General features: G+C 44.1%; 2 protein-coding genes across 7 annotated transcripts; both read right to left on the bottom strand.

The window, feature by feature from the left end:
• Positions 1 to 72,290: 72,290 nt before the first annotated feature.
• On the bottom strand, positions 72,291 to 79,083 carry LOC119567312 (killer cell lectin-like receptor subfamily F member 1). Of its 4 annotated transcripts, none has more exons than XM_037912040.2 (6): positions 78,937 to 79,083; positions 77,543 to 77,638; positions 76,681 to 76,824; positions 75,252 to 75,403; positions 75,038 to 75,144; positions 72,291 to 73,305 (listed from the first exon to the last, which is right to left on the bottom strand). In XM_037912040.2, the coding sequence occupies exons 1-6, from the start codon at positions 79,004 to 79,006 to the stop codon at positions 73,176 to 73,178; spliced, it is 699 nt and encodes a 232-aa protein (XP_037767968.1). In that variant the 5' UTR covers positions 79,007 to 79,083; the 3' UTR covers positions 72,291 to 73,175. The 4 variants fall into 4 exon arrangements, 3 of the variants coding, with proteins under 3 accessions (XP_037767968.1, XP_043404622.1, XP_037767976.1); XM_043548687.1 differs by having other exon boundaries at positions 72,291 to 72,751; XR_006291537.1 differs by having other exon boundaries at positions 72,291 to 72,751; positions 75,038 to 75,403.
• A 39,346-nt stretch (positions 79,084 to 118,429) lies between these two features.
• LOC102948026 (C-type lectin domain family 2 member L) lies at positions 118,430 to 131,600 on the bottom strand. 3 transcript variants are annotated; one of them, XM_007053776.4, is made up of 5 exons: positions 131,141 to 131,586; positions 127,650 to 127,739; positions 123,600 to 123,763; positions 122,080 to 122,183; positions 118,430 to 118,979 (listed from the first exon to the last, which is right to left on the bottom strand). In XM_007053776.4, the coding sequence occupies exons 1-5, from the start codon at positions 131,487 to 131,489 to the stop codon at positions 118,844 to 118,846; spliced, it is 843 nt and encodes a 280-aa protein (XP_007053838.3). In that variant the 5' UTR covers positions 131,490 to 131,586; the 3' UTR covers positions 118,430 to 118,843. The 3 variants fall into 3 exon arrangements, with proteins under 3 accessions (XP_007053838.3, XP_037767954.1, XP_037767949.1); XM_037912026.2 differs by lacking the exon at positions 122,080 to 122,183 and having other exon boundaries at positions 131,141 to 131,600; XM_037912021.2 differs by lacking the exon at positions 127,650 to 127,739 and having other exon boundaries at positions 131,141 to 131,590.
• Between the last annotated feature and the right edge of the window lie 12,579 nt (positions 131,601 to 144,179).

Here is a 144,179-nt window from a genome sequence, read left to right as displayed (position 1 = left end):
TTCTGAAAACCTGCAGATGGATGAATCACAAACAACTAACAACTAACAAAGAGCTCCAGCAGTAATCGATAGCCCTGGGAGGGTAACAGATACCATTGTCAAGGAGCATAACATCACAGCTGCAGAGGCCTGAGGGAAAAGGAGCCACCTGAAGAGCTGACAGTTGAGATGGGGAATTAATGGTTACTTTGTAGGCACTTTACATCAGCAGAAAATAAGCCCAACATAAGGGACCTCCCCCACCCGTGGACTGCCACTCCCTCATTCCAGTCCTAGACAGTCCTCCCCCATATCCCCCTGCAAGGTAGAATGCTGGGGCAGGCCACAGGAGGGCCTTTTACAGTCTGGCTAATAATCTGTAATGTATTTATCCTCACAACACCATCCCTGCAAGGTGGGGAAGTACTATGTTTTTTTACACATGGGGAACTGAGGCCCAGACCCTCAAAGGCATTTAGACTTCCATTTCACTGGCCATTAGGAGCCTAAATAACTTTGGGTGGGTCTGGGCCTCAGTGACTTGCCCAAAGTCACACAGCAAGACTGTGGCAAACCTGGGTCTGCCGAGTCCCAAGCTAACACCCTAACCACTGGGCCATGCTTCCTGCCTTTAGCCTTAGGCCTACTCTAAACAATGCCAGGAAGCAACCCAAAACCCCCAGTAGCCCTAGGACATGAGGGAAACAAGCAGCCCCTTCAGTTGTCTTGACAGGCTCAGCATCAGCACAGAGATGAATTGAAAGGAGTGGGGTGGGGGGGGGTTAGGTGAGGAGTGCCTATGTGCCAGGCCCAGTGCCAATGTGAACAATGCAAATAACCCGACTTCATGGTAGCCCAGAATAGGAAGATCCTAATGGTCTCAGCAGAATTAAGAAGACAGTATAATACATGACAATTGAACTGGGATGAGGGGGAATAGGAGCATAAGGGTGGGGTGGATCAGTGGACCAGAAGGTGGCATTAGAAAAGGTTCAGAAAAGGGTAATGGAAATGATTAGGGATTTGGAACAGGTCCCATATGAGGAGAGATTAAAAAGACTGGGACTTTTCAGCTTGGAAAAGAGGCGACTAAGGGGGGATATGATAGAGGTCTATAAAATCATGAGTGGTGTAGAGAAAGTAAATAAGGAAAAGTTATTTTCTTGTTCCCATAATATAAGAACTAGGGGCCACCAAATGAAATTAATGGGCAGCAGGTTTAAAACAAATAAAAGGAAGTTCTTCTTCACACAGCGCACACTCAACCTGTGGAACTCCTTGCCTGAGGAGGTTGTGAGGGCTAGGACTATAACAGGGTTTAAAAGAGAACTAGATAAATTCATGGAGGTTAAGTCCATTAATGGCTATTAGCCAGGATGGGTAAGGAATGGTGTCCCTAGCCTCTGTTTGTCAGAGGGTGGAGATGGATGGCAGGAGAGAGATCACTTGATCATTACCTGTTAGATTCACACCCTCTGGGTCACCTGGCATTGGCCATTGTTAGTAGACAGGGCTGGATGGACCTTTGGTCTGACCCAGTATGGCCATTCTTATGTTCTTATGAAGGGAAAATGGAGAATGGAGAAAAAACAGAATCAACCTTCATTGCCTCTGTCCACTAATTTATTCAGAATCAGGATAATTGGAATTCTCTGTAACAACAATACAGAAGACTTAAACCCCTGGGATTCATCTTCCCAGCTACAGTTGCACCTATAAATAAGGCTATGTCTACACTACCACTTATGTCAGTATAACTTATGTCACTCAAAGGTGTGAATATTCCACCCCACTGAGCGACCTGTGTTACACTGACATAAGCACTAGTGTGCATAGCGCTATGTCAGTGTAGCTTATGCCACTCACGGGGGTGGAATTTTAAGCTGACGGGAGAGCTCTCTCCTGTCAGCATAGAGCATCTTCGCCAGACTCAAGGCAGCTGCACAGCTGTATTGGTACAGCAACGCTGCTGCAGCGCTGTATGTGTAAACGAGGCCTAATAGGAAACAGCTGGGATCTCATGCAAAAGACATGCACAGCTGAGACATTTGTGATACCTAACCACCTAATATCCTGCTTCCCATGTAATCAATGGGAGTCTTGCCATTGGCTTCAATGGATGCAGAATCAGACCCACATGATATGAATCCATAACAAGGAGCCAGTTAGATTTCAGGGCTGATCACATACAGTACAGTGAACATTAACCTGTCACTAAGTTAAATCTGAAAAGCTTTTCTTGTCCTGCCTGTTCCTGAGAGTTGAACTGCACAAGTTGTGGGAAGCAGGTCTCTTGGAGCACTGTGCAGCATTCCTGGAGGTTGGACTAGAGACTACTTTATGCATGCCAGACCCCTGCCTTTGCATGAATAACTACAGATGTCCTCTCCACAATAATGGAGCTATAGTAAAGTCCAGACATCTGTTTCTGGATGACAATCGCCAGTGGTTAAAACCAGAAGCGGAAAAGTGTTTGGGTCCTTCTCATTGATGTACATTGTGCATAGCTATTACAGTGAAGGAAGCAGTAGAAGCCTATGTAGTTTGCTGTGTAATCTAATCTAATTTAAAATTGAACCAGATTTTCACTACAAATGGAGACCTTACTTAAACCAAATTCCACTGTACAAGTCTTATCTTTCAATTAGAAGCCTATCATTTTAGAAGATACAGTGATATCAGCTCCAAAGAAGGGGCTCATAGTGATCCTACCAGTGTCCATTGGTTTGCAAGGAGAGGGAACCTGATCGGAATCCTCCTTGATCTGTTTTCTGTATCTGACCAAGACAGGCTTGGAGAGAAATGGGCCCTGCAGAGATTTGTTCAGAACTAGAAATTATAGATATAATGTGTGTGTGCGTGCACACAGCCATACACCTTTGCCCTCCATTGTATGGAATCAGAACAATACAGCTGTATGTCATTGGCCTTATTCTGCAGATGACACAAAACTTGGGGCAGTAGTAAATAATGAAGAGGACAGGTCACTGAGACGGAGTGATCTGGATCACTTGGTAAGCTGGGCTGAAGCAAACAACATGTGTTTTAACATGGCGAAATGTAAACATATACACCCAGGAACAAAGAATGAAGGCCATATCATCCCCCATGAGCATTCATGGAGGCTGGATTAGAGACTACTTTATGCATGTCAGACCCCTGTCTTTGCTTGAATGTCCTGTGCCCTGATTTTCCCCACCCCTTTCTATTTCCAGTTCTTACTCTCCCTTGAGAATTGCCATTTCTACAGGAGTTTATGGTGGTTCGGTGATTTGCATTAATGTTCATTTGGGATAAATCCATCCAAAGGGAGAACTGGAACCTAGATCTTCAGAATTACTGTGTGAATCTACTGCTGTTAAATCTCATGCTGGGCAGCTGGAAATGTGCCTATCAGATCAGCATCACCACAAGTAACATCACTGTTATACCCACTATGCTCAAGTGAAAAGGTGAATAAGCTCACCTGCAGGACGACACCTAATCTAAGGGTGTGATGGCATTGGGCTACCTTCTGTTGGAGCAGAAGCCAGCAGAGCGAGAGGATCAGCACCTTCTTTGGCGTGATTGGTAGGGAAAGGTGTCAGGACAGGAAGAGAAGCAAGGACTGCAGTGTCTGTATGAGTGAAGCTTGAACCATAGTTAAATAAACTCCCACACAGCTCAGATGCTCAGCAGAGACAGAAATATTCTGGCACTTTGAAGTTTTGCATAAGGGGACACAGCTCACACTAGGGAGTAACTGCTGTGCCGGACCCATGATGTCACTGATGGTCAAAGTTACCCTGAGGCTGTTCTGTCTCAACTGCCTCCTGAATCCTTTCTGAGACTGAGGCCTGGTCTGCTAAACATTTAGGCCATCATTGATATAGTGCTGAGGGGTGTGAAAAATCCACACCCCTGAACACCGTAGTTATGCTGATCTAAATCCTAGCATAGACGCATCTAAGATCGATGGACGACTGCTTCCACTGATACAGCTACTTGTCGCTCAGGGAGGTGGTGCTTCTACAGTGGCCATGTCTACACATACAGTGCTGCAGTGGCACTGCCATACCGATACCGATGCACCATTACAGCACATGTGTTGTAACTTATGTTGCTTAGGGGGGTGGAATATTCACACCCCTGAGCGACATAAGTTTTGCCGACATAAGTAGTGGTGTAGACATAGCCAGTGACAGAAAAAGCCCTCTTGTTGCTGTATGCTGAGGTTATGTCTACACTACCAAGTATGTTGCTATAACTTATGTTGCTCAAGGGTATGATTATTCCACCCCCCTGAGTGACATAAGTTACACCAACATAAGCATCGGTGTGGAGTTATTCTAGATTTACCTTAGTATAAATGAGTACAGAATTTGGCCCAAAATTCTCTTACTCGCACAGCCCAGATCTTAAACACTAGGTCTCTGCTTCCTACAGATGCAACAGGGTGCTCAAGGAGGCCTAGTGATGAGAAGTTATGGGGATGAGGGGCAGTGGTGCCAATTCAGATATTTCTTGAAGGGTGGGGCAAATTGCAGTCCTTGCTCCCAGCAGGGCCCCACTCCGATTCACCCCACCAAAAACACAATTGAGTGGCATTGTAACCCTGTGCCATTGGGGAGGAATATTTGTTTCAGTCAGTGTGGGACCTTGGAACCAGGAATTAAAAAGTGAGCAAACCTGTGTTTCCAGCTGTGATGAGAAACTGACAAGTTGACCTCATCTTGCCTGACTGGTTCTGTTACATAGCTGCTAATGGCCCCAGGGAGAAGACACTGGGAGAAAGGAGAGGAATTTTTTTTCCTCTTGCAGTGAAAGGGGATGGGAATGGAGAATTGTGCCAGCACTGCAGGGTAGATTCTCACTAAACTAGCGTATGTATGTCTGCCCAGCATGACTATGGCTGAATCCAGCTAGTGCAGGTACAAATAGCAGTGAAGACAGTGCAGTGTAGGCTGCAGAGTGGGCTAGTGAGCTGAGTATGTATCTAGGGTCTGTCCCAGGCTTATACTACTAACTGTGCTGAAGCCTGCAATAATAGCTATTGGTACCTGCACGAGCTGGATTGAAGCAGGCTCAGGTAGGTTATCACATGCACAGCTTTTGCTGCGTAGATATGTCCTACATCCCTGTAATCACTCTCCTGAACTTACACTCCAGCTGCCCTCTCTGCCTGCTGAATGCCTAGCTTCAGTTCTCCCATTGCCCTCGCTCGTGACCTGGGGTCACCCTCTTTGTATTGCTCTGTCTCTTTGCTAATGGCTCCATATTATCCCATGTTGCCATGTCCCCCTGCTGACTGGCGGTGTTACACTCCACTTGCCCTCTCCCATTTTGTCACTGCCTGGTGCTGTGTGCTTCTCTCACTGTGTCACATTGTCTCATGGGGTAAAGCCCATTTTTCATGGGCTACATCCTCGCTCTTGAAGCGAGCAGGAGCGTTATGAGGCTGAAACCAAAGGAGGGTAAATAACAGAACGTATTTCCTTCTCCACAAACCGAGAAAAATCAGGCAGATTGAGGTTGCTTTTCTTAGCCTCACAGACTATTACTTCTATTTGTATAGACTTGGTTATTGTAACTTATGGACGGATTCCTCACCCTGTCCTATTCTTATCCCCTGTCTGTCTGCAGGTCTGGAGAGAAGAGTACTCCATCGCCCCATTTCTCCCTCAATCACAAGTTCTTGCCCTGCAAATCATAAGGTTGGTCATGTTTCTGGGGTAGAAAGAAGTGCCATCTCTAAGAATGAAAGAACTAAAAGGAACTTTTGTTAGCTGCTGGTGCCACTCTGTGGGCCTCACCTGCATCACAGTTCATGCATCCGATGAAGTGAGCTGTAGCTCACGAAAGCTCATGCTCAAATAAACTGGTTAGTCTCTAAGGTGCCACAAGTACTCCTTTTCTTTTTACGAATACAGACTAACACGGCTGTTACTCTGAAACAGTTCATGCAGTTTCACAAAACTTGTTCACCTCCTGTGTTGCTGTTTGAACGTCTTTCCCCCCAATTACCATGAATTAAAACAGGCAAGGCGATGGTGAGAGGAGTTTAGAAAGGGATGTTACTGACAGCTAATAGCTTCAATGCTTGAGTCCCAGTGCACATGTGGTGCCCAGCACAAGGCTTTCCCTTGTGTTTTCCTTTGGACATTTTTCCAGTGTCATTTACTGAGGCAAATGCATTTGCTGAAGGGTGAAATGGGGCAAAGGAGAGAAAGTTCAAAGGGGAGACTGTGGAGCCAGATATCTGGGGGTTAGACTGACCCGTGCTCTCCCTTCTAATTCTATGATCTTCTGAGTTTGGAGCTGAAATCTACCAATTATTCAGGGTTTGTCTGACCTACAGCAAAGGCTCACCAGAGCAGTGAAAGAGGTTGCCTCTTGTTCCCTAACAATCATGCAGTACATTTATAAGAGACACCAAGTTTTTAATATTCATAGATATGCAATTTTGTTAAGATAGCATTAAAATGAATGCTTTTCCCCACAGATACAAATAGATACCTGTACTGTCCATCACCATGACTTGAAAATGAAAAATGAAAGAACAAAAGTAAAGCCTTCCTGAGAGAGCTATGTGTGTGTGTGTGAGAGAGAGAGAGAGGGAACCAGAGACAGAATTGCTGCCTCTCTCCGCAGACAGCAGAGTTCTTAGGGATTTAAAGACACATTACACAGAAAACAAAGATATAACAGTCACATAGCCAAATGAGCCACAGTTGTAAGTACATCTCAATTAATTTAAATCAGTATTACTGGAAAGTTGCCATTACCAAACCTTGTGGAAGAAGAGAAAAAGAAATAGACAATTTAAACTGAAATTGGACTAATTTGAATTTATTATTTTGAAAAGGGTAAAGAACTTGAATGCCAGGTATTATTGAAAGATTTATGGAGAATTCTTCTTCAGATGTGTGAATGTTTCAAAATGTACAATCTGAGTGCTGGGTATTAGGCCACGATTTCTTATGGTATTATTTAATTTCTTAGTGTCTGCGCTTTGTTATTTGAAATTATGACTTTCCATTTAAGCTCCACTTGAGAAACACTGGGCCTGATCCTGCACCATTAAAGCCAATAAGTGTTTACCAATGGGAACAGGATCCGGGCTGTGAAGCAGCTTGTCCATTGCTATGATAAAATAAGAATTGGGAGCCCAGAACTAATTCCCCAGTTGAATGTATCATGGAGATATGTTTTATTAGGCTGATTGGTTTAAGACTTATGGGTAGGAGTTCAATTAAAAAGGACATTAAAATGTTTCAGGACCATGTTTAATTTTTAAAAATAGATTCATGGAGCTGTAGATTCATAGAATTTAAAGCCAGAAGGGGTCCTTAGACCAGTGGTTCCCAAACTTGTTCTGCTGCTTGTGCAGGAAAGCCCCTGGCGGGCCGGGCCAGTTTGTTTACTTGCCGTGTCCACAGGTTCGGCCGATCGTGGCTCCCAGTGGCCTTGGTTCGCTGCTCCAGGCCAATGGGAGCTGCTGGAAGCTGTGGCCAGTACGTCCCTCAGCCCGCGCCACTTCCAGCAGCTCCCATTGGCCTGGAGCAGCAAACCGCGGCCACTGGGATCTGCGACTGGCCAAACCTGCGGACGCGGCAGGTAAACAAACCGGCCCGGCCCACCAGGGGCTTTCCCTGAACAAGCAGCGAAACAAGTTTGGGAACCACTGCCTTAGATGATCAAGTCTGACTTCCTGTATAACACAGGCCATTAAATTTCACCCAGTGACCTGTTTTCATTGAAGTATATAAATAAAAACCATTTGAAAGGCAGGAAATATGGACTCAAAATTCCACAAACATCTTTAGCATTGATTCTAGATCAACTCCAATGGTGATATTGGTATAACGTGTATTACATAGGAACACATATATGCCTAAAACTAAGGCCTGGTCTAGGTCTCATTGAAGTCAATGATATAACTTCCATGGTCTCCAGTGCTGATGGATCAAGCCTATAAGGAGGATAGGGCTGGGGCCATATGTTAGAGGGGACAGCCAGATGACTTCAGCCCTGCAGGAAGTCCAAACCTGAAGTATGGACAGTGGGTGGGATGCCAGAGAACTGTGTGACCTCACAGTTGCAGAGGGTTTTGGGAGCTCAGGATGTGGAAGAAAGGCAGGACAAGTTCCCAGCACTGGAACTTAATGGGCTGGAGAGACTGTCTTATGAAAGAAGGATAAAAAGCAATTTTAGGTTGGCCGTCTGGAAAAGCTTCCTCACAGTGAGATGTATTAGGCTGTGGAATGGACTCCCAAGGCAAGTGGATCAAGAAAATTGTTCACCAATCATTAATAGGGTTGACTAGCATCACATGTACATCACTTGTGTCCCAACTATGGGCTTTATTTATTGTTAGATTGTAAGATGGAGTACTGTTGCTAGTGTGTAAGATCATGAAGTGAAAAAGTTTAAAAAAACATTACGTAGGCAAGGAGAGGATGTGATCTGCTGCAATAGAGAGCCACACTATCAGCACTTTAATTTCATCATTTTTTATTTACAGTGATCTTTATATCAGCAAGGGATAGATATTAGTTCAGAGAACGGCAGAATGTTCACCTGCTTGGAGAATTCTCAGAGGTCACAGTTTAATTATTGCACATCACCTCTCAATAGATCCTTCCAATTCATCACAGCTTGGAGGATGGTCATACTTTGAAAAGTGACTATATAAATGGCATTGTGGGGCTCCATGCATATAATCTTTCTGGGACTCCAGATCAAATTAATAAAAATAAAAATGGTGTTTTTTCAGGCTGCTGACTCTGCAAACTCAGCCTGAGCTCTAAGAATCAAGCAGGGTTCTTTTTTTTCCCGTATGTCACCACCAATAATAAAAGCACTCCAGGCCAAATTTTGCCCTCAGTAACTTGTGCAGTCCTATTCCCATCAATGGCTTTGCACAGGTGTAACCAGACTTCAGTAAATAATTCTGTGGATGATGCAGAAGAAGGCATAGACTCCAGCTTCTTCTCTCTGAACTCTGCTGGCTCCTCAGGATGAACACACACAAAAAACATATTTTAGTCACTAAAGTCAGTCACCCTGAGTCTGATACATGCACACAGCAGAGCTACTGAATGAAAAGTGACCATTTTTACATAGTCACTTTTCAGAATATAATGCACCCTAAATACTTTATTAAGAGAATAATCACAAGTATTAAAAATTTAACAAACTCAATAGCACTCTTGCTAATGCTCTACACACTCATTTCTCAAGGGTGACGTTGTGCTTCTCATTTTGAGGCTTGGATTTTCCTTCAATGCAGCTGATGATGTGAAGGGGATTTGGGGAAGTTTCATCTCTCTCAGTCTATTTCATATGCTAAAGGGACAGAAAGGGTATAATACATGGGTAAAAATGGAATTGAATTCTGTGGTCTGGAGCCAGCAAGCCTTCACCATACAAAACAGAGTTAGATTGGATAGAGGCGTACAATATGGAATCCCACCATTTAGCATCTTTCTTAGTGGGATTTTATAAGTTACGGATGTTATGGGGACTGCCCAGATGCTACAAGGGCCTTATAAAAATGGGCTACCAATGGGCTACCACAACAACCTGCAGGATGGAAAAAGGTAATGAGCTGATGCAGTCAGTGATCTGGACCTTATGTCCTGGTGTCAAGAAATCCCAGGCTGAGCAGACACATAACTATTGACCTCAGAGAAGGAGAGCATCTGGGATGTGGTAGCCTGCAGTGCCTTATGAATGATTAATATGGAGAGACCAAAACTGGAACCATGTATCCAGATCCCATCCTGAATGCCAATGGTTCAGATATAATTAAACCTTAATCCAAACAGACCTTGGTTTTGCAAAACACGTCCCAGGGTGACAAGGTTTGGCAAAACAAAAACCCACCACTAGTTGCTCTCATCTCCAGCAATTAAGTCCCTGGCCTCTTACGCCAGGAGGAGATGGGAACATCTCAGTGACAATTCATCCTGGATTCTTTAGCCTTCAAGGCCACCTCTGATTAAGACAGAAGAGACGAGTCAAATGGTGCATGCAGAAATGGCAGGAGGGTGATCTTTTTGGAGGAGAAGAGGAATCACAACAGAATAGAGAGAGCAGAATCCACTTACAGGGGTCAGATCCACTTCCGCTACTTTCGTCAGGGAGGCTGGATTGACCTACAATGAACAAAAATCAGGGCTTAATCCTGGAAACTCTACATAGTCAGTGCTTTGAGATCTACTGATGAAAAGTGCTCCATCAGAGCTACACATTATCATTATTATTTTAGTAAGAACTAAACCTCTTTCTCAGCCTGACCCACAGAGAATGTGAGTCTGCTTGCGTGCTGAGCTAGAGAGCCTGTCTTTTTAGCTCAATCTGTAATGACTCGTGTCTAGCTGTGGAGGTCCCTGGTTGAATCCCTGGTGTTGGCCCAGATGACACTCATTACAGTGGGGAGTCCCTTTAATTCATAGATATCAGGATAGATCATATACAGCTGAGGAGAGCATTCATATGGCACTGGACCCAGCCTTTCCTTTCCTGAGGGCCAAATCAGGGAGCTGCTTAGGTTGTGGGTGAGTAGGAGGCTAAAATTCAGTGCATTGTGGAGGATTCAGGTGTAAGGAGGGGACTAGGGGCTTCTTTCACTTTGTCAGTCTCTCTTGGCAGGTAAGTAGAGAAATGTAAAAGCAGTAACAAAGTAACAGAAAGAAACAGAATTAACTTACCCATAGGTTGCCCATTGGGCTCCCAGCCTAGCTCTCCACTGACTTGTCCATTAGGTTCACCACTTGTTTCTCCGCTAAGCTCCCCACTTGCTTGCCCAGATTCAAAGGCACCAGATTCCTCTTGGAGAAACAAAAGAGAATAATATATAAATATGTATCACAATTAGGTAACAACTCTCTGTCAGTAATGTTATCCTTATGCTTTGAGCTCTAGTCCCATGGGATTGGGAAAAAAAATGTACACAGTGTATGATGCTCTCATTTGCTTCCATTTTTTGCCTCTCTTCCAACCCCAGCCCATCCTTGGGATTCAGAGGGAAGTGATAGTTTTTTCTCACTAGGATGAGGAGAAACCCTTTGGAAAACTAAAGGCAAGGATATTAGGGAGCCATAAGAGTAAGTATTAGTGACGTCCAGCAGGGTCCAAGCTCCTGTGTGATAAATAGGGATTGTCCTGAACCTGCACCCCAGCTGCTACAGGGCCTGGGGTGGTTTATTATAATCAGGCTGATTGGTTAGGAGGTAAATCAAATGGACCAGAATATAGTAAAGGAAGGATACACTCACCAGATTTGTCCCCACTTAGATCCTCTGTAAAAATAAAAGAGAAGTTCATCGGAATTGACAACAACTTGTCCAGCTCAGAAACGTTCCCACATATTCAGGGCTCATTTCCCATCCTGATCACACAGATCTGAGTGTGTGTACAGGTCAAACACAAGGAGAAGGTTACTGAGATTAACCAGAATGTGCAGGAAACAGAACAGACCTAGACATGTTTGGAGACTTGCCAAAGAGGAAGTTTAAATGCCAGTAATTTAAACCAACAGCTCATTCCAAAACAAATCAAAACAAAAAATGTCTTACACCAAAATGTAGGCGGTGGTTCTGGTTCTGGTTAGGGTTACGGTTCTCCCTTAGGGTTTGAGGGATTTCAGGTTAGGGTTTTTATTTTAGTTTAGTTTTTCTCTCCGGCTTGCTCCTGAGGCTGTTTTTTTCGGGGGCTGGCGGTTTAGGGGAACAGGGACTAACTGTGCCTTTTTCTCTGATTCTTGTACAGCAACGATCACATTGTCAGAGGGGCAACAAATAATAACAATATTGAAATAACTGGATTTACTGGGTAAGAAGCACAGAAGAGAGGATTGTGAGAGCCTTAAGCTGGAGAAAGAAAGAGAATGCATCAAATCCATCCCTGTGTGACTTCAGGGACTTTCATAATGTGTTCAGGTTACCTTGTGCTTGTATGAGAGGAGGCATAAGCAAAACAAGCAGGGCTGGGAGGATCAAGATCTTCTTCAGCATAGTTGGTATCTTGTGTGAAGCCTGAGTGACAGGTGAAGAAGAAAAATGAAGGTTTCAGTGTCCAGCTGAAAGGAGCTAGGGGTGTATGTAAAGCAAATCCCCAGGCCTGCCCTCTCCATAATCTACCTGAGAACAAGAGGTTCAGGTTACACACATGTAGGATAATAAAAATAAAGAATTAGAGTTAGCTTAAGTTTGGTTAAGGAAATATATATGTGTTGTAAAGAAAGGCCTTGAAAATAATGAGTTATAAGGTCAAAAGGAATGAAGTAGGGAAGATGTCCAGACATGCAAATATCATAGAATCACAGAAGTGTAGGACTGGAAGGGACCGCAATAGGTCACCTAGTCCAGTCCCCTGCAATCAAGACAGGAGTAATAGGCACTTCCCACATCTAACTTCTGTGACCTGGTGCCAGGCATATTAGCAGGAACACTGTTCTGTTTCTTTCCCAATAAGCAGACTTTGTTACAGTTTATCGCAGGAATTGCATCCCCAGGAAATGCTGAAGATTGCTAGGGATCTTGAATATTGAGTTTTCTGTTAATGGACAGAATTCCAGGGCAAGGTGTAAAATGTCACAAACTCCCATCTCTGCGGAATTAACCCTTCCCTATATTAGACAGTTTTACCCTGTCCCCTGATAACCTGCCTGTAAAGCAGCCTGTAGGAACAATGCACCCAATTCCCAAAAGAAAGGGTTTAAAATTTTCCACATTAAGAGATTTCAGATACTTGTCTAACATTTTACTAGTTACCTTTCTCAAGTCGCTAAAATGTCTGTTCTATGCTGTGCCTGCTGAACAAGGTCACTCCATCCTGTTTGCATTCTTTTAATTATCTTGTTCAACCCTCACAGAGCTAATACTATGTGGATAATATATCAAGGGAGGCAGCACTTATCAGGAAAGGCTAAGAGAGTGGGTAAAAGGGAAGAGAGAAACCCTGAGACAGAACCATCAGGAATCAGAGCCACTGAACTGAGACCAAGGAAAAAGCCAGGACAATCTAAGCAGTCAGAGGATTCCAGACAAAAGGAGACGGGTGAGAAGCAAAAGAGAGAGAAGTTCCGATAATGTTGTAACACCAGCTTTGACCAGCCCATTTAATTTTAGTAACTATTTATTTTGATTTCTAATATACAAAGTTTTTTTCAGAGAATCTCTCTCCTCCTTGGAGACAATTCCACGGTCTCAAAATATTTGACTCCATACTTTGAATTTTTAAAGCACCTTCCTTCCAAAGTTCTGCAGATTTTACAAACATTCATGAATTAATCTTAACACCGAGGTGAGCATTATTATTTGCATTTTACAGATGGGAAAACCGAGACATAGAACAGAAGTGAAGTGACTTGCCACATTCAGCTAGGAAGCCTATGGCAAAGCCAAGAACAGAGCCCAAGTCTCCTGATGCCAAGGTCTGTGATTTAACCATATGGCCATTTCCCCTTCTCAAATGTTTCTGAACAGGCAACCTATTTTTCCCTTTGTGAAGTTTTTTCCTGTTTTCTTCTGTTTATACCCTCGTTGGTCACTTACACAGTTCCTCCCCTCCTTGGCATTTCAACCCTTATTATTCAGTCTTCTTCAGAAAGGTGACTTCCAAGTATTCTCTAAAGTTTTATAATTAAGAAAGCCTGGACAGCCTAGTTTTAACACTTCAGAAAAAGAGATTGTCATATATCTCATCAGAGAGGAAAATGCCCTGAGTCAAAGAGGCTTTATATGTTTGTGTGTGTGCACGCGTGCATGTGTGGGGAGAGAGAGAGATTTTGTTTGCCCACTGCTGAAGGGCCAGAGATTACATTATCCTGATCTGGAGCCTAAGAAGCCATGGTCCGTGAAGCAAGCTGTACCTGAGAATCCCCAGACTGATGAATTAAAGACCTGATCAACTGATCTGATCACAACATCCAAAATGAAACCAGAGCTGAGCAGGGAACTAAAAGAACTCGCTAAACACCTGCCCATCTGTCATCCGTTGATTTTTGTCTGCCAGCAACCATCAACAGCCAGATATTTCTGGACAGAACCTAAGAAACACTAAGTAGAAACCAAACACTGACAACTGAAAACCACAGACTCAGCTAATAGTCCCACATATGCAGTAATGACTTCCCTCTGCTGAGAATGAGGGAGACATTAAACTTCTCAGCTGAAGATGTCTAAAACATTGTGATGGGCTGTGTGCCAAAGCCACATGCCAGCAGACAGGATATGGGAGCTCTGTATGCCAATTTCGCAGTGACCAACCAAGATGACACCTTAAATCTTTTTAATTCACAATTCCTTATTTTAGTCAAAAGATTATCCCCCCTTCAGTTTTAGTGAGCTACACACACACACACACACACACACACACAGAGCTCTCTGTTCATAGTTACCTTCAGAAGATTGACCTCTCCACTGAAGATCCTTGTGCAGCAACCTGACACCTGGTTATCTGCTTACGCGTCTGTCTGGCTTATAGTCAGTGATGATTTCTAATTGGTTTGAAAATTGTTTCTCATCTCCATATTTGCATATATGCAATTTACTCTGGAGCTCCCCATTTCTGAACTGATGACTTACTGTAAGGGCTAGGAGTTTATGTGGCAGGTAGGGCAGGAGCTAGCAACCAGATTTTCCAGTACATAGTTTTGCTACAGATTATAACTTTTGGTTTCTGCTGTTTTACTGGACAAATGACATAAAACCCCATATCGTTTTAGACTCCATAGCTTCATGGCCTTCTCTTGCTTCTAATGAAGGGACTAAATAATGTAGATTGGAGATTTAATTTGTTAGTATAAGGTTATTTGAGATCCATAAGTTAAAGACAGGTATTACTAAAGAGACAACCTCAATTTGAAATCTAGTCAATTTATTATATATATTGTCATGAGTCATTTCAGGTTCTTCAGCTGCCTGCAAGGCCTCCTGCCAATTCTTATGGTTGTACAACTATATTTCCCTAATTTTAAAAAAAATGTTTCTCTCCTCTGTTGCTGTGTGAAGTTATACCAGGCATGATTCTGGCCTAGTGCATGTATCTGTGGTGTGCAAAATGAAGTAGTGAGCATGCTATGCTCAGTACAAAAAATTCATATCTTTGCCTTATCAATACTATTTTTTCCAATTTCACTACTATTTCCCTTAAGGGCAGCTGCCAACACGACAAGCTCGAGCTGTTTTTTAATAAAACTCTTTATTGTTTACAATAGGCTCATCAGAAATCAGTACAGTGCATTGAAAACAATAACATAAGTTCCATAGTATATCAATGCAGTTCTCTGTGTAGACAAGCTCTAACTCCAGGTTTGAATTTTGCATCTTAGGCCAATATCTATGTACAAAGCCGATCATTTGATAATTGTTGGCATTATGGAAATAAGCAATAAATTCAAATGGTTCAGTTTTCAAAGAAACTACATGGCTGAGACGCAACTGCAGTGTGATTGTGACGTTCCCCTGGTGTTATCCGGACCAGTGATCTGCTAGGTCACACCAATCCTTGACTCTGGGAGCCAGCCTTACCCTGCTCTGCTGTGAGAATCCCCACCCCTGGGCTGTTCATGCACAGCCTCTAGCATGTAAGCCGCTCCCAACTATGTGAGTGAGCATTTTTGGCCAGCCACTGCTTGGATTGTGCAACCGAATGACACAAGCCAATATCTCTGGTCCCAGACACAACCTTAGGAACCTCCATCTTGCAGTGTCCAGTTATGCCCGCTGGACACTACAAGCTTATATGAGTTCATCAATTTAACAAAGAAATTTATATGCACCATGCTTGTTATCCCAAGGGGAGTCTCTGACACATTTCAAACCACATGCACTGCTTCAGGTAGAATAAACAAACAAATTTATTAACTACAAAAGATAGATTTTAAGTGATTATAAGTCAAAGCACAAGAAGTCAGATTTGGTCAAATGAAATAAAAGCAAAACTCATTCTAAGATGATCTTAATGCTTCCAGTGCCCTTACAGACTTAGATGCTTAGATCCAAAACTTGGATATTAGGAAAAACTTTTTCACTAGGAGGGTGGTGAAGCACTGGAATGGGTTATCTAGGGAGGTGGTGGAATCTGATTCCTTAGAGGTTTTTAAGGTCAGGCTTGACAAAGCCCTGGCTGGGATGATTTAGTCGGGGATTGGTCCTGCTTTGAGCAGGGGATTGGACTAGATGACCTCCTGAGGTCCCTTCCAACCCTGATATTCCATGATTCTATGATTCTCACTACAGGCTGGCTTGTTGCCCTTCAGCCAGGCAGCCAGCCCTTTGATCAGCCCTTCAGTCGCTTGGTGGTGGTGTCTGTAGATGGAAGTGGAAGAGAGAGAGCATGGCAAATGTCTCTCCCTTTTATCTTGTTCTTTCTTACCTCTTGGCTTTGTACCCTACCCCTTCAGAGTCAGGTGAGCATTACCTCACTGTAGTCCCAAACTGACCAAGGTAAGGGGGGTGACTCACTCTAGAGTCCAACAGATCCTTTGTTGCTCCTTAGGCCAGTGTGCTTTGTTCCTGTGAGGCTGAGCTAGGTTTGTCCCATACATGACCTGATGAGGTGTGAACTGCTCCTCTTCTCCTGGAGAGTTTTGCCTGGGCTTGTTTTAAGCCATGAGGACACATTTTCAGCCTCATAACTATATAGATGAAATTACAACCTATAACATCACTATAACAACAATGCTCAGTGCATCATGAGCCTTACGAAGACATCCAACATGACAAACTTTGCATTGAATCCCACACAATCATATTATAAGGATGAACATGGGGGTGTAGGGTGTTCCCCCAAGGTACAAAATGTCACAGTGATCAAACTGGAAGCCTATCTTTTATCAAAGTCATTTCAAAGAAAGAGTAATTTATGAGCACTTTCAACCAGCATTTGATGATCTTTCATTGAAGAGAGACTTGCTGAGTTGAGTTATCTGGAAAAGATTGAGACAAATGGTGTTAATTACAGACTTTTTTTTTTGAATGTATAACCGGACTGGAGTGAGTGCCTTCTCTTGGGGAGTAGGAGAGGAGTTGTGTGATTTTGGGTTTCGTCATAAATTTCAGCATGGCCAAGAACTGGTGATCAGGAATATGAATGGGGAAGCCATTGCCACAACATGCCTTCTTTAGGCCTCTTGCTTGTATCAGTTTCCTCCACCTTTCCCCATTCCCATGATACCCACACAACAACTGCCACAGGAGCTGCTGTTTTGTCTTCATTCTAACAATTTCTGGGAGAACAATCGTGAGATGGAAAGAAACACATTTTGCAGGCCCGTGGGAAATTATTCAGCTCCTGTCAGTAGTGGGGCTGCTTTCTACACTCCATTCTTTGCAAAAGCCAAGTGTTCCATTGTCACTCCCATCCCCAGCATGATGTGCTGTCTGTCCAGACAGACACCAATCCCCACAGGACCTTTTTCTTATCTCCACAAATGGCTAAATGCCTCCATATGTCTGATATTGACAGCTGCAATACTTTTCTGAAATTGCACCCTGATATCCACTGGGGCCCTGCTGCCATTACTATGAGGATTTTTTATTTGAAGCTCCTGGCATAGAGCCTTTTGTTCTCTTGGGCGCACAAGGTCCAAGACTAACACACCTTGTGCTGTCTGGTGGCAGCACACAGGGTTTCCCTTAGTCCTGGCCTTGACTCAGCAGTTATGGAAGCAACTACTGGCTACACTAACAGTATGATGGTTAAGGTATTTGGTGTATTTGTGGGGTTATCTCCCATCCAACCTGAAAAATCTAAAATTAAGTTACCACTTCTAAAAAGTGGCCTCAGATAAAAAGGGCAGAGTCCTGGTAGTTAGCCTGATTGGTAATTCCACCAAAACATGGATGGTGTCAGAACTTGCTTAGTAAAGTATAAAATGGCCCATAATACACAAAACCACCTGGGAGAGCTAGATATTATCTGAGTGCAGCTGTGAAGTGGCTGGACAAGTGAATTGTGATGGGGATATAGCTGAAGGGGGTCCTTCCATATCCTGGTCTGATGTCTGATCATATTTTCATGAAAACAAATTCTTGAATCAAAGTGACTTACTCTGTGTCAATTGGTCTGCAGCACTTACCATCACATGTTTACACAGCGCAGAGCTAAGAGGATCACAGTAACTAGCAGAATCAGTGTAATAATCCCAAGGACTGCAATAATATACAACCAGCCTGAGCACTGAGAGGTGGGACCTGCCCATAAGAAAAGGAAGAGGTGGTTTGCAGTGGAATGAAGCTGCTGACATTTAGCACTGTGTTGCCTGTTTTGCCTCCCAGAGAAATACCTTTTCCATCACTGGAAAAAACTCAGACCCAAAGTCTGACCAGTGCTAATTTTTAGCCTTTGTGACTGAGGAGAAAATGCCTGAAAATGTGAACCTCAAAGGCTGAAAAGCCATACAGCAAATAAAAAGAACCCCAAATGTACTATCTTTAAGGTCTCCAAATTGTTAAGCCAATCTCTGGATTATGGAGGCCTGACTCCTAACTTTGAATGCTTGTGGTTCTACTTTATAGAAGTGGTAAATAACCTAAGCCTTATGAAGAGATGGAAAGCAGGTAGGGCTTGAGAGTGAATCTCCAACACAATGGGAGAGAAGCAAAGGGGAGGACAAGGAAATGGTTTGATACAAAGAAGACAAAGAGCTGCATATTGCCATTCCTTAGTGCTTATGCATAGGTCTGCCAATGCCCCTCAGTCCTGCCCTGCAGCCCCGCTGCTATTCCAGCCCTGGGCTCCCCACACATCCCTGCCAATGCCCCTCAGTCCTGCCCTGCAGCCCCCCTGCTAGTCCAGCCCTGGGCTCCCCTCACTGCTCTGCCAATGCCCCATAATCCTGCCCTGTAGCCTCCAGCTATTCCAGTCCTGTAATCTCTCTTGAGGAGAAACCTGCAATTCATGCCAACCTGTGCTATTCTGGGGGGACCGTACCAAGATTTACAAGAGGACCACTAAACTCCTCTTAATTTTTGATGTAATCGGGAGTTTAACACAAGGTTTCAGGGGTAAAAGGCAGTTTCTCTTATCTGTTCTTCCAGCAAGACCATCTATTGTATTTACATTTATAATGTAGGGGGGAAAAGTTTAATCCATTAATCCCCACCTCCATCATTTCTGCTCCCACCCATAATGCTTGACTTAACACCCATTCATTTCTTCTTCCCATCCCCATTCCTCTACACTTATCCTGTTTTCTCTGAGTGAAATTCCCTATCCGATGATAGAGTTAGGCTGGGCATCTGCCCCCCTGTGGTTTTTTAAAGGGATTTAAATGAAGAGCGGGAAGTGGTTGAGATCCTTTATGAGGCATTTCAGCCTGGAGAGAAATAGAACAAAACATTGAAAACCTGAAACAGCTAGGTGTTTACAATGGAAAAGGCAATAAACACTTAGCAGGGCTAAGAAGGACACAGCCTACTAATATGTCAGCACACCAAAGTCACCAACAAGATTTGTTAGGACAGAGGCTAATCCCAATTACACTGGTGTAAAATTAGGAGGAACTTCACTGAAGTCAACCAAGTTTTTCTATATTTACACAGTTGTAACAGAGATCAGATTCTGACCCATTCTGTCTTCAGGCTGTCCACCAAGCTTTTACCAAGAAACACATACTGAGACATTTGGTCTGTCTTTTATTTGTGGTAAGAAATTCAGATTAACCTAACAATGGAAAAACATCGGGTGCGCTCGTTTAGCATTTTTCTGTGGTTAGCATTGCCTCTAAAAATATCTTAAAGGCTCCTGTTGATTTCCGTTCATTCATTAAGTGTTTACTGGTGTTATTTAGAACATGCTTTATATTATCAGTAATGCTGAAAATTAAAAGGCACAAACAGAGTATTTACAGGGTGAATAAATGGCTCAGATTCATCCCTGGTACAATTCCTCTGGCTTCAGTGGAGTAACACAAAGGATTAATTTGCTTTCTGGTTTAACCTTCTAGTTACTCTCTAATAACTTTTCTTTCAGTGTCTCAAATGAAAACTGAGGAAGAGGAAGTATAAGAGTAATAAAGATGAAATTAACATAGATAAGTAAGATTTAAAATGAATATCTTCACTACAATCATGCTCACTTTTAAAAACTGTATTTACTTTCAGAGCTAGTTTCAAAAATGGGAAAAAATCATAATATATTTTAAGATAATTTCCCCTCATAATATTAAAAAAATTGTTAGAATTTACTAAAAATTTAATCAAAATTTTATTAGCCTTTTTTGTTTATCATGTATCATTTCCACAAGAGGAAATTTTCTAAAATGTTTCTAAATTTTGAAAGTTTTTAAAATCTTACTTTGTGAGTAAGCTGCCCAAGACATTTTAAAAGCTTTTAGAAAATCCTCAATAAATGAAGGACTTTGATAAAAAAAAATCAATTATATTTAAAAATCTATAACCTCCATTTAAATATAATTTATTTGTAAAATTATTTGCATTTTAAAATTGTTAGAATAGCTATGCTTACTTTCTATTTCCCCCTAAATAACAAAAACAATCTTCAACTGCAAGGGTGGGATTTTTAAATATGTTCATTGTTGGCCTAACTGCTCCCACTTAAGTCACTGGTAAAATTCCCATTAAGTTCAGTGCAAATTGAGTTAGGCCAGTGCTGAGCACTCTTGCAAATTCCAGTCAAAATGGTTTTTTCTTAGAGTTTTTTATGTATTGTTTGGTCATAGAGTGAAATTTCTCTAGACTTTGTCTAATTTGCACTTTCTGACAATATGTAGGTTATTATATTTATGATAAACTACATACAACTTTTTCAACAGTAATCCTATATATGTGAATATATGTAAATATATCTATGTACAGATACACAAAGAGAATGTGGTGATAGTTCTGATGGATGTAGCTACAAAACTGGTGAGTTTTATGTATTCTACCATTACATTTCTAAGACTCCAATCCTGCATATACACACACACTTTACTTTATTATTGGGAACCTTACTGTCAGACAGCTGACTCCCATTTAAACCAAATGAGAGTTAGGCTTCTGTCAAGGTTCCTTCCTCCTGTGAGAGTGAGGGATCATTTTTCAGGATAGGTTGTAGATCTTTGATGATGCGCTGGAGAAGTTTTAGTTGGGGGCTGAAGGTGACAGCTAGTGGCATTCTGTTATTTTCTTTGTTGGGTCTGTCCTGTAGTAGGTGACATCTGGGTACTCTTCTGGCTCTGTCAATCTGTTTTTTCACTGCAGCAGGTGGGTACTGTAGTTTTAAGAATGCTGGATAAAGATCTTGTAGGTGTTTGTCTCTGTCTGAGGGATTGGAGCAAATGCGGTTGTATCTTAGAGCTTGGATGTAGACAATGTATCGTGTGGTGTGTCCTGGATGGAAGCTGGAGGCATGTAGGTAAGTATAGCAGTCCGCAGGTTTCCGGTATAGGGTGTTGCCCCCACCCCTCAAAAAAATTATCCAAAAAACTAGACACTTCCTTCAAAATCTTTCAGTTTGTCAAAAACACAGCAGAGAATTTTTGACCAGCCCTAGTTTTGATGTAAGGTTCCCTCAATAAAGACCCGATCCTACAAGTTTTGATTGGAGTCAATGGGAGCTTGAGGTGCCCAGAACTTCACAGGACCGGGCACCAAAACAACTAATAGCTGACACTATATGTAAGCATTGACAAACACAATATGGCCACTGTTGTTTCCTTGCAGGAGCACAGCAATCCCTGTGTCTGATTCATTGCTTTTACAGTTATTTTCAGATCCTGAGGATACTGCAACTGGCAAATAAAAAGTGTTCAATATCCCTTCCCCAAGGAATTTTGAATGCCAATCTAATAAATAACCCTGGTTAAAAAAAAATAGTTAAAACTATTTTCCTCCCTTTGTGTAGAAGACATTTACCACATAAAAAAATCAGAACCTTTCCAGGAAATCTGAAGGATTAAGTTTTATTCATAGTTTAAGGCCAGTAGGAACTATGGTGATCATCTAGTCTTTCTGACCCAGTATGCCAGTTTTACCTAGCTAAAATGCTCATCTGGATCATTAACCAACAGAAATGGGATCTGAGCAGATCATAGAACCATAGAAATGTAGGGCTGGAAGGGATCTTGAGAAGTCTTCAAGTCCACCCCCGTGCTGAGGCAGGACCAAAGTAAACCTAGAACACCCCTGACAGCTGTATGTCCAACCTGTTCTTAAAAACTCCAATGATGGAGATTCCACAACCTTCCTTGGAAGCCTATTCTAGAGCTTAACTACCCTCATAGTTACAAGGTTTTTCCTAATATCTAACCTATATCTCCCTTACTGCAGATTAAACCTATTACTACTTGTCCTACCTTCAGTGGACATGGAGAATAATTGATCACCATCCTCTTTATTACAGCCCTTAACATATGTGAAGACTGTTTTCAAATCCTCCCTCAGTCTTCTTGTCTCAAGACTAAACATACCTAGTTTAGTTTGAATCTTTCCTCATGGTTCAAGTTTTCGAAACCTTTTATCATTTTTGTTGCTCTCCTCTGGACTCTCTCTCCAATTTGTCCACATCTTTCTTAAAGTGTGGTGCCCAGAATGGGACACAGTACTGCAGCTATTAAATAACTCCTAGACTACATGTAATATGATTATTTTAATGGAGTGCAAACATGATAAAACACAAAAAAAGATGGACTTTCATATTTCCCAAGATACTGTAATACCTGAAGGGATAGCCTCTGATGTGCTGTCAGATTTCCAATGCACTTTCACCTCAGCATAGGTGGTCCTCTCTCCTGTAAGGAGACACAAAATGTTGTCAACAGTAGACCTTTGAATTATCAAGGCCCAGTCCTGCAGGGTGCTGAACTCCTGCAGTTCCCATTTACTCCATCACCTTGCAGAGTCAAACCTTTGGTGAGAAAATAAAAAACAAGAATAAGTTTCATTCTTCCCTGAAAGGACACATCTACCTCCTTCCTAATAGATCAGAACAACATCACTACCTGTACTAGAGGATATTATCAAAATATTGTAATCCATGCTGTTGTTCCACTATGCAATTTTTCAGACAAATGGAAAGAATTACTGATTTATTTAATAAAATCCAGAAACTGTCTGAATTTCCAAAGGGGGGGAAATATTAATCTGGAGTTAAGATGAGAATTAATATCCATAGTTTATTAGGAAAAACATTACAGGAATGTTGTAACTATCCCATTGAAAGCATTATGAACCCAGAAAATTCAGAGTTAAGGTTAAACTTAAAACAAATCTAAACATGATAATGTATGGAGAGGAATAGATAAGGCACTCAAGCAATCATAACTCTACCCTTTAGTGATGCTATGAGAGAAAATAAAAACAAATAAATAAAAGCTAATCTATATTTAAAAACCAGTTTACTCTAATCTCAAACTACATACACTAAAATGGTTTAGTTATAATTGTCTGGCTATTGCACAGTGTCATATGTGGTTACTCCCAGTGCAACCCAGATTTTATAAAAGTACCTGGAGACTCCCAAACCTTTTTTAAAATCAAGGGTTCCTAAAGTCAGGAGAGGTCAAACAATCTGCAAAGAATAATTAGTGCAGCATTGTGTGTGTGTGCGTGTGTTTGTGTGTATGGGAGTGTATAATACAAAGTGTTTTTATTACGGTTGGGAGTGCAAATACATATTAAAGGTACTAAGTTGAGGCATCAAATAAAGTGAAGGAGGTCATGCTGGGATATAAAACATAAATGTTGTCTTGAAATGTTACACTAAGAATGTATCCAAAAACCCTTTAGAGATACTCCTATTCCAGTTTCAGAGTGACATTTTTGTTTTGTTTAGATTGAGAAGGAACTGACTTAAATTGAATCAACATAAACCACTAGTAAATTGAAATAAGAGTATTTATAGAGAGTTTTGCACTGGTTTAGTGAAATTGGTCTAAAAACATACCTTCACTTAAGCCAGTGCAAGTTTGTGGGTAGACTTACATGTGAGGCACACCCTGTGACTTTTTGGTGTATTTAGACAATACTGTCTCATTGTTTCCTTGCTGCCCCTCATCTGTCTGTATCCAGCCATTGTTTCTTGTTTTATACTTAGGTTGTAAGCTCTTTGGGACAGGGACTGTCTTTTTGTTCTGTGTTTGTACAGCGCCTAACACAACGGGGTCCTGGTCCATGGCTGGGGCTCCTAGGCACTACAGTAATACAAATAATACAAATTTATTATTAATTATTATTATTATTATTATTATTATTATTATTATTATGTGCTATGTAAACTTAGTTAATTCAATTCAATGACTCAGTTACACATGCCAGATTTCTCATGAGTCTTTTGTCTGTTGTCTTGCTTAGTTAAAGTACAAGAGTTCAGATTTCTTTGGAATGTATAAGTTTTATTGATCAAATTAGAATTTAAATGGGAAATTATATTAAAAAACCCAAAGATGGCTATATTATAGTGTTACAAAGTTTGAAAGAATAAATTTAATATAGACTGTTGAAACTTCTCAAGAAGTAAAGATAAAATCACCACAAACCAAGATATAATCACATAGTAGTAAATTTATCACAAAGCATAATCATATTGTTAGTAACTTATCCTAAATATATACCCTCTTGGTAAGTGATTTTGGTACTAACAGGATATTATGGACCTTTGATATAGATCTTTTAAATTGACAGTCAAGTTAAACACAGGTTCAGTTAAAAACCAATAAATATATACATCAGCCAAAGAGTTGTGGGATTGGTTCATGCTAGTACAATCAACAGAAATTCTAAAATTACTATTTGGAAATTTAGACAATTAATTACAGAAAAATGACAATTTAATTCAAAATTGCCTTCCTAGGTCATATGAGTCATAGCCAGAATCTTCATCCTAAATATACTACAGTAATATCACACTCTCATCTCACACATTTAACCTACTCTATGCAGGTAATAGTTTAAAATTATTTCTAATTTCTCTTGATATTCCCGGTTGTTAGTGCTGCAGAGTTGTTACTGCTGCTAGTGCAACTGTTCTGGGAGCTCTGGCGTTAGCTGCATGAGCAGAGAGTGCAGCTGGCTGATTCATCTGACCTTGATGCTATTCATCAAAAGAGACCACAGGCTTGGTTCAGTGGTGAAGGTGCTTGGCCAGTTTATTGTCAGCAAAGCATGGTTGTTGTGCCCCATACGAGCTACAGATACACTAACACATGTATGCCTGTGTCATAAATATAAAGGGAAGGGTAGCCACCTTTCAGTATACAGTGCTATAAAATCCCTCCTGGCCAGAGGCAAAACCCTTTCACTTGTAAAGGGTTAAGAAGCTAAGGTAACCTTGCTGGCACCTGATCCAAAATGACCAATGAGGGGACAAGATACTTTCAAATCTAGAGGGGGAGGGAACAAAAGGTTCTCTCTGTCTGTGTGATGCTTTTGCCGGGAACAGATCAGAAATGCAAGCCTTCCGACTCCTGTTAAGTTAGTAAGTAATCTAGCTAGAAAATGGCGTTAGATTTTCTTTTGTTTAATGGCTGATAAAATAAGCTGTGCTGGAGGGAATGTATGTTCCTATTTTTGTATCTTTTTGTAACTGAAGGTTTTGCCAAGAGGGATTCTCTATGTTCTGAATCTAATTACCCTGTAAGGTATTTACCATCCTGATTTTACAGAGGTGATTTTTTTACTTTAATTAAAATTCTTCTTTTAAGAACCTGATAGATTTTTCATTGTTCTTAAGATCTAAGGGCTTGGGTCTGTGTTCACCTGTACTAACTGGTGAGGATTCTTATCAAGCCTTCCCCAGGAAGGGCTTGGGGGTGATATTTTGGGGGAAGACGTCTCCAAGTGGTCTCTTTCCCTGTTCTTTGTTTAAAATGCTCGGTGGTGGCAGCATACTGTTCAAGAACAAGGCAAAGTTTGTACCTTGGGGAAGTTTTTAACCTAAGCTGGTAAGAATAAGCTTAGGGGGTCTTTCATGCAGGTCCCCACTTCTGTACCCTAGAGTTCAGAGTGGGAAAGGAACCTTGATAGCCTGCGACAAGTTAACAGTTCAATCAGCATACCAAGATGCTGTCCCCTACAGCAGCACAAAGATACTCCTCCTATGACTATTCCTTTTATACATTTATACAAATAAATTACGTATTATACTCCAGATGTTGCTAGTTACCACCCTTATCCTTGTACCTGCTAGTTTGAACAAAACGTCCTCATCCATTATCCTGTCATCCCCTCTTTATCTTTACAAGAGCTCAGTGTGTTCCTGTATCATCTCTTAGGACTGCATTTACATAATTACTTGAGAGATCTGTATGGTTTTGTACCATCTTCTCTCATTGGGAAGGTGCTTACTTACCGAGTGTGTTACTGTTCTGTGAAGGCCAGGCCTGCTCTGGGTCACAGCCTTTGGCTCGCACATTAGTTATGCCTATGTCCAGCAAGGCCTACATTCCCCATTTAGATACAAAAGTGTATGGATATCCTGCAATCCCAATGTTTATTACCTCAATTTTCTTATATTACTCTAAGTAAAGGTTAAGCAATAGTAACTCTGTTGCTTTAAAAAGCCCATAAGGTCTCCGTAGTTTTGTTTAAGAAACTTGTCTGTTTCTGGTGACTTATCGTATCTAGGCTCTGGTTGCTCCAGGGCAGGCATGCACACACTCAATATAAAGGTAACTGAAAGAATGTAAACACAGTTCCTATTGGAATAATGTAATGCTGTGCAGGATTTGTGTAACAAGCTATCCAATCCCAGTATTCTTTGTTTACTTAGACTCAGATCTTCAAAGGTATTTAGGACCTACCTCCTCTTGAATCAATGGGATTTAGGTGCCTTACTGACTTAGTCTTTTCTAGACATTCAAGATAAAACATTGCTAGCAAAATACAAACACAGTAGTATGTTTTAAGTCATCAACTGACTTTATAACTCAAGTACATACTTTTCAAATATTTCAGTTAATACAGTCCACTGAGACAGAAGGGAAATATATGCATAGCAGATGGCTTTTGTTAATTGATAATGAGCACTGCTGTAGAGGAAGGATTACAGCTTGTTTTCTCAAGTCTTTGAAGGCATTTCTAATGGAATTTTTCCATATTTGCAAAACTGGCCTGACCATTCAAGATGCAGCATTCATCTGTGATGAGGAATTGTGATTGTCCAACCAGACTCTCCTTTGACTTGGACGTCATTATTCCACACTCCAAAGAAACAAAGGAATATGTCTTTCTTGTAGTTTTATGTTTTGTAATTGTTTACCCTGAATGCTGGGATGGGGTTTTGACAGAGCTGGGAATAACTGAAGCATCATCTTTACCCGTTACCCAGGGGGAGGTGCAGCAAGAAGCTGAGGTTTTCCTCTAGTCCCTCCCCCTTTTTCTGGTCCTTTCAGGGGGTTCTTTTCATCACTCCTCCTCCATTTTTTTACATATGTGGGATCCTCAGGTACAGCAGGGGCTCAGGCAATCATCTTCTATGAGGCCTGAAAGGTATTTCCCCACCAAAGGAGAATTGGTGCACCACTTTGTAGGATTTTTCACTTTATTTTTTACATTCAGGAGATCTGATTTGGAGATTCCTTGATGAGAGAGCTAAATTGTCACAACTTTTGATGGGTTTCCAGTGTGGATTGCAGATTAGCAATGGTCAGTCTGAATCTTTTATATCCCCAGTTGGTGCACTACTTAGGAACTGGATCTAGGCATTGGCACAGCATGTAGGAGGAATAAATTTCTATGTCTGGCCCAACTTGAGGCTCCCCTCATCTCAGTTCTCCACCCTTCTGTGTGGAGAGAAGAAGGCTGACGTTCAGGCATCCAGGCTAGCTGAATGTAAGTGATAGGTAGATGATTGATCTCCCCACAGAATCATAGAATCATAGAATATCAGGGTTGGAAGGGACCTCAGGAGGTCATCTAGTCCAACCCCTGCTCAAAGCAGGACCAATCCCCAATCAAATCATCCCAGCCAGGGCTTTGTCAAGCCTGACCTTAAAAACTTCTAAGGAAGGAGATTCTACCAACTCCCTAGGTAACGCATTCCAGTGTTTCACCACCCTCCGAGTGAAAAAGTTTTTTCTAATATCCAATCTAAACCTCCCCCACTGCAACTTGAGACCATTACTCCTTGTCCTGTCCTCTTCTACCACTGAGAATAGTCTAGAACCATCCTCTTTGGAACCACCTCTCAGGTAGTTGAAAGCAGCTATCAAATGCCCCCTCATTCTTCTCTTCTGCAGACTAAACAATCCTAGTTCCCTCAGCCTCTCCTCATAAGTCATGTGTTCCAGACCCCTAATCATTTTTGTTGCCCTTCGCTGGACTCTCTCCAATTTATCCACATCCTTCTTGTAGTGTGGGGCCCAAAACTGGACACAGTACTCCAGATGAGGCCTCACCAATGTCGAATAGAGGGGAACGATCACGTCCCTCGATCTGCTCGCTATGCCCCTACTTATACATCCCAAAATGCCATTGGCCTTCTTGGCAACAAGGGCACACTGCTGACCCATATCCAGCTTCTCGTCCACTGTAACTCCTAGGTCCTTTTCCGCAGAACTGCTGCCTAGCCATTCGGTCCCTAGTCTGTAGCTGTGCATTGGGTTCTTCCGTCCTAAGTGCAGGACCCTGCACTTATCCTTATTGAACCTCATCAGATTTCTTTTGGCCCAATCCTCCAATTTGTCTAGGTCCCTCTGTATCCTATCCTTGCCCTCCAGCGTATCTACCACTCCTCCCAGTTTAGTATCATCCGCAAATTTGCTGAGAGTGCAATCCACACCATCCTCCAGATCATTTATGAAGATATTGAACAAAACCGGCCCCAGGACCGACCCCTGGGGCACTCCACTTGACACTGACTGCCAACTAGACATGGAGCCATTGATAACTACCCGTTGAGCCCGACAATCTAGCCAACTTTCTACCCACCTTATAGTGCATTCATCCAGCCCATACTTCTTTAACTTGCTGACAAGAATACTGTGGGAGACCATGTCAAAAGCTTTGCTAAAGTCAAGAAACAATACATCCACTGCTTTCCCTTCATCCACAGAACCAGTAATCTCATCATAGAAGGCGATTAGATTAGTCAGGCATGACCTTCCCTTGATGAATCCATGCTGACTGTTCCTGATCACTTTCCTCTCATGTAAGTGCTTCAGGATTGATTCCTTGAGGACCTGCTCCATGATTTTTCCAGGGACTGAGGTGAGGCTGACTGGCCTGTAGTTCCCAGGATCCTCCTTCTTCCCTTTTTTAAAGATTGGCACTTCATTAGCCTTTTTCCAGTCATCTGGGACTTCCCCCGTTCGCCACGAGTTTTCAAAGATAATGGCCAATGGCTCTGCAATCACATCCGCCAATTCCTTTAGCACTCTCGATGCAACTTGTCCGGCCCCATGGACTTGTGCACGTCCAGCTTTTCTAAATAGTCCCTAACCACCTCTTCTGGTGTGATACAGCTTCTGGTGTGATACATCCCAATCATTGTGAGCAGCTCTCAAAACACAGGTAGCTGGCAGGTAGCTGAGCAGAGCTGTTAACTTCAGTTAAGTTATGGTTTAAGTTAACAAAGTTGTAGCTTCAACATTTAACCACACTCTTGGGTCTGTGTCTCACTGTCTCCATGTCCACATCTATGGGCATCTGTTGCTTTTAGGCTCATTTTCAGAGCCTGAGAGCCCATGCATCTTTTACGTGCAAACACGTTATGGACTTTCCCCAGATATTATTTTCATAACTTAGTAGTTGAGGACAGGATGAGCACCTGCCAAAAGCATCTGGTTTTTCTGTATGTGTTTTTTCTAAGAAGTCCCTTGAGGGATTCCCTTCCCCCTCTCCCTCCCCTCCACCTTTCCCCTCCTCTTCCCGCAATCAGTCTGTCTTTGGCCAGCTATCATGGTAAAGTCTCTGTTGGCTTTTTGTCTCCTTACAGACATGGCCAATGTTCACTCTCTGAACTTTACAGTCTTTCCATATTCCTTGCTGACTTTAAGTCATTAGCATAGTTTATAGGGACTGAGTATAATAATTTTTTCTTAGTTGAGGACACTACCATCAGGAGACAGCTAATGAAATGGCAGAATGTAATCCCTCTATAACTCTTTACCTTTACTCTTTACCTTCAAAATCTCTGACTTTTCCCTTCTGTTAGTCAGTTAAAATCAATAATGGTGCTACATTTTTGAGTTGGTCTGCAGTGTGTTCCATTTTCAACAATGTAACAGATCTGCATGACTACCCAAGCAGTTAGCAGCCTTGTGGGCAAACAGCTAGGCCTTATGACATTCATCAATAGCGTCCGTCTTAGGACTTTCACTTGGCTTTTCAACTTCTCAGTTATATGTCAGGTTTCACACATTTTAATATCTTTATTCTCTATCAATTTGTCCATTTTATTACCCATTCTTCTTATTTCATCCAAAGAGACATTTGGCTGTTTAATCACATGAAGCCGGTCTATGTCTTTTTATATCAGTGATCTATTTAAAACATACACAGCATAAAACAGTAACTTCCTCATTTGACCTTTGTCGAGCAGGTATGTTAATAAATGTATTTACTTTTAACTTAAAATGTATTGGGGTGTAACTGTCACCAGCTTTTGCTGAAAGAAAAACAGTTTATATTAACAGCCACAGAAATCCTATATGATTTCTCAGGCCTATGCAGAAAGCTATGCCTAAACAACGACATTAGTAAATTAACAAGATTTAATACACTCAGTACTGTTGTCCCTTTTTGACCCAAGTGGCTAGTTAAAGTTTGGGACTGTGGGAATGTTCCAATAGGAAGTATAAATTGAAGGAGTCTGGTATTTTCTTTGGTGCAATCTTCGTTATTTATAAGGAATGTACAAAGTCCTGCTTCTCCAAATGCAGGAGGAACCAAAAACTAAAGGAGCAGTTTCTAAGCTTACATCCCTAAAGCCTCTCTAGCCAAAATCAGACCCAAAAGGTCTCCCTCTATCTCAGTGGTTTTCAAAATGGGGTATGCATACCCTGAGCTGTTTTCAGGGGACATGTGAGAAAAATCCTGTAATGGTGGACAACATATCATGTTATTCCTTACAGACCTTCCCCCCTGCCCCACAGCCCTCTGTTTTCAAAGATATATTGTGGCCCTATCTCAGGTGGGGGTATCTAGTAATTACATTATTTGGAAAGGGGTATGCAGCCTAAAAAGTTTGAAAACCACTGCTTTAGCTTTTTCCATAATCACACGATGCTTCTAGGCTCCTGCTTGGATTTCTTGCCTCTGCCTCTGTCTCTGTCTCTGTTCTTGTCTGTTCAGTTTCTGTGTGAACTCACTTCCCGCACACAAACACACACCCCTGCAACCAAAACAGTTCTCATCCATACGCTCCTGAGTGGATTCACATACGCTTTTGTCTTAGCTGGGGTCTTATGCTTGCAGTTATGTAAATTAAAGGGTGAGGTCACACTCATCAATCTCAATGTGGTTTAACTCAACCCGTAACAAGATTTCACCCAACTCCTAACAATATTAATCAAATCCATATGTTATTGCAAATATTTATATTTTGTACTGTTATCCTCAACCAGAAAACAAGAAGTCAGAATAAAGGGTCAATTTTCATGCTGGCAAAAATATTAACATAGTTGTGTCACCAGGTTGTGAAGCAGAGTTCCAGTCTAGCAAAGCACCTACACCCCTGTTTAAAGTTAAGAAACAGGTGATGAGAATAATTAGAGGGATGGGGAGAATTTCATATGACCACATATATTAGGAACTTCTTTTCACCCAGTCTCATAATACAAAAGCTAGAGCCCATTCAAATACAAATACAAATTCAAAATAAAGATAAAAAGGAAATACTTGTTCATACAATGCACTAGTGGGCCTGTAGAATTCATTGCCACAAGAGATTTTAGCAAAATTCAAAAAGGGATTAGACATTTATATAGCTGGCAGAACATCCACAGTTATAGTAATAAATATTAAAAAAAAAAAAAGTTTTGGATGGAATATGAACTCTCATGCCTCAGAGCATAAGCCAAACGCTAACTATTGGGATTTAGAAGCAAATTTTCCCTGGAGGTTGGTTATTCCACCATTGGTTTCTTGCACTTTCATCTGAAATGTCTGGTGCTGGCAATGGGCAGAGTCAGGACACTGGATTAGATGGACTATTGATCTGATCCAGAATGGCAATTCCTGAGTTCAGTTCATTCAAAATAAAGAGAATCTTAAAAGCAATTAAACTCTAAAACTAATATTACCATTATAATATGACAAGTTGGGTTATTCATTGAAGAATACTCTATCAGACATGACAGGACACAGAGGCATTTCAGATAAGAACAGAGTTTCGTGCATTCAGATATTACAACACTACGTTCTACTAATTCACTCATTGTGTGCACATGGAGGCTTTGATCCTACCATTGCATCTGCCCAGTTGATCCTGGCACCCCCACTGACTTTAGTGGGGCTGCATAGAGACACAAAGGTCCTTCTGTGCTGATCCAATTTCAGTATCAGGACCAAACCATACACAATGGATTAAAGAACAAAAACATTTTGTACAGTCAGCTTGTTCAGTCTCTGTGACGCAGTGGGGATTTGTAGAAGTTGTTTTCATTGAGAAAACACTGTTCTGACAGCACATTCAGAAGGACATATTTTACTTTGATAAATATTATTATTTCAACATATCTCGCACACAGTTGTCCTATAACCAGCAGAAACTATTTTGTGATATGAATGTAAAAAACATGCATGGTTACTTGATGCTTTTGTTGATATAATACAGATATGAGGCATTGTTGTAAGCAATTAATATTGTATTCTGAAGACACTTTTAGTTAAGATTAGTTAATTTTTGTCTAAAGCACTATATATGTGATAAGAATTATGACAATTTATTAAAAACATGAGCTATTTCCTAGTTATACCTTCTAATTTATATCTGATGCACTTTACATAAAAAAAACACGTTTTTCAAGAAATAGCTTTATATTGAGGTCTTATCAATAGATCATATACAAATCATACAGTTAAACATTTTTAGAATGATCATAAACATGTCCATTGGTTTTGGACTGATAGTTTTCTCTTTTCAACATGTCAGCTCTATAACTGTTAGGTGAAAAAGGAAAGATTAAAATTAATAAATTTTGCAAAAGATGGTTATGTATATTTTGTATTTTTAAAAGTACTGTGATTATTATTCTTAGGAAAGTTTTATCAGCATCAGCCACTCTCTGCCAAAGAATGAATGTGTCTTTAATTTAAAAGGAGAATTAAATGTAGACAGACCTGAAAATATTTTATGGTGACTACAGAAATTCACTGCTTTAAAATGTAAAAGAACTAAAAGTAAAGGGCTTCCAGTTCGGGCTGTCTTTACAGTGAAGGTAACCACAGACTTCTAATAGTTCCTTTTAGTTGCTTTTTGTTAACTTTTAACCATTTGCAAAAATAGCATGTTTCAGATACACTATTAGACTAACGTGCTGGGAATGAGGAGATTATAGTTTACTTTTGCCAGAATTCACAATTCAGAGTGTCCTCATATTAATAAAGGTAGATAGGTTAGATATCATTCTAGTCCTAGTGCTCTAAGAGTGATTTTCTTCAGAATTTAATACTTCTTCCTACCAAATTTTTATTTAAAATATTTAATTATTTATTATTTGAAAGTTTTAAGATTGTCATTTAAAATGCAAAAAAAATATAAAAAGTAAGTTGACTTCTTTTTTTACCTGGTTCCAAAGTTCGTGAAGTAAAACACACTCTATCTTCTGGTGGTATCTGTATATCTGCATAAGTGACTTCACTCGCCATTTTGACAAAGTGTCTTGAGATTTGAAAGTAAACTGGTTACATAGAAGATACGCGTTCTGCATTACATCCTTTCCACTCCTTACCACACCCATCTTACTGCTTTGGGTCAAGAGAAGGACTAGAGGCATTTACAAAGGAAGGAAACAAGCTACTGTATTTCTTTCAAATGCGATTTCAGTTTTTAGCCCTCTTAAAAATTATTTTTCAGTCTCCCAATGATAACGTATTTTATCAGTGTTTTGTCTCTGTATACTGTACACACATAGTACAACTATTATTTTTGCTGTCTTGTTTACAAACTGTGGCCCATATCCTGCTTAACTTACCTTATTTATTAGGGCCTGATTCTGCAAAGTTCTAAGCCCTATCACCTCCTACTGAAGCCAATGGGAATTTAGTAGAGCTGGTGTCAGCTGACTGGGTTGAGGATGGTGTAGCTTAGTGGTCGGAGCAGGCATCAGGAACCAAGGACTAGGGTCAGAGCTGTAGTCAGTAGTTAGAAGCCAGAGCCAAAGGTCAAGCTGGAGGGCAGGAACTGGAGCAAGCAGGGTAGCAGGCAAGGTTGGGTGCAAGGTAGTAGCTGCAGGAACCAGGTAACACAGAAGCAGGCACAGTGGTGGGTCTGAGCACTGAGCAGCCAGCAAGCTGGCCTGCAGCCAATCAGGTCGCCTGCTGCTGCAGGCCAGCTGTACTGATGAGGCTGCCTGTGCACTAGTTCTGCTGCAGGCCCTGGTTCCTGACAGCTGGTCAGAAAAGCTTTGGTGCAACAGAAAATGCAATTCTGTCAAAATAGAAATGCTTCATGAAATTGTGTTGACTTCACTGAGAATTTGTGTAGGAAAAAGACTGGGGAAAAAAGTTCCGAGAACGTCAAATAGTCCCACTTCTCTTCCATGGACAGTCTACAATTCTGGGATTGGCAATGGAGATAAGATGATGGGTAAAATGATCTACCCTAATAGTTTGTTCTTCATTGTCTAGGGGTCAAACTGTGAGGTATTTCCTAAGTTAAAATTCCCACTGATTCTAATATGAATTTTGTCTGAGAAAGGACTGCAAGATTTAGCCTTATGCAAAGTACTCTGGTTTACTGATCACAGCCAGGGGTTCCATTGCCTGCTGTATGACTTGTATTTTTTTCTTGTTCAAGAAGTATTTAAAGGCTGGAATTATATGGGGATAACCTGTGGGCCTCGTTTAGCATCAGCTGATGTCCACTTTGGAAGGATAGGAGTCAGAAACTTCTTTGCTCATAGCACTGAAATGCTTTTCTCTCTAAGATTCAAGAGAGCACTTTCCTGGTATCCTTCAGACAGAAACAAGAATTAAAAGAAATCCCTGTCATGCTGTCTAGAATGGCTAATGACTGTGAATGCCAACCTCAGGGCAGTTTGTCAAAAAGCAGGGCTGAGACCCCAAATTGGTGGTATTTTTTGTGATTAGATTTCACCAACCAGGTAACAAAGTGGACTCCTGAAGTATTAACAGTCTTACCATGCAGTCACAGACTGTCCCCTTGGGCATTCCAGTCTTTCTTGCCATCCAGGCAAGCTGGATTTAGTGATAAATGGTCACTTATACCAAAAATCATAAAATATTCAGATTTCTCCCAATCCCAAGACACCAGTCACTTACCCCAGATCAATATGCATCTCAGATCTCACACCAAAGACCATGCTTGTAGCCAATCCTATAGTCAACTAACTAAGGATTTATTAACTAGGAAAAAGAAATGAGAGTCATTTACATGATAAAGCAGGCAAAGTATATACACAGACGAGTTAGTCTATGGTTCCAAAAGGTGACAGAGTTATAGTAACCTGTCAGCTCTGACTGTCTTTTGGATTGACCCTGGGGATCTTCGGTTTTGTTTCTCGCTCCAGCCCTGTGAAAGTCCAAACAGCAAAGAGATGAAGAACTTTCATGTCAGCTATCTTTATTTCTTTTTCCCAGAATTCCAGCTTCCTTGCACACAGCACCTTTATGGGTGTGAGGGCCCTTAGTCCAGTCTTTGTACCATGATGCTTCACAATCACCCACTTTTGATAGTCCATCTTGATGGGTGAGGGAACCACTCCTTCTGCCTAGTTCACAAGTTCAGAGCAGGCATTTTTACTGTTTTAAAGCAAAACTTCCTGTGACGTTCTGTACCTCATGAGAACACCCTGCACCCCATGCTCATCCTTATGAAATGACTGTGTGGTATCCAATGCAAAGTTTGTCATGTTGGGTGTCTCGGAAGGCTCATGATGCACTGAGCATTGTTGTTATAGTGATGTTATAGTAATTGTTGTTACAGTAATGTTATAGTAATGTTATAGGTTGTAATTTCATGTATATGGTTATGAGGCTGAAAATGTGTTCTCGTGGCTTAAAACAGACCCAGGCAAAAACCTCCAAGAGCAGTTCACACCTCATCAGGTCATGTATGGGACAAACCAGCCCAGACTCACAGGAACAAAGGACACTGGCCGCGGCAGCAACAAAGGATCTGTTTGACTCTAGAGTGAGTCACCCACCTTCCTTTGGTCAGTTTGGGACTACAGTGAGGTAATGCTCACCTGACTCTGAAGGGCGGGGGATGGAGAGGGGGCAAAGCCAAGAGAGAAGAAAGAACATGATAAAAGGGAGAGACATTTCCCATGCTCTTCTTCTCTCTTCCACCTCCATCTACAGACATCACCACCGAGCGACTGAAGCACTGATCAAAGGGGAGAACCTGGCTGAAGGGCAACCAGCCAGCCTGTGGTGAGAAGCATCTAAGTTTGAGGGCATTGGAAGTGTTATGATCAGCTTAGAATGCGTTTTACTTTTTATTTCATTTGACCAAATCTGATTTCTTGTGCTTTGACTTATAATCATTTAAAATCTATCTTCTGTAGTTAATAAATTTGTTTGTTTATTCTACCTGAAGCAGTGCATTTGGTTTGAAGCGTGTCAGAGACTCCTCTTGGGATAACAAGCCAGGTGCATATCAATTTCTTTGTTAAATTGATGAACTCATATAAGCTTGCAGCGTCCAGTGGGCATAACTGGACACTGCAAGACAGAGGTTCCTAGGGTTGTGTCTGGGACCGGAGATATTGGCTAGTGTCACTTGGTTGCACAATCCAAGGAGCAGTGTACGTGCTAGAGGCTGTATGTTTACAGCCCAGGAGTGGGGGTTCTCACAGTAGAGCAGGGTAAGGCTGGCTCCCAGATTCGAGGATTGGAGTGACCTAGCAGATCACTAGTCCAGATAACACCAGGGGAAGTCACACTTACATATTACCTTCTAGCATGGGATACAGACATTACAAGTAACATTAATGCATTCAGCAACTTACGAGCATTTTATGGAATGTAAACATATTCTTACAAGTGCAACACCTATCTGGAACAATATTAACATACAGGTGAGCTGGTCTGATTTCCAGGTATGAATTTGTCAGTGCTCAGCTGATGCCTACAGCCTTGGCATGAGCTGGCACCTGGTCTACCAGCATTACAGTCCCAACAGCACCTCAAGACTTTCTTGCCTTTGCACTGGCCATTACTGGCTGGTGTAGTAATCGTTGTGACTAGGTCCCCAATTTTGCCAGTCCTCTATATCGGTGGACACCTGCACCAGTTGGGCTGTGCAGGGAAAAGGGTTCCAATGGCTCAGAGCAAGTTTGTTTCCCCTGGTTTTTGGTCACTCAGTAACCTAAGACCATTAATGCAATAGGGATAAACTGAAAACATGAACCAAATAAATTGTGGGGAACAGCAATCTCATTATACAATAGTACAGAGTTGGTGCTAGGCAATTTTCCAGACATCGGAGATGTGGGAGGAGGAAGTTCAGGGTCAAAAAAGAGCTACCAGAAGACCTTAGGAGAGAAAGATATGAGTCTATTAGACCAGTATGGTGGAGCAATAAAATCACTTCTTCTCAGCTGTTGCCACGCTGGTTGAAATACTCTGGCTTTAGGTGGGAGAGGTGCATTTCAATCCCTAATGAATCTGAATCTCCTATGAACTGACAATATTGCAACATCAGTGACAGAGTGAATAGCATCACCTGTTTATTTTCAGATGAGAGGTGAAGACCCAGCTATCATTGACTTTTTGTTCTGTGTTCATATAGCACCTACCACAGTGGGGTCCTGGTTCATGATTAGAGATCCCAGGTGCTCCGATAATACAAATAATAAATACTAATATACATTGTCTCTGAACAGATCCATCCAGTTCATTGAAGTTTAATACATTATAAAGGGAAATGACACTATTGGAAATATAATAGAATCCAACCATCAGCTATTGCTGACATTTTACAAACAGTTCTGGGATGGGAGAGAACTTGTGCTCGTTTCTTTAAGGTTAATTTTCCATCACTGAATTTGAAGTCTTGGAGAGAGGTCATTTCCTTTCACCTGGATTTACTTGTGCTTCACATTCTAAAAGGAAAGGCAAGGATGGACTAGGGCAGTGGTTCTCAACTATGGGTCCGGGGCCCACTGGGGGGCCGTGAGCAGGTTTGAGGGGGTCTGCCAAGCAGGACCAGCATTAGACTTGTCCAAGGTCAGACAGCCAAAACCCCACCTCCTGGAGCTGAATATGAAGCCTGAGCAACTTAGCTTCACAGGTCTGCCTGTGGCGTGGGGCCCCGGGCAATTGCCCTGCTTGCTATCTCCTAATGATGGCCCTGGATTTATATGCAGATTGTAGCACAGATGAGCTGTTGAATTTTTATAGCATGTTGGGGGGGCCTCCGAAAGAAAACGGTTGAGGACCCCTGTGCTTGGCATCAGAGAAGAGAGTTCAACTCAGTTATAAAGAGTAGCAATGGATCTGTATTGTTGACCCAAAGCCCTGTATTCAAATAACTCCAAAGCTTTGGGACACGGGGGCTTCAAAATGCAAATCTGGATTCAGCTCCAAATATTTCAGAATATACCCGTGTGTAATTCTGAGTTACAGATACAACTACCCCTGCCAACAGTGTGAGTTAAAAGCTAAAACCTGTGTTACAAAGAGGATGATCTCATTTAAAGAGAAGCCTTGTGGATTCATTATATTCAGCATCTTCTTTGTGTGGTTCCACTGGCTGTCAGTTCTGTGCCTTGCAGGAAGGCTCTCTATGCTAGCATGGCAGGGACATTCTCCCCTAAATCCCCAGACACTGAAATATGAAGTAACTAGGAGCCTGTGGTGATATTTCATCTGGGATTCTTCAACCTTAGATAAAAAGATCATAGGATCCCTAGAAATATAACAGATAGATATACTGCAAGTCCAAGTAGTTAAAGGGAGTGTAAATAGCAGGGATGTGACACTTTATAGGGAAAATGAGGTAATGGGGGCATCATAAATAAATAAAGGAAGGAAACTTAGACTCTTGCAGTTTTCCTCAGGGAAGGTGGATTCCTCTGTCTTAAACCCAGTGAGTCATTCCCCTAGGAACCCATTGTAATAAACATCTTTCTACTCTAATAACTAACTCCAGAACATGGGGGAGCTGTAGTCAGTGGGTCTCAGGAGTGAGGAGAGCACTAAAGAGGACATTTATCTAGCGTTAGACTTGTTAACATCAACACATTGTCCTGTCCCAGGTGATCCAAAGAGCTGAATCAGGGAGCTGCTCAAGATGTGAGAGAGCAAGAATCTGGTGAGAGAACATGCAAAAGAGAAGGATAAGGGGTGAAGAGAAGATGCAAGAGAGAGGGAAAATGTGCTTTTTGCATGTAATTCCAACTCAGTGCAAGAAAGCAGGGGCTGTGAATTACCAAGAGCTAAGGGGAAAAGATTGGGAGGGAAAAAAGGGAGATAGATGCAGATTTAATTCACCAGCTGGTTCCCCTCTTTGTTCTCCACAGGCTTCCTCAGTGTGTGCCCCACTAGCTCCAGGGCTTTGTTCACCATGTGCTTACCCTTTTTGCCCTAGGTTAGGTTCATTTGTTTCCCAACTATATTCTTCCCTAGCTTCCACAGTCTGATCCAATTTAACTTGCCCACTTTGATCCCCACTAGCTTCACTTTTGTCTACTTCAATCCCCATTAGCTTCACCTCTTTACCCACTTTGATCCTTACTAGCTTCCCTACTTTGTTCCCCTTCTGCTTTTCCACTTGCCTTCTCTATTTGTTTTCCCACGTTTTTCCATATTTTGTTCCCCAATAGTTTCCTCATTAGCTTCTATACTTAGATCCCTGCTAGCTTTCCCACTAGCTTCCACACCCTGTCCCCCCCTCTTTCCATCTTCCAGTCTCCACCTACTTCCCCACTCTGAGCCTCAACAGTTTGCTCTCTTTCTTCTCCGCTAACTTCTCTACTGTGTTCTCATCTTGCTTCCCTGCTTAATTCCCCACTAGCTTCCCCTCTCAGTTCCCCAGATTCAGGGACATTGGATTCTCCTGGAGAAAGAAAAGAATAGAAAATATGAGAAAAATAATTTAACTTCCCAATAATGCAATTTCCATGGTCAGCACTACTACTGAGATCCCATGCCAGTCTTGTGGGGTCAATTTATCTGGAGTGATGAAGATGGGAATGAAGGAAATATTTGTATAAAATCCTATTCACTTTGCACATCAGTCTCTAAGATGCTACTTGCTAAAGATGCTTCAGTCTTAGTTAGAGCATTCTCCCTCCGTCCCTCTGTTGAGTATTGGAGGCCAAAACTGAAAGGGTGAAATCCAACAATCAAACAACACCAGAAGCAGCTGCAGCAACAGCAGCCCCAGATCCCAGCTGTGGCACATACACACATTTCTGATGGCCTGCTGGGGATATTAGCTGGCAGTTTCTCCATGAAGCAGTAAGCACAAGAATGTTCTGGTGTGGTTTACAAACTCCCCTTTTGGGGTGTGAGGGAGACCCGGGCGGGCACACCTCCATGTCGAGTGAGTCAGATTGCAGCCCCCCTTCCAGCTCCTCCTGAATCTCTCACTGAAGCTCCAGTTTCACTTTTCTCCACACCCTATTCATGCACATCCCATTCTTGGCCCCACAAAGCCATGGGACCTCCTTATCAACCTCCTCCTGCCACAGTTCAAGATGGCCATCCATCACTTCAAGAGGAGGAAGCTGGACAGAGGTGCTCTGCGACTGTGGGGCCTATTTCTGGTCTCTTGTCCGATCACACCTCCGAGCAGTGTTCCTTTGGGTGGTGTTCACTGACTCCTCAAACGCCCTTGGGAAGTGGTGGGCACTGCCAAGGTTCTCTGCTTGATGTCCCCTTCTGGTTCACTAACTTTCAACCTTTGACCCTCACTCTTGTTCCTGTTTCCATTTGTTGTCCCAAGTACTCAGTTGTGGCCTGGGTCCTGTCCCTCAGTTGAGGGGGCAGGCCTTTAGTGTTGGGTGGACCTAGACCTGCCTGTCTCAGTACCTGCTGACAGTATACACGCTTCTGCTTCTTAGTTTTCTAAACACAAAGACTACATCTCCCAGCATGCAGTACTGGGTCTAGCAACATTACACCATCCCAGCCCATTTTCTCTTCAGATCAGTCCTGGAAAATTATGATGTTGCTTTGATCCTGTGTTTACATTGCTGTCTGTTGCAATGGAAATGTTCCCCTTCAGGAGGAGAAGATGGGCCAAGAGAATTGTTAACAAACAAAAATAGCTGTATAACTAACCAGAAAGAAGGGGAAAATTATAATAAAAATAAAATACTGTAATAAATATATGGTCCCCTAGACGGTCATGGTTGTCACCATGCTGCACTCCCTGCTCATTTGGAAATTCAAAGCAGCAGCAAGGCTAGGACACACATCTTCCTGCTCCAAAACTCCAGGCCCCAACTGCAGAGCTGAAGTAGAATCACCATTAGCAGTACATGGCTTCTGACAAATAGGTGTGTAGTTCTGAATCCATCCAGTCTAGTGCCATGCACAACTAGGCTGCTAAATGCAAATGCTGAATAATAATAGTAATAAATATTTAATTTATATAATTTATAACTTTAATAAAGAACAACAAAAGCTGTTGTAAAACCCACAGCTTCTGTCTGAAATCTTGACTGATCTTCACCAGTGGCTGGGTCTACTGTGCAAGGTTTCTGAGGAAACAGTAATGAGAGAATGAGAATCTTCAGCAAGAGTAAGAAAGAGATCACTTTAAAAAAACAAATGGGACCATGTTCATAATGGGGTTGAATTGCCTTGTAATGGAGCAACCACAAACTGAGCCAGCAAGACTGAGAGGACCAGGGTCTTCTTCAGCATATCCAGCATATAACAAACTTCCTTAATCTTTTTCTTGTCAGAAGCTTTCTAAATTTGGTTCATTTCAAGGATTATATTTAATTATTTAGCCCTACTATCAATTGGGATTCCCCTTTTAATCCATTTCTCTTAATATCCCAAAGTTATACCCTAGTCACAGTATATATCTTTCAACATTTCTCCTTCCTTGTGACAGACAATTCCTATTGCTTCTAGAGTGCAACAATTATTTACAATGAAAACCAGCAAAATCCTTATCATCTAAATTTGGAGGACATACTCTGTACATTCTTTGATTATACTAAGCATTTCACTTTACTTAGGACTTTCAACAGAAGAAGACACTTTTCCACATATAGAAGGGATATAGATCTAGCTCACAAGGCAACCAAATGTGAAGATTTTAATTTGGGGCAATATGCAGATTATTCATGGTATATTTGATTTACAAGGAAACAATGTATACTTTATAATTTGGGGTGAAAACCGGTGGCTTGGATTTCTTGGGGTAAGTCTACCCAGTTTGACCATCAATCGTACGGTCACATTTCTTGTTTTTTTAAACTTGCAGCTTCCCTACCCATCTCTTCTTGATCCACTCAACATGCAATGAACTACTTCGCAAAGGAAAGTAGGGTGTAACTCTTTTTTTGGTAACCTGGAATTTTTTTGCTAGATGGGAGGGGGAAAGATGTGTATATATATGCAAATAATGAGAGATTCTTGCCTAGGTGATTAACAATACCCTCCATTTAGCCATTTTAATTGCTATAGTTGGGGAGGGGAATTCCTGACCTTGGCTGATGTGAGTCCTTAGACAAAATGTCTCACATCATGTGAACCATTTTCTTGCTGTCTTCATAGGTGGATCTTATCTTGGGATAAACAGAAGTGGGCTTTTCTAATTTTTGAGGGCCAGAAGGAATCATTAGTTATTAATCATTCAAGGCATATCAGTCCCATATATCCTTTACACTGTATTTACACTAGAACAGGGTGAATATTTTTTAAATAAATAAACTTATCAGAACATACATTTTTCAAGGCACCAAAACAATTTGTAATTTCCGTGAATAATTTTGGCCAAAAAAAGAATGAAAAAATCTTTTTGAAAAGTCAAAACGATTCATTTGGAAATGAAACATTGCAACTTTTGATCTGGAAACAACGTTTCATTTAGAAATGTGGCTAAATTTATTTAAACAAACAAAAAAGGTAAAAAACAGCCACAAATTAAATGAAATGAAAATCTATTCTTTTTAATCAAACAAAATGTTTCATTTGATCTGAAACATTTTTTTCTCAGATATTTTGGTTCGGCCTTCGAATGGAACAATCAATTATTCATTCAGCTCTTAATGCAAAACTATTTTGCAGCCCTGCCTCTGAAACCTTCCTGAAAAAGAGATTAGTTGGCATCTACATTACAAATGCTTTGCTGATATATCAGCAGAGCCCCCTAGTGTAGACATAGCATATACTGAAATCAGAACCATCATCTCGGAAGTAAGAACCACTTTTCAAAGGAAAAATTACAGGATAATGTAATAATTCAGACAAAAAGGGCCAAATCAGTTACTCCCTGGGAGTTTTGCCTGAGTAAGGACTTCAGGGAATGGCCCATATGAGAGCAATATATGTAACTAGAATCTCCTGTACTGAGAATGGTAAAGTTAATAATAATTAGAGGTGACTGGAAAAATTTAAAAAATTATGCACAGATTTTGAAAATATTTTTGTTTGAATAATTTGTAAAACTGACCGATTTTTCATTTTAAATTTTTTTCCCATAGAACTATTGTTTTACTTTCTCCCCATTGTTGAGAATCATAATATTTGAAAACAAAACTGTTCAGTTTAAAAAAAAAAATACCACCATGTGACTTTACTCGCAATCAAAATTGCAAAAAAAGTCATACCAAAACCTGAAAAACAAAACCCTGCAAATGAAAATAATGAAAAGCTGTGCTGAAGAACAAGCATCAGGCTAACTTTTGTTCTCTAAAGGTCACAAAAGCCCATCAGAGTATAATTTTTAAAAAATGCCATTTATTTATACTTTTTTTTTGCCCAAAATATTTCAACCAGCTTTAGTAACAATTAGATTTTTGAAGTTGACTGGCATAGAAGGAGTATCAGGATCACTGTGCATAAACAGAGTAAGATCTTGTCTTAGGGTGACCAGGTGTCCAGTTTTGGACTAGAACCCGATCAAAAAGGGATCCCGGTGGCCCTGGTCAGCACCACTGACCAGGCTGTTGACTGTCCAGTTGGCGGTGCCGCCGCACCATGCAGGGGGGCTGACAGGCTACCTGCTAGCTGCTGCACGGCTCCCAGGTTGGGAAGCAGCCGGCATGTCTGGCTCCTAGTCTTAGGGGCAGCCAGGGGGGTCCATGAGCTGCCCCACTCCCCGCCTGCAGGTGCAGCTTCCATTGGCTGGGTCAGGGCAGGAGAGGAACTAGCATGACGCACGAGTGCTCAGCAGGCAGCTGTTGAGGGGTCGGGTGGCGCACTCCTCTCCTGCTGCTGCCCGGCCCTCTTCTCCTCGCGCTCCTCGTGCGGCTGGGCTCGAGCTGCGGCATGTGCCCTGTGGCGAACTGTGGTCTGTCTGTTGCCCCACCGCCGGCACCCAGGAGTTCCAGGTATGCGTATCCCCATCTCCAAGTGCTAGGAATGGGGCTGCACCCCCATCCCTCTTACTGCAGCCCTCCCCATCCCATCCTGTCCTGCCCTGCACATCTACCCATCCCAGCCTTGTATCCCTTATAGCGCTCTCCCACCCATCCTCTCCACCTCCCAGAGCTGCCACCCCATGTCCCTCACCCCCCACAGCCCTGCATCCCATTCACCTCCATACACTGTGCACGCCCATTATGTCCCTATACACTCCTGTGCACCCCAAATCCTCATGCACCCGTAGCCTTCTGCTTCCCCCTGAATCCCCATCTTTTGCCCTCCAGCCCACCCTCCTCTATTCCCGGATGGGTGATTTAGGCAGCCCCTGTAAAAGTGTATGAAAAAGTGTCTTTGTGTAGGCAAGTGTGTGCATGCATGCATTCATTGAATAGGGCTTGGCTACACTTGCAAGTTACAGCGCATTAAAGGAGCCCCGGTTGCCCTAGCTCACTACCCGTCCACACTGGCAAGGCACGTAAAGCGCTCTGACTCTGCGGCTAGAGCACTCCTAGTACTACACCTCGGCGAGTGGAATAACATTTTGTGCACCCCCGCTGGAGCACCGCAGTGTCAGTGTGGACGCCCTGGTCTGTTAGTGCGCTCTGATTGGCCTCCAGAAGTCATCACTTTGAACTCTACTGCCCTGCCCTCAGGTGACCCACCCTTTAAATTCTCTGGAAATTTTAAAAATCCCCTTCCTGTTTGCTCAGCCAGGTGTGGGGTGCTCTCAGCGAATCTTTCCAGGTGACCATGCCTCCATGCACCAGGGGATCCCCAGTTTGGAGCAATGGCGAGGTGCTGGACCTCATCAGTGTTTGGGGGGAGGAAGCTGTCCAGTCCCAGCTGCTACTAACATTGGAACCACTGCACTTCGCTCCCGTGCAGGGCACCAGACATTACTTCCTATTAATGTACTTGGAGGTGAGGTTGGCTGGTGCCAGAATTGGAATATGCGTGCCATCTATCACCCCTCTGCAGTTAGGGAAACCCATTTGTGCAAAGCCATCCACAATGTCATGCACGTTACCCAGAGTCACAGTTCTTCAGAGCAGGATGCGATTAATGGCCCTGCACACTTGCATCAACACGATTCCAACGGTCGACTTTCCCGCTCCAAACTGGTTAGCGACTGATCGGTAGCTGTCTGGAGTTGCCAGCTTCCAGATTGCAATAGCCACCCACTTCTCCACCGGCAGGGCAGCTCTCAGTCTCGTGGCCTTGCGCCGCAGGGTGGGGGCGAGCTCCTCACATAGTCCCATGGAAGTGGCTTTTCTCATCCAAAAGTTCTGCAGCCACTGCTCGTCATCCCAGACGTGCATGACGATGTGATCCCACCACTCAGTGCTTGTTTCCTGAGCACAAAAGCGGCGTTCCACGGTGGTGAGCATGTCCGTGAATGCCACAAGCAAACTCGCGTCATAAGCGTTACTCGAGTCAATGTCATTGTCAGAGCCCTCACTGTCACTTTGGATCATAAGGAATAACTCGACTGCCCAACGTGACGTGCTGGTGAGACTCGTCAGCATACTCCTCAGCAGTTTAGGCTCCATTCCCGCAGACCGAAAGGGAAGGCAGAGCGCACAGTACAAAAAACATTGAAAGATGGCGCAGATGTGGACAGAAGCACAGGGATTGCTGGGACGTGAACCGATGCATCAGGGGGCGCTGGGACAGGACCCAGAATGCCCCGCAGTCCCCGCCCCCTTTGCACAAGCCACAGCACCAGAATGGGAAGAGGTGCTCTGTGGGATAGCTGGCCATAATGCACTGCTCCCAATGCCACTGCAAGTGCTACAAATGTGGCCACGCCAGTGCGCTAGTTCCTGTCAGTGTGGACAGACTGCAGTGCTTTCCCTACTGCTCTCTCCAAAGGCAGGTTTAACTCAAAGTGCTGTACATCTGTAAGTGTAGCCATGCCCATAGAATCATAGAATATCAGGGTTGGAAGAGACCGCAGGAGGTCATCTAGTCCAACCCCCTGCTCAAAGCAGGAACAACCCCAACTAAATCATCCCAGCCAAGGCTTTGTCAAGCCGGGCCTTTAAAACCTCTAAGGATGGAGATTCCACCACCTCCCTAGGTAACCCATTCCAGTGCTTCACCACCCTCCTAGTGAAATAATGTTTCCTAATATCCAACCTAGATCTCCCCCACTGCAATTTGAGACCATTGCTTCTTGTTCTGTCATCTGTCACCACTGAGAACAGCCTAGCTCCATCCTCTTTGGAACCCCCCTTCAGGTAGTTGAAGGCTGATATCAAATCTCCCATCACTCTTCTCTTCTGCAGACTAAATAACCCCAGTTCCCTAAGCCTCTCCTGATAAGTCATGCTCCCCAGCCCCCTAATAATTTTCGTTGTCCTCTGCTGGACTCTCTCCAATTTGTCCACATCCCTTCTCTAGTGGAGGGACCAAAACTGGATGCAATACTCCAGGTGTGGCCTCACCAGTGTCGAATAGAGGGGAATAATCACTTTCCTCGATCTGCTGGCAATGCTTCTACTAATATAGCCCAATATGCCATTTGCCTTCTTGGCAACGAGTATAGGCGCCGACTCCATGGGTGCTCCAGGGCTCGAGCACCCACGGGGAAAAATTGGTGGGTGCTGTGCACCCACCAGCAGCTCCGCACCCCACTCCCCCAAACCAGTTCACCTCCGCCTCCACTCCACCTTCTTCCCTGAGTGCACCATGGCTCCACTTCTACCCCTAGCTCCCAGCGCTTGCCGCCACAAAACAGCTGTTTTGCGGTGGCAAGCGCTGGGAGGGAGGGGGAAGGAGGGGGAACACGGCATACTCGGGGAAGAGGCAGGGCCAGGGCGGGGATTTGGCGAAGGAGTCCAATAGGGGCAGGGAGGGGGCAGAGTTGGGGCGGGCACTTTGGGGAAGGGGTTGGAATGGGGGCGGGGCCGGGGCGGGGCTGGGTGCAGTCGGGGTGGGGCCGGGGGGCATTGAGCACCCACCGGCGCTGGGAAAAGTTGGCGCCGATGGCAACGAGGGCACACTGCTGACTCATATCCAGCTTCTCGTCCACTGCAAACTCCAGGTCCTTTTCTTCAGAAATGCTGCTTAGCCAGTCAGTCCCCAGCCTGTCGTGGTGCATGGGATTCTTTCTTCCGAAGTGCTGGACTCTGCACTTGTCCTTGTTGAACCTCATCAGATTTCTTTTGGCCCAATCCTCCAATTTGTCTATACCACTCTGGACCCTATCCCTCTCATATCTACCTCTCCCTCCATTTTAGCGTCATCTGCGAACTTGCTGAGGGTGCAATTAATCCCATCATCCAGATCATTAATTAAGATGTTGAACAAAACCGGCTCCAGGACCAGCCCCTGGGGCACTCCACTTGATCTGGGACGCTAAGTAGACATCAAGCTGCTGATCACTACCCGTTGAGCCTGACAATCTAGCCAACTTTCTATCCACTTTATATCTATCTATCTATTGGATGTGTGTTTTTGTGTAGGGAGGTGTGTGTATTGCTGCATGTGTGTGTATACCTGTGTGACTAAAATTTGCAGCCTAACTCTTTGATTTTTATTCCTTTTGCTGGCTTGTGCGCAAAAAAATTGATGACGTAAAATATGTGTGTATTCATTTCATAATAAGTTTTTAAAAGAGAAGGGAACTCTAAAAGAAATGTATTATATCTCTGAAAGTGAATGTTGTTGACTAGTAATTGCAGAAGAGCCAATGTATCATACATTTCTCCCCACCTTTGTCTAGTACATTATAAATTCTTTGTTGCGGTCAGACTCTCTCTTAGTGCATGCTAGATGTGTACACATGAATACATGTGTGTATCTGCATGTAGGTGTGGGAGTCAGTTTCTACAGATTTATTCATATGGGTATCTAGACAGGTGTGCATTTCTGTGGTTGTGCTCTATGGATTTGTATTTGGGCTCAGGAGTGGGCCTTTAATGGACCCATTGCAGCTGTGATAATGTGTGGTCCTAATTCCACACATAAAATTACAATAACTTTAGTGAACAAAAAAGATGGAGCTGGTTACGAAAAATGGGAAGAGGGGAGAAAAGAATCCTGAAAACCTTTGTGAGATTTAGTTTTTTTAAAATGACCCTTTTTACTACTTTGCTGCCAGCTCTAGCATCCTGTAACAAATAAAACCTGAACTTAGCATAGTACATCTGTCAAAACTATAAATATGCCTGTTTGGGCCTTGTAGTGAAAATGAGCACGTGAGAGAAGGTGGGGGAGAGTAAGCAACAGAGGCGGGGGTGAGGGCGGGAGGGGCGAGAATCGAGTCAGCAGGGGGGCCCTCAGGAAGGGGTGGGGCAGAGGCAGGGCAAAGGTGTTTGGTTTTCTGGAATTAGAAAGTTGGCAACCCTACATTGTCTATTTTAATAAAATTTGCCGTGGTGTAATTAAAATAATTGTAGTTACACTGGTTCAAATGCTCTTAATATAGACAAAATCTAAGAGGAAATAGACCAAGAGGAAACATCCAGTAAGTCTGAGAGCTTGTCTATACCTAAAACACTGCAGACACTGCAGCTGTGCCACACTAGTGCTTCAGTGAAGACACTACCTATGCCGATGGAAGAGAGTATCCCATTGGCATAGGTACTCCACCTCCCTGAGAGGCAGTAGATAGGCCAATGGGAGAATTCTCCCATCAACCTAGCTCTGTTTTCACCCTGAGTGACGTAGTTATACTGACCTAATTTCCTGGTGTAGACCAGGCCTTAGTGTCACCAGTTCCTCTCCCAATGAGGTATCCACCATAAGGTCCCAAAGACCACTCACCACTCAGCAGAAGGGACAACAATACACGGAGCAATTGCCTGGCAGCATTCTCCATCATCTTAGATTCCAGCAGGCTGCATAAGTGATCTTGATAGGAGGCAGGCAGCTGTGACTGGCCCATGTCTACCACTGAAGGACATTGGTTTTTGCATATCTGATCTATGGGTTACTTGTGCAAAGCTAGAGGAAGCTGTGTCATTTGGCTGATCAATTACTGCGATTCCACTGGAAAAAAAATAAGTTTAGCAGTTGTAATCCTAAACAGAGGCAAAAGACTCTAGTTGTAAACTACCAGTTACACTAGGGAGAAAAGTCCTTTGCAACACAAAACTTCTCCTAAAGCATCAATAGTGACTGCAAAGAAATCGTGCACTGTTTTATTTGAATAATTTCTCATGAGATCCACAGCAATAATTTTTCTAGCCTGCTTATTTTATTTCCATCAGTGTCATAGTTAATTACAATATTTTTTAATAAGTTTGTTTTATTTGCGTAGGTTGGTGGGAAGAGAGACATAGCACTAAAGCTGCACATTCAATGTTTGGAGCATTTGTCTTTCGATTTATTTTTTGCTACCTTGTCATGGTCCAAGTTAGCCAGCAGGTGTCCCTGTTACATCACCAACTGCAACTGAAAATATGCTTAATCAGACTGAAGTGTTATGTGCCCTCATAAAAATACTTTTCAAAACAAATGAAGCTGTTAAAAACTAGCTTCCGAAGCCATGAATCAGAAAATGCAAGAGACATGGAAAAAGGAAGAAGCAGGATGAGCTGTTACTGGCTGCAAATTCCACACAAGGGGGGGGTCATGAAGGGCAGGGGAATCCAGAAATGAGCAGGAAAATCACGGTGCAAATTGGGTGCAAACCAGCCCAATCCAATTACCACAAGGTTAACAGTTGCAGAGAAGATGGACTCTAGCTGTGTCCCCCTAAAGGGCTGTACCGGTAGGCTGTCCTAACCAATCTGGGTTATAGGAACACAGTTGGATTCTGTATTATGGACATGTGTGCAGTAGCTAGGTCTCATGAGCTGGTTACAATGAGTTGTGGTACAGATGGGGCCAAAGTGTACAAGCTAAAGCCCATAAAGGAGCACCTGGGCGAAATATCCCATCGGGGTGGCAGCAGTTGGTAGCAGCTGGAGTGTGACTGAAAATCAGAGCAGGAGACTCCCCATGCAGAGATAAGCAGCATTATTGCTGCAGAGTCGCAATGGAAGGAAAATCCCAGAGACCGACCCCCATTCCTTGCAAAGGAAAGAATCACTATGTCAACTACACAGGGACCTAAGACCACCCTGCTTGATTTCATGAGCTACGAGTGGATCCGGGCTGGAGGGGGCAGACCTAGCCTCTCCCAGAACCGTTGGCTCTAACATTTGTTCTGCTCAAAGGGACACTGTCAACTTGTCAAATAGCACGTTAAAAATATCTATATTCTGATTGAAGCCCTTTTAAATAGCATAAGCAGGAAGAAACTGTAACATGTCCCGGGGTAGGGGGAATCTAGCTTGGCCAGGGGAAGGGTCACCTTTAAAAACATGGAAAAGGGGGGGAAACTGTGCTACCAGAAGCACCTGAAGTGTTTGGGGTAAAATAACAGACAGGAATATTCCATGGGAAGGAGAAATCTAGAAAGCGCTAACTTAAGGGGGACCCGCAACAGAAACCAAAATTGGGCTTGTGCCAGTTTGTTATTCCTTTAGGAGGAAAAGAACGCCTGAGAGGATTTTTTTTTACCTTAGAAATATCAGAAATGTCTTCTGTTTTTGCTGTTTGCGACAGATACGACAGTGTTCTGCAATATCCTGGGCAAACCTTATGGAAGTAGGTTTATCAGTTTTGGGGTCCATTGTATTGAAAATGCAAATGTTTGTGTACTATTGTGGGATTGTGTGGAACTTCTTTAGGAGGAGAAAGGATTAATGCAATCTTGGGCAGATATTAGGAATGTCAAAGGGGGGACACTACATGTGAAGTGGATTTCCTAGGAAATACTTGGGGGTGAGCGGAATACCAGTGACCCACTTTGAATCCATCCTTTTGAAACTGAACAGTGAGGACAGAAACAGTTTGCCTTCCCCCACGACAAATGCCAGTTCAAAGATCTCCAAACTGTTTAAAGGAGGGACTAAACTTTTCATGAGTGTGTTACTTCTGAGCTGAGGCTGATATGAACGTGTGACTATAAAAAAGAGACCCGTTTGGCGGTTTGAAGGACTCACCTACCAGATCCCATATTGGTGATAGTTTGGGGGGATTTGTGGTAAGCTTTAGTGTGTGTGTGTAGGTTCTTTTATTGTTTTTAATATGTTTTCTCTGTAATGCTTATGCCCCAAGAATAAATAGGCTTGCATAGGAAGTGCTGTGTGGTAATTCATAACTGTGGCAACTGCACTGTTAACTGTCTCTGAGGAGAAAGGCGAAGCAGGCCTGCTCAGGCTGGCTGACTTTGCTGGTGAATTCACAGTATAATCAGGGAGCAGTGCAGCCTGGAGATACATCTCACTCCATGCTGACCAGGGTATGTCTCCATGCAAGAGAGGTGATGGCCAGGGAAGCCCGAAGCCTAAGAGTGGGGTGCCCTTGCTGAAGTACAGAGGGTGAAATACAGCTGCAGTTGTTTTTCTAGGAAGACCAGAAAACTGGAGAGGGTGATTGCTCAGCCCTCAGTTGAAGGGGCGGGGGAGGTGTTGAACGTTTAACAAAGATATCTTCCCTCCCAACTGTTTTAGAAGAGTTTGAGTTAAATAGATAACAAACCAATACTCACCATGTATTTAACAGTCTGTACAGAAATGTCTTCCCCCTCCTGTTTGAGTGACAGGAGAATCAGGTCCCTATTTGTATTCACGTTGGTATCTCTTGCATCAGAGACAACAGTACAATGTTTGTTTTAATTGCTTTACTCCTAGTGGCACTACAGAGATAGACCACAATGGGGCAATGAGATGGTTCTGTTCCACATTGTGCATCAGCAGCAGAACTGCCATTTTGTTCTCAAAATGGAATCCTTCACAAAGCATGATCTCACACGCACCAGATGTGCTAGGTCACACTGGTTGGGGTTTTCCAGTAGATGCCCATTCAGGATTACACCTGAATATTTATTTTTAGCTTTCTTTAATGCAATTGAGCAAGTAGGAACAAGGAGAGTTAGGCCATTTGACCAGCCAGCTCTCTTTAGACTATCACCAAGTGCTTCATCGTCCTGGAAAAGCTGATTTTTGGTGAGGTTGTGTCTCAGTTCCCTTCTGTGATGTTGAGTAAACATAGACCAAATTCTCCTCTTCATTGCACCAGAGAAAAGCTGGAGTGACTTCTGTAGAATTAAGACAGGTTTCAGAGTAGCAGCCGTGTTAGTCTGTATCCGCAAAAAGAAAAGAAGTACTTGTGGCACCTTAGAGACTAACAAATTTATTTGAACTTAAGCTTTTGTGAGAAGTGAGCTGTAGCACATGAAAGCTTATGCTCAAATAAATTTGTTAGTCTCTAAGGTGCCACAAGTACTCCTGTTCTTTTTTCTGTAGAATTGTTCTAGATTTATTCCAGTATTTCTGAGAGCAGAATTTGGCCAACAAGCCAGTGGTCTTCCCATACAGTATACATTCTGCCTGCCAATCTAGGGACTATGCCTACCCACAGTGGTCCCAAATCCCATGCTACTGCAGTTATTTGCCTTTTCAGGAATGCAGTACTACATAGCTTGCATTGTCATTGAGGTCTTGCTCCGGGTAAGTATGGATTCTTCAAAATTAGCAGACTCTTAAATTTGTTTTATCTCACCCAGGCATCAGACTGGAGTAGTCTATAGCACTGGTTTTCAAACTGCGGGTCGTGACCCAGTACTGGCAGACCACTGACCAGGCTGTTAAAAGTCCCAGCAGTGGTGCTGCCTGGCTAAGGCAGACTAGTCTCTACTTGTTCTGACACCATGACACCGGAAGCAGCCAGAAGGAGCTCCGGCTCCCAGGTGGGGCAGTCATGGGGCTCCTAGGTGGGGAACTGGGAAATGCGGGGGCGGTACCTGCGGGCGAGAGTCGCGCAGGGACGCTTGCGTGTCTCCGCCTAGGAGCCAGACCTGCTGCTGGTCGCGTCCGGGGCATAGTGCGGTCTGCGTTGCCAGGACAGGTAAGAAGTCTGCCTCTGCACCCTGGCTGCGCCGCTGACCGGGAGCTGCCAGAGGTAAGCCTGTGCCCCAACCTCATGCCCCAATCCCCTGCCCCAGCCCTGAGCCCCCCTCAAACTCAGAGCTCTCTCCTGCACCCCAACCCCCTCAGCCCCAGCCCCAGCCCAGAGCCTGCATCCCCAGCCCACAGCCCTGACCCCCTCCCACACCCTGAACCCCTCATTCCCGGGCCCACCCCGCAGCCCTCACCCCCGGACCCTAACCCTCTGCCCCAGCCCTGAGCCCCTCCCACGCCCCAAGACCCTCATCCCCAGCTCCGCTGGGTCACGGGCATCAACAATGTTCTTCAGCTAGGTTGCTAGAAAAAAAGTTTGAAAACCACTGGTCTATAGAGTGGCTCTACAGTGTCACTGACTAACACCCTGCCCTGCCACTGGCACTTGGATCATGTTACACACTTTTATGGATGTACCCTGGCAACTCCATAGTTCAGGTTGCATTGGGCATTGCATTCAAACCAACATTAGATCCCATTGGTTCACACTTAATATTTGAATTTAATTTTCAAATTTAAACACATTTACCCTTCAGAGGCAAGTTGCATTTTCTGTATTGTTTACTGATATATTTACTAACTTTGGCAGAGAAAATGGATAAACATTAGTCCTGTTTGAGTCCCCCACAACCCCAGAGTCCTGTGTTTTTCCATACTCTGCAATCTAAAGAGCCACCCTCCTCCCCATGCTTCCCACTGCCCTACTACATTTATTTTTTCAATACTGAAGTGCTAAGGTCAAAGGTGGGCATGGTTAGCAGTGGGAGTACGAGAAGAGCTTGATGAGAAGCTCTGAGGGCCATGTGGGAGAGCAGGGCTGCCTAGGGGGAGTAGCACCAGTCCACTCTAGGCAGTGCTCAAAGGACGTGGAGGAAAGCAGGCTCCACAGTGGCCAGGAGGGAGGAGTGAAGCTGCAGAGGGGGTTCAATAGGGGAAGCAGGACTCAGCAGGTACCATAGTGGGCACTGCAGCCCAGTGGGGCCACACCGGGGATAGAAGTGGATTGCTGTTCAGTGTTTAGATTTAAGACTACTCCAATGCCAGTACACCACCACAATCAGTAAAAATCTAGGAAATCACCAGTCACGTTCCTCCTCCCATTTCCTAGGTTCTTATATAGCCCTGTAAGGTAGTGTACTCATCACCCATAGAGCCCCCCGTGTTAGGTGCAATGCTGCAAGGGTTTGTCTCCAGCACCTCTGGTAGGCCATCTGCTTCGCACCAGGTTCGGTCCTCTTCCAGGATAACAAAAGGTTCAGCTGAAAGTCCAAGCTAAGCATCCAAATAATAATTCTTCCCTACCTCTCAGGCACCACTGAATTGTTCTTACTGGCCCTCCCTGAGGGCCTCCCTCCCAAGCGCCTAACTGGCTCATACAGTTGGGCTTGTATTCCCTTTCCTTAGGGACTGGTAGGGGAACCCAGGCCCACCCTCTACTCTGGGTTCTAGCCCAGGGACCCTGTATTAAGCAGCCAAGTCTGCTTCTTCAGACACGCTGCTGTTTCCCTGGGTCACTTCCTACCTCTGAGCTCCCTTATGCTGTTTCCCCACAGCCTGTGCTTAACACAGCCTCCCTTTGGTTCTCAGGCACCTGCTGAACTACGGAGTCCGCTATCCCCCTCAGGGGCCACTGACGTGCTTTTACTGACCCTACCTGAGAACCTCCCCCACGGAAGCCTGATCTGCTTCCTCTGGGTTCACCTGCCTATGGGAGGGTCCTACCCTCTCTACAATCTCTCCGCCTAGACTGAATGCCCAGCTCTATTTAAATATCCTTCCTGATTCCCTGCCGCTGGGGTCACTCGTTATCAGTCAGTTGCTGTATCATCATCAGCAGGGGCTAGCTGGTAGGACACAGGCCAGGCAGAGCCTGGCTTGCTTTACAGTGCCAGCTAGCCTGTGACAGGCCCCCATCACTGGTATCTGACAGCCTCACAAGCATTAATTGATTTATACTCACAACTATTCTGTCCAGTAGGTGAATATTATTACCCCCGTTTTGCAGATGAAGCCCACGGAGAGATTGACTTGCTGAAGGTCAGCTGGTGTGTCAGTGGCAGAGCCAGACTTTGAACCAAGATCTCCTGAGTCCCTGTGCAGTCCTTTAATCACAAACTGTCCTTCCTCTAATGGAGAGGTAAATGAACTTGGGGGCCTCAAGTCTCTGGGTAGCATTTTCAAAAGTGCATTGGCCTCTGTTCCCATTGGAGTCAATGGTAAAACTCCCAAGGAAGGGAAGATGATGTGCTGTAAATAAGTCCTGGGGCCACACATTGGATGAATAAGATAAAAAGACACATTGAAGAGCTGCCAATTCAGTGAGCATCATCCAGCCTGTGCACTGAATGAGGCAGGGGTCCTGTGGAAAAAATAGTCTGTGATCATCTAATTAAAGACTGCAACATAAAACAGACTCAAGGGGGCAAATTAAGGTTGTCTGTGCAACTTGAGACACAGAGCCAGGCTTGCAGAAGCACTGAGCGCTCTCAATAGGGTGACCATATGTCCTGCTTTGGCTGGGACAGTTCCCTTTTTAATTCTGTCCTGACCATCCCGAATTTGGATGATCAGTTGGCAACAGCAAACGGGACAAATACCCAGTTTTGCCAAAAAAAAAAAAAAAAAAAGTGGGTTGCACCCGCTAGTGGGATGTGGAGGAATGTTGCGGGGGGCAGCAACACCAAGCTGCTCAGGCCAGCCCTGCGCAGGAGAGGAGGGTGGCTCAGGCCACTTCCGTTGGGGTTGGGGGGTGTCTCGGGTGAGCGGCTGAGGCTAGCTCTGCACAGTGAGGGAGCTGGGGGCTCAGGCGATCTGCTTGCGCGAGCTCAGTGTTGGGGAGGGGGGCAGCTTGTGTGAGCACCTCGGACCAGCTCCGCGTGAGGGGGGTAGGTCATGCGAGCGACTGGGGCCAGCTCTGCACAGTGGGAGGGTGGGGGGCTCGTGCCAGCTCCGCACGCGAGGAGGAGGACAGGGGTTTCGGGTCAGCTCTGCCCAGGCAAAGGGGGGCGACTCGTGCAAGCAGCTCAGGCCAGATGAGCACGGTGGGGAGCTTGGGGGCTTGTGTGAGTGGGTCGGGCCACCGCTCCGTGTGGTGGGCGGCCGCGGGGGCTTGGGCCAGCTCTGTGCAGGGGCGGGGCTGGGGGCTTGGACAAACCCTGCACGATGTCCTGTTTTCCCTTTGGGAAATATGGTCACCCTAGCTCTCAACTGCAGCTGATCTCAGTGGGAGCTGTGCTTCAAATATATAAAGTGCTATGATAATAGAATGTATTCTGAAAAATCAGGGTCTCGGGATCTCAAGTTGGGCACCCATAATTAATGGGCACTTTTGACCTTAATTGCTCTGTGTCTCAAATCCCCACCTGTAGCAGCAATGTTGTGAAGATAAATTTTGTCAAATGTTTGTGAAGCACTCAGATACTATGGTGAGAGCACCATAGAAATCCTCAGCAGGGAATTTATGATTTTGTAGTTATGGCAAAATTTGTATGATGTCTGGTAAATGACATTGTGACACTTTGTGCCCCATGTTCACCACTTTTATATGGTTAGGATATGTTTTGTATGAAGTATGCCTTGTGAGGTATCATTTGAAAACTCACAATCTTCTGAATGTTATTATCCTGTTCAAATGTGTGTAACTTCACTGCATGTGAAATTATGAGATTTTGCTATATGCTTGTTACTGATGTATGCTGTAGATCTAGGTACTCAGACCCATTTTCTCAAAGAGGAAGGCACACTGGCATGCCAGGATTCATCATCAGGGGAGTTGCAAACAAGAAATTTACTATTCACCTGAAGGACAATTGGCATCTCACATATGCCATGGAACTGCCTGACCCCATGACCCAGCAAAGACTTTTCCAGTACAAAGGGCCAGTGTATAAAAAGGAGAGACAGTGACCACCTCACCACCTGTCGTCCCCCATCCCTATTGCTGGCAGCAAAATCACTTGAAAGGCATCATTGAACTGGGGGGAGTGGTCCCGGCCTGCAGGTTTTCCAGCCGGTACAGACTGTGAAAAGTTTTTGGGTCAGAGAAAACTTTTTGCTTATTAGCCTTGGTAAAGTTTAGGAATTAGCTTGTACATTTATCTTGTTATTTCTTTTGTATCCAACTCTGACTTATATGCCTTATCACTTCTAGTCACTTAAAATCTATATTTTTCTAGTTAAAACAATAAACCAGTTTATTATCTAACCCAGAGTGTGTGGTTGAAGTGTTTGGGAAGCCTCCACTTGAGACAACAAGACTGGTGCATATTCATTATCCTTTGTTGGAATGATGAACTCATTATGAACTTATACAGACCAGTGGGCTACTGAACAGTACAGGACACACTTTTCTTGGGGGCAAGACTGGGACTGAGCAATACGTGGGTATTGCCCTGTATCTATTCATGGATGGTGGGCATAGTATTCATGTACTCAGCTGGGACTAACTTTGCCTGCTGGTGGCTATGAGTGATGAGATTGTGGTGAGGTTTGCTGTTCACTAGCAAACAGTGTAAAAGGCAGGTCAGCCTTAGGGCAAATGGCATCCTGGGCATATTTGCATTTTGGTGCCCCTGGCCCCACATTGCCCCTGTCCCCCATGGGCTCCCCAGACTCCCCACCCTCCCTTTACCTCTAACCCCTGCACTAAACCCTATGCCCCTAATCCCTACATCCCCTTCACCCCTAATCCCTACACCTCCCTCCTGCGCCCCTAACCCCTGCACTGTGCCTCCTTTGCCCCTAACCCCTGCACCCCCTCATGCGCCCACATGGGGAAACGGACCTGGATGCACGAAGCAGCTGGCATTGCTGCTCACTCCCCCCCCCGGATTACTGCTCCTTCGCCCCGCGCACCTCTAGGGGGCTGTGAGGTGGGGGAGTGAGGAGCAACATCATGGCTCCCTGCATCCAGGTCACTTTCCCCACCTGGGCTGTGTAAGGGGAGGGCAGAGAGCAGCAGTTCCTGATTCTTGCCTCACAGCTCAGCCCAGATGGGGAAAGTGACCTGGATGCAGGCAGTGTTTGTGTTGTGTGTGTTGGGGAGACTCTCTGTGTGTGAGAGAGTGTGTGTTGGGGGAGTATGTGAGAGAGCGTACATGTGAGTGTGTGACAGTGTATGTGTGTGACAGAGTGTGTGTGTTGAGGGAGTGTGTGTGTGCCTGAGTGAGTGTATGAGCGCGCTGTCTCTTTAAGAAAGCACTCAGGATCAGACACAAGCAGCTGCAGGTCTATTGCAGTAAAGTGCTCTCCGTAGTAATGTGCTACTTACCCTGTACTGAGCATGCTCAGTTCATCTGCTGAAGCCACTGCCCTTCACCCTGCCCTTATTAGGCGTAGGATTCTGCGGCCGGCTTTTGACGGGGTTAAAAAGGGGCAAAGGGGGCGAATCGAAGAAGGGGGGTGGCCAGGGCCTGAGCAGGGGGTGGAAATTTACTGGTCAGGGGGGTCAAGCAGCTGGAGGCAGGATTAGGAGAGGGGCTAAAGGGCAAAATCAGGGCTGCGGGGGGAGGAGCAGGAGATAAGCCCAGGAGTGAGGCGCTGGCGGAGGGTGTCAGAGGGCAAAACCTGGCACAGGCAGGGGCACAGGGGGTAGCAGTTACCCCAGTGAGACTGAGACACCAGTGTTTGCAAAAATGGGGGGGGGGGGGGCAAATTTCCCCTCTCACAGACAGCACCTCTCAGCATTGGCTTCCCAGGGCTGGGTTCTTAAAGGCAGAGGCATCCCCATGCCTAGTCAATGCAGCTCCTCTTTGTCTGATCTAACCTACTGCGGCTACGTCTACACTACAAAGTTCGAAGCGCTGCCACTGGTGCTAGTGCTCCTGGTAATCCACCTCGAGGAAGGAATTAGCTCCGAGCACTGGGAGCTGAGTCTGTCCACACTAGCGCTTTAAAGCTCTCAAACTTGCTGCGCTAGGGGTGGTGGTGGGGTGATTTTTCACACCCCTGAGCCAGCAAGTTAGAGCGCTTTAACTTGCCAGTGTAGATAATCCCTGAGACTTAATTCAGTGAAACATTTTACATATATCCCCTCAGAAACAAAGAATCCCTTATCACTGTATCTGATTGCAGGGAGTCTCCTAGCAGTTTCCCAAGTTGTCTTATCTGCTGCTGGGATTCCCTGAATTTTTAAATTTAATTTTTTCTTCTCATTTTAGAGCTGACTGAATTTCTGGCCTAGTGTCAAAACTTTGTTTTGAATCAATCCACCAATGGGGATTGCATTTTTGCAACTGTTATTTTGCCTCTCAGTCTAGCCCTTAGTGTTTTTCCGCATGCCATTGTGTACAACTTGATTCTCTGATATTCAATAAAGGCAGTATACTATCTCCTAGAACTTCTTTCTCCCTGGAAAAAAAAATCTATTGTAATTTTTGCAGAAAATTAGAACTGCCATCACCGGTCAGACCAATAGTCCACCTAATCTCGTATCCTGTCTTGTGACAGTGGCCAATGCCAGGTGTTTCTAAGGGATGATCAGACCAGGCAATGACTCAATGAACCATCCCATTGTCCACTCCCAGCAACTGGCAGTCAAAGGACAGTTTAGGGACATGCAGAGCATGGGCCTGCATCCCTGTACTTATCCTGAGGGACTGATCTAATTCTTTGTTCAACCCATTCATAGTTTTGCCTTTCAGAATATAATGAACACACATCTACAACCCCAAGATACCTTTACAACCACAAGAATTCTAAAATCATGAGTTATACACCCTTGAGTCAAGAAATTTTAATAAATAAATGATTTTTTTTTTTATGTGCCTCTTTGTTCCTGAGCTTGTAGGGTGCAGTAAGGCTAGTTCCAATGCCTTGAGCCTAAACACCTGAATGAATCTCAGCCTAACCTCATACTGTTCCTATTACCTCTCCCAAACATTTAATATACCTGAGGCCATATCTACACTTTAAGTGTGTGTTAACTCAAGTTATGTCAGCATAGAGTCACTACGGTTACTATGTCTACCTCCAACCCTCTAAACCCACCTTGCCTTAGTGGCTACTACCAGTCATCATCTAGCCCCCACTTACTGGGGCAGACTGCAGTCTGTCATGGCTACTCATCATTGGCAAGGGGTTAGGACCTGCTGCCTTTGCCTATCCCCGGACTACCCCTTTGCAGCCCCAGTACCTTTTCATAGGCCTTCATCAGCCTGGAGGTTTACCAGGCTGGAGGTCCCCAGCTCCCCTTGCCCTTCCCCAGCACTGCTCCAATTCCGATACCTTGCTTTCCTTCCCACTCCAGGGCTAGAGTGAGACTTCTCCAGCTTCTGGCCCGCAGCCCTCTTACCAAGGCCAGCTGGGCCCTAATTGAGCTGGCCACCGCTGTGGCTGCTTCCCCCAATCAGCCTAGCTTGGTTGCTTTTAACCTCCTGCTTATCAGAGGCCCCACTACAGGCACAGACAAAACTTTTTTTGTATATGTCACGGTTCCTTCCCCACTCTGAACTCTAGGGTACAGATGTGGGGACCTGCATGAAAACCTCCTAAGCTTACTTTTACCAGCTTAGGTTAAAACTTCCCCAAGGTACAAACTATTTTACCTTTTGCCCTTGCACTTTCGCTGCCACCACCAAACGTCTAACTGATTTTTTATTAGGAAAGAGCCAGTTTGGAAACATCTTTCTCCCCAAAATACTCACCAAAACCTTGCACCCCCCTTCCTGGGGAAGGTTTGATAAAAATCCTCACCAATTTGCATAGGTGACCACAGACCCAAACCCTTGGATCTTAAGAACAATGAAGAAGCATTCAGTTTCTTACAAGAAGAAAAAGCAAAAAGAATCACCCCTGTAAAATCAGGATAGTAAATACCTTACAGGGTAATTAGATTCAAAACATAGAGAATCCCTCTAGGCAAAACCTTAAGTTACAAAAAGACACAAAGACAGGAATATCCATTCCATTCAGCACAGCTTATTTTCTCAGTCATTTAAAGAAATCATAATCTTACACATATCTAGCTAGATAACTTACTAAGTTCTCAGACTCCATTCCTGTTCTGTCCCCGGCCAAAGCATCACACAGACCGACAGAGAGAGCTTTGTTTCTCCCCCCTCCAGCTTTGAAAGTATCTTGTCTCCTCATTGGTCATTGTGGTCAGGTGCCAGCGAGGTTATCCTAGCTCCTTAACCCTTTACAGGTGAAAGGGTTTTTCCTCTGGCCCGGAGGGATTTTAAAGGTGTTTACCCTTCCCTTTATATTTATGACAGTATAGTGATGTGCCCCATGAGGATTAATGTATATACATTAGGTATGTTAGCAACAAGAAGAAAGTCAAGGAAAGTGTGGGCCAGTTACCGAATGGGGGAGACAACCTAGTGACAGAGGATGTGGAAAAAGCTAATGTACTCAATGCTTTTTTTGCCTCTGTCTTCACGAACAAGGTCAGCTCCCAGACTGCTGGGCAGCACAGCATGGGGAGGAGGTGGCCAGCTTTCTGTGGAGAAAGAAGTGGTTCAGGACTATTTAGAAAAGCTGGACGAGCACACGTCCATGGGGACGGATGCGCTGCATCCGAGGGTGCTAAAGGAGTTGGCGGATTTGATTGCAGAGCCATTGGCCATTATCTTTGAAAACTCATGGCGATCGGGGAGGTCCCTGATGACTGGAAAAAGGTTAATGTAGTGCCCATCTTCAAAAAAGGGAAGAAGGAGGATCTGGGGAACTACAGGCCAGTCAACCTCACCTCAGTCCCTGGAAAAATCATGGAGCAGGTCCTCAAGAAATCAATTCTGAAGCATTTAGAGGAACGGAAAGTGATCAGAAACAGTCAGCATGGATTCACCAAGGGCAAGTCATGCCTGACTAACCTAATTGCCTTCTACGATGAGATAACTGGCTCTGTGGATGAGGGGAAAGCAGTAGTTGTGTTATTCCTTGATTTTAGGGAAGCTTTTGATATGGTCTCCCACAGTATTCTTGCCAGGAAGTTAAGGAAATATGGGCTGGATGAATGGACTATAAGGTGGATAGAAAGCTGGCTAGATCGTCGGGCTCAACAGGAAGTGATCAATGGCTCCATGTCTAGTTGGCAGCTGGTATCAAGTGGAGTGCCCAAGGGTCGGTCCTGGGGCTGGTTTTGTTCAATATCTTCATTAATGATCTGGAGGATGGCATGGATTGCACCCTCAGCAAGTTTGCGGATGACACTAAGCTGGGAGGAGTGGTAGATATGCTGGAAGGTAGGGATAGGATACAGAGGGACCTAGACAAATTAGAGGATTGGGCCAAAAGAAATCTGTTGAGATTCAACAAGGACAAGTGCAGAGTCCTGCACTTAGGACAGAAGAATCCCATGCACAGCTACAGACTAGGGACCGAATGGCTAGGCAGCCGTTCTGCAGTGGATGAGAAGCTTGATATGAGTCAACAGTGTATCCTTGTTGCCAAGAAGGCTAATGGCATTTTGGGCTGTGTAAGCAGAGGCATTGCCAGGAGACCAAGGGACGGGATCATTCCCCTCTATTCGACATTGGTGAGACCTCATCTGGAGTACTGTGTCCAGTTTTGAGCCCCACGCTACAAGAAGGATGTGGAAAAATTGGAAAGAGTCCAGTGGAGGGCAACAAAAATGATTAGGGGGCTGGAGCACATGACTTATGAGGAGAGGCTGAGGGAACTGGGCTTGTTTAGTCTGCAGAAGAGAAGAATGAGGGGGGATTTGATAGCTGCTTTCAACTACCTGAAAGGGGGTTCCAAAGAGGATGGATCTAAACTGTTCTCAGTGGTAGCAGATGACATAACAAGGAGTAATGGTCTCAAGTTGCAGTGGGGGAGGTTTAGATTGGATATTAGGAAAAACTTTTTCACTAGGAGGGTGGTGAAACACTGGAATGGGTTACCTAGGGAGGTGGTGGAATCTCCTTCCTTAGAAGTTTTTAAGGTCAGGCTTGAGAAAGCCCTGGCTGAGATGATTTAGTTGGGGATTGTTCTTGCTTTGAGCAGGGGGTTGGACTAGATGACCTCCTGAGGTCTCTTCCAACCCTGATATTCTATGATTCTATGATTAGATTCCAGGGCCTTGTACCATCCAGAAACATATGCAGCAGCGACAGGTCCTACTTTGCTAAAAAAGGACATCTGATGTAGCTAATTGCTACAGAAAGCAATCTCATGTACCTATGGTGTGAGAAACTGCTAGCTGTAGGAATTAGCTTCATCAGATTTCAGTGTTACAGGTAGCACATCCCTACAGATTGCAGTTTCTTACGTGTGTGTGTGTGTGTGTGTGTGTGTGTGTGTGTGTGTGTGTGTGTGAAAATGCTATCTGTAGGACCGGGCTACCTGCAGCAGTGACAGGTCCTACTTTGCTAAAAAAGGACATCTGATGTAGCTATTTCAAGCAGTCTCACATGTAAAACAAAACTGATAGCTTTCTTTAACGGTGTAACAAGCCTTGTGGATGAGGGGGGAAGTGGTTGACATGGTCTATCTTGCCTTTAGTAAGGCTTTTGATACTGTCTCCCATGACCTTCTCATAAACAAACTATGGAAATGCAACCTAGATGGAGCTAAAATAAGATGGGTGCAAAACCAGTCGGAAAACAGTTCCGACAGTAGTTATCAGTGATTCACAGGCTGAAAGGCCATAACCAGTGGGGTTCTCCAGGGATCAGTTCTGGATAAGTTTCTATTCAAAATCTAAATCAGTGATTGAGATAATGGCATAGAGAGTACAACTGTAAAGTTTGTGAATGATAACAAGCTGCATGCATACAAAATGGGAAATGACTTCCTAGGAAGGAGTTCTGCAGAAAGGGATCTGGGGGTCCTAGTGGACCACAAGCTGAATATGAGTGAACCGTGTAACGCTGCTGCAAAAAAACAGATTACTCTGGGATGTCTGCTCTACTCTGCACTGATTAGGCCTCAGCTGGAGTATTGTGTCCAGTTCTGGGCACCGCATTTCAGGAAAGATGTGGACAAATTGGAGAGAGTCCAGAGAAGAAAGGGAAAAAAAATTAAGGTCTAGAAAACATGACCTATGAGGGAAGTAGCATCTTTTTACAAAAGCTGTTTCTTCCAATCTAATATGTATCAGTAACTGCTACCAGTAGCACATTCCTACGTGGAGCAGTTTACTACACTACACCAACAGCTTTGGTCCCAGAGAGGCGGCAGCACAGACAAATTTCCCCCTGTCCCACCACCCCAGCTCAGCGGAGACCAGGTACACAGGCAGGGAGGAGCGGGACACCCTGACATCAGCCTCCCTTCGGTCGTCCCCCTCACACAGCAGACAGGACACTCCCAGTCCTGAGCAGGGTGGCCAGGGGCGGCTCTGGGGGAGGAACTGGGTGGGGGGGAGGGGGAACAGGAGCAGCGGCGGCTGCGCACAGTAGTGGAGTAGGGGGGAGGAGGGGCATCCCCACTCTGGAGGAATCACCTGGCTAGTCATCAACTGCCCCCCTGCAGCTCAGGTCCCTCCCTCCTCTCCAGGCACTACTGCTCGCCTGCCTGCCTGCTGCCTCCGTCGGCCCAGCTGGCTCTCGACAGGTCAGGTGGGACTCAGGCATGGCAAACCCCGCGCACGGCGCCCTCTTTGGCAGGCCATCCTGGGCTGCCACCCGGACCGCCCACACCAAAAGCCAGCCCTGAAAAGGCATCCCAGGCTGGAGAGCCACCCTGGGGAATGTCACAGGCATATATATGACAATTTGTTAACTGAATGAGGCAGGGGTCCTGTGTACACAACAGGACAGGACACAGTCATGTAATTAAAGACTATCTCATAATGCATACACAAAAGGGGGGCAAATTAAGGTTGAAGGGAGAGGAAATGACAGAATTAAGTCTAACTTCTGAATACTTGACTTAGCAAACTTAATGTGTAGGTTTTTGGATGGAATTGATTATTTAGTTTGGTTTGGTCTCTGAAATTCTAATGTGAATCTTGTGTTCAGAAGAGCTATACGCTGTGCTGCCATGGTCTCTGCAGCCACAGCTAGGCCAACCAACCCACTTGGAAAGTTTAGATCTAGAAACCTGGAGTTTCCATGGAAGGGCTTCCATGATGTCAGAGACGGAGGGGTGACTCTGCACTGGCTCAGTTCCCCCCAGCAGAATTTTGGCAGGAAGAGTGAGGTTCCTGCTCCTCTCTATGTATCTGTCTATCTAGTATTTATGCTGTGGGGATCGCTGTGATGTCTGAACATCAGTGGCAGCATGTCTGCTTGGATCAGAGGAGGTGCCTAGGCCGAGCTGAGGGTGGTGGGCAGGGCCAGAACAGCAGTAGGTACTATAGCTGTGGTCTCTGGCCTTTACCACTCTGGTCTCTAAATCCTGTTGAGTTTCTGATTTCCTAATTCCTTCCTTCCCTTGAAGAATGGTTAGAAGGGTGAATCCATTGCATCATTGTAATTGATGTTTCTTGTAGCTTCTCACATCTTGGTTTTCCTTGATACACACCTAGGCCAAAATGTATTAAACTTGGGTGGTTAAAGCTTTGCGCCTACATAAATATCTAGGCACCTAAGCAAGTGGCAGGATTTCAGAGATGTTCTGCAACCACGGAGGGTGGGCGCTCAGTGGGAGCTGAGGGTGCTCAGCAGCTCTGAAAGTCTGTCCATTTTTATTTCAGTTCCTAAACATGGATTTAAGTGCCAAACTTTAAGCACCCAAACTTGAACATTTTGACCGTCATTCCTATGAGAGATGCATACCTACAACAAGGTGATGGTCAAACCTTTCATCATTTCATAGCACTACGCCTAGATATCTGGTTTGGTCTTCCTTATAGTGAACAGGCCTTTGGTGTTTTGACCAATCAGATAGCAGTATACTGTACTGGTATGAATCAGATGACTGACATTTGAATGTTCAGTTCCTGCTTTGTTCAGTCAATAATGGTTAGTGGGCTAGAAAGTTATGTTATCTGATTGACTAGCTGTCACATGTTTTGTCAGAGATAACAGCTAGTGACATGGGGCCAGATTCACATCTGATGTCAATGGTGTTTCACCAGTTTACACAAGGCCTGAATGTGGCACATGAACTCTGTGCTCTGTGCACTGGAACAGAATTAAGCAAGCAGAGATCTAACCCAGAAAACACAGGGCCTGATTAGGGTAACACTGGACTATAACAGGTGTAAATGAGAACAGACTTCAACGCAGGACCATGGTTTTCTGTGAGATATTGTTGGGAATTTCCCTTTAGAACAGAAGATCTTGCCTCCGGAATGAGAAAAGAAAATATACACTTCCCAGGGAGGAAATTCAGCTTGTTGTAAACTTCATTTTTTAAAGCATTTCCTAATGAATCATATCCATATGTGAGACTCTTTGATCAGACTGCACAGGAGATGGGTGAACAGCACCAACCTGAATACAGCCCTATAAGTTCCCCTTCACTTGTACTGGGTGCAAAGTGGGGATTGGAGAAGTGAAGAAATGAATACATGAAGAAGAAGCCTTTAGGGTGGGAGTCATACTGGTATGAGGGTGAACTGCAGGCGAAGCTGCCTTGAAGAAGTCTTAGCAGGGGTGACAGATTCTTCCTAAAAGTGGGGGGCCACAAGGCCCTGCCCCATCTGTGGCCCCGCCCCAGTTTCCTCTCTTCCACCCCGAGGCTCCACCCCCGGTCAGGGTAGATGGTGGGTCCGGGGTGCCCCACAGCTGTCGGGGAGGCTCTTACCCTGACCCAGCTCCTGCTTCAGGCCTGGCCTGGGGACGGGGCCTTGGGGGCCGAAGAGTCACAGCTGGGTTGGGGTAAGAGCTGCCCGAGAAGCTGTGAAGTGCCGCGGACCCTCCATATACCCTGTGCGGGAGACCCGGGGGGCGAGGACATAGGCTGGAGGCTGCTCACGGGCCCCTGACGCCAGGCAGGTGGAGGATCCATGGCCCCCCACAGCTGCCTGGGCTCCCTGAGTCAGGCTCCAGCTTCTGGCTTGGCTAGGAGGCAGGGCCTCAGGGGGAAGCGGAAGGGCAGGGGGTCAAGCCCATGGGGAAAAGTGGGAGGGCTATGGCTAGGGTTGCCAGGTGTTTGGTTTTCGACTAGAACACCTGGTTGAAAAGGGACCCTGGCAAGCTCCGGTCAGCCCCATTGACTGGGCCATTAAAAGTCTGGTTGGGAGCGCAGCAGGGGCCCGGGGCTAAGGCAGGCTCTCTACCAGCCCTAGCTCCGCGAGGCTCCCGGAAGTGGCCGCCAGGATCCTGTGGACCCTAGGCGCTTCAGCAGCCAGGGACTGGGAAGTTCAGCGTGCTGCTCCTGCCCCAAATGCTGGCTCTGCAGCTCCCATTGGCTGGGAACTGCAACCAATGGGAGCCATGGGGGCCGGCGCCAAGAGGCTGCAGGGACCTGGCAGCCATTTCCTCTGAGCTGCGGTAAGCAGCACTGGGACCCTGCACCCCCTCCCACATCCCAACCTCCTGCCCCAGCCCGGAGTCCCCTCCCACACCCCAAACCCATCATCCCGGCCCCACCCCAGAGCCCACACCCCCAGCCAGAGTGCAGAAGGTGGGGGCCTGCAAAGATTCTAAAAATTAATACTGGCCACTCCAGGCTTGTATAAAACTCCCAAGGTTACAGCTTTTCTCTGACATTGGATGGGTAGATGCTGCCACCACCCACGTGCAAAACCCCTTTGAGAACTCAGGAAGGCGCACTTAGGAATTCCTTCCTGTGGGGTACCCTCAAGCCCTTTCACCGCGCCCCCCCCCCTCGCCCCTCCAGGGAAGAGCTGAGAAAGAAAAACAAAGGAAATCAGCTGTTGCCACCAGCTAATTAAACAACGTGCACAAACCTCTTAAGACACAAAAATCCAATCCTGTTCTTAAAAAAGGTAAATTTTATTAAAAACAAAAAGAAAGAAAATACATCTGGAAACTCAGGCTATTGCTAGATTTTAAAAAGAAGCAACGACAAGGATTAAGCATCAAGAATAACTTTCTTGAGGTCCAGCTTAAAAGTTACAAGCAAAACAGAAGCATCTGGGGTTAGCACAGAGGAGTCCACAAGCCATAAATAAATAAAAAGAGATAAACCTAATTGCGTCTTCCTAGACATTTCCTGATCTACTGACATATCTGGGATTTCAAATGAGTAATTTCTAGGTATGATACCAATGATCTTTCATACCTGGCCCCAAGCTTTTTACAGCATAGTTTCTCGCTGTCTGCCTCTCCTTGAGAACAACATACAGACAAAGGGGAAGTTTTTTCTCAATTTTAAAAAGTTCTAGCCCTCCCATTGGCTCTTTTGGTCAGGTGCCCACTCCCTTCCTTTTACCTATGCAATACAGGGAGACTTTTTAACCCTTTGCAGGTAAAGCAAGTAGAGAACAGCTACTAAGAGGGATTTTATAGCTAACTGGCTGGCTGGGTGTCCATAAAAGGGAGCTACCTCCCCCACCTTTCATTTTTCATTGTGTTTTTTCAAATATTCTGTAAAAGTGTTCTTAAAATGAACAACATGTGCTGGGTCATTTGAGACTGCTGTAACATGAAATATATGGCCGAATGCAGGTAAAACAGAGCAGGGGACATACAATTCTCCCCCCAAGGAGTTCAGCCACAAATTTAATTAACATATTATTTTTTAATGAGCATCATCAGCATGGAAGCATGTCCTCTGGAATGGTGGCTGAAGCATGAAGGGGCATACAAATGTTTAGCGCACCTGACACATAAATACCTTGCAATGCCAGCTACAAAAGTGCCATGCAAATGCCTATTCTCACTTCCTGGTCATATTGTAAATAAGAAGAGGGCAGCATTATCTCCTGTAAATGTAAACACACTTGTTTGTCTTAGCGATTGGCTGAACAAGAAATAGGACTGAGTGGACTTGTAGGCTCTGAAGTTTTACATTGTTTTGTTTTGGAGTGCAGTTATGTTGCCGGCACAAAGTGCCCGAGGCAAGCAACAGCTGGGTTTGTTGCCTGGTGTGCGTCGTGCCAATGACCACAACGGGGTGGAGAAGCAGAGAGATTTATTTGGAGCTTTAAATAGGGTGCAGGGAGACTGAGCTGTCTCAAATCCTGCAGCAGTGCAGCAGATTCCAGTATACATTTTATACCTTTGCCTATTTAACTACACAAGCTTATGCAACTAATTACCTGTTGCCCCGTACAATACCGTAGCCAATCCGCTAAAGCAGCCAGTTGTGTTTTTCCTCAGTAGCATTGCTCGAGCCTTGCCTTATTTGGGTTTATTTGTTACTGGTTTTTGCTAAACATTTCTGCCTTATTTATTTGTTTCCCAGGCCGAAGCTGGCCTTGGCTGGCAAACCATGTGCAAACCTGTCTGTTTGTGTGCTAGCTTCCTCATAGTTATGCAGGGTCACAGAAAGTTCAAGGAGCAGAGGGGCTTTAGTTTATCTGGGCCTAGAGCAAGAGGGCTTCATCGACACTCGTGGTCTTCCACCCTTCTGAGTTACCTAGTGTAGTGCCCAGTGTCACCAACAGTTATGTAAAAAAAAATCTACATTTGAAAGTTGCATTTTCACAACAAAGAGATTGCACTACATTACATGGATGAGGTGAATTGAAAAATACTATTTATTTGTTTATCACTTTTACAGTGCAAATATTTATAATAAAAAATAATATACATTTTGATTTCAATTACAACACAGAATACAATATATATGAAAATGCAGAAAGACATCCAAAATATTTAATAAATTTTAATTGGTATTCTATTGTTTAACAGTGCAATTAAAACTGCCATTAATTGCTATTAAGTTTTTTAATTGCAATTCATTTTTTGAGTTAATCACGTGAGTTAACTGGGATTAATCGACAGCCCTATTAACTGAGCCTCCTGTGATCATTTAATCTGGTAATGTGAACGGTTGGTATTTGTTATGTGACATTTTCCATTTACAGATTAAACCCTCTGCCCTTTGTTGACCTTGTCCCTGCACCGCACAAAGTGGCCATGCTACCACATGTTAAGCTAGAAGTAAAAAGTATAGTTAGATTAACTGTCAGCAAAGCATTTAGAAAAATTTAGCACGTGTACTAGAAAGGTGAAGAGCTGAAGTCAACAGATGTGTCTCACAACTTCACACTATGCCTGACTGGTGCAGAGTCATTAATAACAAGTTCACCCTTTAGCCCTTCAGTGTCCTGTTTCTTCTCTCTACCTTTAGAGAAAATGAGGGACATTTTCACGTGCAGCGTGTGCAACAGGAAGCTGCTCTCACTTCTGCTGGAGGTCTGTTATAGAAGAGTCTAAGCGCTAACAATGCAAGAGGCGGCCCTTTCATACACACGCTCTTTACAGTCTCTTTGGTGCACTGGCATTCTGTGTAAGGCAGTGGTGCCATCTCTTGAAAGAGGATAGCACCACCTCCACAGCCTGATATTAGCCCCAGCCACTCATACTGTCAATGGGAAATGCATTTAACTGGACAAAGAAGCTGAGGAATTCACTGTAAATCATGGCTAATACAATCACTACAGCAGTCCCCTCTGCTCTTTGCTTGAGATTGTGGGAAAGGCCGATTTGCTGAAGATTTCTGCTGAACTGATCAGCAGTGAAAGAGTTATGTGAAAGTTATGTGAACTGATCAGCAGTGAAAGATGAATTGTAATTAGTCTTCAGAGACAACCCTCAATGAAGGTGTTAATGGCTACCATTGATCACAGACCTGGCTAAAGCTGATGCATGCTCTCTGTATAAATAAAGGCACAACCACATGCCTTTGTGTAGAGATAGATGAAACAAAAAAGCTACTGTCCAAGGCAAGGGCCAGCATGGCAAGACCTGAGCGGAAGATAAATCCATGTGAGCCAAGGGATTTCCCTAGGGCCTGATTGCAAACATAGGCTACAAATATTGACCGGTTGCATCTGGGTGTGTGTGGTGTGTTTCAGTGAGAGAAAGCCGAGAGAAAGCTAGCAGACAGAGTATGTCTACACAGCAAAGAAAACCTGCAGCTGGCCCATGCCAGCCAACTCGCAGGGCTGGGGTAGTTTCATTGCTGTGTAGACTTCTGGGCTTGGGAGGGAGCCCGAGCTCTGGTACCCTCCCACCACACAGGGTCGAGCCCAGGCTCAATTGTATTTGCAGATCCATACCTGCTAAGCTCCCATATTAAGGGCCTTGATGCAATAACCAATGAGGTCAATGGCAATGTTTGCATTGGAATGGGCCATATGTTTGTAAGAGGGCATTTCGGGAAAATCCAGTCAGTGTCATATGCTGAGGCAGTATATAATAGAGCAGAGGTTCTCAAACTGTGGTCTGCGGACCACCAGTGATCCCCCAGTTGCATTCAGGGGTCCGCGGATAGTTCCCTCTAAGGTGCGCGCCTGGGCAGCTGCACATGAGAGAGTGAAGGGCCAGCGTGGATGCACTAATTAGGTGTCTGGACCCTGGAGAAGATGCACATGTAAGGTGAGGTGGTGGCCTTATGGGGAATAGGGGGTAGGTGGGAGGAGAAGAAGGGGTGGGGGGAATTTGGGATGTGCGGGGCTGCGATGGCCAAAGAAAGAGGTGACTTTCCCCAGCTCCAGGGCTGTGGCTGGTGGGGAGAAATGGTCCTCCTTTCCTAGCCTCAGCTCTGTGGCTGCTGTGGCGGGGGAGAGACCCCCCTCCCGCCCCCCCGCTTCCCAGCTTCAGCTCAGGGGCTGCCGCGGCGGGGGAGAGAGGGCACATCCATTGCATTAGAAAGGTAAAACTACTGATATTAAAATATGAGTTGTGTGCTTTTATTTGTAGAACAAAAAAACATTAATTATTATTAAGGTTTTTTTTATTATAGCGCTTTTATCCAAAGAGCTTTACAATAGTTAGCTAACAGTACAAACAACATTTGGAAAGATCATTAAGTGGTCCACTGAGACCCTTAGAAATTTTCAAGTGGTCTGTGAAAAAAAAAGTTTGAGAAGCACTGGAAGAAAGTAGCTGGAGCACAGTGCACTCTGGGATGTTCTGTTGCACAGAGAACTGGGAGGAAGAACAGGAACTGGGTTAAACAGGAACAATTAGGGTCCCATCTGCACTGAATAAAACTGTGGTAAGTGGGTTACAGATATGTGCCAGCCTAGGCCACTGGCAAGGGTGGCACACAACTGCAGTGGTTACTAGCCATGTGGTATGTGGACATAAAGGAACCAGTTCATTAATGACTCAGCATTCAGTGGTCCAGCATACAAAGAGAGAGAGCCAAGACAGTGCAACATTCAGGCTTTATTCCTTCCTCTACATGTACTTTCTTCTCATCAAGTTTCAGAGTAGCAGCCATGTTAGTCTGTATTCGCAAAAAGAAAAGGAGTACTTGTGGCACCTTAGAGACTAACAAATTGCATCCAATGAAGTGAGCTGTAGCTCATGAAAGCTTATGCTCAAATAAATTTGTTAGTCTCTAAGGTGCCACAAGTACTCCTTTTCTTCTCTCATCAAGCACTTCCTGAAAGAAAAGTTCATTAAATTCCTAGATGACAGCACATATAATCCAACAGGATATAAATGTTTAACACATCAAGACTTTTAGAATGATACCTTACAAGGCATACTTTGTACAAAACTTATAATTATATCACCATGGTGAACATGGGGTACTAGGATGTTGCTTTGGAGTACAGAATGTCACAAGTGCCCTCTATTGGGAAGCAATCCATTTGAACATATAGTGTGACAAGGCTTGCGTATGCAGCTAGTCCTCCTGCAGTGTTTCAGAAATCCAGCAGAGTTGCCTGTTTCTTACAGATCCACTTGTATGATGAATGACAGCTATCCGCATGAATCTCCTGCTTCTTGAAAGCAGCACAGCCCCCTCCACCTTTTCTGTCTTTCATGGTAAAACTGGGGGGAAAAATCTCAAAGGTGAGCTAATAACTTCTGAAATGGGTTGAGGAGGCCCCATTATGCTTTTGGATTTACAAGACCAAACCCAAAATCGGGAATTTTCAGATCTGAGTTCCATTTTCTCCAAACCGTCAAAGCTCAGGTGTGTTTGGATACAGAGTTCTGATTTTGGACCATCTTTACCTAACTTTTAAGCTGGTTGAAGGAAGCAGTAAAGTTTTGAGATAGGTTTTGATTTAGTGTTTTGGTATAGTTAGAGCACATCTCCCCATATCTAAATGGATACCAGGAATGCAAATAGTAAGCAACAGGGGTTGCAACCGAGGCTTGATGGGTGCCTACTGACTAAAGCTGGACAGAATCCCACCCCAAACACACACACACAAAATTTTGAGTTTTCAATGAAAAATCAAAACCAATCATATTTTGACCAAACACTGACATTTTCATTCCTTCAGGCTGGAAAGAAGCTGCTGCCAATTGCAGAGGAAACAAGGAAGTTTCAGCCAGAGTGAGCACATCACAGAAACACAGCCTGGAGCAAGGTAAGTGCCTAGGATTGCTTTAGCAAAGGTCAGTCAAAACAGAGTTTAAGATACAACAGTGCCCCTTGAAAGTCTCCATTTGCTCTCAGCAAGGACCAGCAAGACCAGGAACATTTCCCACCACGAGTATTAAGGCTTCTTCTGCTTTCCTGCAACACACACTGGTGATACCTCTGCCCACAAACCAACCCTTGCTCCTACTAAAGCGCCAGAAGTTTGTCTGAGCTGTTGTAACCCAGTTTCCTATAATCTTGTCATGCCTGCTCACCACTTTGTTATGTTAGCTGCAGCTCAATACATACACAGTTATACCACATCCTTCAAATAAAGCATGAACAGATTTTACAGAAAAGAGGAAAAGTGAGAGAGAGATTTAATGTTTTACTAAGAAATGCTTTACAGAGAAGAAGAGAATAGAGACAGTGGGAGAGTGGGATTGTAGCTGGGTATGTGAACTGTGAAGTTGAGTACCGGAAAGAAGCAGAAAACGGCAGGGGTAATGGTAAAAGAGGGCTCCGAAGAAAGCTTCAAAATGTGACTCCAGAGCACCCTGCAGGCTCAAAAAGCAGAAGGCAAATAAAAAGAACACCACATCTATTATTTGTACATAATCTCATGATTTTAAAGCCAATCTCGTGATATTTGGTGAGTCTAACTCATGATTTTTGAACATTTGGGGTTGGCAATACTGTGAGTGAGTGAGTGAGTGTTGCAGTCATGAGAAAAGAGTTAGAAGGCAGCTGGTCAGTGGCAGACGGTAAATGGGGTAAGTGTAAGTGTGGGGAGGCATTAGTGGGGGGATGGGAAAGTGAGTGTGAGAGTGAGGGGAAATCTGAGGGAGGCAGCAATGTGGAGTGGGAAAAATCAGTAGGGTTTAGTTTGAATCAGAGGCTAACACTGACCAAAAAGGATGTATCAAAAGGCTAATGGAGGGCATGTAGTGCTCTTTCTACCTGAGATACACAACGTGACCAGGGAAAAGTGAGTAGCAGCTCTGTAGGATTTTGGTACTTTTCAAGCAAACATATATGAAGCTCAGCCTGCCTCAGCACTCAAGAGCCTTCTTAGGCTGAGGTATCTGGGTAAAGGGAATGACGCAATGGGAGCAGCAAATTGTGCACTAGGGCTGGGCAAACCAATTGCTTTAGAACTAATTTAACTTCAAGAAGAAAAACAACACTGACCTGTATCCTTGTAATTTGGGGTCATCAAGCCACGTCCATCCTCCTTCTTTGAAATTTAATCCAATCCAGTGAAAACTAGCATCTTCATATTGGGTACTGAAAAATCCCTGTGGGTGAGATGATAACCTGAATATGCAAGTCTCTTGCTGAAATCCAGGAGTGTGGTGTCTGTTTTGCTCCTCTTTGAAGAATAGGGCAATGCTTCAATACTCACCATTTCTGCCTCACTTTCAAAAATCAGGAGGCTGGATTTCCTGGCTGCACAATAATCAATGCTGGCCTGCCAGATTTTCTTCTCCTCTGAGAAGTAGTAACACCTTCCGCTGTGCAGCAGCCACTCAGGGGGGCAGAGCTCACACTCTGCTCCTGCAAGGGCATTCGTATATTTTTGGTCCTTTTACGATTCTTTACATCAGTACATTTTTTAAAGTTTATACCTGTGAAAATTCTCAATATTATAGGCTTTTCACACAAACAATACAAAGCTTTGCTGTTCTATAGTTAAGAAAGGAAACTGAGCATCAGGATAACTAGATGCTGATCTGAACTCTGCTCGTAACTTGCTATAACCTTGGGGAAGTCACCTAGGCCCTCATTTTCAACACTTCGGGTGCCCAGCCTGAGGCTTTTAGGGGCTGCTTTTCAGAGGTGCTGAGTATCCACAGCACACATTCACTTCAGATGGAGTTGTGGCTACTTAGAACCTCTGAAATTCAGGTCAACAATGTCTCAAGTTGGGCTCCCAAAATTAGTGGAGAGTCTTGAAATTTGAGCCTATCGATCTATGACTTCGTTTACCCATCTGTAAAATTATTATAACAATACTTATGCTGTCTTGTAGAGGTGTCGTGAGGCTTAGGTAATATTTGTTAAACCCTTTGAGATCCTTGAATGAAACTTGCCTTATACCTTGGTATTAAAGGACAGCTTTCCGGTTTTGTAGTGCCCAGAAAAAATGCACCTAAGTTTTTGCACCCACAACTACGGTGGCAAATCCAACAATTTAGAGGCATAAATAACTGAGCTGCAACTACATTTTTATTTGGATTTTTGTGCTCAGCTAACTATGGGCACAAAAAAATGCAGGCACAATTTTTGTGGGTCTGATTTTACCTGCAAAAAGACCTCTTAGTATTGTATTGCCTTTCACTGGTCTGACTCAATAAAGCTACATACTTGAAAGACCAGAGGCGTTCAGCCCCTGGAACACCAAGGCCCACAGTAGACTGGCAGCTTTTCCAGGCATTTGAGAACTGCATCAAATGTAGGTACCATTTACCCTTTTAAAATAAAAATAAATGCACACCACTGTAATATATGCACATAAGGGACTTTTCCTTGCCAGATTCATAGAAATTACTGCTTGTTCGGGTTCACCACTAGTAGAAACCTGCATTTGATCAGTTTTGTGCTCTCCCTTAATTTACAATGTGGATGTGGCCGTAGGCTGAATATTAGGATTACACTGCTCCCGGGGCAGTGTAAGCATACCTTCCGCATAGTGAGCAGCCTTCTACTACGTTGCCTGCCCCTGCTCCCACTGAAATCAAAGGGAGTCTTGCTATTAACTTCAACTGGAGCATGATGGGACCCAGAGATATGACAAACAAACATCTTCTTGCAGAAATAATTTATCTCCTCACCCTGTTTATTTCCACACAGATTCTCTTTCAGTCTGCTCAGTACCAAGGAGTGAGCTCCATGGGTATCTTCCACTGAAGTGTGGTTTGTGTTATGCCTTAGTGACGCCTCTGTCTTCACAGCCTTTTCACAACACTCCCTCAAGGCTTACACACAAAAAAGGAGATAAATTGATGGTTAATAGGGACTTTGGTTACATAAAATGAGGGGAAAGATGGTTTTGCAGCTAAGGCACTGGGCTAGGACGTAAGAGATCTAGGTTCCCAGCTCTCCCTCAGCCTTCCATTGTGACTTCAGATGAGGTGTTTATATTCTCTGTCTGTAAAATAGGGGTAATGATACTTCCCTTACCTGACAGGTGGTGGTGAGGATTCATTCATTATTGTTGGTGAGGCACCTGTGTACTACTGTAATGGGAGCATGCATTGCCTGTGATAGCAAGGGGACTGGACTCGATGACCCAGGAGGTCCCATCCAGTCCTATGTTCTTATAAGTAGACAGATAAAAGGTTGGTAGATGAGGCCTGGAAGGGACAGGCTAGGTCTGCACCATTTCATTATGCAGAGTATGGTCACTGGGGAAAAACTAGATATTGACAATATGATTCTTCTCACTATACCTGTGAAACTCCACTGACTTCACTGGACTTACTCCTGATTTACAGCAAGGTATGGGAGAGGAGAATCAGGCTCATAGAACGAATACACCTTTCGGAGTTGCCCTTCACCCTTCTCAACCTCAGGTCAAAGTGATATCAGATTAATCACTCATCTGAAATTGCCCATCACAAACTCCAAATGCCAATGGCAATACAGTACAGAACTCACACTTATTGACTGTGCCATTTGGGCAGTGTCACTCACCTTGCAGAGCTAAGACGATTGCAACTCCTTGCAGCAGTGCCTTAGTCCCTAGAATTAGAGCACCAATGCACCAGCCTGGCTGCTGAGAGCAGGGACCTGGCAATAAGAAATGAAAGAGTTTGGTTTCAGCAGAGAGAAGCTGCTGTACGTTAGCTCTGTTCCAATAAGTGTCAGTAGCTGGGTAGTTTAGATCTGAATAGAGGTGAGAGGTGCCCATAGGTAAAAAGGAGTCTACAAGCCAGGCTAAAAGGTCCCTTTTGAACCCTGATACATTGTTAGAGGTGCTGCTGTTCAGAGAAGACAGAGTAAATTTTTTGTTAAGCAACAAGCAGATTGTGGGTTGGGGTGGCGTCCTTCAAAGAAGATGTTAAATTATGTGCCTTTCTGCCCAGGTCCACTGGAAGTACGGTACTGTCTTGTAAGAAACTATGTTCTTTTGCAGCGTGAGAAGACTAGCACTTTTCTTCCCTACTCTGATGAACTGCCAAGGTGGAAGTTCAAGATCACATACCACTTTGAGAAAAAAGTTAGGGGATAACTGACCGGAGAAGAAGGATGATCTTGTAGCTAAGATGTTGGACAGGGGTTTGGGAGATGGGAATTCTATTCATGTTGCTGCCACAGGCTTCATGTATGACCTTGGGCAAATCATTTAATATTTTCTGCTTTCCGGGAGTGCTGTGAGGATTAATTCACTATGCCAGATCTTCAGCTGGTGTAAGTTAGTGGAGCTGACATTGAAGCTACATTGATTTATATCAGATGAGGATCAGGCTCTTATTAGGCTGTATGGCCCAGATCTCCAAATGTATTTAGGTGCCTGTCTCCCATTGCTTTTAGTTGGAGTTAGGCACCTAAATACCTTTGAGGATCTGAACCTATGTCTTCTCTCTCAACTTTATACAGATCCAAGGTATAGAAGCAAACACCAAGAATAGTTTAGATAATACTGGTGCTGCACAGAAATATATTCTTTACACTTGAAATTGAACTTGTCCCCTAGAAGTCTATTAAAAAAAACAAAGCTATTTCCACTAGGATCTATATTTCCCTTTGAATTTCATATTCAGCAGCTTGAGATTTGACATCCGACAGTAATCTCACTTGCAGCAGTGTATCTAGACTGGCTTCAGTGAAATTACTCCTGGATTATGCTGGTGAGATCAGAATTAGACAGCGGAGTGCCTCACCTGTGGCTTCTAATGCAACGGCATCTAGTAACACTAAACCAAACTTTTATTAAGATAGAGCCAAATCTTGCTGTCACTTGTATCTCCTACCCAGAGTGGAAAGTCTGATTCTGTGCAGAGAAAGATAAGAGAGGAGAGAGACAGCACAGGAAATAAGCTCCATATCTGTATTTTATATCAAACACACACGTGTCTTAATCCTACCTGTGTAGGAGCTTTGTTTCCTTTCTTTGAATTGTGGGATTGTGTAACCACAACCAGCCTCATCCTCCATCTCTAGGTCCCTAGAGTATGAGCTTTACTGCCAGGCAACTACAGACGGCAAGTACATACAGGAAGGGAGCAGGGGCAGGTCTTTTGAGAACTTCTAGGGGAAACTACACAGCAGATTGGCTATGATCATTTCCTTGTGACTACTGCCTCGCTTCGGGATCATAGGTGCCTCCTACCAGCCACAGTCATGGCTAGTTTAATTCACTATTCACCTCCTCAGGCTGAGTTCACACTAGCAAGCATGTGAATAGTCTCATTGAATCTCCATAGGATTATGCATCTGCTTAAAATGAAGGATGTGCTGAAGAGTTTTGCTGAAAAGGGATACGATAGTTCACAAGTGCTTGAGTTCTTTGCTAAATTGGGGCCAAAAAGATGATTTCATAAATATGTTGCCTTGTTCCTACTGTGCATATCTCTGACCTTCCCCTAGAGTCACAGCAGGAAGTGCGTCAGGCACAATACAATAGCCTGAGTTAAACTGTGGGGAAGGCAGCCAGTCAGAATGAATGTTCTTCCCAGGCAGGGATGAAATTTGCATGAGGGTTGAAATTTCCTGAGTCATCCCCAGTCTGACTCCAAGAGAGGCCAAAACTGTGCCACAGGATATGAAATCCCAAACTGCAGTTATGGCCACTGGTGCGATGGGGAGGGGGTGGGGGAAGGATTGGGCCCTGTGCACTGGGAACATACACTCTCAGGGTTATACCTGCACCTTTGTGGTATGGACACCTATGCTACTGATTCCATGTCCTGGGACCGGCCCTCCTGGACGGTTCTATGCATATGGCAGCAGCAGGGGTGGGAGATTGATCCCAGCAATATCCTTGTTCATATGCCACATGTTCCCTGTCACATCCTGCATATGGATATGGCTGTTGTCCAACAGGTATGCCAAGTGTGTGTGTGTGTGTGTGTGTATACTTGTACATGGCTCCAGGAAAGTCCAAACAGGGATATTCTTGCTGGATTATCCCAGTGGCCCCATATCCTGTGACTCCTGCTGGGTGTTCAGTTGGACTCTGCTCCATTTCTGGGTCTCAGACTTTAAAGCTAGATGGGACCATCATAACCATCTAGTCTGACCTCCTGCACATCACAGGCCACAGAACCTCACCCACCCACTCCTGCAATAGGCCCATAACCTCTGGCTGAGTTCCTGACATCCTCAAATCATGATGTAAAGACCTCAAGTTACAGAAAATCTACCATTTACTCTAGTTCAAACCAGCACATGACCCATGCCGCATGGTGCAGAGGAAGGTGAAACCCCTTCTCCACGTCTCTGCCAATCTGATCAGGTGGAAAATTCCTTCCTGACCCCAAATATGGTGATCAGTTAGACCCTAAGCATGTGGGTGAGACCCACCAGCCAGACACCTGGGAAAGAATTCTCTGTAGCAACTCAGAGCCTTGTGTGTTTTGTGAGGGTCTTGTGAGTCTTTTCTTCCTGTTTCTGTTCCCTTTCCCCTCCTGCCTGGGGTTGGGTTGGCTCAGGAGTGAGCTCTGAAGATGTTGCTGGTGCTGTGTTCAGCAGCAATGACCAGGTTCTGAGTGACTGCTCTTTGTCTCTGGCTGGTTCATGTACCACGGCTGGTGAAATGAATAATTGCACAGCAGCTGGGTAGGGTGGTGTGGGGGAGTCGGGGCGGTCACCTGGTCAGGCAGTTACAGGTACAATTTGAAGCGCAGTAGAACAATTGAAACCAGGAGGACCCCTTAGAAATGCCAGTGTGGCATCCTCCCTGCCCTTCCCCACAGGCACTATGTTGGGCCAAAGCTGATGACTTGCACTCCAGTCACACTTTGTAGTCATGATGCTCAGCTTGTACTTTCCCCTTATGCCTGTTTCTTCAGGACCCAAGACTTGAATTAAAAGCTCAGGCCTTTGGAAAATGTAGCTCTGAATCTGTAGGGATCATGAGGCAGCCGCCTCCCCATGAAACAGGTCTCCAGAACACATAACACCCACTCTCTTTAGGGACCAAGGGGTTCCGATTTATATGTAACAGGGTCTGAACGAGCTCTCCCCTGACAGCTAATGATGACCTGGGGAGGGGAAAAGACTTCAGGAGCAGACTGTATTTACACTCCATGCATCTGAAGAAGTGAGGTTTTTACCCACAAAAGCTTATGCTCAAATAAATCTGTTAGTCTTTAAGGTGCCACCAGACTCCTTGTTGTTTTTGTGGTTACAGACTTACACGGCTACACCCTGATACTTGTATTTACATAAACACACCTACTCTGCCTAGCTATCCAGCAGACAGAGCTGTGTTGCTAAAGTGATCCATTTTGGCTGGTGTTGGGTTACAAATCAGGCAAAGGTGCCCCTCAACAAGGCAGACAAGATCGTCCGGCAGCTGGTGAAGAAGTGGCTGTTCCTTCCCCAGAGAGCCAGCAACGAGCTGGTCTATATCGCCCACAGGCATGGCGGTGCCAATGTCCACCGCATGGGTGACCTGTGTGACATTGCCATGATCACCAACGCCTTCCGCCTGCTGACGTGTTCCGACACCATGGTAAGGAACATCGCAGCAAACGCCCTCCATGACGCAACAAAGAAGAGGGTTGGCAGAGCCCCCTCCAGCCAAGACACCGCCAGCTTCCTGAGCGGTTTCCTGGATGGCGAATTCGGACTGGACGGGCGTGACATCGCTTCACTGTGGTCCCGCGCTCGCAATGCCACGCGTCGCTTGGGGAAGCACATCGGCTGCCGCTGAGAGTGGTGCGAGGAGCGCCAGGAGCTGGGAGTCCTGGTGCCACAGATCAGGTCTGAGGACAACACCATCGTCACTCCAAGCACCAGGGGCATGCTGGAGAGGACCCTGAAGGCAGCCATCCACTCGCTGTACATGGAAACCCTGAAGCGTAAACCGGACTAGGGTAAAGCCTTCGAACTGACCAGCAAGTGGGAAGCCAGCAACCACTTCCTCGTCAGGGGTGGCTTCACCCGTTTCGCCGACTGGCGGTTCATCCACCGTGCCCGGCACAACTGCGTCCTGCTCAACGGAGCAGTCCACCACGGGAACCGAGACAAGCGTTGCAGGAAGTGCAGCTACTCCGAGACCCTGCCCCACGTCCTGTGCAGCTGCAAGCCCCACTCCAGAGCCTGGCAGCTGCGCCACAATGCCATCCAGAACCGCCTAGTGAAAGCCATCGCACCGCATCTGGGGGAGATCGCCATGAACGGCGCCATCCCCGGTACTGACAGCCCACTGCGACCCGACGTGGTAGTCACCGACGAGGCCCAGAAAAAGATCATCCTCTTCGACATCACGGTCTCCTTCGAGAACAGGACCCCGGCCTTCCGAGAAGCCTGGGCTCGTAAGGTAGAAAAATACGCCCCTCTGGCCGACACCCTGAGAGGGAAGGGCTATGAGGTGCAGATGGATGCCCTGATCGTCAGAGCCTTGGGCGCTTGGGACCCCTGCAACGAGTGTGTGCTGCGGACCTGTGGGATCGGTCGACGCTACGCATGGCTCATGCGGCGCCTCATGGTCTCGGACACCATCCAATGGTCCAGGGACATCTACATTGAACACATCACCGGCCACCGACAGTACCAGGAGGTGTGAGCCGGTACGACATCGTGCATCCACTGTGGGAAAGGGACTGAGAGGCTTTTTCCACTGGACCGTATGAACTGGAACCATAAACTCACTGAACATTAAATCCCACCAAATGAGGGTAGATCCATCCCTATCATCGTATCCGCTCATTATACTCCACACCTGAACATAGCCATTATATGAACAACATACCCCCACATCTCAATGTCTGTACTTTGACCGGTTAAACTTTTACCCCCCAATCGGGGAGATTGCAGATTATGTATTCCTTACGCCACCAGCTCCTAAACTGAGTTTCCCACCCCTTGATAATCTGAACCTTATTCCCTGATAACCAGAAACTTCTATGCTTGAACTCTGTACCGTTTTCTTTTTCTTTCAACATTATCTTAATAAAATTATTAAATTTGAATGCAGGGGAAATGATTATATTGTTGTCCTTATTGTCTGAGCAAAGGGCAGCAGAACTGTGCTTAGCCTGCCCTGACTGAGGAGGTTATCCTCAAGTGAACTGCACTTGCTAAGCAGGGGGTAAGGGGCTAAATCCTAGTGAAAAGGAGAGAGAGGGTGTGGGTAGGTATTCCTATCTGGTGGTGTGGACTCTACCTTAGAGTCTTGGATGCTATTCAACAAACCCTCCCCTGCCCCCATTTAAAGACAGAGCTGACACAAGACTCCTGAAGGGCTGGAGAGACCATACGCTTCTGAGCATTAACACACCAATATAGAACACTGACTTCTGACTCTATGGGCCTGATTCCCCATGGCCTGGCACCATCCATAGTCATTTTCCCCAAAACAAAGTGAGTGCAAAGTGAATGGAAAATACTGAAATAGTTTATGAGATGGGAGAACTCATCAGATTCTGACATCACAGCCAGTTGGGAGGGGAACTTGGGCAGGCACCATGAAAGGGCAGTTGAAAATAGATGGGATTTTTATTCAGATTGTTAAAATCTCTGGGCCTGATTCCCCACTGCAATCACTCCAGTTTTATACCAGTTTCACTCCCCTGACATCACCCAATGTCACAGCCTGGTCTTTGTACAATTGAAATTGGTTTGTATTAAAAAGCAATACCAGGCACATTTCACAGGCAGTGACAGGAAAGAGTGTGATCAGATACAGAAGTTTTCTCCACTTCCTGCAGTGACATTCACATAGTGGCCAAAGCATTAAAGTTTGCTAAAACCACAGTGCTGTTTGCTGACTGCTCATGCCAAATTATGTCAGCAAAGAGCTACCCAGCAAAGACATTTTTCTCATAATCTCTCATGAATGTGGGCAAGAAGGCTGAAGTGTAAATGTTATAAATGGAAGAAAGACTCTTGCAGGGAGACTGGAGGGAGGGACTAACTGAGAAGAGGATGGTGAGTAAGGGTGAATGTTACTGGGTTCAGAAACTGAAGGGGGGCAGTAATGCAGGCAGGAAAGAAAAAGGCAAGGAAAGCAGTAAAGACCTGATCCAAAGCCCATTGAAGCCAACAGAACTCTTCCACTGACTTCAGTGCGCTTTGAAAGAACACTAACAAGAAGGATTGGTATGTTCACATCATGAGGGTGTTTATACTGAAGCTGACCACCTGTGATGATCTAGTTGATTGTCCTTGTAGATGAAACAGCCAAGAGTTTCTCTGCCACTGAGGCAAAAATTACCAATGAAACCTTGCAAAAGTGCCATTCCGGTATGCTATACGTTAGGGGCAAATGTAAAATTTGTGCCAGGATCATTCAAACACTGTCTGAAACAGGTAAAGCCATCTTCCTTGTCAAGCAGTTGAAAAGCCTGAATGTTGATATCTGCATTTTATCTGAAGTGTGATGGCCAGGGAAAAGAATGTTGAACACTATACATTTTTGTTGTCAGGCTGCCCCGATTGGTTTCTCCAGCAAGGGGTGGCTATTGTACTTTCCCACAATGACCGATGGGCACTGCAGGTTGGTAAGTGATTAATGAGTGACTTAGCAGCATCTGACTCCTTACCAGCTCTGGACATTTTACCACCATCACAGTATATGGTACAAGGCCAATGATGTGGCTGGAGATGATTTTTACCAGCAACTGCAGTTATTCTTCAATGAAACTCCAAGAAGATATGTCATCATGAGAGATGTTATCATGATCCTGAGTGACTTTAATGTTCAGGAAGAAAAAGATAATGACACCTGGGTGAGTACTCTCAGGAAGTTTGGTATTGGGCAGAAGAACAGGCACAGACAGTGATTGTTGGAATTTGCAGCTGCCAATGACAGGGTGACCATTGACTTGCTCTTCTGTCATCCAAGGTTTCACAAACTGACCTGGTACAGCCCAGATGGTTTCACTGTGACTGTTACTGATCATGTCCTCATTAACAATCATTGGTGGTCAATGGTCACTGATGTACGCCTTCACAGAGGTGCTCCACTTGACACTGCCCATCAACTTCTACTGACAAAACTGCTTCTTCACCTTCGAAGGCAGACAGTGAATGGGCCAAAATTAGTGCAATTCAACCAAAAGCTCGTGTCATAAATATAAAGGGAAGGGTAAACCCCTTTAAAATCCCTCCTGGCCAGACGAAAAATCCTCTCACCTGTAAAGGGTTAAGAAGCTATAGGTAACCTTGCTGGCACCTGACCAAAATGACCAATGAGGAGACAAGATACTTTCAAAAGCTGGGAGGAGGGAGAGAAACAAAGGGTCTGTGTCTGTCTGTATGCTGTTTTTGCCGGGGATAGAACAGGAATGGAGTCTTAGAACTTTTAGTAAGTAACCTAGCTAGGTATGTGTTAGATTATGATTTCTTTAAATGGCTGAGAAAAGAACTGTGCTGAATAGAATGACTATTCCTGTCTGTGTGTCTTTTTTGTAACTTAAGGTTTTGCCTAGAGGGATTCTCTATGTTTTGAATCTAATTACCCTGTAAGGTATCTACCATCCTGATTTTACAGAGGTGATTCCTTTACTTCTATTAAAAGTCTTCTTGTAGGAAAACTGAATGCTTTTTCATTGTTCTAAGATCCCAGGGTTTGGGTCTGTGGTCACCTATGCAAATTGGTGAGGATTTTTACCAAACCTTCCCCAGGAAGTGGGGTGCAAGGGTTGGGAGGATTTTGGGGGGAAAGACGTGTCCAAACTACGTTTTCCCAGTAAACCCAGTTAAAGTTTGGTGGTGGCAGTGGAAGTACCAAGGGCAAAGGGTAAAATTAATTTGTACCTTGGGGAAGTTTTAACCTAAGCTGGTAAAAGTAAGCTTAGGAGGTTTTCATGCAGGTCCCCACATCTGTACCCTAGAGTTCAGAGTGGGGAAGGAAACTTGACAGCTCGTATTACATCCAAGCTATCAGATAGCTTTCTGTTCTGACCTGTGTAAGGCCACTGAAACATTACAGACTGAAGTCTCACTTCCTCTGCTCACCGTACTGACTGCTGCCAGCTTGGTGCTCTGGCCTCAGCCCTTCAAACATCAACCGTGGATCAGTGAAGAGATGTTTACAGCAGTTGGAACTAAGAAAAAAAATGAGGTGGCAATTCTGAGAGACGTTTGTTGAAAGCAAAGGGCTGAATGGATTTGACTAAGTTGCTGAAGACAGGTTAGAGTATTATTGTACCATGACTGCATAAGCTTTTCCAGACAATCTGACATACCAGTATCATTCCTGATGATTGGAAGAAGGGAATTATTCTGACTCTGTTCAAAAAAGGCTACAAGGCTGAATGTAGCAACTATAGAGGTATTATGCTGTTGTCAGTCCCAGGGAAGTCTTTGCTTCTGTGTAAAGATGCTCTAAGCCAACAGGAGAGAGCTCTCCCATCGGTTGAATAACTCTACCTCCTTGAGAGGCAATAGCTATGTCAGCAAGAGAGCTACCCCCATAGTGCGGTCTACATGGGGGGTTAAGGTCAGTATAACTATATTTTTCACCCCCCCGAGCTACGTAGTTATACCACAGTAAGTGTGCAGTGTCCACCTGGCCTACAGCAGTGCAGATATGCTGCTGAACTGCTGCAGCATTTCAAGTGTAGACAAGTCCTTAGAAACACACAGTTGACAGTAGCCATTTGCTTCATGCTAAGGTAAGAACAGTTCAAGTTTTGGCCATCATTTTTCAATGGAATTCTGGAGAGGGTGAAAACATGGGAATAAAATTGACTCCATTGTGAAATTGGCATTTAAATTAAGTAACAGGGCCGTCGATAGTGTCTGTCCCCCTTTTATATATACATGCATTCACGCACACACCCTACCTCACCCCAAATCAAAACTAACCAGCAAGTACCACTTCCTCAACTCTGCTTTGGGAGATTTGATTTTTTCTCTAGGTTTGATCAGCCAGATGTGCCAACATCCCCCACACCTGCCAGCCAAGCTGAAATAGCTTACATACCACTCCCATCCCTTTGCTCTGTTGGTTAGTCCAAGCCAGTAATACCCATTTGTAAGAGTTGATTATCATCATCTTCAAGACTAAGCTTGATAAGTTTATGGAGGAGATGGTATGATGGGATAGCCTAATTTTGGCAATTAAATGATCTTTGATTATTAGCAGTAAATATGCCCAATGGCCTGTGATGGGATGTTAGATGGGGTGGGATCTGCGTTACTACAGAGAATTCTTTCCTGGGTGTCTGGCTAGTGAGTCTTGCCCATATGCTCAGGGTTTAGCTGATGGCCATATCTGGGGTCGGGAAGGAATTTTCCTCTAGGGCAGATTGGCAGAGGCCCTGGAGGTTTTTCGCCTTTCTCTGTAGCATGGGGCACTTGCTGGAGGATTCTCTGCACCTTGCAGTCTTTAAACCATGATTTGAGGACTTCAATAGCTCAGACATAGGTTAGGGGTTTATTACAGGAGTGGGTGGGTGAGATTCTGTGGCCTGTGTTGTGCAGGTCAGACTAGATGATCATGATGGTCCCTTCTGACCTTAAAGTCTATGATTCTATGTTCCTATTACGTCTTTGGCATTTAGGGCAGTGACGAAGCTCCTCCACTCCTGTCTGTTGTTGGCAGGTCTTTCAATGGTTCCCCAGTTGTGCCCCAGGTTTTTCAGCTTGGCTTCCACAGCTCTTCGCAGTGTTGTTTTTGGGTGGCCTCATTTTCACTTGCCTTCAGGTGTCCATTTTATTGCTACTCTGGTGATAGAATCAGTTTCTATCCGAAGCACATGACCGATCCATTTCGAACGCCTCCTGGCAATGATGGTGCTCAGATCCTCTTGGCTGCACTGTGTCAATAGATCTTGGTTTGAAATTGTTCTGGGCCAAAAGATAAGGATGAATTTTCTGAGGCAGGTTGTATGGAATTAAGACAGGGACATGTCATACTTTCTCATTCCCCAGCATTCTGCACTATAAAGTAGTGTTGAAAGTACACAGCTCTGATAAATCTTGAGTTTGGGTTTGGTGTTGTATTTTGATGATTTCCAGCCTGTATTTAAGCTCCTGAAGGTGTTCCTGGCTTTATTGATTTTGTTCTGGATGTCCTGGCTTGTTCCACCATCCTGGTTATGGTGCTGCCCAAGTATGTGAATGTTTCTACCTTAGTGAGAACATAATCCTTTATCTGTACTGGTGATGGTGAGGCAATATTAAAGGTCATGATATCTGTCTTATTGATGTTGATTTTCAGTCCAATTTGCTGGCTGAATGTATTGAGTTGAGTTGTTTTTTCTTGTATATGGTGTTGGGTATATGATAGGAGAGCGATCATCTGCAAAGTCCAGGTTTTCAAGAGATGAGAAGAGTGTCCATTTAATGCCTCTTGGCATGTCTTCTGCAATACGCCGCGTTACCTAGTCGATGGCAATGATGAAGAGGATTGTAGACATGACACACCCCTGTCGTACTCCTGTTTTGACTTCAAAACTGAGCACACTGTGATCAACACTGCATGTAAAGTTGAAATAAAGCTTTTAATGGTGTTGGTTATATGGAAAGGGATTCCATATGCCTGCAGAATGCGCCATAGGCTGGTCCTGTTAATGCTATCAAAAGCCTTCTCCAGCATCCACAGGAAGACTAAGCTCTTTCACAGTCCATTGTCTCTGCTAATGGCCCATTAGCCCTGTCTGGCTTTTCCATTGTTGTACCTGAAGTGCTGGTTGGGGGTGACACCCAAAGTAACACATTTGAAATACAGATACATAATTAATATTCCTAACTTCAGATACAGAAATGATACAGGCATACAAATTGGATAATCACATTCAGTAAATCATAACCTTTCCAATAATACCTTACAAGATCCATATTGCATAAAGTACATCTCAGTTATGTCCTATTCATATCATAAGCATATTTTCATAAAGAATATGGAGTGAAATGTCACACTAGCGTTCTGCGTGTACTTTGCACTGGTGTAAGTGACCCACACAAGGTGCAGGGCAACATTATAGTCGGTCCCATGTTTCTAGTCTTCCTGGTTTTGAAGACTTGAGAAAGTGAACCAGGTATAATGAAGGTTCTCTCCTCAACAATGAGGGATGGATGGAAACAATTACTTTTTAAAACAAATGCTTTTATTCTGGAGCATCCCTGGGGTGACAAATATGTTTGCTAAAAATATTTCTCATTGGATCATGGCAAAATTAGAATGATTATAACTAACACTGTTAATCAAAAAGTAAGCTTTAAAAGTAGCCTGTTAAGTTTTGGAACACTCTAAAGGGCCCAGTTCTCAGATTTGGCCCAAAGCTTCTTGTTTTGTTTTGAGGCAATATATTTTGAGGAGAGTCTCTCCTCTTCAATCTTAAAGCATTTACCTCTCCGACCCAACATGATTTACACCAAGATGACTGTAGCCAAGACGACTGTAACCATAGCCACACAGGCTAGACCTTTTCAAATCCAGATGTTTGAACATAGATCTGATTCCAAGAAATGTTATGTAGCTGTGCATACACATTACATGGAAAATAAAGGTACATTGATATTTCTGCTTCTAGGCTAAAGACCTTTATGGAAAAATACAAACTAATAGTGAGAGGGACAGTTTGAAAGCAAGCTGGTTTCGTGGTGTTAAGGGATGTATTTACCCTACATCTCCCTCCCCCGCCACCACACTTGCTGCAATAGCTCTACAGAAGGGTCAGTCTTTCCAAAGGAAGGAAGCTATAATACATCTTTTGTATGTGGCTTCATAGATTCTAGCTAGTCTTGTTTAATTTTTAATTTCACACATTTGCAAGTTATTAAAGGAGTATACAGCTCCCAAACAAAGAACCCCACAAAGCCAAAATGTTAAGATATAAGGTTTCTGCTGTGTTCCCTTTTATAAAAACAAAGTTAAACCTTTAATTAATTAGCTGTCCTGTATGCATGATATTTGGAGCTCCCTTCTGAATTCCTCAGATCAAAACCTGTCTGCCTGACATTTCTCACTCACAATCTCTGGCCACAAGGAGTTACTGGTTTTTTGCATGTGTACACATTTTCATAGGAATCAAGATGTTTCAGAGCTTTGAGGTGAATCCTAAGCCCCAGTGAAGTGAATTTCCATTGACTTCAGTGGGGCCAGGATTTTACCCATGGAATTTACAACACTAATGTTTCTCACATTCTTAAGGGATTTTGTTGTTTGTTTGTTTGGGTTTTTTTTTTCGGTTTGTTTGTTGGTTTTTTAGTTTTTGAAATATTTTTTAAATGGTGTGGGCTAGAATCTCTAGAGTTGCTTAACACAGTGTCCTCCACAAGACCTAGTGCTCTGGAGTATTTAAGGGGAGATTTGATATTTAATTTTGGAGTTAAGGTTTTTATTCTGAACTCCTTTGTGGAATTTCTAAGATCTTACCATTTTTTTAACCACCTGCTACTGTTTGCTCCAACTGGAACAGCGGTTTAGGGGGTCAGAGGTGGGAGAGAGAGAGAATTCAGAACCCTTACCAGAGTCTCATTTATGTCTCTGACAAGTTCCTCTATATCTTTCAGGGTTATCAATATTATCCAGAGAACAGGTGGTAAAGTTAGACCCTCAATTCAGCAAAGCACTTACGTACATTCTTAAATTCATCTCTGTCCAGATAGCACAGTGAAGTCAAGGGGAATCTTTGCATTGCTTACAATGAAATTTAAGACTGTGTTTAAAGTTAAGTTTAAACAGTTAAGTGCTTTACTAAATTGGAGCCTAAATTACAAAACTCCCATGGCCTTCATTGTTGCAGTATCTTGATTTCAATGGTGGTTGGGTGTCTAACCTGTTTAGGTACTTCGGAAAATTCCATAAGGTGCTATCTGCATCTTTAGGGCTTAAACACATTTGAAAATCTGGCCTTTCACTTTTCTCCTTTCTTCTCTTAGGGCCTGATCCAAAGCCCACTGAAGTAAATGAATTGGAAAGACTCCCATTGACTTCTCTGGGCTTTTATCAGGATCCCTATTCCTTGCTGCTTCACTTCTCTTGCCTTATGGTTTTAGAGCCCGTCCACATCTTTACTACATAAAAGCAAGCAGATACCCTACAAGGAAGAAAGAAAAAGAAGAGAGAGCAGCTAGAAAGTCTCCCTTAAAGAGCACAGTGTGTGCGTTCTAACAAGCTGTATATAGCAACTCTACCTCTCAAAATGTCTGTTTCAGCAGTTCTTAATAAAACGGTGCAGTACACAGAAAGCAAAGGACTCACAGCTACATACTCATATCACTATTGTTACTGTTCTTTGGTTATTTTTAAAACTTATGGGTAGGTTGTTAGTAAAGCTGTAGTATAACAAACATCCTGTACTGATCTGGCCTGAGAGTTTGTCTGGTTTGTCACTTTGAATTACATAAACTGGTTTGCGCTTCTAAACAAGCCAGCTGTTGGTGGCAGAAAGGAAGGCCAGACCACCACAAACACCTACAGCCCACATCATCCTAGCACATCAGTTAACGTTAATATTTTATGATTTAAATTATTCTATTTTTAGATATAGAAATTAAATGTGCACTTCAGCTAACATTTCTTCCCTTCCCACCCACGCTTTACTATTCCTCTCCTATGTATAAAAACTGCTATTGACTTTTTAAAAAAAACATCTTTTCCTGCTGATTTTTTACATTAGAAATATTAGCTCTTCAGATTCCCTCTCTGTTATGCACCATAACATACCCAATTTCATGTATGGCATGATGGGGAATAACATAAAAGGACTCCATGCTTGTAAAACTAACTCTTTATTAAGAGAACTATTTACTCAGATGCTGCAACTGCAGCTAGCATTCAAGCCATGAGTGTAACCCCAGAACTTGACCAAACTAAACCACAGACATTTGGGTGTATTTAGCCACCATTAATTAAAAGCAGAACACCACATAGCTAGAAATAATTGTCAGGACTCTTGTCATAAATATAAAGGGAAGGGTAAACACCTTTAAAATCCCTCCTGGCCAGAGGAAAAATCCTTTCACCTGTAAAGGGTTAAGAAGCTAGGATAACCTCGCTGGCACCTGACCAAAATGACCAATGAGGAGACAAGATACTTTCAAAAGCTGGAGGGAGGGAGAAACAAAGTCTTTCTCTATCTGTCTGTGTGATGCTTTTGCCGGGAACAGAACAGGAATGGAGTCTTAGAACTTAGTAAGTAATCTAGCTCAATATGCGTTAGATTCTGTTTGTTTAAATGGCTGAGAAAATAAGCTGTGCTGAATGGAATGGATATTCCTGTTTTTGTGTCTTTTTGTAACTTGAGGTTTTGCCTAGAGGGATTCTCTATGATTTTAATCTAATTGCCCTGTAAGGTATTTACCATCCTGATTTTACAGAGCTGATTCTTTTACTTTTTCTTCTATTAAAATTCTTCTTTTAAGAACCGGATTGCTTTTTTCATTGTTCTTAAGATCCAAGGGTTTGGGTCTGTGTTCACCTATGTAAATTGGTGTGGATTTTTATCAAGCCTTCCCCAGGAAAGGGGGTGTAAGGTTTGGGGAGGATTTTGGGGGGAAAGACGTTTCCAAGCGGGCTCTTTCCTGGTTATATATCTGTTAGACGCTTGGTGGTGGCAGCAATAAAGTCCAAGGGAAAAAGGAAAATAGTTTGTACCTTGGGGAAGTTTTAACCTAAGCTGGTAAAAATAAGCTTAGGAGGTTTTCATGCAGGTCCGCACATCTGTACCCTAGAGTTCAGAGTGGGGAAGGAACCTTGACATGGTGGCAGAGCGGTGGAATTAACTTGAAATCATTTTGAGATCAATTTGAGATTTTGTGAACCAGAAGCACAGATTTTAAAAGGAAATATTTTTTTTCCTTTGGGCTGCTGGAAAGCAGCTTTTAAGCTAAAAGCAATTAGAGGTTTTTTTTTCTCTGCTTTGGGGCCAGAGCAGAGACAAAAGGGAATTGTCTTTTGTGAGCTGGAGTTTTCTCGACCTAAAGGCAGGGTAGTTAACCTCCTGCAGGGAAATTCATAAGTGTTCACAGACCTGAAGAAGTTTTTTTTCCTAAGAGCAACTAGAGGGGGTTTCTGCCTATTTACCTGGAGACAAAGGTGTTAGGGTTTTTTTTAAAGGATTTTTCTGTAGGCTGACAATCACTATCAGAGAACATAGGTATCCGGACAGCACAGCAAAATTTTACAAGACAAGTTTTTTTTTGTTTGTTTTCTTTCTAACTCTCAGGTGTAAAGTTAGTTAAAAACAGTGAGGTTAGGATGACAGACTGCACTGTTCAACAGAAGCTGGAATTAGCCAGATTTGAGGCTGAGGAAAGACAAAAGGAACATGAAAGACGGGTAGAACTCAGACAGATGGAGATGGAAGAGAAGGAAAAAGAGAGGAAGCATGCACTGGAGATGGAGAAGGCAAAGGCTCAGCAGAATAGGAGGTTTTCATGCAGGTCCCCACATCTGTACCCTAGAGTTCAGAGTGGGGAAGGAACCTTGACAACTCTCATAGACCAGGCCAAATTGCTGCAGTTGCAGCTTTGCTAATCAGAATGCGAGGAGAGGAAAAGAGTTAACAGACGACAAGAATGGAATAGAGTAAGTGGACAGCAACCTTGAATTTGATGCTCCTGACATATAAGTTTATTATGGCTAGAAATATTAGGAATGTATTGTTGATAAGAGATAATGAGTAATTGGTTAAAGCTAGGAGAATTGGTGACCCAGTACAGGTTACTATGGTAATCCCCTAGGGGTTGCTCTGAGTTATGAGTTTGCGAGTGTTAGCCATAAAAGATTAAGTAAAAGTAAACACCTTGGAGCAATCTGAGGGAACTTTTCTTTGGGCAAGGAGCTGACACCTTTACTCCCTGTCAGCTGGATGGAAGGAGGGCCTCCAGAAGCCTGGCTGTGTATCATTTAAAACCATCTCAGACTTTGGGTAACTATAATGTTTGGGGGGGCTCTGAACATATTGCTACAGCATATATGTGTGCTTGAGATCTAATAAAAAGATCAGGGAGAGCAGTCAGGGAGAGATGTTCATATTGTGTGCATTAAACATTGACTTTTCAACCTGAAATACCCACACACATTGGCAGAGGAGTAGAGGGGAGTTAAAAGTCAAAGGACTAAAAACATGATTAGATTTTTTAAAAAATCTCATGACTTGGGGGCCAAATCTCATGACTTTTGCTCTCTTGAGTCTGGCAGCACTGGAATTGCTGTGGACCTGGAACTGCATCTTTCAGTTCAGTTGGTTCACTCAGCACCAGGAGGAGGAGGAGGAGGAGGATGGATTCCTTTGAGGGGCTGATCTGGTATTTGGCTGCTTTGAGGATTTCAGAATGTCAGGCTGAGCAGCAGAGATGGGGAAAGAAATGGAGGAGAGTTTTTGGGGATATTTTACCAGTAACTGGAGTTTTTCTAGGGTGAGCTCTGCACATTCTCAGTCTGGACAGATGCCTTGTGGTGCTGCAGTGTTGCGGTTCAATGACAAGACAGCACAAAGCTTTAAGCAAGCAAGCAGGCTGGTCTGCCAACGGACTGGTCTGTCAGCTTTCCACCCTCTCCTTTATTCTTTCTCTCCCCCCGCGCATTACATTCTCCAACAGATAAAAGGAATACACTGGCTTTGTTTAACATTCTTATTTACCAATTTCTATCTACCGCGTTCCTTGCTCTCGGGCCTTGAGCCCAGTCCTGGGAGGCTTCCCACGGTTCATGTCATCTGGGCGAGATTCCAAGGTTCATGCCCTTGAGAGGAGCTGTGTGTGCACTGCTCCTACACAACACTCCGGGTGTGCCCTGAATGTTGCCAAGTGCATGAACCTTGTATGAATCCTACACTGCAGGATCACTGGAGCCTTCTGCATGTAGTTCCCAGTTGGATCTGATATGTTGGACATGACCATCCAGAACTTGTAGTTTAGGTATGTCATCTCCTGTGCACCAGCCTTCCTGGCCTTAGCAGCTGCCTGGGTGAAGAACGTTCTCCCTCCCAGTGCCCTGTTCGTAGATCTTTTTCCATGAAAGGCCAAGAAAGAAAGGAAGAACCACTTCTTTTGAAAGATGCTTCAGCAGCGGAATTCTCCAATTCTGAGGAACTCCATGCAGGGCCACAAAATCCCATCCTCTGCTACAAGGCCCTCTTCAGAAGTCAAGATAAAAATTCCAGAGCCTCAGTGACACCAGCCTTTGGATCTGGAACAAGAAAATGGACTGCGGAAAATTCTTCACCTGTGTCAGTGCCATAAGGATAAAAGGCTCTCTTGGTGTTGAAGAAGGGTTCTTCAGTGCAAGGAATGAGCCTACTTCCCTCTCTGGTTTGGAGCTAAAAAAAGTAACATATGGATCCATGTCTTCATTGCTGAAAGTGCTTCCAGAATGGAGGGAACCACTCGTTTTCCTTCATTCTGCAAAACTAGAGATTGCAATGGATATGATGGGACAGCTGTGATCCTAACAGCATCCCAATGCAAGAGGACAAGGGGCTCATTGGTATCTTGTTGTGAGAATCAGCTGGCTTGACCAGTATATTCAACTCACTAATGTCATACCCTGTATATAAAAGGTGTCATGCAAGATATCAACTGAAAGTTAATATCATACTGATCATTAATATTATTGTGTGGTGTATGTATGGAGGACAAAAATCAAAATTACAAGCATATTGAAAATTATGTTATCAAAGTGTGCCTGTCAGGCAAAACTAAAGTTACCCCACCCTAAACAAAGGAATGTTCTGTCACCTGGAAGGCATCTCCAACGTACATGATAAGACAATGGGAGTGCAAATTACATAGAAGGTAAACAGGACCATCAAGACAGCAGAGGGAGGAGGTTGCAGGAAACAGATCAATTTGCATGTTATCAAACACCACCAAAGGAAGAAGCCAGCATGAAATTTCCTTCACAATTTTCCTTCCATGACCCCTTCCTCACAGGTTGGATGAACTTTACTTTGGGGTGTAATCTTCAGAAGAATTGATTTCAAAGGTTCATGGGCAGGGCCTCAGGGCGGAGCCAGGGTGGAGCACCCCTAGGGAAAAATAAAAGTCAGCACCTATGCTTCCCGGTGCCTTCCCTCTGCCTCCTAGATCTCTGACACCTTCCCTCAATATCCTGGATCTCCCTGGCACCATCCCTCAGTCTCCCCAGCACGGTCCCATGGTGTCCTCAGTCTCCCCAGCATGATTCTATAGCATCGTCCATCTTATTGGCGCAATCCCATGGTGTCCTTGGTTTCCCTGGCACCTTCTCTGGGAATCCTCAGTGACCCCAGCACCTTCCTGGGTGTCCTCAGTGTTACCGGCATCATCCCTCAGCATCCTCAGACTCCCCAGTGCCTTTCCTCAATCACCCTGGCATGATCGCTCAGCCTCTAGTGCCAGGGGAACCGAGAAAAAAGGGCAGAGTGGGGAGTTGAGCATCCCCAGGGCCAGGAGGAAGCCAGTGCTTGTGCCTACATTAGCTGCTATAACTAGAAAAATGATCCTTACTGGGGATAAAGATCCTCTGGCCTGTGTAACAGTCTCATAGCTTCCTAGACTTTAAAGCCAGAAGGAACCGTCATGATCATCTAGTCTGACTCTTGCATGTTGCAGGCCAAAGAACTTCACCCACCCACTCCAGTTCTTTGTTTCCATGTACAAGCCCCAAGGCTGCAGCATGTGCAAGAGCTGAGTGCCCAAGGGTCTCAGGAGCTGATGGGTCAGTATCTCACTGCGTTTCTTTTCTAGCCCTGCAATAGACCCCAACCAAAATAGGAAGAGTCACCTGCAGCCAAAGACATCTTGTTATTTATTATATTTTGTGTTATTCCATTAGTTGAGTTATTTACTACTCATTACTGTGGGTATTACCATTAGGATAAAACCTATAAAGTATTATGATAATTAGCCTTATAGAGCAGTTACAATGTATATTGTACTAGCTTTATCTATAAACTGTATTATTAATAGCTTTAAATTTCAATTATATTATCATTATTATTAAATAAGTATTTATTATTGTTATTCATCATTGTATTATACTTATAGTTATCTTTGTATTATACTTATTCTAATTTATTATTGCTTAGTATTAGTAACTGTGTATTATAATTACTATTTTTATCATTAGGGTTGGAGCTAGGGCAATGGGTTCTATTATTTCTAATTCTCTTTTGGTCTTTACCAAGCATTGGAGAATGTGGATTCTGCTCAGCCCAAAGGGGAAAAGGAAGAGCCTCCTTGGATGGGCCCTCACCAAAGACGTCTATTTGTCTCTCTGGGCTGAGAGGAGAATGTATGTGTCTGCATCTGGTTTGAGAGGAGAAAGTGTGCAGGGCTGGGAGGAGAGTGAATGTCCAGCAATGAAACAGTGAACCTTTGGCATGGCATTGCTGCTCATATCTCACACCACACCTACCACCCTCCCACTCTGCCTACCAAATATACAAGGGGGGGGAAAGTCCTTCACAACACAAAACTGGTCTTGACAGATCAGTAATGATAGTAAAGAAATCATGCACTTTTATATCTGGATAATTTCTCACATAATCCACAGCAATATTTTCCCCAGCCTGCTCATTATTTTATTTTCATCAATAGAATGGTTAATTAAAATGTATCTTAATACATTACTTTTAACTGGGATAGCGGTGGGAAGAGAGGCATATCACTACGTCTGTACACTTATATTTTGGAGTATTTGTCTTTAGATTTGTTTTTCCTGTCATTTTAATACCAAATGTTAGCCAGCAGGTGTCTCTATTTCACCACTGTGACTGGAATCCCAGGGGAGCCAGCTGAGGTCACTCAGTTAGGGTGAACTGCAAAGAATGGGGCAGGCAATCCCCAAAGCTGGTGGATATTCCAATACTTAGATTTACCAAGCCAGCACAATACAGCTTCTGTTATACCTCACTGGTTACTCAGAAGTCAACAACACAGTTCCCTTAAAGTAACCCAGCCTCAGGCCTCCACCTAGACACCCAAGTCAGGTATGATGAGGATTAATAAAAATCTTATTCATCATATAAAAGAAAAAGTTCTACCAGTCCCAAAGGATCAGACACATTACCTCCCAGGTTAATGAATATTCCATGTCTAACCCCAAATACATGGTTACAGACAATTCTCATTAACTAAACTGAAATTTATTTTAAAAGAAAAGGGAGAGAGAACTGGTGAAAAAAAAAACAGAATACATACAGACATGAGTCAGTCTTGAGATTCAGATTCATAACATAGATGGAGAACTTTGTAGATGCAAAGAGTTCTTTCAGAAATAGTCCATAGGTTATAGTCCAACGTTTATATTCAGGATGATCCAGTCAGAACTGGGATCTCAGTCGTGGTTGCTTAAGCTTCCCCTGCATGAAATCTCAAGCCCATCTGAGATGACAGGATCAGGACACAAGGATCCTTTATACCGAAACTTAGCTACACGAATTAACAAGAGGGCAATTGCCTGTTTTTCCACCATTCTCAGATGATTGGCTATGCATTTCAAAGAGAGATTAATACAGCAGATATCCCATGTTTACAGTTAATTTAAATGCTAAAATGGTCTTTTGATCTCTGAATTAACAGAATACAGCATAGACAGAAACTGTTTGATTACATTGTTGACCTCTACCTATATATATATATAAATACACAAAAACACAAACATTATCTCCCCATATGTTTTTAAGGGTTGAATTTGAGTAATTTATCTTGCAGGATGCTTAACCCTTTCTGGTCATTTATCACATCCCCAACGTGAATCTGGTGTGAAAAGGAGAAATTAGAGCTCCTGGATACACCTTAAGGATTTTCCAGCATTGATATGAGCTGTGTCTATATTGAATTCTTTGTAAGGCCAAATTACTGGTGCCTGCTTTGGCCTGAGTTAAAAATTTAATTCATACTTCGTGAAACACTTCCGTGATTTCAGGGTTTGGTCTATGTGTTGACTTAACATAGCCATTAATGTTCTTTAGCACTTACTCTGGCATTCAGCCAGGAAGCCAGCAGTGCACGTTGTGCACAGCAGTCCAAGCTTGTAATGGTTTTCCTTCTCTGGAAAGTTTTAGAATAGTGTATAGGCATTAGCTATGAAAACTCAACATTATTAGGCCTTTTAAGTATGTTCTTATTGAACCAAACAATATAATCATAAGGGTTTCTATAATGTACCACTCTTAACATGTTCAAGGGTTTTTCCAAAAGACCATGCACATTGTACATTTTTACAGTTTTTGTATTAGCAACAAGTTAGTTACAGTCATTAGCAATAACATCAGTTCTATCACAAATGTATATTTACAATAATTTTTGTCATGCCAAGCCCCGCAGCTGGGCTCTGAGGGGATGGGATGCGGGTGTCTCGGCCAAGAGGTGCCCTGTGGCAGGGCTCTGGTGTGAGGGGAGGGTGGATGTCTGAGCTGGGGGGTGCCCTGCAGCTGGGCTCGTGGTGCGGGTGGGGCGGGGGGGTGGGGTGTCTGAGCTCTGGGGGCTCCACTCAGCCCCCTCCAGCGTCTCCCAACTGGAACTGGATTGCCATAGGATTTTCTTTAACTCTCTAATCTTGGGAGAATCTATTTTGATGTTGTCTGTATAGTTGACATACTTCTTGACAGGTATTTTGAAATAGATTACCAAAATAATTGAAACTGATGTGATTATACTGTGTTATTTTGACAAATAAAATATGCAGAATTTTGCAGGATTTTAAAATATTGTGCTCAGAATTTTTAATTTTTGGTGCAGAATTTTTAATTTTTTAGAGCAAAATTCCCCCAGGAGTAGACACGGAAGGCTTAGATAGTACCCTGGAAGGGCAGGACTACTGTGACATGGCTAGAAGTCTAAGCCACAAAGATGAGGAGCAAGAGAGGGGATGCAGAATGAAACAACAGGCCAAGGAACTATGAGAAGAGGGTGTGAGGTTAGCAGAGCCAATCCCCAGATGTGGTGAGAAGGAAACAGCCCAGTGCTAAGTAGAAGTATCTATGTATAAGAATATGCAGGGTTAGAACCTGGGGGGGGGGTGTCCTGGATTGCTGCCACCCCTACATCACCACAGGGAAGACCCTATGAGGCTGGGCCCAGCAGGATGTACTGCACAGCAGGACCCAAGTGGCAGCTTCTCTCCACCCACTGATTGGCTTAAGCCAGGAAGCCATAACAGGGAGTTGTCTGCTTCAGACCCTGCATGTGAGAAGTCCCAGACTCTGGCTTCTGACCCAGCCTGCTTCCTGACACCTGACTCTTGGTTTACCCTCCAGCCTACCTTGGACTGGGACCTCCTGGTAACCAGACCCTGCCTGCCTCCTGGTGCCTGTCTCCTGGTTTGCATTCTGACCTGTCTCAGACTTGAATCTCCTGGTAACTTGACTTCTGACACTCGATTTGCCCTTTGACCTGACTTGGACTCTGACCCTTTGGTACCTGACTTGGCCTGACTCCCAACTCCCACTCTGATCACTAGGTCTGACTACCCATGACCAAGTCATGACAGTTTGCTCAGACCACCTTTTGCACTCCCCTGCCCCAAAAATCCATCCAACCCCCTCACAGATGCTGTGAACTTTACAGATGCTATGGCCAAAATCTGCACTGGACCTGGTAGAGACAATTAATGGGTGACCCCTATCATCAGGACCAGTGACTCAGGAGACCATCCTCTTATAGGCCAAGGGTACTGAGAAACAATCTGCTTCGAGGTAATCTGCTGCCCATCTGTCCTGATAATTCTGAACATTCCCTGGTTGGAATAGCACAATCCATGTTATCTCCTGAATATTGTCAGAATGTGTGCTTCTAACGAAGCAACCAACCCCTAACTGACCTGCGCCTAGGACCCTGAGAAGCAGAGCCCCGGATGGCAAGTGCTAACCAAGCGGGAGTGGCTCCAGGCCAGAACCTCAGTCACCAACAAGTATCACAACTACCTGGCTGTGTTCAAGAAGAAGAATGCAGATTTGCTCTTCCCACATAGAGACCATGACTGCCTGATAGACCTACAGCCCAGGGCAAAGGTGCCCTATAGATGGATATATTCCACGTCAGAACCAGAACTGGGGGCACTGCATGGGTATATGCAGGAAAACCTTGCCAAGGGCTTGCTTAGATTTGGTGACCTACCTCTCCAGCAGGGGGATCAGTTCTCTTTTTGAAGAAGAAACACAGGTCACTATGACTCTGAGTAGACTATTGTGCATTGAACCAAGTGATCATATGTAACTGATACCCCTTGCTCCTCATTCCAGAATTGCTGGAACGCCTGAGGATGACGAGGATCTTCACGAAACTAGATCTTTGAGGGCATACAATTTAGTATGCATAAGGCCTAGGGATGAATGGAAGACTGCTTTTTGTACCCAGTATGGACAGTAATATTTGGTGATGCCGTTTGGGCTTCACCAATGCCCCTGCAATATTTAATAAATTACTTGTTATGGGATATCCCGGATCAATACATGATTATCTACCTGGACAGTATATTGATATTTTCTGAGAACCTGGAGCAGCACTACTACCATGTCTGTTCCATCCTGGGGACATTATGGAAGCATGGGTTGTATGCCAAACTAGAAAAGTGAACTTTCCAGCAGGCCGCCATGGAATTTTTGGGATACATCATCTCCCCAGAGGGAATCCAGATGGATCAACACAAGGTGGAAGCCATTCGTACCTAGACAGAACCCCAGACCCTCTGGGAACTTAACTGGTTCCCAGGTTTCTCACATTTTTATAGAAGATTCATCACTGACTTCTCTCAAGTAATACCCCCCACCCCGACTTCCTTTCTCCACAAAGCTATGTGATTCATTTGGTCACCTGAAGCCCAGCTCACTTTTGACCAGCTAAAGGCCACCTTCACTACAGCCCCAGTCCTGGTGTACCCTGATCAAACTAATCTGTTTACAGTGGAAGCAGATGCATCCAATGTGGCCCTAGGGGTGGTACTCTCACAGCAACTCAGGCCCCAGTTGTGCATTCTATTCTGAGAAGCTTAGCCCCGCTGAGCTAAACTGAAATATGGCACAAGGAGATATTCACCATACAAACTGCATTTGAAGAATGGTGTCACCCTTGAGGGGGCTTGGTACCCAATACAGGTATTCATCAATCATAAGAACCTCATGTACCTCCACAAGGCCCAAGCGTTGAACGAGAGGCAGCTAAGGAGGGCCTTTTTCTTTGCTTGGTTTGAGTTCACCGTTACCTACCGCCCGGGAAGGCGAAATGGAAAAGCTGGTGCTCTGTTGCAGAAGGGGAAATACTACCGGGAAAGCAAATAACGGACTTTTGAGCCCCCACTACCTCCTCAAGCCTGGTAACTTTGCCAATGCCACAATCCAGTGAGACCTGCTCTCCCTTATCTGATCGATCTTGAAGGAAGACTTGCTTGCTCAAATGACTCAGCCCCTTGCCATTGGGGGCTAAGATGTACCATTCTGTTTGGGATGGGGTAACATACTTCAATGAGCACATATATGTGCCCGCAAGGCGTCTCCAACAGGAGGTGCTGTGGCTGTGCCATGATGCTCCATTGGTGGATCACTTTGGCCACTGGAAGACCTCACATCTGGTTCTGATTTTTTCTGGTAGCCCCACATGTGGGCTAAGGTCCAAGCATATGTGGACTCCTGCAAGTGGTGTGCACATACCAAGACACCCCAAAACAGTTATGCACCCATTTTATAATAGCTCCATCTAGGTTCTATTTCCCTACTTTGTTTATGAGAAGGTCTAATATGGGTAGGTATTCCAAGCATCCATACTCTGTTGATGAAATCACAGATGAGATGGGCAGGTCATGTCACCAGAATGTCAGATGAGCAACTGCCACAGAAGATATTTTATGGTGAGCTAAAGGAGGGCACCACAGTATCCCTGGCATCCCTTGGCACCATAGTACTCCTGGAGACTCCAGCTAGGCCTTGCTCCACCATCAGTCTAGACTTTAATGTGGAGCTCCCACCATCTGATGGCCACGCCATAGTCTTCACAGATGTGGACTGCCTGACAAAAAATGGCCCACTTATCCCCTGCAACCAGCTGACCACTGCTGAGATTACTGCCCAATTCCTACTGCACAATGTGTGCCAGCTCCATGAACTCCTAGACCACATAGTTTTCAACTGAGGCCCACAAATCACCTCTCACTTCTTGTGTGAAGTGCTCAGGATACTGGATGTCCAGATATCCAGCTCCATTGCATACCACCCCCAAACAGATGAACGAATAGTGCGTAGCATAGCCCACACTGAAAATAACAAGATCAAGGCAGGCTGCAAAAGGAAAGCAGATGCTCCCAAAACTGGAGGTTAACACTGAAGTTAGATTCACCAACCAGTGACATACTGTGCTCCTGATCCCCCGCACTGGTTATTAAGAAGCTGAAAAAAGAAATCCCAGAGCCCTCTTTATTGCATTCCAGTTCTCTGGCTCCCAGCCAGCACATAGGTCCAGTAAAGTGAGGAGTTATTTAAAAACTCTGCTCACTATACAAAATGTTCTTCTGACTCCAAAGGGCTAGTCACATTACCAGATCAATAGCAGTTTGGATCTTACCCAAAATATCACGCTGCCAGACAATCCTTTAGTATCTAAAACTAAAGGTTTATTATAAAAGAAAAGACTAAAAAGAGAGTTGTTAAATGGTCAAAGCAATCCGACACATACGTAAGACTTCAGAGTCCATATATCAGGTTCTTAGCAGCATTTTTGAGTTTTCTGGCTTGTGGAGTCCCCCTGTAACACATCCAAAGCTTGGATGGGTCTGCCAGTCCTTTGTTCAATGTTTCAGTTTGTAGAAAAGTTGGTCCAGAGGTAAAAAGCAGGATTGAAGACAAAATGCAACTTTTTTTTATATTCTCTCCCATGTGGCTTGTACATCCTCTGTCCCAAACACAAGCTCACAGCATATGAGAGTCCCCTGTCCATCACCATATCCCTGCATGTCCTGCTGACTCATAGGGGAAGACCCTGGCTTCTTTCAGTGGGTTCATTATATAGCTGATTGCCCTTGATGGGTCATCGAACTGGCTAGATCAGGGGTTCTCAAATTTCATTGCACCATGACTGCCTTCTGACAACAAAAATTACTACATGAACCCAGGAAGGGGGACTGAAGCCTGAGCCTGCCTGAACTCTGCTGCTTGGGGGTAGTGGGGGGGTCAAATCCAAAGCTGAAACCCCACCACCCAGCGAGGGAGGCCAAAGCCAAAGCCCAAGGGCTTCAGCCCCAGGCAGGGGGCCTGTAACATGGTGGGGCTCGGGTTTCGGGTCTGGCCCTGGGGCCCAGCAAGTCTAAGCTAGTCCTGGCAACTCCATTAAAATGGGGTCACAACCCACTTTGGGGTCCTGACCCACAGTTTGAGAACCACTGGGCTAGATAATGCTGATGCCAATCTGTCTGGGGGTGTCACCCAGAAACTCAGTACAGATACAGATATATCACAATTATTTATAACTCATGATACAAAGATGATACAAACATATACACACGATTATCATACTTGGCAAATCATAACTTTTCCACTGATGCCTTTCATGACATATCTTGTAAGATTAATTGAAGTTTTGTAATATTGGTATCAATAATATTATAAATGGTCACAGATACAGCATCACAGGTGAAACTAGTACCGGAACAGTACTTTAGGTGCTTTGTAAACTGTCATCAAAACAACCGGTCCATGCTCCTGCCATATGCTGAATTTTCCTACAATAATATTGAGCATACAGGTAGGAGCCCCTTTTTCGCTAATTACGGGTTCTATCCCTGTTTCCACCTGGTGTTACCTGTGGTCTCCCCGAATCCTGCCACCACCGACTGGATCCAACAAATGCATCTGATTCAAGAACTCAAGAACCCCTTAGAATAGCCTAAGAAGACCTGCAAGATGCATGTGAACTGTCAGCAAGAAGTTCCAATATTTATGGTAGCCCAGAAGGTATGGCTCACTGCCAAAAACCTCCACACCCAAACAACCCTCCAGCAAATTGGACCACCAGTTCCTGGGACACTTCCTACTAGGCCAGCAGATTAACCTGGTTACATTCACACTCTAGTGTCTTTCACAAGTCACGCTTAGTTTTCCATGTTTCCATTCTGAAGCCTTACATAGAGAACCTCTTCCATGACTGAATCACATCCCTGCCTCCACCAGTTGAAATCCAGAGCCAGGAGATATATGAAGCACTTGCCATTCTCAATTCCTGACAGACGTGTGGCTGCCTGTATGAGCTGGTGGACTGGGAAGGTTATAACCCTGAAGTGAGCACTTGGGAAGCGGCCTTTCCTGTTCATGCTCCTGTCCTGTTGGAAGAATTCCACAAGGCTCCACCAGACAAGCCTAGACCAACACCATCTCAAAGAGGAGCCTGAAAGATGGGCTGATGTAAGAACTTGCTGGGCTAAAACCTGCGCCATGGGGGTTCTGGGTTGCTGATGTCTCCAAATCACCACAGGAGCTTAGGCTGGGCTCCCCCAGGAGGATCCTGTGAGGCTGGGCCCAGCAGGAAGTACCACCCAGGAGGACCCGAGTGGCAGCTCCTTGCAGCCCACTAATTGGCTGGTACTTAAACCAGGAAGCCATGACAGGGAGTTGTCTGAGCAACACAACAGATTACCTGTCTGTCTTGCTTCAGATTCTGTGTGTGAGAGATCCCAGATTCCAGCTTCTGACCCTGCCTAACTCCTGACTCTTGGTTTACCCTCCAGCTTATCTTGGATTTTGACCTCCCGGGAACTGTACCCTGCCTACCTCCTGATGTCTGACTCTTGGTTTGTCCTCTGGCCTGTCTCAGACTCTGACTGGCTAGGACCCAACTTGGCCTGACTCCCGACTCCCACTAGGTCTGACTGTCCATGACCTAGTTGTGACACCATGATAGGTATATTTGAGAGGAAAACAAAAGGATTTGGAGTCATTTCGGCCATTATTCTTCAAATGAAGTTTCTCCTTCACCAGTGGATGAAGAATAGTGTTCTTAGGAGAAATCAATGAAGAATTGCACCCTTTCAAAATGGTTGCTATCTCCTTTTGTTCTCAACAAGACTGAAGTCACAAGCTGCTCAGTAAAGATCCTTTTCTCAAAATGGCAGTATTACAGCTGGGGAGTCATAGAAGAAGAGAAATCCTAGAGACCCTTGTGCTCCAAACCCCTTTCTCTGCTAAGGAAAGCTGCTGGCTGCAGACCCAGTCTCTCCCAACTCTAAGGCTTGTACTACTGCAGACTGGCATACAGCAGCCAGAGTGTACTGGGGAATCTGGCCCTAAAAAGTTTTTTAAAAATTATTCAAGGTTGATAACTCTAAAGATAATGAAGCAAAAAATTAAGCAATCAATTTGCAAACACCTAGAAGATACTAAGGTGATAAGTAACAGTCAGCATGGATTTGTCAAGAACAAATTGTGTCAAAAGAACCTAATAGATTTCTCTGACAGGGTAACATGCCTTGTGGATAGCGATAGATGTGGAACATCTTGACTTTAGCAAGGTTTTTGATACTGTCTCGCATGACCTTCTCATAAACAAACTAGGGGAATGTTGTACATCCTTCGAGTTCACTGATGGGTTTGGTTTCTGTGAACATGTGAGTGGCTGATCAGGCCAATTTGAGTTTTGAACAGTCTGTGGCACAATGAACAAGAGAGACCACTATGAGTTACTTGATTAGCAGCGGACATGTTTCTGTTGTGAGATTTACGCTACTCGCACTTCTGCTCTGCCTCAGTCGTTCTCATCTGCTCATAGACTGTAGCTCCAGTATGGATGAGATTTTGCCAAGTAAAACAACCATGAGCAAAATCTTCCCAAAACTCTGGGCCAATGTTGAAACCCCTCAAGGATAATTTTAGGGCATCTTTTGTGGGGTGTAGATGCTGCTTGTAATTATTAGAACTGGGAGCACTGGCTGTTGGGAGTCTGAAAGGACAGGAAACAGGAGCGGGGGAGGGGGGAAGTTGAGGAGGCTGAGTGAGAGCTACTGAGGGTGCAGCAGCAGCTTAGTAAAGAGGTTTCCATTTTAAAAATAAAGTCCTGTTGAAGTTTGTTAGCACCTTGCCTGGTTGCTACAACATTTTGGCGATGAGGATGGATCTTCTGCCTTTGAACCCACCTGCACCCTTTCTGCAAAGCCCAGGTGAGCCTCCAATTGATTTTACTGCCTGGATCCATATGTTTGAGACTTATCTGCTTGCAATCAGTGCTACAGAGATTTCTGAATTTAGAAAGCATGCTCTGCTAATCCACTGCCTTGGAGCAGAAGGGCAGCGTATATTTTACACTTTTCCCCTTGCAGATGATAAATATGAGACTGCATTAAAGAACTTTTTTGTGCCAAAAGTGAATGTAGTAGCTAATCGCTACAGATTTCACCAGCGTGATCAGAAAACAGGGAAGACTATAATGCAGTATATTGCTTCCCTGAGGAGTCTGATTGTAACTTGTGACTTTGGGAATATGGCAGATGAGACTATTAGAGACCAGCTCATTGAGAAAACAACCATGCTTCATGTAAGAGAACACTTACTTCTAGAACCACAACTTACACTAGAATAAGCAATAACCATTGCTACTCAGATTGAGTCAGCTACAGCTGAAGCCAAACTAATGAACATGGATACAGGAGGCACAGTCCAGGCTGTGACTCCTTTGCAGAAAAGTTCACTATCGCTGCAGACAAATGATTACAAGAGGAAAACTAATGAAAAACCACCGAATCAGCAAATTGAAAATACAGTAAAAGCATGCTTTCGTTATGGATCTCCACAACACCTTGCAAGTTACACAGGATGTCTGGCAAAAGTAACTCAGTGCAATCATTGCAAAAAGATTGGGCATTTTGCTAAAGTATGTCGCAGCAGCCAGTTCAATCAACAGGTGCATGCAGTTACAATACCAGATGTTACTGTGCTGAGCATGGACAAAATCACTACTGCACATATTCCAGAACAAATAAAGTGCACTGTAAACATTGCCACACCCTCAGGCAAATCACACTCTATTCAGCTAATGTTGGACACTGGCTCAGCAGTATTTATACCACCTGATTCCATCTATTTGCATTACTTTAAAGATGTGCCTCTTACTGAACCCAAACGTCACTTGATGTGCTATTTGAAAAACCATATTCCAGTACATGGCTGCCTGCCAGCAATAGTTACTTTTGGTGCTTGCTGTGTAACTGCAGAGTTCTACATTGTCCACAAAGGCACTCCTGTCCTTGGCAGAGATTTATTGGCTGCTTTAAATCTCAGGGTAGTTAATGGACGAATTGATCTTCCTCAGCAAAGCACTCTTGCGGTACACATACCAGTTTCAGCTGGGACCCCACACCAGGTTGAGGAGAAACTCAGCTGTGCTTATGGGTTTCTGCATAAAGTTAAAATGTGGAATAATGTGATGCCTGTATGACAGAAGTTACGACACTTACCATTTTCAGTCAGGGAAGCTGTTTCAGAGGAACTGAGAAAACTTGTTCAAAAGGACATTATTGAAGAGATTGACTCCTTGGAATGGGTTTCACCTATAGTAGTGATACAGAAGAAGGGTGGAGGCATTTGCCTTTGTGTGGACTTAAGGGAGCCAAATAAAGCTCTTGTGACTGACAGCCATCCTCTTCCTCATATAGAATATCAGGGTTGGAAGGGACCTCAGGAGGTCATCTAGTCCATCCTCCTGCTCAAAGCAGAACCAATCCCCAATTAAATCATCCAAATTTTTCCCCCCAGATCCCTAAATGTCCCCCTCAAGGATTGAACTCACAATCCTGGGTTTAGCAGGCCATAGAAGAAGTATTTGCAGAGCTCCGTGGAGCAAAGATGTTTTCTACTCTTGATTTGCAGAGCGCATACTACCAGGTTATTTTCCACTGAATGCATCCGATGAAGTGAGCTGTAGCTCACAAAAGCTTATGCTCAAATAAATTTGTTAGTCTCTAAGGTGCCACAAGTACTCCTTTTCTTTTTGCGAATACAGACTAACACGGCTGCTACTCTGAAACCTACCAGGTTATGTTGCATGAAGATAGCAGAGACCTCACAACATTTATTACACATGAGGGACTAGTTAGTTTTAAACGTGTTCCATACGGTCTCGCATCTGCCCCAAGTGCCTTCCAAAAAATGATGTCATTGATTCTGAAGAATCAACATGGAGTTCAGTGCTATCTGGATGATATTATCGTGTTTGGAAATACTTCTGAGGAGCATGACAATAACCTGCAGTCTGTACTAAACTGCATCAGCAAAGCAGGCCTCAAGCTCAATAGGTTCAAATGCAAATTTAGACAAACTGAACTCTCCTTTCTGGGGCATACAATTTCACAGGCTGGACTAAAACCTGATCCAGATCATATCCTGGCAATTTCAAATGCTCCTCCTTGAACAGATTTGCAAACCTTACGTTCCTCCTTGGGTCTTACCTCCTGGTATGCAAAATTCATTCCCAATTATGCTTCTGTCATTGAACCATTACGAGAATTACTATGGAGAAGTTCAACCTTAGTGTGGACAATGGATGCACAAGCTAGTTTCGAAACAGTGAAAGACTTGATTGTACATAGTCCCGTACTTGCACTATTCAGTCCTGCATTGCCCATAATTGTAACTACTGATGCTTCTGATTATGGACTTAGGGCTGTCCTCACACAACTTCATGAGGACAACACAGAGAGGACTGTTGCATTTGCTTCAAGGACACTAAGTAATGCTGAGAGAAAATATTCTACAGCCGAAAAAGAAGCACTTGCTTGTGTCTGGGCTACTGAAAAATGGAGAACTTACCTGTGGGGCCGCACGTTCAAGTTGCACACAGACCACAGACCTTTGACGACGTTGCTCACCATGAAAGGACTGGGAGGAGCAGGATATCGTATTGCTAGATGGTCTGCAAGACTACTCTCTTTCACTTATGAACTGGAATATAAGCCTGGAAACCAAAATGTGGTAGCTGATTGCCTTTCTCACCTGCCTTTGCCTTCACCAGATGGTCCACCAGAGGATGAGGATGTAGTAGTTGTGCTTATTACAAGCACTCTTACTGCAGTTACAAAAGAACAATTTCAAGCTGCTTGTTCAACATGTCCATTTCAACAAAAACTACAGGAATTTCTGACAAAGAGATGGCCCAATAACCCTAAAAACCTTGACCCAGTTTTGCTGCCTTATTTTAGAGTTCGGGATGAACTTTCTTTGTTTAATGGCTGTGTGCTACGAGGTACACCGGCTCCTTGTGCCAGAATAATTACAGTCAAAACTCATACACCTGGCACATGATACTCATCAAGGAATTGTCAGAACCAAACAATGACTACGGGATCTGTATTGGTGGCCAGGGATGGAATCTCAAACTGAAGCACTCATAAAATCCTGTGTCACTAGCCAAATGCATGATACGACAGCAGTGACATGTACCCCTCCATAACAGCCTGTTCCTCTTCCTGAATCTGCATGGGAAAAAGTGGCGATTGACATTGTAGGACCCTTTGATACTGCTCCAAGTGACTGCCGTTATGCCATCACTTTAATAGACTATTTCAATAAATGGCCTGAGGTAGCGTTTACATCGCAAATCTCTTCTGCTGCAGTAATTAAGTTCCTCTCTTCAGTTTTTAGCAGAGAAGGTAACCCCAAAGAACTGATTTCAGATAATGGTAGTCAATTTACTTCCCTGGAGTATGAAACTTTTCTAGCAGTGAGGAACATTTTACACAGAAGGTCGTCCCTATATTACCCTCAAGCCAATGGGGAAATCGAATGGTTTAACAGAAGTTTGAAAGAGAGTTTGCAAAAGGCTAAACTGGAAAGGTGACTGTGGATAACCTTCACTACTGATTTCTTGCAAGCATACTGGGTGGCACGACATGCCACAATGCAAAGATCACCCGCAGTTACTGCATGGGAAACAGATGAATACTAAACTGAACATTGCTGGATTGTTAAAGGCACGACCCGATGCCCCAAGCGAGGATGATGTGAGAAAAATAGTTGAACAGAACCAAGCAAAGTCTAAGGCTTTCACAGACAAGCGGCGGGGTGCTAAGGAACCAAAGTTTGAGTGTGGTTCCTTCGTTAGAATATGAAAACCTGGAATTTTACGCAAAGGGGACCATAAATTCACAGCTCCTCTTAAAATCATAGAGAAGAAGGGACCTTACACCTACTGACTTTCTGATGGGAGGGTATGGAATGCTTCTTATCTTGCACCTGCCTATGCACCAAGAGGAGATTATGCCAACACACAGTCTGCATTGGATGACTTCACCGTAGTATCAACACAACAAGACATTACACTGGAACTGGGGCTTGAGAGACGGCCTGTCAGATCCAGATGACCACCTGTCTGGACTAGAGACTATGTTATGTAGTATCTACAGTGTTTTCAGTGTAATATTTCTGCCAACAGTATAGTGTCTTGTTTCATATTTGTTCCTGTGGTTAGAACAACAATGTTTATTTTAATTGGGAGAGTTTCTTAAGAGAGGAGGGAGTGTGGTGTTTAGATGCTGCTTGTAATTATTAGAACTGGGAGCACTGGCTGTTGGGAGTCTGAAAGGTCAGGAAACAGGAAGTGGGGGGGAGTTGAGAAGGCTGAGTGAGAGCTACCGAGGGTGCAGCAGCAGAGGTGAGTCAGGGCGTGGAGGTGGCACTGCCTCCCTGGACCCTGCCATGCAAAGCTGGACCAAGCCCCGCTGGCCCCATCCCCCTCAAAATGGAAGTCAAAGTACGCCTATGCGTGAGGGCCCACCCTGGGCCTGGAGCCCCAAGTCACCCACCTCCCCTGCTGGGCCCTAGAGTTTTTCTAGCATGTTGATGGGGCCCTCAGAAAGAAAAAGGTTGAGAACCCCTGGTCTAGATAATACTTAGTCCTGCCCTGAGTGCAGGGGACTGGCATAGACGACCTCTCAAGGTCCCTTCCAGTCCTATGATTCCATGATATTTCATATCTTCAGATCATTAGACACACCACACTAACATTTTTTGGGGGTTTATTATTTATGTGACATTTTAAATCATTAAGAAAAAAAATAAAAACAACAAAGACATTCCCAGATAAAAACAATATTAAGATGGATATAAGGGTTGCGAGAACATATTAGTAACTTTGGGTATAATACTTCAAAGGGATGCTCACCTTATCCCCCCAAAAGCTTGTTAAGGTATAGAATTGAACTCAAACAAGTCTGCTCTGAATTGACACCAAGAGGAAGATAAACTCAAAAGTGTTTTAAAAACATCAGTTTAATCTAATTTGGGACTACAAACATTAAAAGGCATTTGTTATAATCTTATGACTATTGCATGGTGTCACTTTAGGGCAGAGTTAAGGTTGTTTGAGTGCCCTAACTGTGCATTTATAATCCATTGCTCAGTGACTGACCACTAGGTTACATTAACATGTTTAGATTTCTTTTAAATTTAACCTTGCCTTTCAATTTCCTCAATTTATAATGCTTATTTTGAGATAATTCCAAAACCCCTTTAATGCATTTTACCCTAAATTACTGAAACATACTCTCAACATTGACTCCATCTTAATGTGTTTTTGGTCTGGATTATAATAACTTGATCAAGGAACATGTGTGCAGTAGCCAGGCCCCTGATCCAGTTATAGTTGTAGTACATATGGGGCCAAAATGTACAATTTAAATTCGTACGGGGGTGTCTGGGCTAAATATCCCATCAGGGTAGTTGCAGTTGGTGACACTGGGAATATGACTGAAGATTAGGGCAAGAGATACTGCACAGAGGTGAGCAGCATTACAGCTGGGGAATCACAGAAGAAGGGAAATCCTAGAGACCTATGGGTTCTGAACCTCATTCCCTGAAAAGGAAAGAGTTAATATCTCAACTTCTGGTGGGCCTAACACTACTCTTCTTGATTTTATGAGCTCTTAGGGTCATGGATCTAGATTGCTGGCTGAAGACCACGTCTCTCTCAGAATTGTAGGCTCTAATATCTGTCAACTTCTCAAAAAGGTAATTAAATATATTTTCTGATTGAACCCCCTTTAAATAGCATGTGATGCAAGAAACTGTAATATGTCCCAGTGCGGAAAAAAAGAATCTGTCTTGACCAGGGGAAGGAGTGCATTGAAATATGGGGAGCAAAAAACTGTGCTATCTGCAGCACCTGAAGAGTTTGGGATACAATAACAGGCAGGAATATTATACGGGAAGGAGAAATCTGGAACTTAAAGGGGACCCACAACAGAAAACAAAATTGAGCTTTTGCCATTTTGTTATTCCTTTAGGAGGGATAAAGAGGGCTGAGAGGGTTTCTTTTTTTAAATCTGCTTCTTTATTTTTTACCTCAGAAATGAGAAGACTTGTCTTCCCTGCTGTTGTTGGAAGACTCTTTAACAAGACCAGAAAACTGGAGATAGAGATTTCTCAGCCCTCAATTGAAGGGGGAAAGGCAGAGAGAGGTGTTGAATGTTTAATAAAGAGATGTTTCAACCCAACTGATTTTCAAGAATTTGAATTAAATAGTTAACTAACAAAAAACAAAGTGTTTTAAACAACCTGGATCAAGTGACAGGAGACTCAGGCTCCCTGTCTGTATTCACAGTCATATCTGCTTACATCAGGAACACATTTTTTTTCACTCCTTTTCACTCCTAGTGGCACTGCAGAAGCTGATAGCAATGGGCGCATGAGATGATCCTATTCCACATTGTGCATCAGCAGCAGAATTGTTACATTCCAAATGCAGGGATAAATTCTTCTCTTACACCTCTGCAACCACATTAAAAACAAAGGGCCTGATTCTCCACTCCCTGGCAACCCGTGCACGCAATTTACACCTGTGGCCAGCTCTATGGCTTGAACTTTCTTCCACACTTAAGTAAGGGCAGCTGTACAGTTAAAACGATGCATTGGCACAGCTGCACCGAAGCATCTGTCCTACTGCAGCCCTGTAATGAAGATGCTCTAGGCTGATGGGAGAGAGCTCTCCCATCGGTGTAGTTAATCCACCTCCCCAAGAGGCAGTAGCTATGTCGACGGGAGAAGCCCTCCGAGCAACACAGTTATACCAATTTCTCTAGTGTAAACCAGACCTAAATCTGGAGTAGCTCCATTGAAATCAATGACGTTCCATCGGTGTAAGTGGGAGAAGAATCAGGCCCCGTTGTTCTAATCTGGTAGTTTTACATCCACTTTTCACCGGAATAACACAAGGTGCAAAGCAGGAGAGAATCAGGGCTTGTCTACACTGGCAAGTTTCTGCGGAGTAAAGCAGCTTTTTGCGCTCAAGCTGCAGACGTGTACACACTGCCAAGCCACTTGGTGCGCAGAAACTCCTCAGTTGCAGCGCTGTAAAAAACCCCACCTTGACGAGAGTCGGAAGCCTATTTGCGCAGAGGCTCCAGCGCCCTATTGCCAGTGCGAACACTTAATTGCTTTCTGCGCTGTAACTGGCCTCCGGAGCTGTCCCATAATGCCTCAAGTGACTGCTCTGTCATTGTTTTGAACTCAGCAGCTTTGGAGACATGCGCCCCTCCCCTTTCAAAGCACCATTTCTGACAGCAGTTGCATGCTGTGCTGATCTGCTCCGGGACAAAAAGCAAATCATTAATGTAGAATGCTCATGCCGCTGAACACACAGGCCGGTCTCTGTGTGTGCATGTGTGTGAGAGAGAGATTGCTGTGCAGAGAACCCAGGGAGGGAGGCGGGGCTGATGTTGGGGTTTCCCCCTTCCCCTGCCTAAGGACTGGTTGCTTCCTGCTGCTGTCTGAACTTACAAGATAGCATGCTGACACACTCTCTGTGTCCCAAAACACACTATCTCCCCCCTCCATACACACACACACTCCCTGTCACACACTCCCCCCCACCCACTTCATTTGAAAAGTGGCTGGCAATGTAGTCGGATGCCCATGGGAAATGAGGCATTACAAACCCTTCCCAAAGCACCCTGCAGCCAGTTGCACAGTGGGATAGCTACCACAGTGCACTGCTGTCTTTGCTGTTGCAAGGGCTGCTAATGTGGATTCACTCCAGCGTCACAAGGAGCACAGCGTAGACACGCAACAGCGGTTTAATTCCAGCGTTTTAATAAAAGTGGTATAATTCGTGGCGCAGAAACTTGCCAGTGTAGACATACCCTGAGTCTCAGTTACACATCTGGGCAGGTCCCACAATAGGGTTGCATATGTGTAACAGAGGGCAGAAGTTTACTTGCAGAATCTTGATTATGTAGGAGCTATTGGCTTTATTTTCAGTTAAAATACTAACTAGTGCTCAGTGTTTAATGTCCAATATCCATTGTTCTAGATTCTTTTCACCAATCATACATAACTCAATGAAATCTGTGAATATCAAAATGCATTACTCGTGAAATAAGTTTAAAATGGTTTCAATAAATAAAAAACTTTACACTTCTGGGGACAATTTCTGTTTTCAGTTACACTGGGGTGATTCCAAAGTAACTTCAATTACTGCAGTGGAATGACTCTGGATTTACACTGGTTTCTGTTAGAGGGCTTTCCCTCAACACTCCCACTTCCCTGGTTCTTGTCATGCAGACAGCAAGCAGCAAAAGACCAGAAGTCCAAAGCGTGGACAATGTAATGTTTATTGGGGTTAGTTTCCAAACAAGCATATTCCGAAGCCCTTCACATCAGTCGGGCTTATCTCTATACGCCGATAGAGTCTGTTCCCCATTGTCCCCCTTCCCAGCTCTGACGCCGCAGAGCCTTGCCTGTGTCCCTGTTCCCCATTCCCTATTTCCTGTTCCCATTCCCTCCCCCTTAGCAAACATGATTCCAATTTCCCTTCCCCCCACTTCTTGTCTGACTCCAGTTTATATGGTAATATTCTCAGCTATACCTTAACCAATCATTTTACTGAAATTTAACTAACCAATCCTAACATATTGTAACATAATTCTCTAAGCAATGATATCCCATTACCCTAATTAACTTACACCTAGCAAAATTAATTATACTGCAGACAGAAATAATTAAAGAACCAGACAGATTAACAATAGAAAAGTGGGGGCTATAAAGATAAAACATACAGAAATGAGGGTTTGACAACCACAACCATTGATAAGTGATTTCTTGCCAGACAGGATTGTATTCCTAACAGCCCAATACCACCTTATTTCAATGTGACTGGTTTGGAATGTGAGGATGTGACCATATGCTTCCCAGTTTATGGCTGCCCCTGCTGCTTAGCCAAGGGCCTTAGCCTAAGAACCAAGCCTCAGACTATTCTAGTGAGAGAAGTCCCATACACAGGCAGACTTGTGATTTTGATTCTTTGTTTTATACCTCGATAACTAGCTAAGTGATAAAAATACACCTAAGTTTTTAAAGTATAGGCCTTTACAGGCAGGCCTGCATGTCACTAAAAGGAGAATTTGGCTCAAACCCATATTCCAATAAATAAGTTTAACGTGGTTAAGTCAAACACTTTGTTCTGTTTCAGTGCTAAAATCAGACAGAGACAGAGCACAGTTTTGTTTTGTTTTTCTGAACTAGCGATTGTTTGCATTTGAAGAGTGTAACAAGAACAAGCAACTGGTTCAGCCAGGGTCTTCCTGGCAAGGGCAATTCTATAGTAATATCTCAACAGCAGTGTTTAGCTATGTTTGTTCTCAAATGTTTGTTTTCCGGGAATAAAACTGGCCAGCGTGGCAATCTGCAGGTGAGTGCAGAGCTCATCAGCAGAGGTGACCATGATGGAGTCCCAGAATCGCAAAAGAGCTCCAGCATGGACCGAACGGGAGGTATGGGGTATGATCGCTGTATGGGGAGAGGAATCCATGCTATCAGAACTACGTTCCAGTTTTCAAAATGCCAAAACCTTTGTCAAAATCTCCCAGGGCATGAAGGACAGAGGCCATAACAGGGACCCGAAGCAATGCCGCGTGAAACTTAAGGAGCTGAGGCAAGCCTACCAGAAAACCAGAGAGGCAAACGGCCGCTCCGGGTCAGAGCCCCAAACATGCCGCTTCTATGATGAGCTGCATGCCATTTTAAGGGGTTCAGCCACCACTACCCCAGCCATGTTGTTTGACTCCTTCGATGGAGATGGAGTGCAACACGGAAGCAGGTTTTGGGGACAAGGAAGATGATGATGATGAAGTTGTAGATAGCTCACAGCAAGCAAGTGGAGAAACCAGTTTTCCCAACAGCCAGGAACTGTTTCTCACCCTGGACCTGGAGCCAGTACCCCCAGAACCCACCCAAGGCTGCCTCCTGAACCCACCAGGTGGAGAAGGGACCTCAGTGAGTGTACCTTTTAAAATAGTATACATGGTTTAAAAGCAAGCATGTTTAATGATTAATTTGCCCTGGCATTTGCGGCTCTCTTGGATGTACTCCCAAAGCCTTTGCAAAAGGTTTCTGGGGAGGGCAGCCTTATTCCGTCCACCATGGTAGGACACTGTACCACTCCAGGCCAGTAGCACGTACTCAGGAATCATTGTAGAACAAAGCATTGCAGTGTATGTTTGCTGGCATTCAAACAACATCTGTTCTTTATCTCTCTGTGTTATCCTCAGGAGAGTGATATCATTCATGGTCACCTGGTTGAAATAGGGTGCTTTTCTTAAGGGGACATTCAGAGGTGCCCGTTCCTGCTGGGCTGTTTGCCTGTGGCTGAACAGAAATGTTCCCCGCTGTGAACAGAAATGTTCCCCGCTAGCCACGTGGTGGGGGGAGGCAAAATGCGACCTTGGAACAAAAGCACATGTGCTATGTATGTAATGTTAACAGCACGGTTTACTGTGAAAGAGTGTACCCATTGTTCTCTAAAATGGGTCTTTTTAAATACCACTGTCCCTTTTTTTTTCTCCACCAGCTGCATGTGTTTCAAGGATCACAGGATCTTCTCCTTCCCAGAGGCTAGTGAAGATGAGAAGGCGAAAAAAACGCACTCGTGATGAAAAATTCTCTGAGCTCATGCTGTCCTCCCACACTGACAGAGCACAGATGAATGCATGGAGGCAGACAATGTCGGAGTGCAGGAAAGCACAAAATGACCGGGAGGAGGGGTGGCGGGCTGAGGAGAGTAAGTGGCGGGCTGAAGAGAGGGCTGAAGCTGAAAGGTGGCAGCAGCGTGATGAGAGGAGGTAGGATTCAATGCTGAGTCTGCTGGAGGATCAAACTAATATGCTCCAGCGTATGGCTGAGCTGCAGGAAAGGCAGCTGGAGCACAGACTGCCGTTACAGCCCCTGTATAACCAACTGCCCTCCTCCCCAAGTTCCATAGCCTCCTCACCCAGACGCCCACCACCTCCACCACCCCTCCCGGTGCTTCTCTCCTCCACCACCCCTCCCGGGCTACCTTGGCAGTTATCCCCCTATTTGTGTGATGAATTAATAAAGAATGCATGAATGTGAAGCAACAATGACTTTATTGCCTCTGCAAGCGGTGATCGAACGGAGGAGGGGAGGGTGGTTAGTTTACAGGGAAGTAGAGTGAACCAAGGGGCAGGGGATTTCATCAAGGAGAAACAAACAGAACTTTCACACCATAGCCTGGCCAGTCATGAAACTGGTTTTCAAAGCTTCTCTGATGCGCACCGTGCCCTCCTGTGCTCTTCTAACTGCCCTGGTGTCTGGCTGCGCATAACCGGCGGCCAGGAGATTTGCCTCAATCTCCCACCCTGCCATAAATGTTGCAGTCATTTCTTAGGTCTCATTATGGTCATTCCCGTCAAGTCTGCTACAATTGCTATCAGTATATCAGCCCTTCCCTCGGACCCTACCAGCGTTCTGTAGGAATTATCACTCTTCTCCATGTAGGGATGACTGCTCTCTTTATCAGTATCCTGCTGGCACTGAAGATATGCATTCACGAACCCTACCACAATGGCTCTGTTTTCTCTGCTGCTACCATGATCCTGAATTTCAAAATGTTCAGATATTGTGGACTACAGGCCAGTGATCCACATGTGAAGAAAGTCAATGGATTTACACATCAAGCTCTGTTTTATGGAGAAAGTGTGCTGGACTGAGGCAGACCCACACTGCAGAGCCAGTTCCTGAGTAACCTGCACTCTGATGTGGAAATGGAGATTGAATCGGTGTGGGCACATTCTTCATGACCTGATAGGTGTACAGGAAATCTGAAAAACCATAAGAAAATAGGAATTAAGGTAGAAATTCCAGTCTGAAAATTCTGAAATAAATGATCAATGCTTCATTGCTTATGTCATTTAAAACTGGAGCTGACAAAGCCCCAGAGAACACATTTTAGGGAACCATTTGACATTTGTCTGATTCAGGAGGAACAAACATGTTGCTTTGTCCATCTCTCTGTGGGTCAGAACAGGAGTAGCCTGTGATGGTGCACCCCATAAGGTTCTATGGAAATATGCTTATGAATGTATATATATAACATAACTGGAATATGTTTTATGCTACATATGCCATGTAACATATCTCTGTAAAGATTACGATCTACTGAATCTAGTCATCCTATTTGTATGCATCTACCATTTTTGTATTCGAAGTTATGAATATTGGCTGTGTACTTACTTGATTTTTAAGTAGCCTTAATAAAGCATTTGGTCAGCTTCTTGAGAAAGGAATGTGCAAATTAAGTGCCCAACCAAGAAACACTGAACAAACCATGGATCTTGGAAGGCTCCAATCCACATAAGAAGTCTTCCTGGAGACAGTCAAGATAGCATGTGGGCAATGGCTGCTGCCTGTAAAAACTGAGCCATGCATGGACATGTGACTTGCCCATGTGACTCCAAAACTCCATCTTGTAGCTGGACTTTGCATAGGAGAGAGGAGGGGGTCTCCACCCACAAGAGAAAGCCTATTTAAGCCCGTGGGAGACCCCTCCATTTTGTTTTCAGCTGGCTCAAGAAATAGCATCTCCACCCCCAAGGACACCTAATAGAAACTGGAACAAAGGACAGTAACTACAGGGGATGTGAGTGATTGCTAGACGCAGACTAGAAGGAGACTAGTCTGTAAAAGGAAGCTTACTGGAACACCTCTGAGGGTGAGGTTTTATCTGTACTCAGTTTTATTACTGTATTAGGCTTAGACTTGCATGTTTTATTTTATTTTACTTGGTGATTCACTTTGTTCTGTCTGCTATTACTTGGAACCACTTAAATCCTACTTTCTGTATTTAATAAAATCACTTTTTACTTATTAATTAACCCAGAGTATGTATTAATACCTGGGGGGGAGGGCAAACAACTGTGCACATCTCTCTGTCAGTGTTATAGAGGGCGAACAATTTATGAGTTTACCCTGTATAAGCTTTATACAGGGTAAAACGGTTTTATTTGTGGTTTGGACCCCATTGGAAGTTGGGCATCTGAGTGTTAAAGCAGGAACACTTCTTAAGCTGCTTTCAATTAAGCCTACAGCTGTTAGGGGACATGGTTCAGACCTGGGACTGGGTTTGTAGCAGGCTAGCAGGTCTCGCTCAAACCAGGCAGGGCACTGAAGTCCCAAGCTGCCAGGGCAGGAAAGCAGGGGCAGAAGTAGCCTTGGCACATCAGTTGGCAGCCCCAAGGGGGTTTCTGTGATCCAACCCGTCACATAGCCTCCCTGTCTGGGCTCAAATGGGAGATAACTGATTAAAGACTGGGTGATCAACCAGTTAACAAGGGGATTCAGCTCATCAGCTGGGGCAGTTAAAATGGAGACAGAATGGGACAGGAGGAGGCTGGAAGGAAGAGCAAAGAAGCCCAGGAGCTCAGAAAGGTGAGCTCACCCCCCTCCTCTCATCCTGTGTCTAGGGAGTAAGTAGAAGCTTGGGGAAAGCCTTATGCTATGGAGACCATGAACGTGTATATGACATTATAAATAAAGCACATGATGTTGGACTTAGAGAGGAGTGTGTGGAGGCTATTTGCAAAGCAAAACACATGGGGAGATGGAGCATACCATGTGACACTCGTATATGGAAAACTCCCACTATTGCTTAGTGTGACACCCTTTCTAAAGAAGGTTACTTTAGTCACAGCTGGATGCTAGGTTACTGGAGCTGCTTGTGTGTTTGGAATGCGCAAGGCAGTTCAAAATCTAAAATAGTATTTCGATATGAAAGAATGGCCCAGACCATCTCCATGGATGGAGAGGACAAAATCCCAGCAAAAACCTTGTGAGGAATCCACGGAAAGGGAAAGTCCCACCTGTAGCATAGGTCTCCCGATTTCCAGACTTCAGAGAAGCCTCCTCTGCTAGGTTTTTGAGGGGTAGAGGTGGAGGTGGCCACCAACTTGGTGGAGAAAATCATCTAAATTAATGCTACCTCAGGCATTTCCCAGTTCGCACTGGGAACCAATCTTTAGTGGGCCTTCTGCTAGTGCTGGAGCCCTTATCAATATAGCGCTATACTACAGAGAGCTATTAAAAGAGTACAGGACCTCTGGATCCTAGACGATTCACATACCGGGTAACCTCATGGAGTTTAACCTATTGCATAGGTAATTCCTGTTTAGAGAACAATCTTACCCACTAAAATTACTACTGTCAATTTCTCCTCACATAAGGTGGAAATTTATAGATACAATGTATTGTAGTCATGACTGTAGCAGCATAATGTGCATATAGTCAAATAAAAGGCAGGCAACAAGATTAAATGAAACAGATTGATCCAGATCTGCTCTCATTTAAGCTGGTGTAAATCTGAAGTAACTCCATTGCAGTCAATGAAGTACTTTCAGATCAGCATTGACGTAACAGAGTAGAAAGTGGGCCAGTGTCTTGATTTTACTGTTACCATACACACAGCAACAATTTCAATATCTAATTCTTCTCTCCTCTTTAACTAACTAAAAAGAAGCTGAGCTCTCTCCTAATGAACAAAGGAAAATAATACTTCAGGGGGACAATAGCCCCAGCTTCTGTGAAGAACAACAGCATTAGGCCAGGTCTACACATGGGCTTTGTACTGGTATAATTAGTTCAGTGAGGGGCCTGATATTTTTACTGAAATAGTTATGCCAATATAGCCTTCCTAGTGTGGACACAGTTACATCAGTATAAAGGTGATTTTTACTAGTATAGCTTATTCCTCTTCCCCTAAGTACATTTATACCAGTATAACTGTGTCCACACTTGGGGTGGGGTGGTGGGGGGGGGTCCACTTTAGATGGTAAAGGTAAAGCAGAACAACTTTTGTGTGTAGACAAGCCCTTCATTTCTCACTTTCCTTACTCTCCTCTTACATAGCACATTTGAAAGACAACTTACAGACTCGTATTAAGTGTCTCTCCATTCACCCAGTAGAACTTGGCTCCTTTCTTGCGCAGCCCAATCCAAGAGTCTCTTGTGCGTATTCGATTCATTATGAAATTCTAGACAAAACATATGTCACAATGAATTTCCACACTGAGAAGTGCATCTTTTCTGAATCCATTCAGTATGGAAGAGTTTCCGTTCTGAAAATGGGTTCCTACCTTTATTTTACAGATACCGGGGGTCTGATTCTCCCCAGCCCTGCACTTTGTGTTGTCATTTCTGCCTGACCCAGTGGGTGTAAAATGACACCATTCTGAACAGGGAAGGTTTTACCCCATCTTTGCACAGATCTAAATAGCCAAACAAGATACAAGGCAGTGGACAATCAAGCCCAATATGTTTTCTTGATTAGATCGCTACTGCTCTATTGCTAAATTTCGTTGCAAGAAACAACTCTAAAAGCACAGAGAGGTCACTACCTATAGTCAATGGAGGATGAGCCAGTCGGCCATGTTATTGGACAAACAGAGCCTTGCTCACTGATCAGAGTAGACCAAAATACAACTTGAGCCAGTCAGAAAGAAACCACCACAATGACACTGGTATATCCTCACCCCACTCATCTCATGCTCCGCTACCCCTGCAGTTGCAAAAGTACATAGATCATTAATATCATCAGCTGTGTATCATGGATAACAGATAATACAATGCTATGAAGGACAGCAAAATATTTCAGCACAATGACTTCACTCAATTAATAGTGGTGAGGGGTGAGAGTAGGTGAAATCTAAGTAAATACATATCTAGATTAAGAGATTACAGTGTTTAAGTACTCGAGGCCTGATTCACCTTTTTCTTGATGGAGTTTTATGCCAGGGTAACTCCACTGATTTCAGTAGAGTTACACCAGCATAAAAGTTGAGAAATACAGAACAAATATCCCTTACCTTCCCAGTTGTTCAATTTTTACTCTTGACTTTGGCGATATCATTTCACCATTTCATTCTATTTTCTTTCTGGGTAGATCAGATCTAAATTCTGATCCTGCACTCACTGAAGTCAAATTGCAAACCTCCCATTGACTTTAGGGGTACAGGAGACCCTAAATTTCTAATAAGCAAAAAATTATTATTAAAAAAACAACATTTAGGCCTTTCTGTTCATTAAAAAAGAAATACAAAAAAAGTCCATCTCAAATTTTTTATTTCCTTTGATGATTACTTTTAATACATGCCCACTTTGCAGTTTTAATTTCTGAAAGCTCCTTCCACCCCATCTCAGAACATGAATGGGCTTCTGTGATGGATGCTGATGGAAAACAACCTATACGTCATTGAACATGCTGTTTGTTATTTGACTTCTCTGTTAGTAACAAGCAGCTCTGTCACATGCTATGTTGGATTCCAGCATATTCTGATATTCCAGGGTGTATGGGGGGGGGGTGGAGAGGGAGGAAGGGGGAAGAGTGATACAATTACAGGAATCGTTGGGGTGAGAGAAGGGATACTGTATCAGAAGGATGGAAACCTTACCATTTCTTGTTGGCTTTCAATCACAGCAAGAGAAGCCCTGTGTGCAGAGCAGAAGCTCTGACTGGAGTCCCAGTCTGCTTGATCTTCTGAGAGGTAATAACATTTCTTTCTGTAGTATAACCAGTCATCAGGGCACGGCTCCAGGTGAGGCAATCTGAGAGGATCTTTATTTGAAATGAAGTGAATATTACTATCCTAGTACATAGCAAATGCATAGGACTGTGTTTTATTCACTATTCCCTAAGAACTCCACAGCAAGCTGGTCTTAAATTCTGTGGCAAGGCACTTTGGTGTCTGTGATACTGCTACAACAACCTGGAAATTCTGCAGCAACCTCTAGTATATTAAAAAATGGAAGCTTGTATTGAATTAAAGATGAAACTGAACAATACAATACAATATGCTCTGTTAATTATTTAAAATATTAAATTCAATTTATTTTACTTTCTCCCTAAATTATCAATTGACAATGGGCTGTAAATTCTGTATTGAAAATACACAGCTAAAAGTTGGCAGGACATGGAAGGGCAGACAGTTGAGTGAAGAATGTTTGGGGCTTTGAGGCATGGGAAGTGGTTTGAGATTGTGAGAGATGCATCCGATGAAGTGAGCTGTAGCTCACGAAAGCTTATGCTCAAATAAATTTGCTAGTCTCTAAGGTGCCACAAATCCTCCTTTTCTTTTTGCGAATACAGACTAACACGGCTGCTACTCTGAAACCTGACATTGAATAAAATGTTCAAAGTGACTTTGGCACTTACAGTGATCTTTTCAAAATCACCTAAACAGGGTAGGTGCTTAACTCCCATTAAAATCACTTTTAAAAGAACCTGTTTAGGCACTTTTAAAAGAACCCACTATTAAAAGAACCCACTTTCAGTGAGGTTTAAACTAGTGTAAATGGTGGATTCTCCCTAACTTGAAGTCTTTAAATCATGATTTGATGACGTCAGTAACTTAGCCAGAGGCTAGGGGTCTATTACAGGAGTGGGTGGGTGAGGTTCTGTGGCCTGCAGCGTGCAGGAGGTCAGACTTGATGATCCCTTCTGATCTTAAGTCTATGAGACTATGTTAAAAGCACATTATTTAGGTTGCAAAAGGAAAGCACTCAAAACCTAGAAAATGCCAGAATTTAGGTGGCCTGTGTAACCTTAATTTGGCCCTCTTGTGCATATGCATTATGATACAGCTTTTAATTACATGATCACATATTTTTTTTTACAGGTCCCTGTCTCATTCAGTGCAACAGATGGATAATGGTCAGAGAACGAATCAGAGTTGTGGAGTAAATTAGGCTGCATGTAGGATTCCTGCCTCACTTGCTCTAGAAGTTAGAAAATGTGTGGAGAGGATGGTATCGTAGTTAAAGCAGGTGAATGCCAAACAGGCAAACTCATTTCTATCTTTGGCTCTGCCATGGGATTCTTATGTGATGCTGAACAAGGCACTTAAACCAAAAATTTTGCAGGTGGCTATTAATGACATGTTTCTCATTTTCTGGGTACCCAACCATGACACCTGAGGTCTGATTTGCAGAACTGCTGAGCACCTATAACTACAATTAAAGTCAGTGGATTAAAGTCAATTAAAGTCAGCTTGACAATTAAAGTCAGCTTGACAGTAAGGCAGCATGGTCTAAAGGAATGAAAACAAGGCTGGGAGTGAAGCGGACCTAAATTTTAAGTCTGGTTCTGCCACTGGTACACTGTTTGGTCTCAGGCAGGTCTGTGTCAATTCCCCCATCTGTAAAATGGAGATAATAATGCCCTCCTACCTCATTGTAGAGAGAAATTTCTCAATGTTTGTGAGGTCCTCATATAGTACAGTGACAAGTGCTCAACTACAGACTACCGGAAACGAAGAATGTTTTATTCACTGCAGACTTTGAATAGTGTACACTAATAACTAAATAATGAGAATAAAAATATTGAACAGCTGCCTCACTACCTGCACACCTACCATACTGGACACTGAATGAGGCTGGGGTCCCAGGGAAAAAATAGTATGGGATCACATAATTAAAGACTGTATCATAATATATACGCAGAAGGTGGCAGAATTAAGTTGCACAGACAATCGAAATACGGGCATTTACTGACTTTTGAGTGCTTGACTTTGCAACCTCATTAACATGCTCTTAATACAGATAAGTATGTAGGATTGAGCTGAAATTAACATTAATTCTAAACAGTTCTTATGAACTTTGAAACCTTTCAATGACCTACATGATGAAGCAGCAATTTATTTACTTAGAATATGGCACCACACGCAGGTTCGGAGGACCTGAGAAGACAAGGAGAACAATTTTGGGGCTGTTTTGTTAAATACCGGGACTGGTATTATTTTTTAAAATGTCTTATTAAAGACAGAGCTTGGAAAGCACTCTATGTAAATTAAAGACGGTTCTAATTTAAAAATTGACGAGAGGCATTGATGCTGTTTAGCTAAAATTTTAATATCAGATTAGAAATACTATCAAATTTTGCACAGCAATACAGGCACTTTTGCCCAGTTTCACAAACGTATTTAGGCCTCTAACTTCTACTGAAATTAATGGAAGTTGGAAGCCTAAATCTGGGCCTTTGAGGATCTGGGCCTTTATTACTAGTTAGACACAGTGATGAGGAAAAGTGGAAAATTAGATGCAGTCTAGAAAATTGAAGAGAAGACTGGGAGCCAAGAGCTCAAGTTCCAATCTGCCTGAGCCACTGATTTACTGTGTGACCTTGAGCAAGTCACTTGACAACTGTGCCTCAGTTTCTCCACCTATAAACTAGGAATGATAATATTTACCAAGAGTAAATAGTAATTAAGCAGTTTGAAGATGAAATGGTCTGAGTGAGCTTGAAAAGTCCATTTGTCCATTCACTAAGAATGCATAGGAAACTTTCCCAGGAAAGTACCATCAACTTCTGCTGAATCTAAGTTTTCATTAAAGGCCTGATTCACTGGTATCCTTGGTGATTTGCACTGATACAACAACTCAAAGCAGACATAAACCTAGCTTGACACAAAATGGTGAATCTGACTCTCTGCTCTTAGCTTCTCTGGTTGAAGCCAGGAAACCTTCCAAACTGGAACCAAGTGTAACCAATACAGTGCCGTCTTCCTAAGTCTGTTGACAGACAGCCTCAAGTGCCTACAACATCCAGTAAAGTGAGAAAAACTGTTTGATTCAAAACTTGCTTAGTCTGATAAAGTTCAGGATTTTACCTTTTATTTCTTATGTAACCAACTCTGACCTCTATACCTAACACTTATAATCACTTAAAATCTATCTTTCTGTAGTTAATAAACTTGTTTAATGTTTTATCTCTACCAGTGTATTTTTGATTGAAGTGCTTACGGAATCTCAGCTTAGGATAACAAGGGATGGTGCATATTAATTCTATTTGATAAAATGACGGACGTATGAGCTTGTACTGTCCAAGGAAGCCTTAAGCAGTATAAGATGGCACATTACTGGGATGCAAGGCTGCGGGGATTTACTGGTGTCTCCATGTGGATAGTTTATGAGAGGCTGTGAGAGCCTGCATGTAACTTTGGGTGTGCCTTTGCATGCTAATGGCTGTGTGAGAGCAAAGCCTGAAGCGGCTGCTTGTCACTAGCAGAGCAGTGTGAGAGGTATCCTGAGCCAGAGAGTTAAAGCGGGCACAGCAGTCCCACAGTCCCTGTTGTATCCAGGTAGGCATGGGGGGGTGTCACAGTGATGCAGTGAGCAGGGTGAAATGCACAGCTTGTTGCTCTGGGCAAGATTTGCACTTCATATGCTGGTGTAGAGATTTTAAGTGTGTTGACAGAATACAGTCAAAAAAGGGTCACACGTTTGGGCTACTGTCTGACAGGGACCCAAAAACAGAAACCTGGGGGAAAGGTAAAGACACCCTTCTCCTCCATCAGAGCAGCCAGTAGGTTTGGGGAGGGGAGAGGGAGATAAATAATAGATTTCTCCCATCCTCATAGCAGCCAGAAGGCTCTGAGGTGGGAAGGAGGAAAGAAAAGAGATATTGCTTTGCCTTTCCAACATCATTTTGTCTTAAAAGCACTTACGCGAGCTAAACCAGCCCAAGAGTAAAATCACAATAATGGCAATCAAAACTCCAGCAACCCGTCTCCAGAACCAGAAGTGTGAGCAGAGGCCTGAAAAGGAGAAAGTTGAGAAGCTTCAGTGAATTAAACATGTATAGAACTGAAGAGTTTAGAGACTTGGTCATTAAAAAAAAAATCAAACATGGATTCAAACTACATCCATATTTAGGCACCTAAATATGTGACCTGATTTTCAGAGGTGCTGAGCAGCTACAACTTCCACAGAAGTCAATGGGAACTGCCAATGCTTGGTACCTCTGAAAATAAGGCCTAAATATGGATGTGGGTGTCTAACTTTAGGCACTCAAAATGTGAAGTGTTTACCTCTGTGAATGCGTGGTTTCCTTTAGAAGTGTGAGCTAGAGAATGACTCATTGATAGAGTACCTCTCCTCTTAGAAGGATGGACAACTGAGATGCTAGAGGCCAGGTCTACCCTACCTCAGTCCACTCACTACAACACACATCCCTCTCACATCACAAAGAGTGGAACCCATGTTATACTGAAGGATAACTAGTAGGGCGGTCAAGTGATTAAAAAAATTAATCACAATTAATTGTGCAATTAAAAAAAATAATTGTGTGATTAATCGTACTGTTAAACAATGATAGAATACCATTTATTTAAATATTTTTGGATGTTTTCTACATTTTCAAATATATCGATTTCAATTACAACACAGAATACAAAGTGTACACTCCTCACTTTATATTTATGTTTGATTACAAGTATTTGCACTGTAAAAAAAAAAGAAATTGTATTTTTCAATTCACCTAATATAAGTACTGTAGTGCAATCTCTTTATCATGAAAGTTGAACTTATAAATGTAGAATTATGTACAAAAAAACCTGCATTCAAAAATAAAACAATGTAAAATTTTAGACCCTGAAAGTCCACTGAGTCCTACTTCTTCTTCAGCCAATTGCTCAGACAAACAAGTTTGTTTACATATGCAGGAGATAATGCTGCCTGCTTCTTGCTTACAAAGTCACCTGAAAGTGAGAACAGGCATTCTCATGGCACCGTTGTAGATATTTACGTGCCAGATGCGCTAAAGATTCATATGTCCCTTCATGCTTCAACCACCAGTCCAGGGGACATGTGTCCATCTTGATGATGGGTTCTGGTCGATAACAATCCTAAGCAGTGCAGACCGACGCATGTTCATTTTCATTATCTGAGTCAGATGCCACCAGCAGAAGGTTGATTTTCTTTTTTGGTGGTGCAGGTTCTGTAGTTTCCGCATTGGAAAGTTGCTCTTTTAAGACTTCTGAAAGCATGCTCCACACCTAGTCCCTCAGATTTTGGAAGGCACTTCAGATTCTTAAACCTTGGGTTGAGTGCTCTAGCTATCTTTAGAAATCTCACATTGGTACCTTCTTTGCATTTTGTGAAATCTGTAGTGAAAGTGTTCTTAAAATGAACATGTGCTGGGTTTCAGAGTAACAGCCGTGTTAGTCTGTATTCGCAAAAAGAAAAGGAGTACTTGTGGCACCTTAGAAACTAACCAATTTATTTGAGCATAAGCTTTCATGAGCTACAGCTCACTTCATCGGATGTGCTGGGTTGTCATCCGAGACTGCTATAACATGAAATATATGGCAGAATGTGGGTAAAACAGAGCAGGGGACATCCAATTCTCCCACAAGGAGTTCAGCCACAAATGTAATTAACGCATTATTTTTTTAATGAGCGTCATCAGCATGGAAGCATGTCCTCTGGAATGGTGGCCGAAGCATGAAGGGGCATACGAATGTTTAGCATATCTGGCATGTAAATACCTTGCAATGCCAGTTACAAAAGTGCCATGCAAATGGTGACATTGTAAATAAGAAAAGGGCAGCATTATCTGCTGTAAATGTAAACAAACTTGTTTGTCATCTTAGCGATTGGCTGAACAAGAAGTAGGACTGAGTGGACTTGTAGGCTCTGAAGTTTTACATTATTTTGTTTTGGAGTGCCATTATGTAAAAAAAAATACATTTGTAAACTGCACTTTCACGACAAAGAGATTGCACTACATTACTTGTATGAGGTGAATTGAAAAATACTATTTCTTTTGTTTATCACTTTTACAGTGCAAATATTTGCAATAAAAATAATATAAACTTTGATTTCAATTACAACACAGAATAAAATATATATGAAAATGTAGAAAAACATCCAAAATATTGAATAAATTTCAGTTGGTATTCTATTGTTTAACAGTGTGATTATTTTTTTATCGCAATTCATTTTTTTGAGTTAATCACGTGAGTTAACTGCAATTAATCGACAGCCCCAATAACTAGTGTATATGTGGCATGATTAGAAGGAGGGGTCAGAAGTGGAGAGGTGAGGGCTGAAGATAGTACAGTGACAATCTTGGGGCAAAGGGATGAGCGATAACAGGATTGGGAATTAATGAAAAGATGGAACCTCTAGCTCATAAATGACTCCTGGTGGGCTGACAAAGCACTACTGTGAGGCCAGGGAATAAAAGAGATGAGGACTTCATAATTCAGAATCAACACCTGTACCTGTGTGTAGTGACTAGAGCTGGGAGAATATTTTTTTATGAATGGTAAATTCACCAAAAAAATGCACTATTTAGGACACCAAAACTATTTGTGAAATTCAGGTTAAATTTGGCAAATAGTTTTGGCTGGGACAGTAACACTGGATTTTTTTTTTCTTCAAAAAGATCAAAACAGTTCATTTCAAAATGAAACATTTCAACTTTCCATTTCAAAATGGTGTTTCATTTCTAAATTTAGCTACCTTTTTTAAAAAGCGAAAAACACCCCCAAACAACCTGACATGTTTAAAAAACGTTTTGGGTCAAAACAAAATGTTTTGTTCAACCTCAAACACCTCCAGCGTTTCCATTTTGTTGCGGGGGTGGTAAATCAATTTCACTGAAAACAAATTTTCATTTGGGTTTTTCAGGTCGATTCCCCAAACCTAAAACCCAATTATTCCCAGCTCTAGCAGTGACTTCGAAAGCCTTTATTTCCTTGCACAGCCTGTGTATCCAGGAATCCCCTCCCTCACAGATGGCCTGTGAGGTGACCCTGTTCTCACAGCCCCTGCCTCTTTCTCTCCCCACACAATCTTCCCCTGCCCCCACTCCTCTCCTATCTCTTTCAGCCCTGCTGTGCTGAAGTGTAAGGAGCTGTCTTGCGCATTAATAATGAAGTATTGCTTGTTCCAGGGAAAGAACACGGCGAGCAGGCTAGGGCAGAGGAGGAAATAGGGCAGAAGAAGGCAGTGAGCGGAGCGGAAAGGAGAGACCAGGGGTGTGGAGGAGAGCTAGGGGCTGTGGGGGAAGCAGAGGGCTTGGAGGCAGATTGGGTGGCGTCGCAGAGGGGGTGAAAGGGCAAACTGGGGAGAAGGGACGATGAGGGGCTCTAGGAAGAGGCATCATGTCACACAAACACCAGCCATAGACCTCCCCCCTCCCCCCTCTTACCCCACGTGGCCTGTCTCCAGCTGGCCTTTAGGGTCCCGGCGCCCCGCCCTGGCCCCAGGAGCGGCTCCGCTTCCCCTCCTGCGCCTTGTCCCGGCTCCGGGTCGCGGTCCCCGGTATCCACCTGCACCAGGCAGTGCCGTGCTGAGCCCCGGTTCCCGGAGGGGTCCGCAGGGCAAGCGCCGCCCAGGGCTCGCGGGGCCCCAGCCGGGACGGGGGCTACACCCCTCAGGTCTGGCTCGGACTTGGACCGACGGTGGCGGCCGAGCCTCCTCCTCAGCTGCGGCCTCTCCCCGCGGGGCGGCGGCCGCTGGGGCCATTCGCTCCCGCTCTGCCCTGCGAGGCTCCGCATCCCCCCGGCGGCGCCGCGCCCCCGGCCCCGAGCGGCCCCCCGGGGCCCAGCACGCGCCTCTCGCGCCTACTTTCACTTTCACTGCCCCCGCGAGCTCCCAGCGCCGGCCCCGCCGCCCAGGGCGGGGACAGGGCTCAGCAGGGGCCCCGCCGAGGGACAGTCCCAGGCGGCAGCCAACAGAGAGGGACAGGCACCCTCCTGCCGAGTTACCAACGCGCCCAGACTCGGGGAGGTCAGAGGGGTTCAGAAATCTGAACCTTCGAGTGAGCTGAGCCCAAACACCAGATGCAGACGCTCTTCCCCTCTGTAGAAAAGGCTGAGGACGCAGGACAGCCAGGTGGCGGGAGCAAGCAAAAGCATCCATTTTAATGTCAAACCATGTCATCCACATCAAGACATGGAATCAGTGCATTCTTCCTGTTTCACCCCCCTCTTTGCAACAAGGCACAGGACTGAGGTTTTACAGACAGACAGAGACAGGGGACACGGGACACAGGATTAATGCATGGATGGCAGGGCCGGCCCACAACATTTTGGCATCTGAGGCGGGGAGCTCAAATGATGCCCCCATGCCCTCTCGCTTGGCCAAAACTTTGAAAGGTGTCAATTCTGCCTTCTTCCTGTTCTACTCTTCTCATGGTACTGCTCTGCTACCTACCCCAATAAAGGAGAACAAACAACTTTAAATGCTTTGTTCAAAAATTTTAAGTAACACTTAACTTTCAAATGCCTGAACAGCAAATGTAACTTTCCTTATCTCAATAGTAAACACTGGCATTTGTATCTGTTTGAATAATCAAAGTGGTGCTTTCTGTGCCTTCTTGGTTGCGAAGATTTGAACTGCTTCCTGCTGAAGGTCCACAGTCTGGGCCAGCTCATGCTCTGTTGACATGATTGCAAGGCCGACCAGCCTCTCCTGTGTCATTCTGGAGCGTAGATGTGTTTTTATTAACTTCAGCTTGGAGAAGCTGCGTTCTCCACTGGCACCTGTTACAGGAAGTGTTAGAAGTATGCGCAGAGCAACAAAAGCATTTGGAAAGAGGGTGGTCATCTTATTTGTGTACATATACTCCAGAACAGCCTTTGGAGTTGATCCTGCTGAAATGTATCTTGAAAGGGCTTTCAGTTCATCACCTAAATCACTTGCATCAATATCGCGCATGTCATCATGTGTCAACACTGTTTCTAGTGCCCTCCATTGCTGGTATAGGTCTTCTTCAGGTATAGTGAGGAGTTTTGGAATATCATACAAACATCCCAAATATACTGCTGTGTTCCTTGAGCCGCATGAAACATTCTTCAACTGACTGTATTGCACAATCGAGCACCTGGTTAAAGAATTCAACTTTGAATTGTTATTTGGGGTCTCTTATGGGATTATCCCGTGCCTCGTAATCAAAATGTTTTCTTCTTTGGTGACTCTTGTATTCTTGAATGGGTGGGAAAATAGCTTCAGTGTGAAGTTCCTCTGCCAACTTCTGTGCACTCTTCAGAACGTTTTGAAATCCCTCACCTGACCAGTAAGACTGTAGGTATGACTTTCTTTGTCCAGTTGTTCCATTGCTCCAGATATATCAAGGTCAACACCTTGGAGTCTCTTGCTTACAACATTTATTTCAAACGGTATGTCATGCTACAACACTAAGCAACACAGAAATTTGGAGTGATGTATGTTGTTGGTGATTCCATTTCCCTCTGCCACTGTTCTTCCACGAACAGTTCCTGTCATAGCATTATCCTCCATAATGGCAACTGTGGCCTCATCTATCTTCCTAATTTGGTGTTTAATAGGCTTTATTGCCTCCACTCAGTGGTTTCTGTTTCAGAGAGGATGTTCCCTGATGTTGCTTCAAAATTTGCCATCGATGAGTTGATGCAGAGAAAAATACATAGATGCTTTGAATTACATTAAAAAATTCAGCAGCCTCACTAGAAGCTGATGCTGCATCACTGACCACCAAGTTCAATGAATGAGAACTCCATGTGACAAAAAAAGCTCGAGGGTTTAACTCTTGGATCCGTGTCTGCACTCCTCTGTTCTTTCCTCTCATGTTGGTACCATTATCGTAGCCCTGATCTCTCATGTCAGCTGTCGCAATTCCCGTATCTTCCAGCTTTTTAAGAATCACATTTGTCATACCAGCTCCTATAGTATCATCAATGTCATTAAATTCTAGAAAATGCTCTCTGATGTTAGGGGGCTTATTCCTTCACCCACTTACTTCCCTGGTCCTTCTCGCATGAACAGAGAGCAACAATACCTGAAGTCCAAAGGTGCAAACAATTCGATGTTTATTGGGGTGAACTTCCAGCAAGCATGATTCCAGTTTCCTTCCTTAGTATCCTCCTTCCCAGCTCTGACACCACAGAGCCTTACACCTGTGTCCCTGTTCCCATTCCTGCCCTTAGCCAAACATGATTCCAATTTCCTTACCCCCATTCCCTGTTCCCATTTCCCCTTTTAGCAAAACATGATTCCAATTTCCTTACCCCCATTCCCTGTTCCCATCTCCCCCCCCCACACACACCCACACTCCCACCCCCTCACTTCCTGATTGACTGCCGACTATATAGTAAACTTGAGTTCTGCTTAGCTATACCTTAACCGATCATTTTCCTGAAATTTAACTAACCAATCCTAACATATTGTAACATGATTATGTAACCAATTATATCCCACCACCTTAATTAGTTTACACCCAGCAAAATTAATTATATAGCAGACAGGAACAATCACAGAACCAGACAGAGATTATACAGACAAACAATGGCAAAGTGGGAACTATAATGACAAAACAATACAGAAGTGAGGATTTCACATCCCAGCTACTGATAAGCGTGTTCTTGCCAGACAGGATGCTATCAAACTAAGTTTCCTTTTACATCTTCTAGGCACTTCCCTTTCTCTGGAGGTGACAGGCACTATCAGGACAGGATTGTATTCCTAACAGCCCAATAGCACCTTCTTTCAATGTGACTAGTTTGGGATGTGAGGATGTGACTGTTGGCTTCCCAGCTTATGGCTGCCTCTGCTGCTTAGCGAAAGGCCTTAGCCTAAGAACAGGGCCTCAGACTGTCACAGTAAGAGAAGGCTCTTACACCGGCAGACAGTGATTTTGATTCTTTCTTTTATACCTCTATAACTAGCTAAGTGATAAGAATACACCTAAATTCTTTGAGTACAGGCCTTTACCGACAGGCCTGAATATCTATATCCTAACATCTGACAGTCACCATTGCAGGGACATTTTCACTAGGTTCTGTTGTTGTTACAAAACACACCGTTAAAGTCATTTGTTCCGTATGGCTGTCGTGAGGTATGCAGTCCAGAATAACAGAGTAATATCATGCTGACTTCAGATCTGCCACAATCTTCTGTTTGACTTTTGTTGCCAGTCACTGTATGATCTCATTTGGAATTGTTTTTCCGAGGTAGTGGTGTGTGTACATTTCTTGGGTGGTGACTCTTCTTAGATGCTCCTGGAGTACAGCATCAGACTCAGCCATCAGCTCCACAATTTTAAGGAAGTTCCCATTGTTTGGCACATACAGCTGATCTGAGGTGCCACCCAGTGCTAGGTTTTGGGTAGCAAGCATTCTCACAATGGCAATGAGCCTTTTCAGAACATTTTGCCAGTAAAGAGACTCTGATGCAATCTTCTCTTGATGCTGATCATCTATGGTGGCCTTTAACCTTAGTTTCATCTCAAGCTCTTTCCACCTATGGAATACTCTCTGGTGATTTGCTGCCTTCTCATGACATGCCAGATTTCTAGCCAGATTTTTCCAGTCCTTTGTTCCTGTAGAACCCAGTGTGGCTGGAACATTAGACTGGAAGAGTTTGCAACAAAAACAGAATGCAGCATTCTGGATTTTTGAGTACATAAGCCATGGCCTCTCCACTTTGTCACCATTGGGGATTTCATGCCAGTAATGTGTTGGATGGAAACTTCTGTCTTCATTGTCTTTGGGGAACATGAAGTTTTTCACTTGCTATGGCCCATGCAGTACAAGGAAGTCCCTCAGGCTACTGCTCAAGTGGGTCCACAGTCCTGGATCATCTAGACTTAAGGAACTAAACTCAGCAGCTGCTGTTTCTTGCGCCTCCACCACACTCTTCTCTGATCTACACTTTTCTTCAGGAATGTGCAGGGTTACATACATTTGAGATGGAGATATGGATGCTGCAGTAGCTGCCAGGTCACCTGCACTCTGACTAACTGGAAGATCAGGCATCTCCTCACCACTCACATCCTCACTGGGGCCAGAAGGCTCACCGTGAATTTTTGTGTCTATGTATCGCAGGAGAGCTCCTTCCAGCTTAGCTAGAAAAGCTTCCTTTGCTTTCTTTCTTTTTCTGAATGCTGCCCCAGAGGGGCGTTTTCTTCTTTCACTCATGATTGCTGTTCTGTGCCAGCTATAATGGCTCTCAACACTCAGTTGAAGGGGACAAATAAGCAGGCTGGTAGCAGGGCCTGAGTGAGGGAAGATATCAGCGTCTTAAGGGCCTAACTGGCTCCTACTACTTCAGTTGACAGCCTGTTCTCCTCAAGTGGGTTCACGGAAGCAGCAGGAAACAGGAAGCTCCCTGAGAAGTTGGTGTTAATCAGTCCAGGCTCCTGGGGGTGCTAGAGAGGTACATAAGAGGCTCCTCCTCCTCTCTCTCCCTGCAGCTCCTGCTGCTTTCTGTTATTCCCTCTCACCTTTTCTCCTGCCTGCCTGTTATGTCTCTTGTGCCCTCCTTCCTCCAGCACAGCACTCCACCATCTCTGTGCATCTAGAGCAGAGAGAATACATATGCACCAGCAGCAGACACAATTTTCTACACTCTGGGCCCTATTGGCACCCCCGCACAGTCTGGCGTCTGAGGCGGCCGCCTCAGTTCGCCTCATGGTAAGGCCAGCCCTGTTGGATGGTGCACATACACCGGTTAGATGTAAATAAGAAGTAAATTTTTAACAGTGAAAGTAATTAACTATTGGAACTCTTTACCAAAGGTCATGGTGGATTCTCCATCACTGACAATTTTTAAATTGAGACTGGATATTTTTCTAAAACATCTGCTCTAGGAATTATTTTGGGGGAGTTCTGTGGCCTGAGTTATACAGGTGAGTCTAGATAATCACAATGGTCTCTTCTGGCCTTCACAAGTATGTTAACTTGTCCAGACAAGCCCTCAATTGAAAATGGAAAAACTTCTTGTGATTGTATCCAAGAACCGTTGGCATCTTTTAACTTACTGTTGTTTCTTGCAACTGCAAGAAAAATACTATTTTGGGCTAAATATGGTCTCCAACACTACCTGTTCAGCCATTCTTTCCCTCATGCCCCCTGTCTGGAATCCCCTCACCACCTCACCTTGTTGGATCATATTAAAGAAGTTCTGTATTAAAATCACAAATGAGTTTGATTCCCCATAGTTTAAATTCCAGGGTATTACTAATTAAGAGGTCTCTTGGCTTTTGGTACTGTTTCTCTCCCTCTATGTGTGAAACTTGCAAGCTGCTAATTGCGTTAGTACATTCTAAGACAGAGTCTGTTCTCAAAGCAATTCACACAGAGAGAGACTCAAAGCAATACTCTGTAACACCAGAAACAGCACCCAGAGACTCCCCGCCCTTTTGTTGTATTAACAATTGTGATTAAAATAGAGATAGAGGATGTATGTGGATGGATGCTTGGCGTGGATAATAACTGAATGATCAGGGAGGTGCCAGCCTAAGAATCCAGTGTCCATTGGCTGAAGAAGGCGTCAAGTGGAAATAACTAGAGGACCCCGGGAGGGCAGACTGGAATCCACCCAACAGCCTCAAGAATGGGAGAACCAAAGAACAAGATAACATCTAGCAGCACGGAGCCGTCAGGAATGTGACATCTGCTGATTGATTCAGCAACAGCATGATGAAGCAATTCCCATAGACTGGCAGAGGAAGAAATTCCTATAAAAATGGACTCTAGAAAGTGAGAACTTTGGGGTCTGATTCTGCAAATCAACTTCCAGGAGCATCAGATGAACATCTGACAAGGCCCTGCTCCCGCCTCATGTCCAGGCCACCTGGCCAGTGGCTTGGCATGAGCAACTCTAAGGCTGGTAACTATGATAACAACCTTGCAGAACCTCTGTGTGTGTGTGTGTGTGTGTGTGTGAATAACTATGAGATTGAATGGAATGTTACAGCTATAACTAACTGCTTAATATGATAACAACCTTGCAGAACCTGTGTGTGTGTGTTTGTAGGAATGAAATTGTGAATAAGTATGAGATCGAATGGAATGTTATAGCTATAACTAACTGCTTACTATGATTCTTTCTGTATTCACAATAAATGTGGTATTTTGCCTTTTTCCCTTTAATAAGACTCTGCTGGTTTTTATTTTATTGGTATAACAACCTCTGTGCCATCCCCAACTTCTTCCCCCATCCCCACACTCCCCTTGTGCCATGGCCTCCCTGTGCAATCCTCTCCACTTCTCCCTATGCTCGTGGGCATAGTTTGGAGGGATGCAGGGAGGGCATTGCCCCACAGACAGAGGTGAGGTGTGGGGCGGGGGCACGCAGCATCACGTGACACCTCACCTCCCCACTTGGCCTGCAAACAGCGGTTGGTGGGGGGAGAGGGGAAACTCTGTCCTTCTCACACTGCACTTCCCCCCAGCAGGCCAAGCAGAGTAAGCCCTGCAGCCCGGCAGCCAGGCCTGGGTGGGGAGCAGGAGAACAGATCAGCTGCCCCGGGAGGCCACCTGGGTCCTAGTGCCCTAGTACCCGCCTGTTTCCTGTACAATGGTGAGTGCCCATGGTGGGGGTGGGGGGGGGCAGAGCAGGAGGGGCGGAATAGGGCTGGGGAAAGGGGGATGGGGGAAGAGACAGTGGGGAAGGGGGGATAGGGCAGGGGGAAGAGAAGTGGATGGGGGGGAGGGGAAGGGGGATGGGATGGGGAAGAGAAGGGGATATGGGCAGTGTTTTCCTCAGGAATTGAAATTGGGGGGTGTAATGGGGTGGTCACCCTGCTCTGGCCCTGAAGGGGTTAAAGCAGCCCTGGAGAGGGCTGCAGCTGGGAAAAAGGAGTTAAAACAGCCAACCTAGGCTGATTGGAGTAGCAGCCACAGCTATGGCCAGCTCAATCAGGGCCCAGCTGTCCCTTATAAGAGGGCTGGGGGCCAGGAAAAGAGGAGTCTCACTCTAGCCCTGGAGGGGGAAGGGCTAGCTGCCTGGGAGCAAGGTACTTGATGTGGAGCAGTGCTGGGGAAGAGCAAACGGAGCTGGAGAGCTCCAGCCTGGTAAACCCCCAAGCTGTAGGCCTTGTTTACGGCCAAAAGGTACTGGGGCTGCAGAGGTGCAGCCCCGGGAAAGGCAGAGGGAGCTGGTCCTACCCCCTTGCCAGTGATGAGTGGCCATTACGAACTGCAGTCTGCCCAGGGAAAGGGGGCTGGATGACGACTGGCAGTAGCCACTGAGGCAAGGTGGGTTTAGAGGGTTGGGGGTTCCCCTGGGAGGGGAGGCCCAGAGTGGGGGTACTTCTGGAGCAGATCCCTGAGGGAAAGGGGCACCGGGGTCCGGGAGGGACACGGGGCCAGCGGCAGGCGAGACACCAGCCTGCGGAGGGCGCTTCATATGCTGGAGAGGTAATTCCCAGGCGGACCAGTAGGAGGTGCCGCACCGGTGAGTCATTGCGTCGCTACAGGGGGGTATTTGAATGTACATGGGGATGAGGGCCGATGAGACTGTGAGGGCAAAGGTGGGCAGGAAGGCATCATAGTAAAAACTGAAAAATGTTTCATGACCATTTTATTAGATTTAACTCATGTTTTAAAATCATCACAGAAATTAAAGTTGGCTACTCAAGCCTACTATGAAACACTATATCTACATCCTTCTTGGTTTCTTGTTGTAATTTTGCACAACTACTTGGTGTAATGGACCCTTCTTGAAGAGGGTCCATTACTTCCAGTCCTTCATAATATGCTCATGATCAGGCAGAAGGCGACTTCTTTCAGAACACAGTAGGCTATTCCGTGAGGAAAAAGAAGGCTCAGCTGTAGCTGTTGTGACTGGGAGTAGCAAGAGATGGATTCCTATTTCTTTCATCCCAGGAAACGTAGCACAAAGATTGGGTCAAATGACTAGTGATGATGATGAAGAAGAAGAAGTTGAAGTTGAATCTTCATTCGTTCGTCATATGATATTCCACTCTGTGTTCAGAATTCTCTGTTCTGTCCTGATCACATAGCAGCCCCATTGCTGGTAGCACCTCACTCCACTCCACAGTAGATCTTTTATAAGACAAGCATCTGTAAAAGCTACATAGCGGTTGAGTAGAATCCAGAAATCACTATTGTAGATTCGTAAGAATCAAGTCTGTGTACTTTTTCAGCTGACTTAACAAACACTTCTTGTCCTCTTCACTTAAGGAGTCAATATAAGTGCCTTCATTAGTCTACTTCTGGACTGAAGTCTTTGTTTCTTCCAGTATGTTTTCAATGGATATCTCTCTGATTGATCCAAGAGTAGCTTCTGTTGCTGGAAAAAGATCTACTATTGTTGTAGCAGATGCCTGGATGGCATTGTTTAATGACCCAAGTGGTTTCAACAATAGACTTACAAGAGAGAGAATGGCAATAGTCTTCTCTGAAATTAGTAACAAAAGTAGTCCACCAGCCTCACTACTTAGATCTGTCCTATCTTGGTAGATGCTTTTGAAAGCCAGTAATAACAGTTGCAGTAATTTTAAGACAACAGCCAAGGATCGCTCATGAGAAAACCAGCTGGTTTTCCCAGGTTGGACTAATTAGAACTTCAGTCCCAGTGTATCTTCTATTTATTTCCAAGACGTTCAGTCCTTTTAGACTCTTGCTGAAAAAAGAGTATAACAAAGCCATTAAAGTATGGCTTTTTAATTTCTTTTGAAGATTCTTCAGCTCGTAATAGCGCTAGCTGGAGTAGATGGCCTCTGTAGTGTGTATAGGAGAGATTAGGGTTACACTTTTCTCTGAGCAAATCTTGTACTCCACTATGTCTTCCAGAAAAGTTTGTAGCTCCATCAAATGCACAAGCAGCTATCTGCTTAGGGCTCAATTTACAAGCATTTAACTTTTCTAAGATGTCTCAGATGAAGCTCGTGTCTTCTATAACCTGAACATTTAGAATGCATCTACTGGCCTACCATGGACACCAAGATAACATACATAATGACTTAATACTCGATGCCTATTTGCGTTGATGCATTCATCAGCCATGTATGCACATTCTTTGAATGTGGTGAGAGAGTTCTTCACTTTTCAACTGCTGAGTCTTTCACTGTTGCACCGCATGCTTCTAGACAGCTGAGATTTTTGCAGAAAGATAGCGAGCATTTGCCAGTCTTGTTCAGAACCAGTGTCCAACTTCAGGATTAACAAGTGACAATGCACTTAATATTGGCCTCCAGTTTGTAGTGTGTGGTATCTCTTGCTTAAATAGAAAGTATGATGCAACAGCCATGTTGGCTCACATAAACTGAGTTGTGTCTCCAGCATTCATACAGCCTTATTAAGTACTTCTAAAATTGGCTTTGACAGTGACTGGCTTATAAGGCTTTCTGCATGTTGATGCAGTCCAGAGGCATGGTGTTTCATAGCCTTTTCATGTAGGTTGTCAGTATTGGCTTGGCTGATCAGTCTGGCAAACCAAGCTCCTGCACTTTTACTATATAAATCCATATGCCCACATCTTGAATACTGCATGCAGTTCTGTCACCCTATCTCAAAAAAGATATATTGGAAAAGGTACAGAGAGAAGGGCAACAAAAATGATTAGGGGTATAGAACAGATGTGACAGATTTATGTTACCAATCTGCCTGAGGTGTCAGGTGATCAGGCTGAGGCTGCAGGATGGTTAGGTGAGGGGATGAAGGAGCACACCAAGTGTCTAAGTTTCAAAGCTTTATTAATAAAGTAAGGTAAAATAACAGCGGAGAGTGCTGGGGGTTCCCCAGGTCACTCAGAGGAAGGAAGAAAGTGTTAGTGCCTCAAGCCTCAACCCACTTTCATGCTCATACACGTACTACCCGAGGCTGACCAAGCCCGGGTGTAACATAAGAAGAAGAGGGGGAGAGGTGGACGGGAGTTCTGTCCTGTGCACAGGTCGTCCAGGTTCTGCTGTTGATCTCCGACTTGCTTCGGCTCTCAGGAAGGTTTTAAGTCCTGGGTTCTTCTGGGGGCGTTTCGTTCAGGGACCTCTGTCCCCCGTACTCTTTGTTCCAGTCCAAACCGGCTTTCTGCAGCTTCCTCAGCTTTCCCAAAACACACTGGCTTCAGAGACGCGAGACTTTTTCCTCCTTGCTGGCCTTCGCTGTCTCACTAGTTTTTGCAATCTCTGCAGTACTGCTCAGCTTAGTTCTCCTTTCTCATGGCTGATTGGGATTGGAATCTAGGCACCCATCTTTCTTGGCAGGTAGCCAAGAGTCTGTTGTGGCCTTGGGGTGGAGTCAGCTTCTTATCTTTGGACCTAGCTGGAGAGTCAAGTTAACCCATTCTCTTCTCTCTCCCTCCCTCTTCGGCCTCTCGCAACCTGCAAAGGAACCTTTCGTTCCACACTCGCACCTTTAACCCTTCCCAAAATACCTTGCAATGCCTGCAACAGTGTTAGCAACATACAATGCTGATATGCCTTCCCCAGGGGACCCCCTGAGGGAGGGGGCCATTGGGTTGTGACACAGATTCCATATGAGAAGAGACTAAAAAGACTAGGGCTTTTCAGCTTGCAAAAGAGATGACTAAGAGGGGATATGATAGAGGCCTATAAAATCTTGACCGGTGTGGAGAAAATGAATAAGGAAGTGTTATTTACCCTTTCACTTAACAGAAGAACCAGGGGTTATCCAATGAAATTAATAGGCAGCAAGTTTAAAACAAACAAAAGGAAGTACTTCTTCACACAATGCACTGTCACCTGTGGAACACTTTGCCAGGGGATGTCGTGAAGGTCAAAATTATAACAGGGTTCAGAAAAGAACTAGATAAGTTCATGGAGGTTAGCTCCAACAAGGGCTTTTAACCAGGATGGGCAGGGATGCAACACCATGCTCTGAGTGTCCCTAGCCTCTGTTCACCAGAAGCTGGGAGTGGACAACAGGGGATGGATCACTCGATGATTCCCTGTTCTGTTCATTCCCTCTGAAGCACCTGGCATTGGCCACTGTCAGAAGACAGGATACTGGGATAGATGGACCATTGGTCTGACCCAATATGGCCATTCTTACATAAAAATAAGAAAGTTTAGTACAGAAACTCCTCTTGAGATAGCGATGATGTGAGATAACAACCTTAACAAATAACGCATTTTAAAAATCTTGGCCTTCTAGGAAACGTATATTTATATAAGTTTCCAGTCACAAATCTGGCACTCTGGAGCAAAGTCACAAAAACATAGTCCAACAAACAAATGCTCTGGCTGCTGCTGTTTGTCGTGCCACCATTCACTCCACCGCTCTGTCCCCTATGGGCTGGCACTGTCACCTTCTGCTGTCACCTGCCACTGTGACCTCTGTGAGTCGGTCTCTCGAGGTTCCACCCAGCTCTCAGTGATTTCAACTCTCAGTGGGGGAACCTCACTTCTAGTGAAGGCTGGGTTGTCTCTTCCACAGAAACACTGTCCTACAGCAGATCTAAGCACTTAGACCTGATTATCAGTGATTTCAGCTCAAGTGGTCATTTAACAAACCAAAAGACTCCCTATGGAGCCTAATTAGCTCTATCTCTAAACAGGAGAGAGGTGCAGGTCAAATATTGCCTGTGACTCTTAGGCAGAGCCCACACCACCAAGCAAAATACCTTCTCTCTCTCTCTTCACTAGAATATGGCATCCAAACCTCCTGTGTAGGGAGTGCAGTTCAGTTGAGGGTGACCTGTGCTTAATTTGTAACAACAGAGGTACTGGGGCTCAAGCAAGTTTTTTACTTGCATAACTGATGTGACAAGCCCAGAGGTCCCAGGGCTATGAACTGCCACGCTCACAGGTGCTGGGGCTCAGCTCTGGCAAGCCCTAACACAAATTAAGCACTGAGGGAGACACCCCCCCCCCTCCCCAATTCAGGCAGGCTAAGTACAGTTCTGCCACCCTTTACTCGTACAATAAGAATAACATTTCATAACTCCCACTTTCAATACTAAAGTGATTTGTAACCCAACACCAGCCAAAATTGATCACTTGAGCAGCACAGTTGTGTTTGCTGGATACCTAGGCAGAGTAAGTGTGGTCTGGTCTTGAAGCCTTTCCACCCACTACTGGCTCATCACTAGATGTCAGGGGAGAGCTCATTCAGACCTTGCTTACAAATCATAATTTGAAATGATTAGGTAGGCCAATATAGCGGAAACAAATGCACCAACATTGTCATAAATAACAGCTGTGTGAGGAAGGTAGTCCTTGTCCATGCTTTTCAAACCCATTATGCTTTCTCAGGTAAAAGTATTTTCTCATATACTGTATATGCTTTTAAAGTGTATTAATGTTTCAATATCAATTCAAATTTCCAACCCAGTAAATTGGCAACACTGCATATAACTGAGTGGGGGGAGAGGTGTTGGGAAAATTCAGGTGTGTGTGTGTGTGGGGAAATCCCTGGATATGGAAATGGGGGGCAGGGGGAAGCGGGAGGCCAGCATGTATTGTCCCCCCAGCAGCAGCCCCAGCAAGGAGTGGGCTGCAGCAG

The sequence above is a fragment of the Chelonia mydas genome, chromosome 1, assembly GCF_015237465.2.
Source record: "Chelonia mydas isolate rCheMyd1 chromosome 1, rCheMyd1.pri.v2, whole genome shotgun sequence".
NCBI classification, from domain to species: domain Eukaryota; kingdom Metazoa; phylum Chordata; order Testudines; family Cheloniidae; genus Chelonia; species Chelonia mydas.
The sequence above is the reverse complement of the archived record's forward strand: the minus strand, read 5'-3'. Positions and strand labels throughout refer to the sequence as shown.

Excerpts from the sequence above, each read along its gene's own strand:
- LOC102948026 (XM_007053776.4), bottom strand. The coding sequence starts at position 131,489 with ATGCGGAGCCTCGCAGGGCAGAGCGGGAGCGAATGGCCCCAGCGGCCG. Across the intron at positions 123,764-127,649 it reads CTTGGGCTGGTTTAGCTCGC|ATCCTCTCAGATTGCCTCAC; the intron begins GTAAGTGCTTTT and ends TTTCAAATAAAG. Across the intron at positions 122,184-123,599 it reads TTGAAAGCCAACAAGAAATG|AATTTCATAATGAATCGAAT; the intron begins GTAAGGTTTCCA and ends TGTTTTGTCTAG.
- LOC119567312 (XM_037912040.2), bottom strand. The coding sequence starts at position 79,006 with ATGGAGGATGAGGCTGGTTGTGGTTACACAATCCCACAATTCAAAGAA. Across the intron at positions 75,404-76,680 it reads TCTGTGTGGAAATAAACAGG|GAGCAGAGTGTGAGCTCTGC; the intron begins GTGAGGAGATAA and ends ATGCCCTTGCAG. Across the intron at positions 73,306-75,037 it reads CCCAAATTACAAGGATACAG|TTTTACCATGAAAGACAGAA; the intron begins GTCAGTGTTGTT and ends TTTTCCCCCCAG.